The sequence below is a fragment of the Zonotrichia leucophrys genome, unplaced genomic scaffold, assembly GCF_028769735.1.
Source record: "Zonotrichia leucophrys gambelii isolate GWCS_2022_RI unplaced genomic scaffold, RI_Zleu_2.0 Scaffold_158_108649, whole genome shotgun sequence".
NCBI classification, from domain to species: Eukaryota; Metazoa; Chordata; class Aves; order Passeriformes; family Passerellidae; genus Zonotrichia; species Zonotrichia leucophrys.
Window position 1 is genome coordinate 1 of NW_026992363.1, and position 108,649 is coordinate 108,649.

The 108,649-nt window shown below is 58.2% G+C and overlaps 10 protein-coding genes across 15 annotated transcripts; 6 read left to right on the forward strand and 4 right to left on the reverse strand.

Annotated features, from left to right (window-relative positions):
- Window positions 1–6: 6 nt before the first annotated feature.
- On the reverse strand, window positions 7–6,005 carry DEDD2 (death effector domain containing 2; the record flags this gene model as incomplete). Its single annotated transcript, XM_064738031.1, has 5 exons — window positions 5,987–6,005; window positions 3,971–4,446; window positions 2,675–2,761; window positions 1,650–1,829; window positions 7–57 (listed from the first exon to the last, which is right to left on the reverse strand). Coding segments are annotated over exons 2-5 (688 nt in total), but the record flags the coding sequence as incomplete, so codon positions are not given.
- A 2,640-nt stretch (window positions 6,006–8,645) lies between these two features.
- Window positions 8,646–15,805, reverse strand: ERF (ETS2 repressor factor). Its single transcript, XM_064738033.1, has 4 exons — window positions 15,748–15,805; window positions 12,518–12,752; window positions 11,044–11,159; window positions 8,646–10,293 (listed from the first exon to the last, which is right to left on the reverse strand). The coding sequence occupies exons 1-4, from the start codon at window positions 15,767–15,769 to the stop codon at window positions 8,894–8,896; spliced, it is 1,773 nt and encodes a 590-aa protein (XP_064594103.1). The 5' UTR covers window positions 15,770–15,805; the 3' UTR covers window positions 8,646–8,893.
- Window positions 15,806–18,963: 3,158 nt separating this feature from the next.
- On the forward strand, window positions 18,964–48,015 carry CIC (capicua transcriptional repressor). The gene is made up of 21 exons (XM_064738034.1): window positions 18,964–18,978; window positions 19,023–21,009; window positions 27,529–27,705; window positions 29,469–29,676; window positions 29,758–29,878; window positions 31,858–32,040; window positions 34,356–34,512; window positions 35,376–35,557; window positions 36,626–36,836; window positions 36,930–37,018; window positions 37,881–38,319; window positions 38,486–38,629; window positions 39,114–39,247; window positions 39,336–39,537; window positions 40,078–40,311; window positions 40,789–41,144; window positions 41,224–41,426; window positions 43,427–43,578; window positions 45,388–45,534; window positions 46,811–46,942; window positions 47,584–48,015. The coding sequence occupies exons 1-21, from the start codon at window positions 18,964–18,966 to the stop codon at window positions 47,901–47,903; spliced, it is 5,793 nt and encodes a 1,930-aa protein (XP_064594104.1). The 3' UTR covers window positions 47,904–48,015.
- Window positions 48,016–48,883: 868 nt separating this feature from the next.
- RPS19 (ribosomal protein S19) lies at window positions 48,884–53,325 on the forward strand. The gene is made up of 6 exons (XM_064738043.1): window positions 48,884–48,950; window positions 49,066–49,136; window positions 49,516–49,616; window positions 50,799–50,982; window positions 53,074–53,128; window positions 53,271–53,325. Exons 2-6 carry the CDS (start codon window positions 49,066–49,068, stop codon window positions 53,295–53,297), a joined length of 438 nt encoding a protein of 145 aa, XP_064594113.1. The 5' UTR covers window positions 48,884–48,950; the 3' UTR covers window positions 53,298–53,325.
- A 3,160-nt stretch (window positions 53,326–56,485) lies between these two features.
- On the forward strand, window positions 56,486–72,607 carry CADM4 (cell adhesion molecule 4). The gene is made up of 8 exons (XM_064738035.1): window positions 56,486–56,589; window positions 61,767–61,922; window positions 63,743–63,956; window positions 66,362–66,684; window positions 68,925–69,014; window positions 69,404–69,577; window positions 70,369–70,497; window positions 71,929–72,607. The coding sequence occupies exons 1-8, from the start codon at window positions 56,520–56,522 to the stop codon at window positions 72,033–72,035; spliced, it is 1,263 nt and encodes a 420-aa protein (XP_064594105.1). The 5' UTR covers window positions 56,486–56,519; the 3' UTR covers window positions 72,036–72,607.
- A 65-nt stretch (window positions 72,608–72,672) lies between these two features.
- LOC135461059 (zinc finger protein 576-like) lies at window positions 72,673–75,770 on the forward strand. Its single transcript, XM_064738046.1, has 4 exons — window positions 72,673–73,063; window positions 73,321–73,459; window positions 74,410–74,465; window positions 75,448–75,770. The coding sequence occupies exons 2-4, from the start codon at window positions 73,324–73,326 to the stop codon at window positions 75,727–75,729; spliced, it is 474 nt and encodes a 157-aa protein (XP_064594116.1). The 5' UTR covers window positions 72,673–73,063; window positions 73,321–73,323; the 3' UTR covers window positions 75,730–75,770.
- A 4-nt stretch (window positions 75,771–75,774) lies between these two features.
- LOC135461058 (zinc finger protein 48-like) lies at window positions 75,775–78,336 on the reverse strand. Its single transcript, XM_064738045.1, has 4 exons — window positions 78,296–78,336; window positions 77,496–77,652; window positions 77,297–77,404; window positions 75,775–77,189 (listed from the first exon to the last, which is right to left on the reverse strand). The coding sequence occupies exons 2-4, from the start codon at window positions 77,611–77,613 to the stop codon at window positions 76,546–76,548; spliced, it is 870 nt and encodes a 289-aa protein (XP_064594115.1). The 5' UTR covers window positions 77,614–77,652; window positions 78,296–78,336; the 3' UTR covers window positions 75,775–76,545.
- A 6,518-nt stretch (window positions 78,337–84,854) lies between these two features.
- On the forward strand, window positions 84,855–101,801 carry LOC135461055 (ly6/PLAUR domain-containing protein 3-like). 6 transcript variants are annotated; one of them, XM_064738037.1, is made up of 10 exons: window positions 84,855–84,908; window positions 85,255–85,362; window positions 85,479–85,655; window positions 85,748–85,867; window positions 86,405–86,530; window positions 87,266–87,385; window positions 94,841–94,978; window positions 96,166–96,369; window positions 99,842–99,979; window positions 100,874–101,801. In XM_064738037.1, the coding sequence occupies exons 1-10, from the start codon at window positions 84,860–84,862 to the stop codon at window positions 101,761–101,763; spliced, it is 2,070 nt and encodes a 689-aa protein (XP_064594107.1). In that variant the 5' UTR covers window positions 84,855–84,859; the 3' UTR covers window positions 101,764–101,801. The 6 variants fall into 6 exon arrangements, with proteins under 6 accessions (XP_064594107.1, XP_064594108.1, XP_064594109.1 ...); XM_064738038.1 differs by lacking the exon at window positions 86,405–86,530; XM_064738040.1 differs by lacking the exons at window positions 84,855–84,908; window positions 85,255–85,362 and adding an exon at window positions 88,293–88,341 and having other exon boundaries at window positions 85,536–85,655.
- LOC135461049 (uncharacterized) lies at window positions 89,292–90,873 on the forward strand. Its single transcript, XM_064738030.1, is given in 6 exon segments — window positions 89,292–89,322; window positions 89,539–89,591; window positions 89,593–89,814; window positions 89,992–90,105; window positions 90,191–90,583; window positions 90,841–90,873. Coding segments are annotated over 6 exon segments (846 nt in total).
- Window positions 101,802–104,720: 2,919 nt separating the features above from the next.
- On the reverse strand, window positions 104,721–107,513 carry LOC135461054 (pleckstrin homology-like domain family B member 3; the record flags this gene model as incomplete). The annotated part of the gene is made up of 5 exons (XM_064738036.1): window positions 104,721–105,037; window positions 105,144–105,229; window positions 105,753–105,930; window positions 106,794–106,910; window positions 107,435–107,513. Coding segments are annotated over 5 exons (595 nt in total), but the record flags the coding sequence as incomplete, so codon positions are not given.
- Window positions 107,514–108,649: the final 1,136 nt, after the last annotated feature.

Consider the following 108,649-nt stretch of genomic DNA (forward strand, 5'->3'; position numbering starts at 1 on the left):
TATAACCCAGCGCGCGCTCGTGCTCGCTGTGCTCGGCACGGACGTGCAGGCGGATGTCTGGAACCAGTATAAACCAGTACGGACCAGTTAGAGCCAATATGGACCAGTATGGACCAGTTAGAGCCAGCATGGGTGACTGTGGAACACTATAACCCCATAGAACCCAGTATATCCCAGTATATCCCAGTATATCCCAGTGTAACCCAGAGCGCTCCTGCTCGCTGTGCTCGGCTCAGACACAGAGATGGATGTCTGTACACCAGCATAAACCAGTATAAACCAGTATAAACCAGTATAAACCAGTCTAAACCAGTCTAATAAACCAGTTAGAACCAGTATGGACCAGTAAAACCCAGTATGGAACACTATAACCCAGTATGAACCAGTATAACCCAGAGCGCTCCTGCTCGCTGTGCGCGGCTCAGACACAGAGATGGATGTCTGTACACCAGTATAAACCAGTATAAACCAGTATAAACCAGTCTAATAAACCAGTATAAACCAGTATAAGCCAGTACAGACCACTACAGACCAGTATGAACCAGTATAGACCAGTATGGGTGACTATGGAACGCTATAATCCCATACAGCCCAATGGAAGTACAGCCCAGTGCTCCCAGTATAACCCAGTTCAGCACTCCCAGTATAACCCAGTTCAGCGCTCCCAGTATAACCCAGTTCAGCACTCCCAGTATAACCCAGTTCAGCACTCCCAGTGCTCCCAGTATAACCCAGTTCAGCACTCCCAGTATAACCCAGTTCAGCACTCCCAGTATAACCCAGTTCAGCACTCCCAGTATAACCCAGTTCAGCACTCCCAGTATAACCCAGTTCAGCACTCCCAGTATAACCCAGTTCAGCACTCCAGTCTCCAGTATAACCCAGTTCAGCACTCCCAGTATAACCCAGTTCAGCACTCCCAGTATAACCCAGTTCAACACTCCCAGTATAACCCAGTTCAGCACTCCCAGTGCTCCCAGTATAACCCAGTTCAGCACTCCCAGTGCTCCCAGTATAACCCAGTTCAGCACTCCCAGTATAACCCAGTTCAGCACTCCCAGTGCTCCCAGTTCTCCCAGTTTGCCCAGTTCCAGCACGGCACTGGGCGTCCCAGTGACCTCACAGGGCATTCCCAGTTCTCCCAGTTTGCCCAGTTCTCCCAGTTCCTGGGCTGGGCCACTCGGCCCTCCCACTTCCTGTTTACATCCCAGTGCTCCCAGTTCCGTACTGGGACATTCCCAGTTTGTCCCAGTTTGTCCCTCCCAGTGCTCCCAGTCCATACTGGTTTCTGTCCCAGTTTATCCCAGTCCCTCCCAGTGCTCCCAGTTCCATACTGGGATGTCCCTCCCAGTGTCCCAACGCCATACTGGGACCAGTTTGTCCCTCCCAGTTCCATACTGGGACATTCCCAGTTTGTCCCCAGTTAATCCCAGTCCATCCCAGTCCCTCCCAGTTCATCCCAGTTTGTTCCAGTCCATCCAGTTTGTTCCCAGTATATCCCAGTATACCCCAGTCTCTCCCAGTCCATCCCAGTTTGTTCCCAGTCCATCCAGTCCTCCCAGTCCATCCCATTATATCCCATTATATCCCAGTCCACCCATGTCCCTCCCAGTCCCTCCCAGTATATCCCAGTATAGCCCAGTCCGTACCGCAGGTGACCCTGGCCGGGGGCTCGGGGGGGTCCTGGGGGGGCTCTCGGTGGGGGAGGGGCCTCCGGGGCCGCCGGGAATTTCGGACGTTTCGGGAATTTCGGGAATTCTGGGAATTTCGGAGATTTCGGGAATTCCGGGAACTTCGCGAGTTCCGTTTCCGCTTCCCCGAGCTGGAACCTGGGGGGACACAGAGTGACCACAGAGTGACCAATGAGTGACCAATGAGTGACCAATGAGTGACCACAGAGTGACCCCCAACTCCCCAAGTGCCCCAAACTGACCCAAAGTAACCCAAACTGACCACAAGTGCCCCAAATTGACCCCAAGTGACTCCAAACTGACCCCAAAGTGACCCCAAAGTTCCCCTAAGTGTCCAAATTGGCCCCAAAGTGCCCCAAACCAACCCCAAAGTGACCCCAAACTGTCCCAAAGTGCCCCAAACTGACCCCAAAGTGACCCCAAACTGACCCAAAATGCCCCAAATTGACCCCAAAGTGCCCCAAACCAACCCCAAAGTGACCCCAACTCCCAAAAGTGCCCCAAAGTGACCCAAAGTGACTCCAAACTGACAAAGTGGCCCCAAACCAACCCCAAAGTGCCCCAAACTGACCAAAAGTGCCCCAAAATGACTCCAAAGTGCCCCAAAGTGACCTTGAGCTCCCTAAGTGACCCCAAACTGACCCAAAGTGACCCCAAAGTGACCAAAAGTGACCCTGAGCTCCCTAAGTGACCCAAAATTGACCTCAGACTGACCCAAAGTGCCCCAAAGGTCCCCCCAAAGTGCCCAAAATGACCCCAAAGTCTCCCCAAAGTCACCCCAGGAACCCCAAAGTGACCCCAAAGTGACCCAAAATGACCCCAAAGTGCCCCCAAACTGAACCCATGAGCCCCCAAAGTGCCCCAAATGACCCCCCAAAGTGCCCCAAACTCCCCCCCAAGGTGTCCCCAAAGCGCCCCAAATTGACCCCAAAGCCCCCCCAAGGTGTCCCCAAGGTGTCCCCAAGGTGTCCCCAGGCTCTCACCTGTCTCCCAGTGCTCGGGGCGGGGCTGGGCGGGGCTCGGGCAGGAGCCCCCCAGGGCAGGGACACAGGGGGGGCGCTCGGGGGACACTGTGGGGACAGAGGGGGGACACCTGTGAGAGCCTGGGGGACAATGGGGGACACTGGGGACAATGGGGGACACTGAGGGACAATGAGGACAATGGGGGACACTGGGGGACAATGGGGGACAATGGGGGACAATGGGGACAATGGGGGACAATGGGGGACAATGGGGAAAATGGGGGACAATGGGGGACAATGGGGGACAAGGGGGACAATGGGGACAATGGGGACACTGTGGGGACAGAGGGGGGACACCTGTGAGAGCCTGGGGACACTGGGGACAATGGGGGACAATGGGGGACAATGGGGGACAATGGGGGACAATGGGGACACTGGGGACAAGGCAGGGACACTGAGGACAATGGGGGACAATGGGGGACAATGGGGGACAATGGGGACACTGGGGGACAATGGGGGACAATGGGGGGCACCTGTGAGAGCCTGGGGACACTGAGGGACAATGGGGGACAATGGGGACACTGAGGGACACTGAGGAACACAGGTGACAACGAGGAGGTGACACTGGGGTGACAATGGAGAGAACAAGGAGATGGCACCGAGGGGACACAGCGGCTTTGGGGTGACACAGGGACACTCAGGGGGGCGTGGCCACCACAGGGAGGTGACACCGATGTGGCTTTGGCCACTTTAGGGTGACACAGAAGGACACAGGGAGGTGACACTGACGTGGCTTTGTTCACTTTAGGGTGACACAGAGCAGCAGGGCCTGCTGGGGGACACACAGGGACACAGGGCACACACAGGGAGGTGACACAAAGGGCACACACAGGTGACACACGGGTGACACTCACTGCCGCGCCTCTTTAGGGGGACACACAGGGACACAGAGCACACACATGGTCACACACAGGGTGACAATGGGACACAATGAGGTGACACACGGGTGACACTCACCTGGCCTCGGCCTCTTTAGGGTGACACACCTGAGCAGGTCGTGCAGGGGGACACAAGGGGGTGACACACAGGGGGGTGTGGCTGACACAGGGCACACACAGGGCACACACAGGTGACACACAGGTGACACACAGGTGACACTCACCTGGCCTTGGCCTCTTCAGCGTCACACACCGGAGCAGGTCGTGCAGGGGGACACACAGGGCACACACAGGTGACACACAGGTGACACACAGGGGGGTGTGGCTGACACAGGGCACACACAGGGTGACACACAGGTGACACACGGGTGACACTCACCTGGCCGCGGCCTCTTCAGCGTCACACACCGGAGCAGGTCGTGCCGCGCCAGCAGCCGCAGCAGCCGCCGCAGCAGCCCCAGGTCCCCCTCGTGGCACAGCCCGCGCCGCTCCAGCTCCAGCAGCAGCTCCCGCGCGTCCCGCGGCTCCCGCCGCCCCCGCGGGGCCGCCCCGTTCCCGTCCCCGTCCCCGTCGCCGTCACCGCTGTCCCCCGAGGCCCGCAGCGCCTCCCCGAGCAGCAGCGACAGCGCGGCCGCCTCGCCGTGCGTCAGCTGCGCCGCCAGCACCTCGAACACGCGGTGCAGCGACAGCATGCCGTGCGCCGCCAGCCCTTCCTCCTCCTCATCCTCCTCCTCGGGCCACCGGGACATGGCGGCGGCGGCACCGCCACCGGCACCGGCAGCGCCCGCCCGGCGCGGCGAGTGCAGCTGCGACAGCGCCCGCAGCGACTCCACGGTGGCGGCGACCTGGGGACACCTGGGGACAGCGGGGGGACAGGTGACAGTGACCGGGGGGCACCTGGGGACAGGGGGGACACGGAGGGTGAGGGGTGGCGGGGACACCTGGGGGACAGAGGGGACAGTGACCCCTCAGAGCCCCTCCTAAATCCCTTTTTAGGGGCTGTTTCCCCTCACAAACCTCCTCAAAACTCTCCGGATCCCCTCTCAGATCCCCCTCAAGGGCTGTTTCCCCTCACAAACCCTCTCAGGAGTTTCCCTACATTCTCAGAACTCTCCGGATCCCTCAGAACCCTCCAGATCACCTCAGAACCCTTCAGGGCTGTTTAACCCCCATAAACTCTCAGACCCCTCCTAAATCCCTGCTTTTTAAGGGCTGTTTCCCCTCACCAAACCGTCACCTCAGAGACCCCATCCTCACCCCTACCAGGGCTGTTTCCCCTCACGGATCCCTCTTAGGGCTCGGGTTTCACCCTCGAGGACTTCCCTCAGGATCCTCTCAGGGGCTGTTTCCCCTCAAAAACCCCCTCAAAACTCTCCGGATCCCCTCACAGATCCCCCTCAAGGGCTGTTTCCCCTCACAAACCCCTCTCAGGGCAGGGTTTCCCCTCACAGATCATCTCAGAACTCTCCGGATCCCCTCAGAACCCTCCCAGATCACCTCAGAACCCCTCAGGGCTGTTTACCCCCATAAACTCCCTCAGAGCCCCTCCTAAATCCCTTTTTAGGGGCTGTTTCCCCTCACAAACCTCTCTCAGAGCCCCCTCCCCATCCCTCGAGGGCTGTTTCCCCTCACGGATCCCTCTCAGGGGCTGTTTCCCCTCACGGATCCCCTCAGAACTCCGATCCCTCACAGATCCCCTCAAGGGCTGTTTCCCCTCACAAACCCTCTCAGGGCACGTTTCCCCTCACAGATCCCTCAGATCCTCTCAGAACCCCCCGGATCCCCTCACAAACCCCTCTCAGAGGCCTAGGGTGTTTCCTCACAACAGACCCCTCAGAACCCTCAGGATCCTCTCAAAGCCCCTCAGGCTGTTTCCCCATCCCTCAGCACCTCCAAACCCTCCAGGAATCCCTTCACAAACCCCCTCAGACTCGGTCTTCCTCACAAACCCTTCCAGGACCCCTCAAGGCTGTTCCCCTCTCGGACCTCGGGGGGTTTTCCTCTCACTCACGGATCCCTCAGAACCCCCTCAAGCTCTGTTTCCCCTCACAAACCCCCTCTAGACAGGCTTTCCCTCAGAACCCTCAGCCTTCAGTGCTGTTTCCCACACAACCCCTCAGAACTGTCCAACCCTCGGCTGTTTACTACAACCTCAGACCCCATAAAGCCCTCTCCGAGGGGTGTTTCTCCTCACGATCACCTCAGAACCCCTCAGCTCTGTTTTCCCTCACAACCTCGACTCCCTCCCTCAGTGGTTCCCCCTCCAAACATCCTCTCAAGCGTGTTCCCCTCCCAACCCCTCCCCTCCCCTCCCCGCCCCTCGGCCGCCTCCCCTCCGGTCGCCTTCCGGCCCCCTGTCCAAACCCCTCCAGGGTCCGGACCCCCCCGCCCTCACCGGCTCCGCCGCCTCCGCCGCCGGGTCCTCTGGGACCTCGCGGCTCCGCGCACGCGCCGCCCCCCGCGGCCCCGCCCCCCCGCCACACGCGGCCGCCGCGGGCCCGCCCACGTGACCCACGTGTTGGCGTGCCCGAGGCCGCACGCCATCCCCTAGCCACGCACGCCAGCGGCGGATCCCGGGGTTTAATTGGGGAGGGGTCCCAGGGCTTAGCTGGGGTCTCAATTAATTAAAGGTCTCTGTTAATTGGTGGTCCCCGTTAATTGAGGGTCTCTGAGCCTCTCGGGGGGGTCCCGGACTCGCGGGGGGCGGGGCGGAAGCGGCTCCACTGTCACGAGGGGCGGGGAGAGAGAAAACAACCTGGCCACGCCCCCTCGGACGAGGCCGAACCCCATAACCACGCCTCCAAGGTGGCCACGCCCCCGCGTGTAGACGCACGTGCGCGGCCGCGTGTAAACACACGTGAGGGGAGCCAGGCCACGCCCACAAGACTCAGCGCATGCGCAGTGCAATGAGAAAGGTGTTGTTACACAAGCCACGCCCTCTGTGGGCGTGTCGCGCTCGCTGATTGGTCAGCGCATGTTCTCCCTTCAAAAACGACCCAAAACTCCCCAAAAACGGCGCTGGGACCCCCAAAACAAACCAACACCCCTCAAAATCAATGCAGAACCCCCCCAAAATGAACCCGAAACCCAAAAAAACCGGCGAAGCCCCCCAGAATCTCCCCGGAACACCCTCAAACCCTCGAAAAGACCTCCGGGATCCCCAAAATTCGCCGGAAAAATAAAAAGGGACGGAAAATCCCGCCCGAATTGGGGGAGAGTCCTCGGGGGGGTCGCGGGGGTCTCAGGGCCAAGTTGGGATCACGGAAGTGTCCGGAAAACCGCGCGCGGGGTATTGTGCGATAAACCGCGCCGCTGATTGGCTGTCGCCGAGCAACAGCCGCGCAGAGCCTGCCGGGAGGCCGAAGCTGATTGGCTGCAGAGCAAAGGCGTGCTGAGCGTTGCTGGGCAACAGACGCGCAAAGCATTCCGAGAGCATAACGCTGATTGGCTGCTGCCGGGGTAGGCGCGCAAAGGATGACGGGAAATGAAGGCACGGCGGAGGAGTAACGCACGATGGGAACGCGCGTTGCCAGGCAACGGCAGCACCGAACCGGAAGTGCGGCCTAAACGCCGGGAACAAGCCCGAGACCCCCCGGAAGCGCCCAAAAACCCTCCCGGGGGGTCGGTTCCACCGTTCCGGCAAATTCGGGGCCTCCCGGAGGATTTCGGGCCCTCGCGGGAGCGAGGGGAGCGGCGGAAGTGTCAAATCTTTATTGGTTATTTCATCCATTTTTATACATTCTCATAGTGACCCCCCCCGCCCCTCCCCCCCCCGCTATTTACAGGTGTCAATAAGGCTTCAGAGAGACCCCTCCCCCCCCTCCCCGCCCATCCCCCACCCCCCCGGACAGTACAATACAGGCACTTGGAGACCCCTCCCCCTCCCGCCCCTCCCCCACCCCCCACCCCGCCCCTCCCCCCCTCCCCCAGGTGGGTCGGGGCCCCCCCCGCCCACCCCAATTTTTGGTTACATGAAGTGTTTGTACAAGGGGGACCCCCCCCCTCAAAATAACAACAACAAAAAAAACCGGGGACCCCTCCCCTCCCCCACCCCCAAAATAACAACAAAAAAAAAAAATCCCAGAGACCCCCCCGGGGGGTGGGGGAGGGGCTGTGCCGGCGGCCCCTCCCCCCGCTTTGCATTTCTGGGGACGAAATTCCGGAATTTGGGGTTTGTGCTTCAGAGCCCCAACGGGGGGAGGGGTCCTGACCAGACTGGGGGGGTCCCGCAGCGATTGGGGGGGGGGTCAAACCCGTTTTGAGGGGGATTGCACCCAAATTTGGGGATTTTCACCCGTTTTTTGGGGATTTCCGCCCGTTTTTAGGGGATTTCACCCAAATTTCGGAGTTCCTGCCTGATTTTTGGGGAGTTTCACCCAAATTTTGGGAAGTCCCACCCGTTTTTGGGGGGGTTTCACCCGTTTTTGGGGAGGGTCACCTAAAGTTTGGGGGTCCCGCCCATTTTTGGGGGAGTTTCATCTGTTTTGGGAGGGATTTCACCCAAATTTTGGGGTTCCTGACCGTTTTTTGGACGGGTTTCACCATTTTGAGGGGGGGGGTCACACCAATTTCTGAGGGGGTTTCACCCAAAATTTGGGGGTCCCCGCCCAGTTTTTGGAATTACACCCGTTTTTGGGGGTCCCCGCCCATTTCTGGGTGTCCCGCCCGTTTTTTGGGGGGATTTCACCCATTTTTGAGGGGATTTCATCCAAACTTTTGGGGGTATTCCACCCAAATTTTTGGGGAATTCCCGCCTAGATTTGGAATGGCCCCGCCCATTTTTAAAGAGGCCCCGCCCATTTCAAAAGGCACCACGCCCATTTTTAAAGGCACCACGCCCATTTTTTGAGCGCCCCCGCCCATTTTTTGGGTGGCCCCGCCCATTTTTTTGCGTTTCCCCCCCCTAAATTTGGAGCTCCCCTCCCCCTCTCCAGAGCCCCTCCCCCATTTTTGGCCCCTCCCCCATTCCTTGGGGAGGGTCCCACCCGTTTTCAAAGGGGTGGGGGAGGGGTTTCCCCCCCTTCTCCCCCGCCCCTCCCCCCACCCCTCCCCCATCCAAGGCCGCCCGAAAGTTTCGTTGGGGGCGGGGCTTGCGCTGGCCCCTCCCCCCTTTCCCTGCACTGAACCCCTCCCCCACACAGCGGGGGGGTTGGGGGATGGGGGGGAGGGGCGTGGTCAGGCAGCTTTGCCCCTCCCCCCTCTCATTAAGGCTCTCTCAAGGGTTTTGGGTGGGGGGGGCGGGGTCGGTGCCGCTCCTCCCCCTTTGCCCCGCCCCCTCCCCCTGGCCCCGCCCCCTCCCCCATTAGGACTCCAATGACAGCTGGGCCGTGGCGCGCTGCAGCTCCCCTCCCCCACCCAGCAGCTGGGGGTCCGCGCGGGGGGAGGAGGAGGAGGGGCCGGCCCCGCCCCCAGCCCCGCCCCCAGCCCCGCCCCCCTCCCTCCAGCGCCGTTTGAAGCGCAGCTTGAGCGGCACGCGGGGGGGGGAGGGGCGGCCCGCCGGCCCCGCCCCCTCCCCTGCAGCCCCTCCCCCCACGCTGCTGTTTGAGGGGGCGGGGCCTGTGCTGCTGATGGGGGCGGGGGCGAACACCTCATCTTCCTCCCCCTCCTCCTCCTCCTCCTCCTCCTCGCTCAGCGCCGCCACCTCCAGCGCCTCCTCCTCCTCCTCCTCGGGCTCCACCTTGATGTGGGGGAGGGGCTCCGCCGCCGCCCCGCCCCCCACCGACGACGTCGACGACGACGCTGACGACGACGATGACGACGTGGAAGGGGGCGGGGCCTGGGGGGCGGGGTTGTTGCGGTGCCTCCGGCCCGGGGGGGGCGGTTGGAGCTTGAAGGGGAAGGCGGGGGCGGGGTCGGAGGAGGGGGCGTGGCCGTGCGCGGCGGCGGGGGCGGAGGGGGCGGGGTCGGGGGGCGTGGCGGGGGCGGGGCGCAGCAGCAGCGCGGGCGGGGGGCAGGGCAGGAAGGCGCGCGGGCTCAGGTGGTAGCTGAGCACGCTCCGCGCCTGCGCCGCCAGCGCGCGCTGCAGGTCCTCGGCCGAGAAGGAGAAATGAGACCCCGCCCCCGCCCCGCCCCCTGCCCCGCCCCCCAGCAGCGGGCTCAGCGTGGGGGAGGGGGCGTACCCCAAATGGGGCGGGGGGCTGAGCGGGAGGGCGGGGCTCAGCGGAGGGGGGAGGAGCCCGCCCGCCCCTCCCCCGCCCCCGCCGCCCCCTCCCCCTCCCCCCCCGCCGCCCCCTCCCCCTCCCCCCGCGAAGGGGCTGAGGGGGGGCTCGCGGAGGGGGGAGGGGTAGAGGCGGAACAGCCCCTCGGGGGTCAGGCGGGGCGGGGGGTGCGGCGGGGGGAGGGGCCGGAAGCCGCCCCCGCCCCCCCCGCCGGGCTCGCGGTGCGGGGGGAGGGGCAGCGGGGGCGGGGCGTGGCGGGGGGCGTGGGGGAGGGGCGGGGGGGGCTCCTCGGGCTCCTCGGAGCCGTCGCTGAGCGAGCCCAGGCGGCGGTGGGGGAAGGGCGAGGGCGGAAGGGGCGGGGCCAAAAGCGAGGGACCGCCCCCTGCCGAGCCGGCCCCGCCCCCTCCGATGACGGGGGAGCGCGGGGCGTGGGGGAGGGGCGGGGGGGAGAGGCCGTCGGGGGGGGAGGGGCCGGGCAGGGGGGGGAAGCGGAAGTGGGAGGCGCCCGTGGGGAGGGGGGGGGCGCTCTGAGGGAGGGGGGGGCCTGGGGGGGGGAGGGGAGAGAGAGAGAAAATGAATAATAATGAGGGGGAGGGGTCAGGAAGCGCACCTGGACACGCCCAGACCCCGCCCTGAACGCACCCGGGCACACCCATCCCATATAACCCCGCCCACCCCCAGTTAAGCCCCGCCCACTCCCATTAGCCCCGCCCATGTCTCACCTGCCAGCCCCAGGTCAATGAAGGGTTAATTAACGAGCACTAATTTGTTAAAATTGAATTAGTAACTGACATTACCCACCCCTGTTAGCCCCGCCTACTTTAGTTAACCCCACCCACCCCAGTTAGCCCCGCCCATTTCTCACCTGCCAGCCCTAGGTCGATGAAGGGTTAATTAACAAGCACTAATTTGTTAAAATTGAATTTGTAACTGACATTACCCACCCCCGTCAGCCCCGCCCACTTTAGTTAACCCCGCCCACGCCCATTAGCCCCGCCCATGTCTCACCTGCCAGCCCCAGATCAATGAAGGGTTAATTAACAAGCACTAATTTGTTAAAATTGAATTTGAAACTGGCACTACCCACCCCCGTTAGCCCCGCCCACCCCAGTTAACCCCGCCCACCCCAGTTAGCCCCGCCCATGTCTCACCTGCCAGCCCCAGGTCGATGAAGGGGTAATTAACGAGCACTAATTTGTTAAAATTGAATTTGTAACTGACATTACCCACCCCTGTTAGCCCCGCCTACTTTAGTTAACCCCGCCCACCCCCGTTAGCCCCGCCCCCGGCTCACCTGCCAGCCCCAGGTCGATGAAGGGGTAATTAACGAGCACTAATTTGTTAAAATTGAATTTGTAGGTGAATCTCTTGCCCTTGGTCTTGTGCAGGATCCGCTTGTTGTAGTAATACCTGGAAGGGGCGGGGCCACAGGGGGACACGCCCACTCAGCACATGGACACGCCCCCCAACAGCTGGCCACGCCCCCTTTAGCCCATGGACACGCCCACTGGGAACCCCAAAATTCACCCGTGTGGAAGAACCCAGGACAAACCCCAAAATTCCAGGGAAAAAACCCCAAAATTCCAGGGAAAAAAAGGAAAAAAAAACCACAAAAAATTCAAATTTCACTGGGAAAAAACGCTCAAATTTTCAGGGAAAAATAGGGGGAAAATAGGGAAAAAAATGGAGAAATAAAAGGGGGAAAAAAGAGGAAAAAATAGGAAAAAAAGGGGGATGAAGGGGAAAAGAAAGGGGAAAAAAAAGGAAAAAAAGGGGATAAAACCGAGAAAACAGGGGGGAAAAAGGGGAAAAAATAGGAAAAAAAGGGAGAGAAAAGAGGAAAAAAAATGGGAAAGAAAGAGGAAAAAAGAGGGAAAAAAAGGGGAAAAAAAGAGGAAAAAAGGGGAAAAAATAGGAAAAAAAGGGGAAAAAGAGGGAAAAAAGGGGGAAAGACGGGGATAAAAAAGGGGAAAAGAGGAAAAAAAAGGGAAAAAAATAGGAAAAAAAGGGGGGAAAAAGGGAAAAAAAGAGGAAAAAAGGGGATAAAAACAGGAAAAAAGGGGAGAAAAAGGGAAAAAAAGGGAAAAATGGGAAAAAGAAGAAAAAAGGGGGATGAAAGGGAAAAAAAAGGGAAAAATAGGGAAAAAAGGGGAAAAAAGAGGAAAAAAAGTGGAAAAAAGGGGATAAAAACGGGAAAAAGGGGGGGAAATGGGAAAAAAAAATGAGGAAAAAATCGGAAAAAAATGGGAAAAAAAAACAAGAAAAAAGGGGGATGAAAGGGAAAAAAAAGAGGAAAAAAAGAGGGGAAAATAGGATAAAAACGAGAACAAAAGGGGAAAAAAGGGGATAAAAACGGGAATAAATGGGGGAAAAAAGGGGAAAAAATAGGAAATAAAGGGGGAAAAAAAGAGGAAAAAAAAGGGGAAAAAATAGGAAAAAAAGGGGGAAAAAAAGGGAAAAAAAGGGGAAAAAAAAGAGGAAAAAAAGGGGAAAAAAGGGGATAAAAACAGGGACAAAAGGGGGAAAATAGGAAAAAAAAAGGGAAAAAAAAGAGGAAAAAAGGGAAAAAAAGGGGAAAAAAAGAGGAAAAAATGGGAAAAAAAGAGGAAAAAAGGGGCATGAAAGGGGAAAAAAAAGGGGGAAAAATAGGAAAAAAATGGGAAAAAAACGGGGGAAAAAAGACGAAAAAAGGGGATAAAAATGGGGGAAAAAAGGGGAAAAAAAATAGAAAAAAAAGGGGAAAAACCATTAAAAACCGAGATTTTCACCTGAGGGCGCGGCTGAGCTTGTCGTAGTTCATGTGGGGCTTGCACTTGCGCACCCCCCAGAGCCGCGCCACCTCGTCGGGGTCCTTGATGACGAACTCGCCGTAGTCGCCCTGCCAGGCGATGACCTCGCGGTACTGCTCCTGCCGCAGCAGCTCCAGGATGAAGTGCCACAGCTGGATCTGCCGCGAGCCGGGGCTGGACTCGGCCTTGTACGCCCACTCTGGGAACGCGAACCCTGATAACAGAGCGATGGTGGCATCACTGAGGTATCAGAGTGATATCAGAGTGATATCAGTGCGATATCAGCATTGTCAGTGCGATATCAGTGTGTTATCATTGTCAGTGTGACCTCACTCGGTGCCACAGCCGGATCTGGGGCTGGACTCGGCCTTGTCCATCAATGACGTCATTGGTGACGTCATCAGCATGATCTCATTGGCGTGATGTCATCAGTGTCACTGCAGTGACATCATCGGTGTGACATCATCAGCACCCCAAAAACAACGCTCCAAAAAAAGCGCCGGAAAATTGAAATCCCAAAAACTTCACCGGAAAATCCAAATCCCAAAAAGCCCAAAACCCCAAAAACTCACCCCAAAATCGGGACGCCAAAATCGCGACTGGAAATCAACGCCCCAAAAACATCGGCCCCCAAATCGGGATCCCAAAATCCGAGCCCCAAAAAATCAGCGCCCAAAAAATCAGCATCGCAAAAATTCACCCCTAAAATCACCCAAAAACCACCCAAAAATCAGCATCCCCAAAAAATTGTGATCCAAAAGGCAGCACCCCAAAACTGAACCCCAAAATCGCGATCCCAAAATCGGGACCCCAAAAGCTTTGCCCCCCCAAAAATCAACATCCCAAGATCGGAATCCCGAAATCGGGACCCCAAAAATTCGCCCCAAAATCGGGATCAGAAGAAAAAAAATCAGGACCCCAAAAATTTCCCCCCCCAAAAATTCCGAACCCCAAACTCGGCGCCCCAAATAATCAGGACCCCCAAAAGTCACCCCAAAACCAAAACTCCAAAAATTCACCCCAAAACTCAGAACTCCCCCCCAAAATCGGGGCTCCCCCCCCGCCCCTCCCCCTCCCCAATTTCGGGGTCCGGCCCCTCCCCCCCCTCCCCCCCCCAAGCGCTGGCGGCGGCCCCGGGTGGGGGAGGGGCGGGTGGGGGAGGGGCCGGAGACACTTCGGGGTCTGTTCTCGCCCGGGGGGGGGGGAGGGGCGGGGGCGGTGACGTCACCGCTGTCAATGGGGGCTCTGTTCCCGACAACGGGACCGAAACTGGGCTGGGACCCCCAAAACTGGGCTAGGACCCCCACAAAGGGGCTGGGACCCCCAAAATTCACCCCAAAACTGGGCTGGGACCCCCAAAATTCACCCCAAAAATGGGCTGGGACCCCCCAAAACTTGGCTGGGACCCCCAAAATTCACCCCAAAAAGGGGCTGGGACCTCCAAAACGGGGCTGGGACCCCCAAAATTCACCCCAAAACTGGGCTGGGAACCCCAAAACTGGGCTGGGACCCCCAAAACTGGGCTGGGACCCCCAAAATTCACCTTAAAACTGGGCTGGGACCCCCAAAACTGGGCTGGGAGCCCCAAAATTCACCCCAAAAATGGGCTAGGACCCCCCAAAAATGGGCTGGGACCCCCTCAAACTGGGATAGGACCTCCCAAAAATGGGATGGGACCCTAAAAATTCACCCCAAAACTGGCCCGGGACCCCCAAAAAACAGGATTGGGACCCCGAAAACGGCACCAAAACCTGGCTGGGACCCCAAAACCACACCGGGATCCCCCAAAAATGGAACCGGACCCCAAAAACCGGGAATGGGACCCCAAAACTGAGATCGGGACCCCAAAAATGGCCCCAAAACCGGACCAGGACCCCAAAACCGGGACTGGGACCCCAAATCTGAGATCGGGACCCCAAAAACGGCCCCAAAATCGGGGCTGGAACCCAAAATCAAGACCGGGACCCCCAAATCAGGACCAGGACCATAAAATTGGAACCAGGACCCCAAAACTGAGACCGGGACCCCAAAAATGAGACCCGAACCCTAAAACTGAGTTTGGGAGCCCCAAATCCGCGACCGGGACATCGAATTCGGGATTGGAACCCCCAAAACCGCCCCAAAAATGGGACCGGGACCCCAAAACTGAGATCGGGACCCAAAACCGGTCCCAAAACTGAGATCGGGACCCCAAAAACGGGACCGGGACCCCCAAATCTGAGATCGGGACCCCCAAAATCAGAACCAGGACCCCAAAAACGGGACCGCGACCCTTTGGGATCCCCTCCCCCCCCAGGGCCCGAACCCCAAATTCGCCCCCGGGACCCCCCAAAATTCCCGCGCGCCGAAACTTTCGGGCCCCGCCCCCAACTTCGGGACCCCTCCCCCACCCCCGACCGACCCCCCCCCCCCAAACTGCGCCCCTCCCCCCCTTGGGGGGTTTGGGGTTTCCCGCCCCCCCCGGCAGGGGGCGCTGTGGGGGCTGGGGGAGGGGCGTGGCTAAAGGGGGTGTGGCCAATGGAAGGGGGCGGGGTTTGCGCTCCGGGAGGGGGGAGGGGCAAAGTTTGAACGGGCCCGGGCGGGTCCGAAGGGGGGGGGGGGAGGGGCGGGACCCCCCCCCCCCGCGTTAATGAGGCGGCTCCAATTAACGCCCCCCCCGTTAATTAACGCCGAAACTCCGCCCACAGAGCGAAATAAAGGGGGGGGAGGGGGCGGTGCTGCCCCTCCCCCCCCCCCCCACGGCCCAAAACACACAACGTGGCAGCGCCGCCCCTCCCCCACCCGCCCCGCACCCCCCGCTGTGGGGGGAGGGGAGGAGCCCCCCCCCATCCCGCCCCTCCCCCCGCGTGGGAATCCGTGCGGGGGTGGGGGAGGGGGAGGGGGGGGGGGACGCAACAGGTCCCGAAACTCCGGCGGAGCCAGTGGGAAAACGGGGGGGGGGGGGGGGGCGATGGGGACCCCCCCCCAATTAATGAACGGGGTGGGGGAGGGGCTGAGGTACCGGGGGGGGGGGGGCGAAACTTTGCGGCGCCGATGGGGGGGGGGGGGGAAAGGAGGGGGGGGGAGGGGGCAAAGTTCCTCCCCTCCCCCTCCCGCCGAACCGCGCCCCCCCCCCAAAAATAAAAAGTTCCCCCCCCCCCCCCCCCCCCCCCCCGCCCGCCCCTCCCCCCCCACGGCGGATTTCGGGGGGGGGGGGCCGCAGTTCCCACCTGCGTCCGCCGGAGTCTTCATGGCCGCGCTGCCGCCGCCGCGATCGCCCCCCCGCCCCCCCCCCCCCCCCCAACCCCCGCCCCCCGCCCCTCCCCCCCGGCCGGGCCCGGCCCCGCCCCCCCCTCCGCGCCCGCCCCGGCGTCAGCGCCGCGTTGCCATGGTGACCAAGCCACGCCTCTTGCACGCAGAAGCCACGCCCACGCCGCTTAAAGAAACTTAAATAATTTAATTAATTTGATTGGGGAGCGGAGAGGGGTTGGGAGACCCCCCAAAGCCCCTCCCCCACCTCTGGGGGTGTTTGGAAAATGGGGGAGGAGCGTGGGGGGCACGTGGGGGCCGCACGTGGCGGGAAACGCGCGCTGGCCACGCCCCCTCCCGCGCTCCCAGCCCCTCCCCCCCCGCCCCCGGCTGGCGCCATCGCCCCTCCCCCCGCGGCTATAAATAGCATCATTAATTATTCAGCTTCCCCCGCGGTTAATGAGCGGCGGAGAGGGCGGGGCAGGCCACGCCCACCGTCCCTCCCCTCCCCTGGCTCAGCAAAAAGGGGCGGGGCCAGAGCGGTGGGGGGAAACTGAGGCAGCGCACGGCGCGCTCTGCGCATGCGCCAGCGGGAGGCGTGGTCAGGACGCGGAACAGGCGTGGCAAACACCCCGGGAGGCGTGGCCAGCAGAGGGCGTGGCCTCGGCGGCTCCAGCGTGTCACACACGCCCCTCCCCTCCCCCCGCGCCGCGCGCTGATTGGCTCGTCCTACCCACCAATCCCAGCGCGCCGCGGTGACCTCATCGCTCGGCCGCCCCGGGCCGCCATTGGCCGGCGGTGGCCACGCCTCCCGGGTTCCCACGTGGGGGGCGGGGTGGGCGTGTCCCGCGGGCCGGCGCGGGCGCTGATTGGCCGCTGCCGGCGGCGGCTCCGCTGTTGCTGAGGGGAAGCGCGAGGGGCCCGGACGGGGCCGGGAGCGCCGCGAGCGGCCGGGGGTGAGCTCATCAATATGCTAATCACATGCTAATCACATGCAAACCGCGCTGACCGACCCCCCCCTCCCCCCCCCCCCCCTCACGGCCCGGCCCCACCCCCTCCCCCCTCCCCCACCCTTCGCGTTCCTTTGGGGCCGCCCCTCCCCCCACCTTCCCCCCTTTCTCCTCCCCCCCCCCCGCGGGTCTTGAGGGGGGAAAGAGGGCGGGGCTTGGCGCGGGGCACGCCGGGAATTGCGGTCCGGAGCGGCCTCGCTTTCCCGTGGGGCTTTGCGCGCGCGGGGCACGCCGGGAGTTGTAGGCCTGCGGCTCTGAGGGGCGCGATCCCGGCGTGCCCCGCGCGGCCACGCCCCCTTTATCCCCCCACCCCCACCTAAAGTAAACAAGCCCGGACGCCGCTTAAACCCCGCCCCCCTCCTCTCTGATTGGCTACTGTACCCCAAACCCCGCCCACGCAGCGCCGCCATTGGGCACTGTCAGCGCGGAGGGGGCGGGACGCCGGTTGGCAGCGCCGGGCGCTGATTGGTCAGCGCGGCTGTCAGTCAGGCGGTTGTGGGCGCTGATTGGCCGCGGCCGCGGCTGCTCCCGGTTCATTCACCATTTTGTCGGGCCCGGAGTGAACCCGGGGCTCCCGCGGGCCGGGGGGCGCAGGTACGGGGGGGGGGGGGGGCCGGGGGGGGCTCCGGGACCCCCAAAGGGGGCGGGGACGGGGAGGGGCTCGGGGGGAGGGGCCTCGTGACGTGTCACCCCCTGGGGGGGGAAATTCAGCCCCTCCCCCACCCGGAAAGTTTTGGGGTGCGGGGCGGGGAGGGGCGGGACCCCCCCCAGGGTCACGTGGGACCACCCGGGGGGCGGAGCCGCAGCGGGGGGAGGGGCGCGGGGGGAGCCCCCCGGGTTGGGGGGCGGGACCCCAAATTTGGGGGAGAAAACCCCGATTTTAGGGTTGGACAGCGCAAATTGGGGGGTTCGGGACCCCAAGTTTGGGTTTGGGGACCCCAATTTTGGGTTCGGGACCCCAATTTTGGGTTCGGGACCCCAATTTTGGGGTTCGGCACTTCAAATTTTGGGGTTCAGCACCCCAAGTTTGATTTTGGGGACCCCAATTCTGAGTTTGGGACCCCAATTTTGGGTCCGGGACCCCAATTTTGAGTTTCCGAGCTTCAATTTCAAGTTTTGGGACCCCCAATTTTGGATGTTGAAACCTCAATTTTGGGGTTTGGCACCCCAATTTTGGGGTGGGAGACCCCGGTTTTGAGTTCCAGGACCCCAATTTTGGGGATCAGGACCCCCAAATTTGAGTTAGGGGACTCCAATTTTAGGGTTTGGGACTCCAAATTTGAGTTTTGAGAGCCCAATTTTTAGGTTGGGACCCCAATTTTGGGGTTCAGACCCCAATTTTGAGTTTTGGGACCCCAATTTTGGGATTCATGTCCCCAAATTTTGGTGTCAGGACCCCAATTTTAAGTTTCTTGACCCCATTTGTGGGTGCCCAGACCCCAATTTTGACTTTTAGCACCCAATTTTTGGGCTGCAGGACCCCAATTTTTGAATTTCCAGACCCCAATTTTGAGGTTTCGGGACCCCTCCTCAAATTCTCCCAACCACGATTTTGTGGCTCCGCCCCCTCCCCATTTCTGGGCGTTCCTTTGGGTGTGGGTGGGGTCTCTTTTGTCCCCTCCCCCTTTCCACTGACCCCTCCCTATTTTGGGCGTTCCTTTAGTTGGGGGTGGGGTCTCGGCTGTCCCCTCCCCCTTTGCTGACCCCTCCCCAATATCCCCAAAGTGGGCGGGGTTTTCGCTGTCCCCTCCCCCTTTGCTGACTCCTCCCCAATATCTTTACAGTGGGCGGGGTTTTCGCTGTCCCCGCCCCCTCACTGACCCCTCCCCAATATCCCCACAGTGGGCGGGGTTTTCGCTGTCCCCGCCCCCTTGCTGAGCCCCCAATATCTTTACAGTGGGCGGGGTTTTCGCTGTCCCCGCCCCCTTCGCTGACCCCTCCCCAATATCCCCACAGGACCCCTCAGCTCCGGGAGGAAGATGAAGCCGGCGAGGAAGGCCGGCCCCTCCCCCTCCCCCCCCAACCCCCCCCCCCACGACGACCCCCGCCCCTCCTCCTCCCCTCCCCCCGCGCCCCCTCCCCTCTCCTCCTCCTCCTCCTCCTCCCCTCCCCCGCCCAGCCGCAAGACCACCACCTTCAAATCGCGCGCCCCGCGCAAGAAACCCCCCGCGACCCCCGAGGACCCCCATGGTGACCCCCAGGGCGACCCCCAGAGCGGCTGCTCCAGCACGGACACGGCCAGCGAGCACTCGGCCGATGAGGGCGGCGGAGGCGGAGGAGGAGGAGGAGGAGGAGGAGGAGGAGGAGGCGGAGGAGGAGGAGGAGGAGGAGGAGGAGGCGGAGGAGGAAATGGGGGCGCTCCCGGGGGTCTCCCCGCTCCCCCCGGTTCTCTCCCAACCCCGGAACCCCCCGAGCTGGAAGCGGCGTTCCGGCGTTTGCGTTGCCAGCGGGTGCTGGCTCGGCGCGACGGCGTTTTCCGCCCGGCCGTGGTGAAGCAGCTGCGGCGCGGCGGCCACGAGCTGGGCGTGCAGTTCGCCGGCGACCGCGCCGTCACCTTCCTGGAGGGCGGCTTCCTGCTCGGAGACCCCCCGGCCGTGGTGTTGGACGCGACCCCACCGGCCGGAGCGCTGGGAGTGGGCACGGCCGTGTGCGCCCGCCTGGACCCGGCCGAGACGCTCTACCGGCCGGGCACCGTGGTGGAGGTGAGCGCCAAGCCGCCCTCGTACCGGGTGCGCTTCGCGCCGCCGCCGCCCGCGCCGCCCGTGTGGGTGCCGCGCTCAGGGTTGAGGTTGCTGAGACCCCCGTGGCCCCCCGAGCTCCACAACGACGATGAGGAGGATGATGAAGGCGCCCCGCGGCAACCGGAGGACGCGGAGGTTTCCAAGCTGAGCGCTGCGCCCCAAATACAACAACAACAACAACAGCAACAACAACAACAGCAGCCCCCCACCCCTCAGCGGGCAGCGGGACCCCCGACCCAACCCGGCGGGACCCCCCAGCCCAAGTACAAGAAGGGCGACGTGGTTTGCACGCCCAACGGCATCCGCAAGAAGTTCAACGGGAAGCAATGGCGGCGCCTGTGCTCCCGCGACGGCTGCACCAAGGAGTCGCAGCGCCGCGGCTTCTGCTCCCGACACCTCTCCATGCGCACCAAGGAGCTCGAGGGGCTGCCCGACCCCCGCCCGGGCCCGCCGGGACCCCCGAGCCAACGCGGCGGCAGCGCTGATTTCGAATGGGGCGGCGACGAAACGTCCCGGGAGAGCGAAGGGGACGCTCGGGCTCGCCCGGGGCCGCCCAACCCGGACCTGTCGCGCTTCGAGTTCGACGAGTGCGAGGCCGCCGTGATGCTCGTGTCGCTGGGCTCGTCGCGCTCGGGCACGCCGAGCTTCTCGCCGGCCTCCACGCAGTCCCCGTTCTCGCCCACGCCGTCGCCGTCGCCGTCGCCGCTCTTCGGGTTCCGCCCCGCCAATTTCAGCCCGGTCACGGCCTCGCCTCGGGCCCGTGGGCGCCACCTGAGCTCGGGCACCCCCCGGCCTGGGGAGGGGTTGAGCCCCCCGCCCCCTCCCCCCCCACCGCCGCCCCCTCCTCCTCCTCCTCCTCCTCGGCCCCGCCCACCCTCGGGGGTCCCGCCCGTTTTCCAGCCCGGTTTGCCGTTCCCGGTGCCGCTGAGCCCCGGCAAGCGCAAAGCGGAGACAGCGGCCATAGGGGAGGGGGGCGATGGGGGCGGTCCCGGTGCGGCGGGGGGCGGGGCGGGGGGCGGGGCGATGTTCCGCGCGCTCTCGCCGTTATTCGCGCCCCGCTCCCCCGCCGGGCTCACGGCCGACCCCGGCCCCGGTGCCCGCCGGGTCCCTCCGGTACCGCGGGGCTCCCCCGTCATCGTCCGCAACCCCGAGGTGCCGCTCCCGGAGCCGCCCCTCCCTCCGCGGCCCCGCCCCCTGGGGCCGCCCCCTCCCCAAAAAGCGCCGCCCCACCACCCCCCGCCTCCCCCTTTGGCCGCGCCGGTGCCAATCAACGCCGGCAGGCTCCGCCCCTCTGCCGGCTCGGCCCCGCCCCCTCCCGAGCGCGGCGCCCCCCCCGCGCCGTTCGGGGCGCCCCCCCCCCCGCTGCAGCCCGTGCCCTTCCACCCCTCCCCCGCCGCGCTGCTGCCGCTGCTCGTGCCCGGAGAGTTCGGGAGCCCCCCCCAGCAGCAGGGACCCCCCCGCAAGGAGATCGTCATGGGCCGGCCCGGCACAGGTACGGGGACACCGGGGGGGGGGGGGGGGGGGGGTGGGGAATTTTTGGGGGGTTTTATTTTGGGAATTTTTGGGAATTTATTGGGAATTTATTGGGAATTTTGGGGAATTTTTTGCGAATTTTTTTTGGGAATTTTGGAGGAATTTTAGGGAATTTATGGGGATTTTTTGGGAATTTTTTGGAATTTATTGGGATTTTTTTGGGAATTTTTGGGAATTTTAAAGGGATTTTTTGGGAATTTTTGGGAATTTTTGGGGATTTTTTGGGAATTTTTTTGGAATTTTGGGGAATTTATTGGGGATTTTTTGGGAATTTTTTGGGGTTTTTTTGGGAATTTTTGGGAATTTATTGGGAATTTTGGGGGAATTTTTGGGGATTTATTGGGGATTTTTTGGGAATTTTTGGGAATTTTTTGGGGAATTTTGGGGAATTTTTTGGGGAATTTTTGGGAATTTTTTGGGGAATTTTGGGGAATTTTTTGGAAATTTTTTGGGATTTTTTGGGGATTTTTTGGGAATTTTTGGGGGAATTTTTTGGGATTTTTAAAGAATTGTTGGGGGATTTTTTTTGAATTTTTGGGAATTTTTATGGAATTTTTTGGTTTTTTTTTTTAATTTTTTGGGAATTTTTTGGGAAGGTTTTAGGGGGTCTCGAGGGAGATTTGGGGGGGTTTGGGAATTTTTAGAGGCGATTTCAGGAGGTTTTGGGGGGGTCTGGGCCGATTTTGGGGATTTGGGGGGAGTTTAAGGGCATTTGGGGGGTTATAGGGATTTTGGGGGGTTTGAGGAGATTTGAGGAGGATTTGGGGGAGTTTGGGGGGTTTTTGATGAATTTCGTGGAGGTTTCGGGTGCTTTTGAGAGGTTTTGGGGTGGTGAACGAGGACAGAGGGGTGATGGGTGGGGCGTGATGACATCATAGCAGGGTCATGGTGAGGTCATAGCAGGTTGTGATGTCATGGGGCGGTCGTGATGAGCTCAGAGCGGGATTGGTCCATCGTGGTGACATCACAGTGATGTCATAGTGAGGTCGTGGTGGGGACGGAGCCGCCATGATATGTTTTGTGTCGTGATGATGTCACGGTTACGTCACAGCGATGTCAGAACAGCGTCAGGGCTGCGTTTCCATGGAGTTAGTTGGTCGTGATGACGTCATGGTGACATCAGAGCAGTGCCAGGCTTTGAATGTGGTGTTGAACCATTGTGGTGACGTCACAGTGACGTCAGAGCGGTGTTGGGGCAGTGTTACTGGGTTGTGGTGACGTCACAGTGACGTCAGAGCAGCGCCGGGGTTGTCGCGCAGGCTCACAGCGCTGTCGAGCCGCTTCTATGACGTCATTCTGACGTCAGAGCTCGGCGCGGGCTCTTCGGCGTCGTTTTTCACGCCGTGGTGACGTCAGCCCGCGTCTCCGTGACGTCACGGCCTCTCCTCCCCTCCACGGGGTGGGCGTGGCCTCGCTGAGCTCCCAGGGAGGGGCGTGGCCTCCCCGCTCCCAGTGGGCGTGGCCTCTGTGTTTGCTGCGCGCGCAGCCCGCCCCGGGCGCGGGAGGCGGGGGCGGGCGGGGGGCGCCCTCTCATTTGCATACGCGCGGCGGTTCCGCCAATGGGCGCGCGGCGCGGGGGCGGGAAGCCCCCTCTCATTTGCATACGCGCGCGGGCGCCGTCGCCCCGCTGAGGGAGGGGGGGGAGATTTGAGTGGGCGGGGTGTTCGCCCTGCTCATTTGCATACGCTCGCGGCTCCTCCAATGGGCGCCGCGGGGCTCCGCACGCGCGGGCCCGGCCGGCCAATGGGGCGAGGGTTGGAAGGGGGGGGAAGGAGGGGAGGGGGGAGGGAGGGGAGCTTTGCGCACGCGCGGCGGGAGAGGCGGGAGCAGCGGACGGGGCGGGGGGGGGGGGGGCGGCGCGCGCGCCCGTTCCCAGCGCGCGCTTCGGGCGCGGGCGGCGGCCCCGGAGCGCGACCCCTCCCCCCCCCCTCCCTCCCTCTTCTATTCCCCCCCCCTCGATAAAAAAAAAAAATCCCGGGAAGGGGAAAAATCCCCTCCCCCACCCCCCCCTCACACACACAGAACCGAACCGGGACCGCAGCGAGAGCTTCCACACCCCCCCTCGCATTCCCCTCCCTTCCCTCCGCCATGTCCTCCTCCTCCGCCGCCCTCCCCCCGGCCGCGGCCCCGCGCAGAGGCCTCGGCATGTTCGGTCAGTGCTGGGGGGGGCGAAGGGGGGAATTTGGGGGGTTCCTGAGGGGATTTGGGGGTTCAGGAGGGTCCAATAATGGGGGGGGGGGGGGGGGAAGGGTTTGGGGTCTGTGGGAAAGGGGTGGGGGCGGGTGGGGGTGGGGGGGTTTGTGAGGGAGGAGTGGGGGGGTGTGAGGGGGGTGAGGGGCTCTGAGGGGGATTTGGGGGTTCTGAGGGGATTTTGGGGGGTTCTGAGGGGGCGATTTTGGGGGATTTTGGGGTGGGGTTGACGGGAGCCCTGTGGGGATTTGCGGTTCGTGAGGGGATTTCGGGTTTCGTGAGGGGAATTTTGGGGTTTGTGAGGGGAATTGGGGTCCGTGAGGTGTAATTTAGGATCGCTGTGGGGATTTTGGGGTTCGTGAGGGGATTTCGGGTTTCGTGAGGGGAATTTTGGGGGTTTGTGAGGGGAATTGGGGTCCGTGAGGTGTAATTTCGGATCCCTGTGGGGATTTTGGGGTTCGTGAGGGGATTTCGGGTTTCGTGAGGGGAATTTTGGGGTTTGTGAGGGGAATTGGGGTCCGTGAGGTGTAATTTCGGATCCCTGTGGGGATTTTGGGGTTCGTGAGGGAGATTTTGATTTTTTTGAAGGGAATTTGGGGTCCGTGAGGGATTTTTGGGGTCCGTGAGGGGAATTTCGGGGGCCGTGTGGGGAATTTGGGGTCTCTGTCGGGATTTCGGATTTCGTGAGGGGAGTTTTGGGGTTTGTGAGGTGAATTGGGGTCCGTGAGGGGAATTTTGGGGTCTGTGAGGGCAATTTGGGGTCTCTGTGGCGATTTAGGATTCGCGAGGGGAATTTTGAGGTTTGTGAGGGGATTTCGGGTTTCGTGAGGGGTAATTTGGGATCCGCGTGGGGATTTTGGGGTCCGTGAGGGGAATTTTGGGGTTCGTGAGGGGATTTGGGCTTTGTGATGGATAATTTAGGATCCATGTGGGGATTCGGGGTTCGTGAGGGGAATTTTTGTTTTTGTGAAGGGGAATTTGGGGTCCGCGAGTAGAATTTGGTGATTTATGAGGAAATGTTGGGGTTTGTGAGGCGATTTTATGGTTTTGATGTGATTTTGGTTGGTTCGTGAGGAAATTCTGGTTTTTGTGAGGAGATATCGGGGTTCTGATGCGATTTTGGGGGATTTGTGAGGAAATGTTGGGGTTTGTGAAGCGATTTTGGGGGTTCTGATGCGATTTTGGGGGATTTGTGAGGAAAAGTTTGGGTTCTGAGACAAAATTTTGGTGTTTGCGCTGCGATTTCGGGATTTTGGGGCGATTCTTGGCGATTTGTGAGGAAATTTTGGGGTTTGTGAGGCGATTTTGGGGGTTCTGAGGTGATTTTGGAGATTTTGGGAGGAAATTTTTTGCGTTTTTGAGGGAATCTCAAGATTTTAAGGCGATTTTGCGTTTTCTGCATGGAAATTTTGGGGTTTGTGAGGCGATTTTGGGATTCTGAGGAGATTTTGGCGGGTTTCGTGAGGAAACGTTGGGGTTTTTAAGAGGATTTTGGTGTTTTGAGCCAAATTTGTGATTTCTGTGAGGAATTTATGGCGTCTGTGAGAGCATTTGGGGTCTCTGTGAGGGAATTTGGGGGTTCTGAGGATAATTTCAGTATTCCTGAGGTAATTTTTGGGGTCTTTGAGGTAATTTTGGTGGTTCTGGGGTAATTTTGGGGGTCTTTGAGGTAATTTTGGTGGGATGTTTAAAGCGGTTTTGGGCCTTTGATGCAATTTTGGAGTTTCTGAAGTAATTTTGAGGTTCTGAGGTAATTTGAGGGGGTCTTTAAAGTAATGTTGGTGGTTCTGGGGTAATTTTGAGATTTTTTGAGGTAATTTTGGGGGTTTTTGAGGTAATTTTGGGGGTCTTTGAGGTACTTTTGGGGGTCTTTGATGTACTTTTGGGGGTTCCTGAGGTAATTTCGGTGTTTTTGAGGTAACTCTTAGGGTCTTTGAGGTAATTTGGGGGTTTTGAGGTAATTTTGGGTGTCTTTGGGATAATTTGAGGAGGTCTTTGAGGAATTTTGGGGTTTCTGAGGTAATTTTTGGGGTCTTTTGAGGTGATTTTTGTGGTAATTTTGGGGCGTGGCCCTCACCTGTGATGTCACCGGAGCCCCGCGGTGTCACAGCCCTGTCTGTCTGTCTGTCTGTCCGTCTGTCCCTGTGCAGTGTGGGCCGTGCTTGGTGTCCGTGTCACAGTGTCCCATGTCTGTCTGTCTGTCTGTCCGTCTGTCCCTGTGCAGCGTGGGGCCGTGCTTGGTGTCCGTGTCACAGTGTCCCATGTCTGTCTGTCTGTCTGTCCGTCTGTCCTTCCCTGTGCAGTGTGGGGCTGCACTCAGTGCCCGTGTCACAGTGTCCCATGTCTGTCTGTCTGTCTGTCCGTCTGTCCCTGTGCAGTGTGGGCTAATGTGGAGTCGCACTCGGTACCTGTGTCACAGTGTCCCATGTCTGTCTGTCTGTCTGTCTGTCTTGTCCCATACAGTGTGGGCTCAACGTGGAGGCCGCTCGGTGCCCGTGTCACAGTGTCCCATGTCTGTCTGTCTGTCGTCTGTCCCCTGTGCACGTGGGCCTGTTCCGTGCCTGTGTCCAGTGTCTCACGTCTGTCTGTCTGTCTGTCCCGTACAGTGTGGACCAACGTGGAGCCCCGTTCGGTGCCCGTGTTCCCCATCTCTCACCCCTGTCTGTCTGTCTGTCTGTCCCATACAGTGTGGACCAACGTGGAGCCCCGTTCCGTGCCCGTGTCCACATTCCCATGTCTACTGTCTGTCTGTCTGTCTGTCTGTCGTCTGTCCCACAGTGTGGCCAACAGGGACCCCTCGTGCCCTGTCACAATGTCTCACCCTGTCTGTCTGTCTGTCTGTCCCATGCAGTGTGGACCAACGTGGAGCCGCGCTCGGTGCCCGTGTCCACACAGTGTCTCACGTCTGTCTGTCTGTCTGTCTGTCTTCCCATGCAGTGTGGCCAACGTGGAGCCCGTCCGTGCCCTGTCACGTGTCCCCTGCCTGTTCATGTCTGTCTGTCTGTCCCATGCAGTGTGGACCAACGTGGAGCCCGTTCGTGCCCGTGTCACACCAGTGTCTCAGTCTGTCTGTCTGTCCATACAGTGTGGACCAACGTGGAGCCCGTTCGGTGCCCGTGTCCCCACTGTCTCACACCTGTCTGTCTGTCTGTCTGTCTGTCCTCATACAGTGTGGACCAACGTGGAGCCGCGCTCGGGGCCGTGTCCATCCCATGTTCTCCTGTCTGTCTGTCTGTCGTCTGTCCCTGCAGTGTGGCGTGGCCGCTCGGTGCCTGTTCACAGTGTCCCCTGCTGTCTGTCTGTCTGTCCATCCTGTACAGTGTGGACAACGTGGAGCGCGCTCCGTGCCCTGGTCACAGTGTCCCATGTCTGTCTGTCTGTCTGTCTGTCGTCTGTCCCATACAGTGTGGCCAACGTGGGGTGGCCCTCGGTGCCCGTGTCACAGTGTCCCATGTCTGTCTTCGTCGTCTGTCCCGTCCACGGGGCCTGTGGTTCCGTGCCTGTGTCACAGTGTCTCATGTCTGTCTGTCTGTTCGCCCATACAGTGTGGACCAACGTGGAGCCCGTTCCGTGCCCGTGTTCCCCATCTCTCACCCCTGTCGTCGTCTGTCTGTCTGTCTGTCCCATCAGTGTGGACCAACGTGGAGCCGCCTCGTCGTTGCCCATGTCCCATGTCTACTGTCTGTCTGTCTGTCTGCTCCGATCCCATGCAGTGTGGACCAATGTGGAGCTGCCGCTCTCGTGCCCATGTCCCATCACTGTCTCAGCTCTGTCTGTCTGTCTGTCTGTCCCATTGCAGTGTGGACCAACGTGGAGCCCGCGCTCGTGCCCGTGCCAGTCACAGTGCTCCATGTCTGTCTGTCTGTCCATCCCGTACAGTGTGGACCAACGTGGAGCCGCGTTCCGTGCCCGTGTTCCCCATGTCTCACACCTGTCTGTCTGTCTGTCTGTCCGTCCCATTGCAGTGTGGACCAACGTGGAGCCGCGCTCGGTGCCCGTGTCACAGTGTCTCATGTCTGTCTGTCTGTCTGTCCCATTGCAGTGTGGACCAACGTGGAGCCGCGCTCCGTGCCCGTGTCACAGTGTCTCATGTCTGTCTGTCTGTCTGTCTGTCCCTGTACAGTGTGGACCAACGTGGAGCCCCGTTCCGTGCCCGTGTTCCCCATCTCTCACACCTGTCTGTCTGTCTGTCTGTCTGTCCCATACAGTGTGGGCCAACATGGGACCGCTCTCGGTGCCCATGTCACAATGTCTCATGTCTGTCTGTCTGTCTGTCTGTCCCATGCAGTGTGGACCAACGTGGAGCCGCGTTCGGTGCCCGTGTTCCCCTGGCACTCGCTGGTTCCCTTCCTGGCCCCCAGCCAGCCCGACGCCCCCCCGCACCCCCCGGCCGGGCTGCAGCCCGTGAGCCACCTGAGCCACCTGGGGCACCCCGGGCACCCGCCCGCGGCTGCGCCCGGAAAAGGTGGGACACGGGGATGGGGGGGGCACACCTGGGATACACCTGGGATACAGCTGGGGACACACCTGGGATACACCTGGGGACAGCTGGGAACAGCTGGGGGACATGTGGGATATCTGGGATACGGGCTGACACACCTGGGATACACCTGGGGACAGCTGGGGACAGCTGGGATACAGCTGGGACACGCCCTGACACACCTGGGGACACAGCTGGGACACAGCTGGGGACAGCTGGGACACACCTGGGGACAGCTGGGGACAGCTGGGATACACCTGGGGACAGCTGGGGGACATGTGGGATATCTGGATATGGACTGACACACCTGGGACACACCTGGAGCATCTGGGATACACCTGGGACACACCTGGGGACAGCTGGAGCATCTGGGATACACCTGGGACACACCTGGGACAAATCTGGGGTGTCTGGGACACGGCCTGAGACACCTGGGACACACCTGGAGCATGTGGGACACACCTGGGACACACTGACACACCTGGGATACACCTGGGGGACAGCTGGGACACACCTGGGACACACCTGGAGCATCTGGGATACACCTGGGATACACCTGGGATACACCTGGGACAGACTGACACACCTGGGACAGACTGACACACCTGGGACACACCGGGGGGACAGCTGGGACACACCTGGGACAAATCTGGGGTGTCTGGGACACGGCCTGAGACACCTGGGACACACCTGGGGACACACCTGGGACAGACTGACACACCTGGGACACACCGTGACACACCTGAGATATTTGGAACACACCTGGGGCACCTGGGACACACCTGAGATACCCGGGACAAATCTGGGATACCTGGGAAACGTGGGATGACTGGGAAACCTGGGACACGCCCCCCTGCCCCACCTGGGACACGCCCCCTGCCACACCTGGGCATGTTCTTTGCCTCACCCCTGACACCTGGGTCACACCCCCAGCCCCTCCCCCATTGCCCCTTAGCCCCGCCCCCTGTCCCCCCATTGCCCCTTAGCCCCGCCCCATCTCACAGTGCCTCCCCCAGCCCCACCCCCATTGCCCCTTAGCCCCGCCCCCATCTCACAGCCCCGCCCCCTGTCCTCCCATTGCCCCTTAGCCCCGCCCCCTGTCCCCCCATTGCCCCTTAGCCCTGCCCCCATGTCTCACAGCCCCTCCCCTTGTCCTCCCATTGCCCTTAGCCCCGCCCCCATGTCTCACAGCACCTTCCCCAGCCCCACCCCCATTGCCCCTTAGCCCCCCTCCAACCCGCCCCCTGTCCCCCATTGCCCCTTAGCCCCGCCCCATCTCACAGCCCCGCCCCCTATCCCCATTGCCCCTTAGCCCCGCCCCCATCTCACAGCCCCGCCCCCTGTCCTCTCATTGCCCCTTAGCCCCGCCCCCATCTCACAGCCGCCCGTTCTTGCCTTGCCCGCCCCCTGTTCACAGCCTGCCCCTGTCTATTGCCCCTTAGCCCTCCCCCTGTCCCCCATTGCCCTTAGCCCCGCCCCCTGTCCTCCCATTGCCCCTTAGCCCCGCCCCATCTCACAGCACCTTCCCCAGCCCCACCCCCATTGCCCCTTAGCCCCGCCTCCTGTCCCCCCATTGCCCCTTAGCCCCGCCCCATCTCACAGCCCCGCCCCCTGTCCCCCATTAGCCCTTAGCCCCGCCCCCATCTCACAGCCCCGCCCCCAGTCTCACAGCACCTTCCCCAGCCCCACCCCCATGTCCCCTTAGCCCCGCCCCCATCTCACAGCCCCGCCCCCCGTCCCTCCCCCAGAGCCGCCCGAGTCGCTGGCGGTGGCGCCCGAGCCGGGGGGGCGGGGCCAGGAGCCCGGGCGCTGCGGGGGGGCCACGCGCCCGCCCAGCCCCCCCCCCGCCGCCCCCCCGGCCCCGCCCCCCGCGGCCACGGCCCCGCCCACCGAGGAGGAACCGCCCGGGGGGGGCACCCGGCCCGACAGCGAGACCGAGAGCGACCACGATGACGCGTGAGTGACCTCAGTGTGACCTCTGACCCTGCGTGACCCCGTGTGACCCCGTGTGACCCTGTCCGTCTGTCCGTCCCTCAGGTTCCTGTCGTCCATCGTGGCCCCGGAGCTGCCGCTGCCGCTGGGGCCGGGCAAGCGCCGCACGCAGTCGCTGAGCGCGCTGCCCAAGGAGGGCGACAAGGACGGCCGCAGCCCCAGCAAGGTGACCCCAAACAGCCCCAAATCACCCCGAAATCATCCCTGAAACTGCCCCCAGAGTGACCCCAAAATATCTCTGGAATCCATTCTGAAATCACCCCAAAATCACCCCTGAAACCGCCCCAAAATAACCCCAAAATATCCCTGAAACCGCCCCAAAATAACCCCTAAATATGTCTGGAACCTATCCTGAAATCACCCCAAAATATCCCTGAAATCACCCCAAAATCATCCCTGAAACCGCCCCCAAAGTGACCCCAAAATATCTCTGGAACCCATCCTGAAATCACCCCAAAATATCCCTGAAATCGCCCCCAAAATGACCCCAAAATATCTCTGAAATCCATCCTGAAATCACCCGAAAACATCCCTGAGATCCATCCTGAAATCACCCCAAAATATCCCTGAAATCACCCAAAATATCCCTGAAATCCATCCTGAAATCACCCCAAAATATCTCTGAAATCCATTCTGAAATCACCCCAAAATAACCCCTAAATCCGTCCTGAAATCACCCCAAAATATCCCTGAAATCCATCCTGAAATCACCCCAAAATATCTCTGAAATCCATCCTGAAATCACCCCAAAATATCCCTGAAATCACCCCAAAATAACCCCTAAATCCATCCTGAAATCACCCCAAAATATCCCTGAAATCACCCCAAAATAACCCCTAAATCCATCCTGAAATCACCCTAAAATATCCCTGAAATTACCCCAAAATCCCCTGAAATCACCCCAAAATAATCACCCTGAAATCCATCCTGAAATCACCCCTAAATCCATCTTGTAATCACCCAAAAATCCCCCTGAAATCCATCCTGAAATCACCTGAAAATATCCCTAAGATCCATCCTGAAATCACCCCAAAATATCCCTGAGATCCATCCTGAAATCACCCCAAAATAACCCCTAAATCCATCCTGAAATCACCCCAAAATATCCCTGAAATCACCCCAAAATACCCCTGAAATCCATCCTGAAATCACCCCAAAATATCCCTAAAACACCCCAAAATAACCCCTAAATCCATCCTGAAATCACCCCCAAATATCCCTGAAATCACCCCAAAATATCCCTGAAATCCATCCTGAAATCACCCCAAAATATCCCTGAAATCACCCCAAAATCCCCCTGAAATCCATCCTGAAATCACCCCAAAATATCCCTGAAATCACCCCAAAATAACCCCTAAATCCATCCTGAAATCACCCCAAAATATCCCTGGAATCACCCCAAAATAACCCCAAAATATCTCTGGAAGCCATCCTGAAATCACCCCAAAATATCCCTGAAATCCATCCTGCAATCACCCCAAAATCCCCCTAAGATCCATCCTGAAATCACCCCAAAATATCCCTGAAATCACCCCAAAACAACCTCTAAATCCATCCTGAAATCACCCCAAAATATCCCTGAAATCACCCCAAAACAACCTCTAAATCCATCCTGAAATCACCCCAAAATATCCCTGAAATCACCCCAAAATCACGCCTGAAATCCACACAAAATACCCCAAAATTCCCCCCAAAATCCTCCCCAGGGGCGGGGCCTCCCTCTTAGCCCCGCCCACCCAGGCACCTCCAGCCCATGCTGGCCCCACCCCCAAGTTTGTTACCTAATTAATTCTTCATTAATTTGCGTTTCCATTTGGGGACATGCGCTCCATACTACGCAGGGGGCGTGGCTTAATGTGGCCCCACCGCTTGTCACTCAAAGCTTTGCCCCGCCTATTTGTCCTTATATGGGCAATGCTAGACCACCACTCCTTATGGGTGCGTCCCCTGGCTCCGCCCATTAGTGGGCGTGTCTACAGTGGGAGAATGCCTCCTCCTACCATTGGCCACGCCCACCCATGCCCATATTTGGTTAACGCAAAACGTATCCCACTGACCACACCCCCCAATCAGCGTGCCCTATGACCCCACCCCTTTGTGGGCGTGTCCCCGCTAACCCCGCCCATTTGTGGGCGTGTCCCGCAGCGGGAGAAGGACCACATCCGGCGTCCCATGAACGCCTTCATGATCTTCAGCAAGCGGCACCGGGCGCTGGTGCACCAGCGGCACCCGAACCAGGACAACCGCACGGTCAGCAAGATCCTGGGCGAGTGGTGGTACGCGCTGGGGCCCAGGGAGAAGCAGCAGTACCACGACCTGGCCTTCCAGGTGAGAAATGGGGGGGGTTTTGGGGGTCCCAGGTGGGATTTGGGGGGTCCCAGGTGGGTTTTGGGGGGTCTTGGAAGGGGTTTTGGGGGTCCCAGGTGGGTTTTGGGGGGTTTTGGGGGTCCCAGGGGCAGGGCTGGTACGCGCTGGGGCCCAGGGAGAAACAGCAGTACCACGACCTGGCCTTCCAGGTGAGAAATGGGGCGGTTTGGGGGGTCCCAGGTGGGATTTGGGGGGTCCTAGGTGGGATTTGAGGGGATTTTGGGGGTCCTGGATGGAGTTTGGGGGGTCCCAGGGGCAGGGCTGGTACGCGCTGGGGCCGAGGGAGAAACAGCAGTACCACGACCTGGCCTTCCAGGTGAGAAATTGGGGTCCCAGGTGAGATTTGGGGGTGTTTAGGGGGTCCCAGGTGGGGTTTGGGGGGTCCCAGGAGGGGTTTGGGGGGGTTTTGGGGGTCCCAGGTGGGGTTTGGGGGGTCCCAGGTGGGGTTTGGGGGGGATATTTGGGGTTTTGGGGGTCCCAGGGGCAGGGCTGGTACGCGCTGGGGCCGAGGGAGAAGCAGCATTACCAGGACCTGGCCTTCCAGGTGAGAATTGGGGGATTTGGGGGGTCCCAGGTGCATTTGGGGATTTGGGGGGTTCCAGGTGGGATTTGGGGGGGTTTTGGGGGTCACAGGTGGGGTTTGGGGGGGTTTTGGGGGTCTCAGGGGCAGGGCTGGTACGCGCTGGGGCCCCGGGAGAAACAGCAGTACCACGACCTGGCCTTCCAGGTGAGAAATGGGGGGTCCCAGGTGGGATTTGGGGGGTCCCAGGTGGGGTTTGGGGGGTCCCAGGTGGGATTTGGGGGGTCCTAGGTGGGATTTGGGGGGGTTTTGGGGGTCCTGGATGGAGTTTGGGGGTCCCAAGGGCAGGGCTGGTACGCGCTGGGGCCCAGGGAGAAACAGCAGTACCACGACCTGGCCTTCCAGGTGAGAATTGGGGGGGTTTGGGGGGTCCCAGGTGGGATTTGGGGGGGTTTAGGGGGTCTCAGGTGGGATTTGGGGGGTTCCAGGAAGGATTTGGGGGGGTTTTGGGGGTCCCAGGTGGGATTTGAGGGGTCCCAGCTGAGATTTGCGGTGTCCCCGGTGCTGTTTGGGGGGGTCCCAGATGAGATTTTGGGAGAAATTCAGGAATTTTGGGGTTTTTTTTGGAGCAGTGGCTCCCCCTGGAGGTGAAGCTGGGGCATTACAGACATGGCCTAATGGGGATTTGGGGGAACTTTTGAGGATTTTGGGATTTTTGGGGTTCGGGTTTGGATATTGGGGGATCCCAGAGGAGTTTTGGGGTTCTCAGCTGAGATTTTGGGGTGACTCCAGCGATTTTGGGGTGTTTAAAGCTCCGTCTGTCGTGTAAAGTTTGGTCATTACAAGTATTTCTGTATTTGTGGAAGTTTTTGAGCATTTTTGCGTTGAATTTTGGGTTTTGGGGTTGGATTTTTGGGGTTCAGGGGGTGGATTTGTGGGGGGTTCCAATGTAAAATTTTGGAAAAAATTCCGGAGTTTTGGTGTGTTTGGAGCTCCCCCTGCAGGTGAAGTTGGGGAACTGCAGCTGTTTCTGAGTGTGGATTTTGGGGCGAATTTGGGGTTTTTGGGGCTCTGGGTTGGAATTTGGGGATCGGGGTTGGATTTTTGGGGTTCGGGGGGGTGGATTTTAGGGTTCAGGGGGTGGATTTTGTGGGATCCCATGTAAGATTTTGGGAAAAAATTCCGGAGTTTTGGTATTTTTGGAGCTCCCCCTGCAGGTGGCGTTGGGGAACTGCAGCTGTTTCTGAGCGTGGATTTTGGGCGAATTTGGGGGTTTTGGGGCTCTGGGTTGGAATTTGGGGTTCGGGGTTGGATTTTTGGGGTTCAGGGGGTGGATTTGGGGGGGGGTTCCAATGTAAAATTTTGGGAAAAAATCCAGGAGTTTTGGTGTGTTTGGAGCTCCCCCTGCAGGTGAAGTTGGGGAACTGCAGCTGTTTCTGAGCGTGGATTTTGGGCGAATTTTGGGGTTTTTGGGGCTCTGGGTTGGAATTTGTGGCTCGGGGTTGGATTTTTGGGGTTCGGGGTTGGATTTTGTGGGATCCCATGTAAGATTTGGGGAAAAAATCCAGGAGTTTTGGTGTGTTTGGAGCTCCCCCTGCAGGTGAAGTTGGGGAACTGCAGCTGTTTCTGAGTGTAGATTTTGGGGCTCTGGGTTGGAATTTGGGGTTCGGGGTTGGATATTTGGGGTTCGGGGTTGGAATTTGGGGTTCGGGGTTGCATTTTTGGGGTTCGGGGCTGCATTTTCTGCGCTCCCCAGGTGAAGGAGGCTCACTTCAAAGCGCACCCGGACTGGAAATGGTGCAACAAAGACCGCAAGAAATCCAGCTCGGACGGGGGGAGGGGCCCGGGGGGGGTCCCCAAAGAGCCCCGAGAACGCAGCGCCTCCGAGAGCGGCCCCCCGGCCCCGCCCCCAGGTCTGCGACCCCCAAAGACCCCCCAAAATACCCCCAAAACCCCCCAAAAACCACCCCCAAAAACCCCACAAAAAAACCCCAAAAAATCTCCTCAACCTCCCCCCAAAACCCCCAATAAAGCCCCCCAAAATCCCTCCAAAAATCGCCAAAAAACCCGCCCAAAAATCACCAAAAACCCCCAAAAATCCCTCCAAAAATCCCTCCAAAAATCGCCAAAAAACCGCCCATAAATCACCAAAATCCTCCCAAAAATCCCTCCAAAAACCCCTCTAAAAATCGCTAAAAAACCCGCCCAAAAATCCCTACAAAAACCCCTCCAAAAATCGCTAAAAAACCCCTCCAAAAATCGCCAAAAACCTCCCAAAAATCCCTACAAAAACCCCTTCAAAAATCACCAAAAAACCCGCCCAAAAATCACCAAAAACCTCCCAAAAATCCCTCCAAAAACCCCTCCAAAAATCGCCAAAAAACCGCCCAAAAATCACCAAAAACCTCCCAAAAATCCCTACAAAAACCCCTCCAAAAACCACCCCATAAATCACCAAAAACCTCCCAAATCCCCCCAAAATCCCCCAAAACTCCGAACCCCCCACCCCAAAATCTCCCCATGTTTACTCCAAATTCACCCCCATAAAAAAACCCCAAAACCCACCCCCAAATTCGCCCCAAAATCTCCCCAAACCCGACAAAAAACCATCCAAAAAATCCCCAAAAAAAACCCCAAACCCCCCAAAATCTCCCCAAAAAAACCCCAAAATCTCCAAACCCCACCCCAGAATTTCCCCAAATTTACCCCAAAAACCCCTCAAAAATTCCCCCCCAAAATCCCCCCCCCCTCTTTAACGCTGCCCCTCCCCCCGCAGGTGGCGCCGACCCCTCCCCCCCCGAGGCCAAGGGGGCGGGGCCCGCGGAGCCGAGGGGCGGGGCCGGAGGAGGGGGCGTGGCCGGAGGAGGGGCGGGGCCGCCCCGCCCCCGCGCCTTCTCCCACAGCGGCGTGGGGGGAGGGGCCGAGCCCCGGGGGGCGCCCCTGAGCGAGCTCAGCCAGGTGGGGGAGGGGGAAAAATTTGGGGGCGTTTTGGGGTGAATTTGGGGGATTTTGGGGGTGAATTTTGGGGTGATTTTGGGGTTATTTTTGGGGTGATTTTGGGTTTTTTTGGGGGTGATTTTTGGGTTAATTTCAGCTGATTTTAGGGTGATTTTGGTGTGTTTTGGGGCAATTATTGGGGTGGGTTTTGGGGTAATTCCAGCTGATTTTGGGGTTATTTTTGGGGTGATTTTGGGGTTTTTTGGGGGGATTTTGGGGGTGATTTTTGGGTTAATTTCAGCTGATTTTAGGGTGATTTTGGTGTGTTTTTGGGGCAATTATTGGGCTGGGTTTTGGGCTAATTTCACCTGATTTTGGGGTTATTTTTGGGGTGATTTTGGGGGTGATTTTTGGGTTAATTTCAGCTGATTTTAGGGTAATTTTGGCGTGTTTTGGGGGCAATTATTGGGGTGGGTTTTGGGGTAATTTCAGCTGATTTTGGGGTTATTTTGGGGTGATTTTGGGGGTGATTTTTGGGTTATTTTCGGTTGATTTTAGGGCAGTTTTGGGTGTTTTGGGGGCAATTATTGGGGTGGGTTTTGGGCTAATTTCAGCTGATTTTGGGGTTATTTTTGGGGTGATTTTGGGGGGTGATTTTTGGGTTAATTTCATCTGATTTTGGGGCAGTTTTGGGGTGTTTTGGGGGTAATTATTGGGGTGGGTTTGGGCTAATTTCACCTGATTTGGGTTATTTTTGGGTGATTTGGGGGTGTTTTTTGGGTTAATTTCATCTGATTTTGGGCAGTTTTGGGTGTTTTGGGGCAATTATTGGCTGGGTTTTGGGTAATTCCAGTTGATTTTGAGGTTATTTTTGGGGTGATTTTGGGGGTGATTTTTGGGTTAATTTCAGCTGATTTTAGAGTAATTTTGGCGTGTTTTGGGGGCAATTATTGGGCTGGGTTTTGGGCTAATGTCAGCTGGTTTTGGGACAATTTCAGATCATTTTTGGGGTAATTTTGTGTGGTTTTTGGGTTATTTGTGGGGGTGATTTTTGTGCTAATTCCAGTTGGTTTCTGTACCCCCCCTCAGCTCTGTTCAGGCCCCGCCCCCTTCGCCGCCACGCCCAAGGCAGGGGGCGGGGCCGTGCCCTCGTTCCCGCCCCTCCCCCCCGCGCGCTCGGGGGCCCCGCCCCGCCCCCCCCGGGCCCTGCCCCGCCCCCCCCGCGCGCAGAGCGAGGAGATGACGAGCGACGAGGAGCGGATGGTGATCTGCGAGGAGGAGGGCGACGATGACGTCATCGGTCAGGACACGCCCCCACGGGGGGGGTGGGTGGTGTGACCCCTCCCCCTCCCCCTCGCTCTGACCGCCCCTCCCCCCCTCCCCCCATTTACAGACGATGGTTTCGCCCCTCCCCCGCCCGACATCGACCTCAAGTGCAAAGAGAGAGTGAGCGACAGCGAGAGCGAGGGGGAGGGGCAGCAGGTGAGCGAGGGGGCGGGGCCAAAGGGGGCGGGGCAGAATGAGCGAGGGGAGGGGCCAAAAGGGGGCGGGCAGAGGGAGTGAGAGTGAGGGGGGAGGGGCAACAAGTGAGATTGTGGGGGCGGGGCCAAAAGGGGGCGGGGCAGAGTGAGCGAGGGGGAGGGGCCAAAGGGGGCGGGGCATAGTGAGGGGGAGGGGCAGCAGTGAGAGTGTGGGGGCGGGGCCAGAAGGGGGCGGGGCAGAGTGAGTGAGGGGGCGGGGCCAAAGGGGGCGGGGCAGAGTGAGCGAGGGGGGAGGGGCAGCAGGTGAGCGAGGGGGCGGGGCCAGAGGGGGGCGGGGCAGAGGGAGCGAGGGGAGGGCCAAAGGGGGGCGGGGCAGAGGGAGCGAGGGGGAGGGGCCAAAAGGGGGCGGGGCAAGTGAGCGAAGGGGGGGGCAGCAGGTGAGACCTGGGGGAGGGGCTAAAAGGGGGCGGGGCAGAGTGAGCGAGGGGGAGGGGCAGCAGGTGAGAGCGTGGGGGCGGGGCCAAAGGGGGCGGGGCAGAGTGAGCGATGGGGGAGGGGCATCAGGTTAGACCATGGGGGAGGGGCCAAAAGGGGGCGGGGCAGAATGAGTGAGGGGAGGGGCAGCAGGTGAGAGATGGGGGAGGGGAAAAGGGAGAGGGGGTGGGGCAAAAGGATGGGAAAGGTAAAGGGGGAGGGGCAGCAGATGAAGCAATGGGGGAGGAGCAAAATAGAGGGGGAGGGGCCCAGTTGGGCAGAGCAGTGACATAGAATGGGGGAGGGGCTGGGGGGGTTTCTGTGCTGTGATTGGTCCATGGGATGGGGGAGGGGCGCTGGGGTCCCTCTGATTCTTGCCCCCCCCCCAGGCCCCGCCCCGCCGCCCGTTCCCGCCGGGGCCGCCCCGCCCCCCCCCGGAGCTGGAGCCGCCCCCGGGCCCCCCCGAGCCCCCCCCGGGCCCCGCCCCCACCCCTTACAAAGCCACGCCCCTCCCCCCGCGCGGCCCCGCCCCTCTCCCCCCACGCCGCAAACGGGCCGAGAGCGCCGAGGGGGGGATGGGCGGGGCCTCGGTGGGGGGCGGGACCTCGGGAGGGGGCGGGGCCGCAGGGGGAGGCAGCTCCGCCCCTCCCCCCCCGCTGCGCCCCGGCCCCGCCCCCAGCAAGGCCCCGCTGGGGGGGGCGGGGGCGGGGCCTGGGGGAGGGGTCGTGGCCAATCTGGTGCTGGGGGGAGGGGCGGGGGCGGGGCCGGGCCCCCCTCCCCCCCCTTCACTGGCGCTGCTCCCCTCCCCCCACCCGCCCATCCCCCCCCGTGCAGCTCCTGGCGGGGGGCGGGGCCGCGGGCGGAGGGGGCGGGGCCCCGGCAGGGGGAGGGGCAGCGGGCACCGCCCCTCCCCCACCCCCCAACGGGCCCCTCCCCCTGGGCATCACGCAGGTGCAATACATCCTGCCCACCCTGCCCCTCCCCCACGGCAAAGGCCCCGCCCCCAGCGCCCCCCCGGCCCCGCCCAACCCCCCCCAGGGCCCCCCCAACCCCCCCCTGCACTTCGCCCTGCCCCCGCCCCAGAACGGAAAGGCCCCGCCCACTTCCGGGGGAGGCGCCGGAGGCTCCGCCCCCAAAGGTACAAAGGGGAAATGGGGGCGGGGCCTGTTGGCGGGGGAGGGGGCTCTAAGATGGGGGTGTGGCCACGGATTGGGGGAGGGGCTGTGAATTGGGGGCGTGGCCTCACTTTGGGGGAGGAGTCTTGGGAAGGGGGAGGGGTCTCAAATTGGGGACGCATTTTGGGGAAGGGGCGGGGTCTCTGAGATAGGGGCGTGGCCTCATTTTGGGGGTGGGGTCTCCATTTATTGGAGTGCTTTTGTCATGGGGCGGGGTTTCATTTCAGGGGCGTGGTTTCACATTGGGGGAGGGGTGTCTATGGAATTGGGGCGTGGCCTCATACTGGGGGTGGGGTCTCAATTTATGGGAGGGGTTTGTGTTGTTGGGGGTGGGGTCTGTGCATGGGGGGCGTGGTCTCATTTTCTATACATGATCTTGGGTTGGGGGGGGGGGTTTTTTCAGTGGGGGCGTGGTCTCATTCTCTGACCCCGCCCCTCCCCCTGCAGCCCAGCCCTCCCCCCCGGGCCAGGCCCCGCCCCCTTCCCCGCTACTTCCGGGAAAGGTTTTGGTTCCGGTGGCCCCGCCCGGCCCCGCCCTGACGCCCTTCGGGACCCCCGGAGCGGCCCCGCCCCCTGGCAAGGTACGGCCCCGCCCCCTTTAGCCCCTCCCCTCTCTAACCCCGCCCCCTCTCTAACCCCGCCCCTTTTCTCTGTCCCCTCCCCCCCCAGATCATCCAGCTCAGCCCCGTGCCCCTGGTGCCCCCCCCGGGCAGCCCCGTGGGCGTGGGCGTGGGGGGCGGGGCCGGCGCTGGCCCCGCCCCTCCCCCCAAGGTGCTGCTGCCCCCCGCCCGCATCGCCTACGTGCACCCGGCCCCGCCCCCGCCCGCGCAGGCCCCGCCCCCCGTGCTGGGGTTCACGGCCCTGCTGCAGGGTGAGCAACGGGGGGCGGGGCTAAGGGGGAGGGGCTTAAAGGGGGAGGGGCTAAAAGGGGAGGGGCTTAAATGGGGGAGGGGCTAAAGGGGAGGGGTGGAGGGGTAAAGGGGGAGGGGCTTAAAGGGGGAGGGGCTGCAGGGTGAGAGTAAAGGGGGAGGAGTTAAATGGGGGAGGGGTTTGAATGGGGGAGGGGCTAAAGGAGGAGGGGCTGCAGGGTGAGCAAAGGGGGAGGGGCTAAAATGTGGGGAGGGGCTTAAACGGTGATCCAGGGATAATTTGTGAATTTTGGGATTATTTTTATTTTGAGGTAATTTGCAATAATTTTGTTATTTTTGTGGATAATTTGTTCTTTTTGGGGATGGTTTCTGGTTTTTTAGGGATAAATTCTGATTTGGGGTCTAATTTGGGGATAATTTGTGAATTTTTGGAGGAAGTTTTGTTACTTTTGGGGATAATTTTTGGGGTTTTGGGGATGATTTTGGGTATTTTTGGGGGGATGGTTTGGGGTGTGGTCACTGACTCTCGGCCCCGCCCCCAGGGCAGGGCTCCCTGCTCGGCCCCGCCCCCGTGGGGGTCTCGGCCCTGCCCCCCCCCCAGCTGCCCCCCCCCAGCTCGGGGGGTCCCGTCCTGGCCGCCATTTACCCGGGAGGCCCCGCCCCCGGCCCCGCCCCTGCGCCCGGATTGGTCTACAGTGTGGCTGGCTCCGCCCCCCCGGGCCCGGCCCCGCCCATCCTGCCCAAGGCCGGCCCCGCCCCCACCCTGGCGGCTGCAGGTACGGGGGGCGGGGCCTGGGGGGGGGGGCGTGGCCTGGAGTGGGCGGGGATTAGAGGGGGTGAGGTCACTCGAAATGGGTGGGGCTGGGTGGGAGGAGCTTGTGAAAGGAGGCGGAGCCTTGGGGTGGGCGTGGCTTGCATCGGAGTGACGTTAAAGGGGTGGGGCTCAGTGGGAGGAGTTTTGGGGTGGGCGGGGCCAGTCCAAAGGGGTGGGGCTTTAACAGGGTGTGATTCAGTGGGAGGAGTTTAAAGGGGTGGAGCTTTGTGTGGGCGTAGTCATTTCAAAAGGGCGTGGCTAAGAAAAGGGGAGGAGCTGAATGGCGTTAAAAGTGGGAGGGGTTTAAAGGGGCGTGGTTATGCTAATGAGAGCATGGCAATGCTATGTGGGCGGGGCTAATGGGGTTATAGTGCAAGTTTGCTGTATGTAAATGAGGGGGCGTGGTCTGACCTCAGCCCCGCCCCCTCTGTCCCCGCAGCCGCCCCGCCCTTCCCCCCCCGCGCCCCCCGCCCCTCCCCCAAGCCCCCCCAGAAGGTCAAGGCCGCCCTGGCCACGATCCCGGTGGGGGGAGGGGAGGCCCCGCCCCCGCCCCGCCCCCCGCCGGACCCGCCCCGCCCCCCTCCGGCAGAGCCCGCCCCTCCCCCCGGCCCCGCCCCCTGCTCCTCCCCTCCCCCCGCCCCGCCCTCCCCCGCTCCTCCCCCCGCCGGCGACTGGGACGCTGCGGCCCCGCCCCCCGCCGAGGCCCCGCCCCCCTGCCCCTCCCCCCGCGCCGAGGCCTGGAGCCAGCGGGAGCCGGTGGGGGAGGGGCCGCCGAGCCCCGCCCCCCCCGACGCGGTGAGTGACGCCCCTCCCCCCCTCGTTAACCCCCTCGTTAATTACCGCATTCATTAACGCTGATTGACCCCTCCCCCAGGCCGAGCGCTGGGCCCCGCCCTCCACCGAGGCCACGCCCTCCGCCGGCACCTCAGGCTCCGCCCCATCCCCTCCTGGCCCCGCCCCCGAGGGGCCTCCCCGCGCGGCCCCGCCCCCTCCGGCCCCGCCTCCTGCCGAGGGTGGGGCCAAGAAGGCAAAGCTCCGCCCCCCGCCCCTGAAAAAAACTTTCGACTCTGTGGACAGGTGAGGGGCGGGGCCTGAGGGGGCGGGGCCTCGTTGGGTGTGGTCAGGGATGGGCGGGGCCTGGGGTTCCTTGAGGGGTTTTTGGGGGGATTTGGGGGAATTTCCTAAGAAAATTTTGGGACATTTTGGGATCATTTCGAGACATTTTTTTGATGGTTTTTTTGGAATATTTTTGAGTCATTTTTTGGATATTTTTGGAGTCGTTTTTGGGGTTATGTTTTGGGATGGTTTGGGGATTTTTCTTGGATATTTTGGGGTTTTTTTGGGGATGTTTTGGGGATAATTTCAGGATAATTTCAGGATAATTTCAGGGTTATTTCAGGATATTTTTGGGGTGATTTTGGGCGTTTTAGGGTCCTTTCGGAGGTGGATTTCGAGGAGCGCTTTGGGGTTTATGGGTGTAGATTTTTTGGGGATATTTTCGGGATAATTTCAGGATATTTTCGGGATAATTTCAGGATATTTTTGGGATAATTTCAGGATAATTTCAGGATAATTTCAGGATATTTTCGGGATAATTTCAGGATATTTTTGGGGTGATTTTGGGCGTTTTAGGGTCCTTTCGGAGGTGGATTTCGAGGAGCGCTTTGGGGTTATTTGGGGTTTTTGGGTGCAGATTTTTTGGGGATAATTTCAGGATATTTTTGGGATAATTCCAGGATATTTTTGGGGTGATTTTGGGCATTTTAGGGTCCTTTCCGAGGTGGATTTCGAGGAGCGCTTTGGGGCTGTTTTGGGGTTTATGGGTGGAGATTTTTTGGGGATAATTTCAGGGTTATTTCAGGATATTTTAGGGGTAATTTCAGGATAATTTCAGGATATTTTTGGGTGATTTTGGGCGTTTTCAGGGTCCTTTCGGAGGTGGATTTCGAGGAGCGCTTTGGGGTTGTTTGGGTTATTAGTTTTCAATGATTCAGTGGATATTTTCGGGATAATTTCAGGATAATTTTAGGATAATTCCAGGATATTTTTGGGGTGATTTTGGGCATTTTAGGGTCCTTTCCGAGGTGGATTTCGAGGAGCGCTTTGGGGTTTATGGGTGGAGATTTTTTGGGGATATTTTCGGGATAATTTCAGGATATTTTTAGGATAATTTCAGGATATTTTTGGGGTGATTTGGGGCTGTTTTGGCTCATTTTAGGGTGCTGTCGGAGGTGGATTTCGAGGAGCGCTTTGGGGTTTATGGGTGTAGATTTTTTGGGGATAATTTCAGGGTTATTTCAGGATAATTTCAGGGTATTTTTGGGGTGATTTTGGGCATTTTTAGGGTCCTTTCCAAGGTGGATTTCGAGGAGCGCTTTGGGGTTATTTGGGGTTTATGGGTGGAGATTTTTTGGGGATATTTTCAGGATAATTTCAGGGTTATTTCAGGATATTTTTGGGGTGATTTTGGGCGTTTTAGGGTGCTGTCGGAGGTGGATTTCGAGGAGCGCTTTGGGGTTATTTGGGGTTTATGGGTGGAGATTTTTTGGGGATATTTTCAGGAGTATTTCAGGATATTTTTGGGATAATTTCAGGATAATTTTGGGATATTTTCGGGATAATTTCAGGATATTTTCAGGGTTATTTGAGGATATTTTTGGGGTGATTTTGGGCATTTTAGGGTCCTTTCCGAGGTGGATTTCGAGGAGCGCTTTGGGGTTATTTGGGTTATTAGTTTCCAATGATTCAGTGAATATTTTCGGGATAGTTTCAGGATAATTCCAGGATTTTTTTGGGGTGATTTTGGGCGTTTTAGGGTCCTTTCGGAGGTGGATTTCGAGGAGCGCTTTGGGGTTTATGGGTGTAGATTTTTTGGGGATATTTTCGGGATAATTTCAGGATAATTTCAGGATATTTTTGGGGTGATTTTGGGCGTTTTCAGGGTCCTTTCGGAGGTGGATTTCGAGGAGCGCTTTGGGGTTTATGGGTGGAGATTTTTTGGGGATATTTTCAGGATATTTTCGGGATAATTTCAGGATAATTTCAGGATATTTTTGGGGTGATTTTGGGCATTTCAGGGTCCTTTCGGAGGTGGATTTCGAGGAGCGCTTCGCGGAGCTGCCCGAGTTCCGGCCCGAGGAGGTTCTCCCCTCCCCCACCCTGCAGGCCTTGGCCACCTCCCCCCGCACCATCCTGGGCAGTTACCGCAAAAAGCGCAAGAACTCCACAGGTGACCCCGCCGTGACCTCTGACCCCGCCCTGACCCCTGCCGTGACCCCTGACCCCTGAGTGACCCTAAATGACCCCCAACCCCTGTGACCCCTGAATGCCTCCCAACCTCCGAGCGACCTCTGAGTGACCTTTGTGTGACCCTGAGTGACCCTTGACCCCACAGTGACCCCAAGTAACCCCTGAATGACCCCTGAATTGGCTGACCCTTGATTGACCCTAAGTGACCCCAAATGACCTTTTAATGATCTCTGTGACCCCTTAGTGACCCTAAATGACCTTTAGTGATCTCTGTGTGACCCTTGACCCTCATGTGACCCCTGTTTGACCTCTGAATGACCTTTGCTTCCCCCTATCACTGACCTGGACCTGTGTGGGGACGACCCCTGAGTGACCCTAAATGCCCTCTAATGCCCCCTGTGTGACCCCTGACCCCCATGTGACCTCTTTGTGACCCCTGGCTGACCTCTCTGTGCCCTTTTGGCAGACCTGCACCCCTGTGGGGACGACCCCTGAGTGACCCTAAATGACCTAAGTGACCCCTGACCCCCGTGTGACCCTTGTGTGACCCCTGAATGACCTCTGTGTCCCCCTATCACTGACCTGGACCCCATTGAGGATGACCCCTGAGTGACCCTAAATGACCTGTAATGCCCCCTGTGTGACCCCTGACCCCCCCGTGACCCCCGTGTGACCCCCATGTGACCTCTCTGTGCCCTTTTGGCAGACCTGCACCCCTGTGGTGACGACCCCTGAGTGACCCTAGATGACCTTTAATGACCTTTACTGACCCTTGTGACCCCAGTATGACCCCTGGGTGACCCCTGTTTCCCCCCTCTCGCAGACCTGGACCCCATTGGGGACGACCCCTGAGTGACCCTAAATGACCCTAAATGATCTTTAATGACCCCTAAATGCCCCCTGTGTGACCCCTGACCCCTGTGTGACCCCATGTGACCCCAGTGTGACCCTTCTGTGCCCTCTCTCACAGCCCTGCACCCCTGTGGGGACGACCCCTGAGTGACCCTAAATGACCCTAAATGAACTTTAACGATCTCTAATGACCCCTGTGTGACCCCTGACCCCCGTGTGACCTCTGGCTGACCTCCCTGTGCCCTTTTGGGAGACCTGGACCCATGTGGGGACGACCCCTGAGTGACCCTAAATGACCCTAAATGAACTTTAACGACTTCTAATGCCCCCTGTGTGACCCCTGACCCCCGTGTGACCCCCGTGTGACCCCTGTGACCTTTCTTTGCCCTTTCCCACAGACCTGGACCCCATTGGTGACGACCCCTAAATGACCTCTAATGCCCCCTGTGTGACCCCTGACCCCCGTGTGACCCCCGTGTGACCCCATGTGACCTTTCTTTGCCCCCTCCCGCAGACCTGGACCCCATTGGTGACGACCCCTAAATGACCTCTAATGCCCCCTGTGTGACTCCTGACCCCGTGTGACCCCATGTGACCCCCGTGTGACCCCTGTGTGCCCTTTCCCACAGACCTGGACCCCATTGGGGACGTCCCTAAATGACCTCTAATGCCCCCTGTGTGACCCCTGACCCCCGTGTGACCCCTGAATGACCTCTCTGTACCCCCTTTCCCACAGACCTGGACCCCATTGGTGACGACCCCTAAATGCCCCTGTGTGACCCCTGACCCCAGTGTGACCTCTGGCTGACCTCTCTGTGCCCTTTTTGGCAGACCTGGACCCCTGTGGGGACGACCCCTGAGTGACCCTAAATGATTCCTGTGTGACCCCTGACCCCCGTGTGACCCCTGAATGACCTCTCTGTGCCCCCTCCCACAGACCTGGACCCCATTGGTGACGACCCCTCCTCGCCCAAGCGGAAGCTGCGGCGCCGCTCCAGCTGCGGCTCCGAGCCCTCGACCCCCAAGAGCGCCAAGGGCGGGGAGGGGGAGGGGCCGGGCGAGATCTTCACCTTCGACCGACAAGGTGGGGGCGGGGCCTGGGAGGGGGGCGGGGCAAGGAATGGGGGCGGGGCCTGGGAATGGGGGAGGGGCCAGGCGAGATCTTCACCTTGGACAGACAAGGTGGGGCGGGGCCTGGGGAATGGGGGCGGGGCCGGGGAATGGGGGCGGGGCTGGGAATGGGGGAGGGGCCGGGCGAGATCTTCACCTTTGACAGACAAGGTGGGGGCGGGGCCTGGAGTGGGAGGTGGGGCTTGGTGATGGGGGAGGGCTGGGGAATGGGGGCGGGGCCTGGGAATGGGGGCGGAGCCAAGGAATGGGGGCGGGCCGGGCGAGGTCTTCACCTTCCACAGACAAGGTGGGGGAGGGGAGACCCCAAAATTTGGGGCTGAGGGACCCCAAAATTGGGGGTGGGGGCTCTGCTGGATTTTGGGGTCACCCTAAACCAAGGGCTGCGTCCGATCTGGGGCCATTTTTGGTGTTTTGGGGCTTTTTTGGGGCTGTTTTGGGGCTGTTTTGGGGCTGGGTTTTGGGCCATTTTGGGGCTGTTTTGGGGCCATTTTGGGGCTATTTTGGGGCTGTTTTTTGGGGCTGTTTTGGGGCCATTTTGGGGCTGTTTTGGGGCTGTTTTTTGGGCTGTTTTGGGGCCGGTTTTTGGGCCATTTTGGGGCCGGTTTTTGGGCCATTTTGGGGCCATTTTTGGGCTGTTTTTGGGGCCGTTTTGGGGCTGTTTCTTGGGTCATTTTGGGGCTGTTTTGGGGCTGGTTTTTGGGCGGTTTTTGGGCTGTTTTGGGGCCATTTTGAGGCTGGTTTTGGGCCATTTTGGGGCCGTTTTTGGGGCGGTTTTTGGGCCGTTTTTGGGCCATTTTGGGGCTATTTCGGGGCTGGTTTTGGGCCATTTTGGGGCTGGTTTTTGGGCTATTTTGGGGCTGGTTTGGGGCTGTTTTTGGGCTGTTTTGGGGCTGGTTTTTGGGCCATTTTGGGGCTGTTTCGGGGCTGGTTTTTGGGCCGTTTTGGGGCTGGATTTTGGGCCATTTTGGGGCCGTTTTGGGCCGGTTTTTGGGCCATTTTTGGGCCATTTTGGGTCGGTTTTTGGGGCTGTTTTTGGGCTATTCCGTGGCTGTTTTTTGGGCCGTTTTGGGTCGGTTTTTGGGCCATTTTGGGGCTGTTTTTGGGCTGTTTTTTGGGCCATTTTTGGGCTATTTTGGGGCGGTTTTTGGGGCTGTTTTTTGGGCCATTTTGGGTCGGTTTTTGGGCCGTTTTGGGGCTATTTTGGGGCTGTCTGACCCCCGTATCTGCAGGCGGGGAGGGCGAGGACGTGCTGGGCGAGCTCGAGTACGACAAGGTGCCGTTCTCGTCCCTGCGGCGAACGCTGGACCAGCGCCGCGCCCTCGTCATGCAGCTCTTCCAGGAGCACGGCTTCTTCCCCTCGGGTGAGCCCCAAAACGGCCCGGAATTATCCTGAAATTATCCTGGAATTATCTCAAAATTATCCTGAAATCACTGTGAAATTATCCTGAAATTATCCCCAAATTATTCTGAAATTATTCCTGAATTATTCCCAAATTATCCTGAAATTGTCCCTAAATTATCCCCAAAATAATCCTGAAATTATTCCTGAATTATCCCCAAAATAACCCTGGGATTATTCCTAAATTATCCTGAAATTGTCCCTAAATTATCCCAAAATATTTCTGAAATTACTGTGAAATTATCCCTGAATTATCCTGAAATTATCCCTAAATTGTCCCCAAAATAATCCTGACATTATTCCTAAATTATTCCTAAATTATTCTCAAATTATCCTGAAATTGTCCCTAAATTATCCCCAAAACATTTCTGAAATTACTGTGGAATTATCCCTAAGTTATCCCCTAAATTATCCCCAAAATAATCCTGAAATTATTCCTGAATTATCCTCAAATTAACCTGAAATTTATCCCAAAAATCACAGCAAAATTACCCCGGAATTGTCCCAAAATTACCCCCAAATGTCCCCAAATTGTCCCTAAATGTCCCCAAATTGTCCCCAAATGTCCCCAACTGTCCCCAAATGTCCCTTTCTGTCCCCCAGCCCAGGCCACGGCCGCGTTCCAGGCTCGTTTCTCCGACATTTTCCCCACCAAGCTCTGCCTGCAGCTCAAGATCCGCGAGGTTCGCCAGAAGATCATGCAGGCGGCCACGCCCACCGAGCCGGCCCCGCCCACCGAGCCCGACGGCGCCGCCCCTTCCGCCAGCGAGGCCACGCCCCCTCAGCCCCCACCACCGCCCCCTCCTCCTCCTCCGCCTCAAACCACGCCCCTTTCGGCCTCCTCCAACCCCGCCCCCTCCGCGTCTGACCCCGCCCCCTCAACCGAGGCCACGCCCCCCTCGCCTCCCTCGGCCGTGCGCTGATCCATTCCATGGCCACGCCCCCTTTTGGTCGGTGGCTCCGCCTCCTTTCTCTTTTTTTTTTTGTTGTTGGTCACGTGACCTGGATCTTTTAAACAACGGGAGAATCTTTGGAGCCCCGCCCCCCGCTGGTGTCGCTGTTTCTGATTGGGTGGAGTGGGAAAAGGGGGCGGGGTTTGGGGAGGGCACGCCCTTTTCTTAAAGGGACAGAGACAGGGAGGGGGTGGCACCAACGGGGGAGCCTGGAGACACTTTGGGGACACCTGGGGGTGGCACTGGGGCTTGGGGACACCTTGGGGACATCTGGGGACACCTTGGGGACACCTTGGGGACACTTTGGGGACACCTGGGGGTGGCACTGAGATACCTTGGGGACATTGTGGGAGGGTCAGGGGGACACTGGGGACACCTTGGGGACACCTGGGGGTGGCACTGAGATACCTTGGGGACACTTTGGGGACATTCTGGGGACATCCAGGAGTCACTGGGACACTCTGGGGACACCTTGGGGACATTTTGAGGACATCTTCGGGGGTCTTGGGGACACTGGGACACCTTGGGGACATTTTGGGGGTGGCACGGGGACACCAGGACACCCTGGGGACACCACAGAGGGTCAGGGGGACACTGAGGGGACATTTTGGGGACATCACAGAGATGGCAGAGGTACAATGGGACACCCTGGGGGTGGCACTGGGGCACGCCAGGGGTCACTGGGACCCTTCGGGGACATTTTTGGGACATTTTGGGGTCTCTCCGCTGCCGCCGCAGTGGGCGGGGCCACAGGAACAGCTCCACCAATCAGCAGCGGCCGTGCGCGGTAGGCGTGGCCATTCGGACCGAACCATTCTAAAGGCTGGGAGGGGGAGAAGCGCGCGCAGGCGCCAACCAATGACAACGCCCCGATAGGGGAGATCTCGTCGCTGATTGGCCCGCGGCGATCCCGCCGGCGTGGATTGGCCGAGGGAGTCTCGCGAGGTTTCCGCCCCTGCTGGGTGCGCGGGCGGCCCCGTGTTCGGCCTCTTCCGGTGCGGCAGCGGCGGCGGCGAGGTGAGGGCAGGAGCGGGGCCGGGAAAAACGGGGAAAAAAACCGCAAAAAACGGGAAAAAATGGGGAAAAAACGGGTAAAAGTGGGCTGGGAGTGACCCCCCGCGTGTCCCCGCAGATGCCCGGTGTGACGGTGAAGGACGTGAACCAGCAGGAGTTCGTGAGGGCGCTGGCGGCCTTCCTCAAGAAGTGAGGGGGAAACCGGGAGGGACCGGGGGGGCTCACCGGGGGTCGCGGGGCTCCTCGGGCGGTGCCGGTCCTGGTTCCGTTCCCGGTTCTGTTCTTTATTCACAATTCCCGGCTCCGGTTCTGATTCCCATTCCCGGTTCTGGTTTCTGCTGCCATTCCCGGTTCCCGGTTCCGATTCCCGGTTCCCGTTCCCAATTCCCTTTTCTCGCTTTTGGTACCGGTTCCCAGTCCCGGTTCCGTTCCCAGTCCCGGTGCCGTTCCCGATTGCGGTGCCATTCCCAGTTCCAATTCCCGGTTCCCTGGTCCCGGTACCGGTTCTGTCCCGGTTCCCTGGCCCCGGTACCGGCTCTGACCCGGTTCTGGCCCGGTTCTGGCGCAGGTCCGGGAAGCTGAAGGTGCCGGACTGGGCCGACACGGTGAAGTTGGCCAAGCACAAGGAGCTGGCGCCCTACGATGAGAACTGGTTCTACACTCGGGCAGGTGAGACCGGCACCGGGGGTCTCTCCCATTACCTGGGGGTCCTTCCCATTATGGATGCCATTACCTGGAGGTCCCTCACCTGTTACCTGGGGGTCTCTCCCATTACCTGGGGGTCTCTCCCATTATGGATCTCATTATCCTGGGGGTCTCTCACCTGTCCCAGGGGTCTCTCCCATTACCTGAGGGTCCCTCACCTCTTACCTGGAGGTTCCTCCCATTATGGATCCCATTATCCTGGGGGTCTCACCTGTCCTTGGGGTCCCTCACCTCTTACCTGGGGTCTCTCCCATTACCTGAGGGTCCCTCACCTGTCCCAGGGGTCTCTCCCATTACCTGGGGGTCCCTCCCATTATGGATCTCATTATCCTGAGGGTCTCTCACCTGTCCCGGGGGTCTCTCCCATTACCTGGGGGTCCCTCACCTGTCCTGGGGGTCTCTCCCATTACCTGGGGGTCTCTCACCTGTTACTGGGGGTCTCTCCCATTATGGATCTCATTATCCTGAGGGTCTCTCCCATTACCTGGGGGTCTCTCACCCCTTACCCGGGGGTCTCTCCCATTACCTGGGGGTCCCTCACCTCTTACCTGGAGGTCCCTCCCATTATGGATCTCATTATCCTGAGGGTCCCTCACCTGTCCTTGGGGTCTCTCCCATTACCTGGGGGTCCCTCCCATTATGGATCCCATTATCCTGGGGGTCTCGCCTGTTACCTGAGGGTCTCTCACCTGTCCTTGAGGTCTCTCCCATTACCTGGGGGTCTCTTCCATTATGGATCCCATTATCCTGGGGGTCTCTCACCTGTCCTGGGGGTCTCTCCCATTAACCCTGAGAGTCTCTCACCTGTCCTTGGGGTCTCTCCCATTACCTGGGGGTCCCTCCCATTATGGATGCCATTTATCTGGGGGTCTCTCGCATTACCTGGGGGTCTCTCCCATTACCTGGGGGTCCCTCACCTGTCCCCCACAGCCTCCACAGCCCGCCACCTGTACCTGCAGGGCGGGGTCACTGCCGTTACCTGCGAGTCTGCCATTCCCATTGTGGTTCCCATTACTCCAGGTGTCCCTCACCTGTCCCAGAGATCTCTCCCATTACCTGGGGGTCCCTCCCATTATGGATGCCATTTGCCTGGGGGTCTCTCCCATTACCTGGGGGTCTCTCACCTGTGTCCCTGTCCCCCCACAGCCTCCACAGCGCGTCACCTGTACCTGCGTGGCGGGGCGGGCGTGGGCTCCATGGCCAAGGTGTACGGGGGCCGCCAGCGCCGCGGGGTCCGGCCCAGCCACTTCAGCCGCGGCTCGGGCGCCGTGGCCAGGAGGGTGCTGCAGGCCCTGGAGGCGCTCAAGGTGGTGGAGAAGGACCAGGACGGGTCAGTTTGGGGAGAAAAACGGAAATTTTGGGGGTTTGGGGAAAAAAAACGGTGATTTTTGGGTGAAAAATGGGGATTTTGGGGAAGAAAACGCAGATTTTGGGGGCTTTGGTTTATGGGGTTCATGGCCTGGAGGTGCTCAAGGTGGTGGAGAAGGACCAGGACGGGTCAGTTTGGGGAGAAAAACGGAAATTTTGGGGGTTTGGGGAAAAAAAATGGCGGTTTTGGGGTAAAAAATGGAGATTTTGGGGTGAAAAATGGGGATTTTGGGGGTGTAAAATAAGGATTTTTGGGGGTTCATGGCCTGGAGGTGCTCAAGGTGGTGGAGAAGGACCAGGACGGGTCAGTTTGGGGAGAAAAAGGGAAATTTTGGGGGTTTGGGGAAAAAAAACGGTGGTTTTTGGGTGAAAAATGGGGATTTTGGGGAAAAAAATAGAGGTTTTGGGGTGAAAAGTGCAGATTTTGGGGGCTTTGGTTTATGGGGTTCATGGCCTGGAGGGTCCTGGAGGTGCTCAAGGTGATGGAGAAGGACCAGGACGGGTCAGTTTGGGGAGAAAAACCGAAATTTTGGGGGTTTGGGGAAAAAAAAACGGTGATTTTTGGGTGAAAAATGGGGATTTTGGGGTCAAAAACAGGGATTTTGGGGGTTTTTGGGAGCTACAGGGCCTGGAGGTGCTCAAGGTGGTGGAGAAGGACCAGGACGGGTCAGTTTGGGGAGAAAAACCGAAATTTTGGGGGTTTGGGGAAAAAAAAACGGTGGTTTTTGGGTGAAAAATGGGGATTTTGGGGGGAAAATTGGAGATTTTGGGGGGGAAAAATGGAGATTTTGGTGTTCGTATTTATGTGCGATGTCAGCTGTGCCTCAGGGGCTCAAGGTGGGGAAGGACCAGGATGGGTCAGTTTGGGGAGAAAAACGGAAATTTTGGGGGTTTGGGAAAAAAAAACGGTGGTTTTTGGGTGAAAAATGAGGATTTTGGGGAAAAAAATGGAGGTTTTGTGGTAAAAAACGCAGATTTTGGGGGCTTAGGTTTATGGGGTTCATGGCCTGGAGGGTCCTGGAGGTGCTCAAGGTGGTGGAGAAGGACCAGGACTGGGTCAGTTTGGGGAGAAAAACCGAAATTTTGGGGTTTGGGGAAAAAAAATGGTGATTTTTGGGGAAAAATGGGGATTTTGGGTCAAAAACAGGGGTTTTGGGGGGTTTTATGGAGCTGTGGGGCCAGGAGGGTCCTGCAGGCCCTGGAGGTGCTCAAGGTGGTGGAGAAGGACCAGGACGGGTCAGTTTGGGGAGAAAAAACGGAAATTTTGGGGGTTTGGGAAAAAAAAATGGTGGTTTTTTGGGTGAAAAATGAGGATTTTGGGGGGAAAATGAGGATTTTGGTGTTCGTATTTATGTGCGACTTCGGCTGTGCCTCAGGGGCTAGAGGGGCTCAAGGTGGAGAAGGACCAGGACGGGTCAGTTTGGGGAGAAAAATGGGGATTTTGGGGGTTTGGGGAAAAAAAATGGTGATTTTTGGGTGAAAAATGGGGATTTTGGGCAAAAAAATGGAGATTTTGGGGGGTAAAAATGGAGATTTTGGTGTTCGTATTTATGTGCGATGTCAGCTGTGCCTCAGGGGCTCAAGGTGGGGAAGGACCAGGATGGGTCAGTTTGGGGAGAAAAACGGAAATTTTGGGGGTTTGGGGAAAAAAAAATGGTGGTTTTTGGGTGAAAAATGGGGATTTTGGGGGGGAAAATGAGGATTTTGGTGTTCGTATTTATGTGCGATGTCAGCTGTGCCTCAGGGGCTCAAGGTGGGGAAGGACCAGGACGGGTCAGTTTGGGGAGAAAAATGGAAATTTTGGGGGTTTGGGGAAAAAAAATGGTGGTTTTTGGGTGAAAAATGAGGATTTTGGGGTTGAAAAATGGAGATTTTTGGGGCACTTTGGTGTAAAAAACGGGGATTTTGGAGCGGTTTGGGGGTGAAAACCTGCAATTTTGGGGATGAAAAATTAGGATTTTTTTATCAGTTTGTGTTTTAATTTTAATAAGTGACCCCATTTTTATTTTTTTACCATTTTTTTACTTTTTTTAACCATTTTTTCCCCACCCAGGGGTCGGAAGTTGACTCCCCAGGGGCAGCGGGACCTGGATCGCATTGCTGGGCAGGTGAGCCCTGGAATTTCCAGAATTTTCCATCAAATTCCGCTGAATTTGGGCAATTTTAACCAATTTCCCTTCAAATTTCTGCGATTTTAACCAATTTTCTCTCCAATTTTAACCAATTTCCCCTTTTTTTTTTCTCTTTTAGGTCGCTGCTGCCAGCAAGAAGCACTGAGGAGCCAATAAATCATTTCACCCCCAAACTCGAGTGTGTTTTTGAGGAAAAAACGCCCAAAATTGGTTAAATCACCCCAAAATAGCACCTGAGAACCTGAGGAGGGGGATGCTGAAATGGGAGAGAAATCCTGAATTTGTGGGGAAAAAAAATTCCATTGAAAAGGGCAGAAAATTGCAGCAAAAATTGCAGCTAAAAAGTGCAAAAAAATGTTCAAAAGTTGCCCCAAAAATATTATTTAGGGATCCCAAAATAAAAGAAAGTGTCCCAAAATATTGGGAAAATTTCTCAAAGGATGCCAACGACATGAAAGGTTAAAAAAATTACTCATTAGTACAAAACTCCAAAATAAATTTAGATTTTTTAGTTTAAAATTAGAAGGTTTAGCCCAAACTGGGATATTGTCAGGGATAACACATCTGCAGTTAAAAATAAATTTATTGAACCCAAAATTTCCATATTTTTGGAGTAGTTTTGGTTCCTGAGCCTCCAATTCCAGCAGCTTTTGGAGGAAGTAAGTGGAGAAAAAAACAACTTTTGTCCCAAAAGATCAATTTTTAGCAGGACGTGATGGGTTTTATGGGTGAAAATGCATTTGGAAAGGAGAACGTGGATTTATTTTAGACATTTTTGTGTTTCATGTGGGAGTTTTGGGTGTAAATCACCGAAAATTTGTGTTTATTCCACTTACCCTCATTCTGTCCTTGCTCTGCTTCCATCGCTGTCCTGGGAGACTCCAGGTTTGGGAAAATTATTCATTTCCCTCTTTTCCCCATAATTTTACCTCATGAAATGTACTTTTATTGCAGAAAATATTTTTTTTTTCCTCAGAAAATCAGGGTTATCCCCAGAATGCTGTGGTTTTTACCTCATAAAAACAAAATTTGGCCTAAAAAAAAATTCCTTTAGTAAAAATGAGGCGTTTGCCTCAAAATGTGATGAATTTCCATTATAAACAGCTGCTGGCCCCAAAACCGATGGTTTTTACCTCAGAAATTCAAGTTTTTACCTCACAAAAAGATTTTTCCCCTCACGGAGCCGCTGCTGCCTCAGGGACTGCGGCGAGGGGGCGGGGCCAAGCGGGAAATGCCAGGCTCTGATTGGTCGCTGCGGCGGGAGGGGGCGGGGCCGCGGCAAAGGGCGGGAAAAGCGCTGAGGGAGCCGCCGCCATTTTGTCCGCGGCGCCTCAGGGGAAGGCGGCGGCGGCAGCGGCGGCTCCGGGCCCGGTTTTGACGGGCAAATCCCCGTTCCTAAAGCCGCTTTTCCGCTTTGACACATCGGTGGGGATCGCCGCTACGTGCTCCGAGTCTTCTGGCAGCGGTTTGAGCACGCCCCGGGTGGGTTTGCCCTCAGGATGTGGGGCGCACCTGTGGTGGTGGGTGACTCCGGGTTGAGCCTCCCAGAGGTGTAACCACCCCTCACAAAGGTGTCACCGCCCTTCCCAAAGGTGTCACCATCCTCATAAAGGTGTCATCACCTTCCACCCAAGCCTGGGGCTGCGGCTGGGCCGGTTCTGCTGCTGCCGCCCTGTTCCCTCAGCCGGGATCCCCTCAGGGAAAAGGGCGCGTTCATCTTCATCTTCTGCGATTTTTCCACCAAAGAGCTTTGGGAAGGACTCAACTCATGCCCCACCACGGGATTTGGGGATAAAAATGCTGAAATTGGGGGTGCAGTGGTGCTGGTTTTGTGTCTTGGCCCCAACGCCTCAATCGCCGTGGCCCCCAAACCTTTGGGTTTAGCCCCATTTTGGCCCTGTTTATTCCCATTTTGGCCCTGCTTACCCCGATTAGTCTTGTTTGGCCCAATTTAAGTCCTGTTTATCCCTAATTTGGCCCTGTTGAGACCCATTTTAGCCCTGTTTAGCCCCAATTTGGCCCTGTTTAACCTCTTTTTTCCCCTATTTCCCCCCACTTTACCCCTACTGTACCTCCCCTTATCCCCATTTCACCCCCTTTTATCCCCCTTTGTGCCATTTTATCCCCATTTTCCCCCATTTTTATCCCCCTTTTTCCCATTTTACCCCCACTTTTCCGCATTTTCTCACCCTTTTCCCCCATTCCCGTGTCCCTCCAGCCATTCCCTCTGTCCGAGCTCCTCTTGTGAGGCCCCAAATCCCCTCCGGGACCCCCCCAAAATTGACCGGGGACCCCCCAAACCCCCTCGGGACCCCCCCAAAATTGACCTGGGACCCCCCAAACCCCCTCGGGACCCCCCCAAAATTGACCTGGGACCCCCCCAACCCCCTCGGGACCCCCCCAAAATTGACCGGGGACCCCCCAAACCCCCTCGGGACCCCCCCAAAATTTACCGGGGACCCCCCCAAACCCCCTCGGGACCCCCCCAACGCCCCCCCCCGGCCCTGAATGGCCGCGCTGTTCCCGCTCTGAGCCGCCTTTGTTCCCCCCCCCGGTTGCCATGGCAACTGTCAAGCTGTTACCAACTCCCCCCCCCCGCGGTGTCACCGCGCCAGCACCGGGGGGGGGGGGACAGGGAGGTTTTGGGGGGTCCCGGGTCAATTTTGGGGGGTCCCGGGTCAATTTTGGGGGTTCCCGGGTCAAATTTGGGGGGTCCCGGGTCAAATTTGGGGGTTCCCGGGTCAATTTTGGGAGGTCCCGGGTCAAATTTGGGGGGTTCTCATCTCGCTTTGGGATGTTCCATTCGGTTTTGGGGGGGGGGGGGGGTCCCAGTTTGATTTTTCGGGTTTTCCCAGTTATAATTTTGGGGTTTCCAGTTTGATTTTTGGGGCGTCCCAGGTTAAATTTTGGGGGTGTCTGATCCCATTTGGGGTCCCTAAATCCAATCTTGAGGGTCCCCAATCGCCCCAGTCCCCCCCTTTGGGGTCCCCAATTCCCTCCTGAGGGTCCGAAATCCCCCCAAATTCCCCTTGAACCCCCCCCCAGACTCCTTAAATCCCCCCAAAATCCCCCCAAACTCCCCGAATTTCCCCCAAGACCCCCCAAAATCCCCCCGGAGCCCCCCCAAATCCCCCCGAATTCCTCCCTCCTATTTCTGCGTTTTCTTTCTCCGTTTTTTTCGGGCCTTATTTCTCCTTTTTACCCCCCTTAAACCCCTCCCCACCCCCCAACCCCAAAAAACAAACTCCTCCCCCCTCCTCCTCCCCATTGGCTCAGCCTCCCGCATCTCATTAGCATCTCATTAGCATCTGATTATCGGCTCGGGCCCGGCAGGTGGGGAAGCGGCGGCGGCGGAGGCTCGGCCGCCATGCAGCGCCCCCCGTGCGCCCCCCCCGCGCTGCTGCCGGGGCTGCTGCTGCTCTGGGCCGCCGGACACGGTCAGTGCGCCCCCTCCCCAAATTCCCCGAGCCCCAAGAAACCCCCAGACCCCAAAAAACCCGGCCCCAAAAATCGGCAAAAAAACCCCCCTAAAAAATCCTGAAAAAATCCCGAAAAAATTCCTAAAAATCGGAACACGGTCAGTGCGCCCCCTCCCCAAATTCCCCAAGCCCCGAGAAACCCCCCCAGACCCCAAAAAACCCGGCCCCAAAAATCGGCAAAAAAATCCCACCCCCCCCCAAAAAAAATCCCGGAAAAAATTCCTAAAAATTCCTAAAAATCCGGACACGGTCAGTGCGCCCCCTCCCCAAATTCCCTGAGCCCCGAGAAACCCCCCCAGACCCCAAAAAACCCGGCCCCAAAAATCGGCAAAAAAACCCCCCTAAAAAATCCTGAAAAAATCCCGAAAAAATTCCTAAAAATCCGGACACGCTCAGTGCGCCCCCTCCCCAAATACCCCTGAAATCCCCCCCTGAGAAACCCCCAGACCCAAAACACCCGCCCCCAAAAATCGGCAAAAAACCCACCCCCCCCCCCAAAAAAAATCCTGAAAAAATCCCGAAAAAATTCCTAAAAATCCGGACACGCTCAGTGCGCCCCCTCCCCAAATTCCCTGAGCCCCGAGAAACCCCCCAGACCCCAAAAAACCCGGCCCCAAAAATCGGCAAAAAAACCCCCCTAAAAAATCCTGAAAAAATCCCGAAAAATCCGGACACGCTCAGTGCGCCCCCTCCTCAAATACCCCTGAAATCCCCGCTGAGAAACCCCCAGACCCAAAAAACCCGGCCCCCAAAAAACGGCAAAAAACCCACCCCCCCCCCCCAAAAAAATCCCGGAAAAAATTCCTAAAAATTCCTAAAAATCCGGACACGCTCAGTGCGCCCCCTCCCCAAATACCCCTGAAATCCCCGCTGAGAAACCCCCAGACCCCAAAAAACCCGGCCCCAAAAATCGGCAAAAAAATCCCCCAAAAAATCCAGAAAAAATCTCTAAAAATCGGGATCACCCATGAGACCCCTCCCCAAATTCCCTGAACCCCGAAATCCCCCCTGAGAAACCCCCAGACCCAAAAAACTCGGCCCCGAAAAAATCCTGAAAAAAATCCCGAAAAAATCCGAAAAAAATTCCCGAAAAAATCCCGAAAAAATTCCTAAAAATCCGGACACGCTCAGTGCGCCCCCTCCCCAAATTCCCCAAGCCACGAGAAACCCCCAGACCCAAAAAAACCGGCCCAAAAAACCCCCTCAAATATCGGCAAAAAAATCCCCCCAAAAAATTCCGAAAAAAATCCTAAAAAATTCCCTAAAAATCGGGAGCACCCGTGAGACCCCTCCCCAAATTCTCCGGACCCCAAAATCCCCCCCTGAAAAACCCCCAGACCCAAAAAACCCGACCCTAAAAAACACCCTAAAATCTCCCCAAAAAAATCCCGAAAAAAATTCAGAAAAATTCCAAAAAAATTCCAATAAAATCCCAAAAAAATCCGGATGCCCCTGCGACCCCTCCCCAAATTCCCCGGACCCCAAAAAACCCCCAGACCCAAAAAAAAACCCCGATCCTAAAAAAAAACCCTAAAAAATCGCAAAAAAAATCAATGAAAAATAGAAAAAAACCCCCAAAAATTCCAGAAATTATTAAAAAAATCCCCAAAAAATTAAAAAAAAATCCCGACCCCTCCCCAAATTTCCTGTACCCCAAAAAACCCCCAGACCCAAAAAAAATCCTTAAAAAACCCTCAAAAAAATAGAAAAAAATCCAAAAATACCCCCAAAAAATTAAAAAAAAATCCCAAAAAATTCCGGAAAAATCCCCAAAAATTTGGGGGATTTTGGGACCCCTCCCCAAATTATCTGAACCCCCAAAAATTCCCAAAAAAAAATCCCAAAAATCCCCCCCGGCCCCCTCCCCAATCCCCGCCGCGCTCTGTGCCGCAGCCCCTCCCCCACCCCGGCTGCGGGAGGCGATGTCCCCTCTGTCCCCTCCCCCCCCCTCGGTGTCCCCTCTGTCCCCTCCCCCCCTCGGTGTCCCCTCTGTCCCCTCCCCCCCCTCGGTGTCCCCTCTGTCCCCTGCCCCCCCCTCTCGGTGTCCCCTCTGTCCCCTCCCCCCCCTCGGTGTCCCCTCTGTCCCGTCCCCCCCCCCCGTGTCCCCTCTGTCCCCTCCCCCCCCTCGGTGTCCCCTCTGTCCCCTGCCCCCCCCTCTCGGTGTCCCCTCTGTCCCCTCCCCCCCTCGGTGTCCCCTCTGTCCCCTGCCCCCCCCTCTCGGTGTCCCCTCTGTCCCCTCCCCCCCCCCGGTGTCCCCTCTGTCCCCTCCCCCCCCCCCCGGTGTCCCCTCTGTCCCCTCCCCCCCCCTTTTTTTGAGGGATTTCCCCCCATTTTGGGGTCTCCCCGCCCCTCCCCCAATGTCCCCAAAGCCACCCTTGGGGGTGGGGGGGTGTCCCGTTATTGTCACATTGTCCCCTCCCCCCCCCGTGGGGTGCCAGGCGCCACCGGGGCTGTCCCCGAGCGTGGGTGACACTGAAAGGGGACATTGTCCCCAAACCCCCCCCCCCTTATTGTCCCCAACCCCCCCCCCCCCCTTATTGCCCCCAACCCCCCCTTATTGTCCCCAACCCCCCCTTATTGTCCCCAACCCCCCTTTATTGTCCCCAACCCCCCCCTTTATTGTCCCCCAACCCCCCCCTTATTGTCCCCAACCCCCCCCTTTATTGTCCCCAACCCCCCCCTTATTGTCCCAACCCCCCTTTATTGTCCCCAACCCCCCCCCATTGTCCCCTCCCCCCCTTGGGGACACGCTGACCTTGGCGCGGGGGGGGGGTGACCTTGAGGGGGGGGAGGGGATTGTGCTGACACAGCAGAACGTGGGGTCACCCCTCCCCCCCCCCATTGTCACCTCGGTGTCACCCCCCCATTGTCAACCCCCTCATTGTCACCTCGGTGTCACCACCCCCCCCTCGGTGTCACCCCCATCATTGTCACCCCCTCATTGTCACCTCATTGTCCCCGAACCCCCCTCGGTGTCACCCCCATCATTGTCACCCCCCATTGTCACCTCGGTGTCACCACCCCCCCTTGGTGTCACCCCCGTCATTGTCACTCCCCCCTCGATGTCACCAAACCCCCCCCCTCGGTGTCACCACCCCTGTGGCGTTGTCATGGCAACCGCAGGGGACACTCGGGGACACTGGGGGTGTCCCTGTCCCCAAGGCCACCCCTGTGGTGTCACCGCTGCTGTCACTGTGCCACCCTCCTGCTGTCCCCAATGTCCCCAAAGCCCGGTGTTGTCACTGTCCCCAGTGCCACCCTCCTGCTGTCCCCAATGTCCCCAAACCCCCGTGTCGGTGTCACTGTCCCCAGTGTCCCCAGATGTCCCCAGCCCCTCAGGGACGCTGTGCTCGTGTTGTCCCCCTGTGTCCCCCTGTCACTCTGTGTCATTCTGTGTCCCCCTGTGTCCCCCTGTGCCACCCTGTGTCACCCTGTGTCCCCCTGTGTCACCCTGTGTCACCCTGTGTCACCCTGTGTCACCCTGTGTCACCCTGTGTCCCCCTGTGTCACCCTGTCACCCTGTGTCACTCTGTGTCCCCCTGTGTCCCCCTGTGTCACTCTGTGTCCCCCTGTGTCACCCTGTGTCCCCCTGTGTCCCCCTGTGTCACCATTTGTCACCCTGTGTCACCCTGTGTCCCCCTGTGTCACCCTGTGTCCTCTCTGTGTCCCCCTGTGTCACCCTGTGTCCCCCTGTGTCACCCTGTGTCACCCTGTGTCACCCTGCCCGCTGTCACTGTGTCCCCTTGTCCCACTCTGTCCCCTCCCATGGTGAACCTGTCCCCTCTGGTGGCCTGTCCTGTGTCCCCTGTGCTGTCCCCGTGTCCCCTGTGTCACCTGTGTCACCTGTGTCCCCTGTCCCCATGTCCTCTGTCCCTGTGTCCCCCATGCTGTCCCCATGTCACCCGTCCCTGTGTCACCTGTCCCCTATTGTCACCTGTCCCCTATTGTCACCTGTCCCTGTGTCCCCCATGGTGTCCTGTGGGTGTCCCCTCTGTCCCCTGTCCCCTTTGGTGACCTGTCCCTTGTGTACTTTGTGTCCCCTTTGGTGACCCCTGGGTGTCACCTGTGTCCCCTGTGGTGTCCCTTGTGTACTTTGTGTCCGCTTTGGTGACCCTGTGCTGTCCCTGGGTGTCACCTGTGGGTGTCCCCAATGTCCCCCATGGTGACATCCTGGTGTCCCCAGTGTCCCCAATGTCACCTGTGTGACCCTGTGGTGTCCCCAATGTCACCTGTGTGTCACCTGTGGTGTCCCCAGTGTCCCCAATGTCCTCAAATGTCCCCAGTGTCCCCAATGTCCCCAATGTCACCTGTGTGTCACCTGTGGTCTCCCCAATGTCCCCAAATCTCATTTATTCCCAATTTTCACCCCAATTTTTCCCCATTTCTCCCCCATTTTTTCCCCAAATTTCCTATAAATTCCCCCCTTTTTTCCCCCAAATTCCCCCATTTTTTCCCAATGTCCCAATGTCCCCAATGTCCCCAATGTCCCCAATGTCCCCAAATCTCATTTATCCCCAATTTTCACCCCAATTTTCCCCCATTTCTCCCCCATTTTTTCCCCAAATTTCCTATAAATTTCCCCATTTTTTCCCCAAATTCCCCCATTTTTTCCCAGTGTCCCCAATGTCCCCAATGTCCCCAATGTCCCCAATGTCCCTGTGTGTCCCCAATGTCCCCAATGTCCCCAGTGTCCCCAATGTCCCTGTGTGTCCCCAATGTCCCCAATGTCCCCAGGTCACTCCCAGGAGGTGCAGGCCGAGAATGTCACCGTGCTGGAGGGTGGCACTGCAGAGATCACCTGTGTGTCCCCAGTGTCCCCAATGTCCCCAATGTCCCCAATGTCCCCAATGTCCCTGTGTGTCCCCAATGTCCCCAATGTCCCCAATGTCCCCAATGTCCCTGTGTGTCCCCAGTGTCCCCAATGTCCCCAATGTCCCCAATGTCCCCAATGTCCCCAATGTCCCCAATGTCCCCAATGTCCCCAGGTCACTCCCAGGAGGTCCAGGCCGAGAATGTCACCGTGCTGGAGGGTGGCACGGCAGAGATCACCTGTGTGTCCCCAATGTCCCCAATGTCCCCAATGTCCCCAATGTCCCCAATGTCCCCAATGTCCCCAATGTCCCCAATGTCCCCAATGTCCCCAGGTCACTCCCAGGAGGTCCAGGCTGAGAATGTCACCGTGCTGGAGGGTGGCACTGCAGAGATCACCTGTCACCTGCACAGGTACGACGGCTCCATCGTGGTCATCCAGAACCCCGCCCGGCAGACGCTGTTCTTCAACGGCACCCGAGGTGACACCGGGGACACTGGGGACATTGGGGACACTGGGGACATTGGGGACATTGGGGACATTGGGGACATTGGGGACATTGGGGACACTGGGGACATTGGGGACATTGGGGGACATTGGGGACATTGGGGACATTGGGGACATTGGGGACATTGGGAAAAAATGGGGGAAAATTGGGGAAAAAAATGGGGAAATTTATGGGAAATTTGGGGAAAAAATGGGGGAGAAATGGGGGAAAATTGGGGTGAAAATTGGGGATAAATGAGATTTGGGGACACTGGGAACACTGGGGACATTGGGAAAAAAATGGGGGAATTTGGGGAAAAAAATGGGGGAAATTTATGGGAAATTTGGGGAAAAAATGGGGGAGAAATGGGGGAAAATTGGGGATAAATGAGATTTGGGGACACTGGGGACATTGGGGACATTGGGGACATTGGGGACACTGGGAAAAAATGGGGGAATTTGGGGAAAAAAAATGGGGAAATTTATAGGAAATTTGGGGGAAAAATGGGGGAGAAATGGGGAAAATTGGGAAAAAAAAAGGGAAAATTGGGGGGAAAAATTGGGAAAAAAATGGGAAAATTGGGAAAAAATGGCAGGGAAATTGGGGAAAAAATTGGGAAAATTGGGGGAAAAATTGGGAAAAAAAGAGGGGAAATTTATGGGAAATTGGGGGAAAAATGGGGGGGAAATGGTGGAAAATTGGGGAAAAAATGAGATTTGGGGACATTGGGGACATTGAATGGCAGACGCTGTTCTTCAATGGCACCTGAGGTGACACTGGGGACATTGGGGACATTGGGAAAAATGGGGGAATTTGGGGAAAAAATGGGGGAATTTATAGGAAATTTGGGGGAAAAATGGGGGAGAAATGGGGGAAAATTGGGGTGAAAATTGGGGATAAATGAGATTTGGGGACACTGGGGACATTGGGGACATTGGGAAAAAATGAGGGAAAATTGGGAAAAATGGGGGAATTTGGGGAAAAAAATGGGGGAATTTATAGGAAAATTGGGAAAAAAATGGCGGGGAAATTGGGGGGAAAATTGGGAAAAAAATGGGAAAATTGGGGGAAAAATTGGGAAAAAATGGGAAAATTGGGAAAAAAATGGCAGGGAAATTGGGGGAAAAATTGAGAAAAAAATGGGAAAATTGGGGGGGAAAAAATGGGGAAATTGGGGGGAAAATTGGGAAAAAAAGGGGGAAAATTGGGGAAAAAATTGGGAAAAAAAGGGAAATTTGGGGGAAAATGGGGGGAAATTGGGGAAAAAATGGGAAAATTGGGGAAAAATTGGGAAAAAAATGGGGAAATTTATGGGAAATTTGGGGAAAAAATGGCGGGGAAATTGGGGAAAAAATGGGAAAATTGTGAAAAAAATGGGGAATTTTATGGGAAATTTGGGGAAAAAATGGTGGGACCCCATGGCTGACCCCGTGACCCCGTGGCTGACCCCGTGACCCCTGAGTGACCCCTGAGTGACCCCACATTGTCCCCAAATGTCCCCAGCGCTGAAGGACGAGCGTTTCGAGCTGGGGGTGACACCGTGACCCCATGGGTGACATTGTGACCTTGTGGGTGACCCCGTGACCCCATGGCTGACCCCGTGACCCCATGGCTGACCCCGTGACCCCTCAGTGACCCCTGAGTGACCCCACATTGTCCCCAAATGTCCCCAGCGCTGAAGGACGAGCGTTTCGAGCTGGGGGTGACACCGTGACCCCATGGGTGACCCTGTGACCCCGTGGCTGACCCCGTGACCCCTCAGTGACCCCTCAGTGACCCCTGAGTGACCCCACATTGTCCCCAAATGTCCCCAGCGCTGAAGGACGAGCGTTTCGAGCTGGCCGAGTTCAGCCGGCGGCGGCTGCGGCTGCGCCTGGCGCGGGCACGGCTGGAGGACGAGGGCGGCTACTTCTGCCAGCTGTACGCGGATGATACCCACCACCAGATAGCCACGCTCACCGTGCTGGGTATGGCACACCTGGGCACACACCTGGGCACACCTGGGAGGGGAAGAACAAAAAAAACCCGGTGAAAATCGGGTGAAAAATGGGGATTTTGGGCACACCTGGGGCTGTATGCCAATGATACCCACCACCAGATAGCCACGCTCACCGTGCTGGGTACGGGCACACCTGGGCACACACCTGGGCACACACCTGGGCACACACCTGGGCACACCTGGGAGGGACAAACAAAAAAAACCCCGTGAAAATCGGGTGAAAAATGGGGATTTTGGGGGGTTTTGTGTTACCTGGGCACCATGATACCCACCACCAGATAGTGACCCTCACCGTGCTGGGTACGGGCACACCTGGGCACACACCTGGGCACACCTGGGAGGGGAGGAACAAAAAAAACCCCGTGAAAATCGGGTGAAAAATGGGGATTTTGGGGGTTGTGTTACCGGATGCTCACCCAGCTGCTACGCCGTCGGTATGACCCACACACCAATACTGGGGCACACCTTGGGCACACCTGGGCACACACCTGGGAGGGACAGAACAAAAAAAACCCGGTGAAAATCGGGTGAAAAATGGGGATTTTGGGGGGTTTTGTGTTACCTGGGCATGCACCTGATACCCACCACCAGATAGCCACGCTCACCGTGCTGGGTATGGCACACACCTGGGCACACACCTGGGCACACCTGGGAGGGACAGAACAAAAAAAACCCCGTGAAAATCGGGTGAAAAATGGGGATTTTGGGGGGGTTTTGTTCCTGGACCACCACCTGGGCACCTGCCTGCTGTATGGCAATGACACCACCCCCTGGCAGCACCTGGGCGCACACCTGGGCACACCTGGGCACACCTGGGAGGGGATGGGCGCAAAAAACCCCGTGAAAATCGGGTGAAAAATGGGGATTTTGGGGGGTTTTGTGTTACCTGGGAGGCACCTTGCCAGACTGTGTCATGCCCCACGCATGGTCGAGCGCCTAACGACTCACTGTGTGCCGCGCCTGCACGCTGGCTGGTACGCACCGGGCTGCACCACCCGGGGCACACACCTGGGGCACACACCTGGGCACACACTGGGGGTGGGAATAAAAGGGAAAAAAACCGTGAAAATCGGGGAAAAATGGGGATTTTGGGGGGTTTGGGTTACCTGGGCACCTGGAGTGATGGCCACCTGAACCCACACCAGATAGATAGCACACCTCACCGTGTGGGTATGGGGCACACCTGGGGGACACACTGGGACTACCTTGGGTACCGGCCAACAAAAAAAGGACCGGGAAATGGGGTAAACTGGGGTCTTTTGGGTTGGGGTTTTGGGGACTACCTGGGGCACACCTGAGTACCCCCACCTTTAGGACGCACCTGGGGTACTGGGCACACCTGGGAACCTGGGACCGACCTGGGCACACACCTGGGATACCTGGGGGGCGATAAAAACAAACCTGTGAACACTCGGTCCTGTGAAAATGGGGATTCTGGGGGCACACTGTGGTACCTGGGCACACCTGGGATCTCAGGCACATGCACACCTGGGGATGAAACCACCTGTGCCATCTCACCTGGCCACCTCGTGTCCCCGAGCCCCATTGGTCAGCGGGGATTTGGGTGAGGGGATGGAACCTGGGGCCACCTGGCCTGGTGTCCCGGCCCGCTGGCACATGTGCCACCTGCCCCGCGACCGCGCGACCGGCGGGGAGCTGGCCAGGTGAGCTGCACTGGGCAGGGCACACACTGGCGGCCACACACCTGGGCACACCGCACTGGGCGGGGACAGAGGAGAGAATAACTGGACGTGAGAATCGGGTGGAAAATGGGGATTTTGGGGGGTTTGGGGTTACCTGGGCACACCTGGGAGGGATAGAAACACACCTGGGCACACCTGGGCACACCTGGGAGGGATGGAAACACACCTGGGCACACCTGGGAGTACCTGTGCCCACCTTGGGAGACACCTGGGGGTTCCTGGGCACACCTGGGCACACCTGGGAGGGATGGAAACACACCTGGGCACACCTGGGGGGACACCTGAGGATATCTGTGGGTACCTTTGGGTACCTGTGCCCACACCTGGAGATACCTGGGCACACCTGGGGGTACCTGTCCCCACCTGTGCCCACCTAGGAATAACCCGTGGGTACCTTTGGGTACCTGGACCACACCTGGGTACCTGGCCGGGTACCTGGGCACACCTGGAGTATCTGGGGGTACTGGGACCACCTGGGCACACCTGGGATACCTGGGGGCCACCTTGGGCACACCTGGGGGTACCTTGGGCACCTGGGATACCTGGGGGTACTGGGGTACCTGGCCATCACCTGGGATCACCTGGGGGGGATAGAAACACACCTGGGCACACCTGGCGGTCCCTGTGCCCTCACCTGGGTACACCTGGGGATACCTGGGGGCACACCTGTGGGTACCTGGGCACACCTGGGGATACCTGGGGGCACACCTGGGCACACCTGGGAGGGATAGAAACACACCTGGGCACACCTGGGGCACACCTGGGGACCCTGGCTATCTGGGGGAACCTGGGGATATCTGGGTAACCTGGGTACCTGGGCAATCTGGGGCACACCTGGGCACACCTGGGGATACCTGGGGGGCACACCTGTGCCCACCTGCCCCCGCAGGCCGCAGCAGCCACCGGCAGGAGGGCAAGGTGTTCTGGCAGCGCTCGGTGCTGCAGCTGCGGCCGGAGCGGCGCGACCACGGCGCCATCGTCACCTGCGAGGCCACGCACCCGGCACTGGGCCGCGGGCAGAGGAGGCAGACACAGTACCAGCTGGACGTGCAGTGTGAGTGGGGCTGGGAAAGGGTTAATGGGGGTTTGGGGTCACTGGTTTGGACTGGGAGGGGAAGGTTTGGGGTTACTGGTTTTACTGGGAGGCGCTGCAGTTCCCAAAGCTGCCACCAGGGGGAGCTGCGAGTGCATTGAGGGACTGAGTAAGGGACTGGGAAGGGTTAAAGGCGATTTGAGGTACTGGTTTGTACTGGAGGGGCTGGGTTAATCTGGGAGGGCACTGGATGACTGGGAAGGTAATGGAGGGTTGGGGTCACTGGTTTTACTGGGAGGGCGCTGCAGTTCCCAAAGCTGCCACCAGGGGAGCTGGAGTGCATTGAAGGAGACTGGGAGGGACTGGGAATGGAGGGGTTTATACTGGTTTGCACTGGGAGGACTGAGTAAGCGCACTGGGAAGTGGTGTTAAGGGGTGGGTCACTGGTTGGACTGGGATGGGTTAAGGGGATGTTTGGTTATTGGTTTGTACTGGGAGGGACTGCAGTTCCAATACCAGGGAGTGGACATGGAGGGATGGGAAAGGGTTAAGGGGGTTTGGGTCACTGGTTTGGACTGGGAGGGATTGGGTGTCACTGGTTATACTGGGAAAGGGACTGGGAGGGAGGTTGGGGTTAACGGTTTTACTGGGGGGATTTGGGGGCACTGGTATAAACTGGGGTGGTAAATGGGAGGGCGCTGCATTCCCAAAGCCGCCACCAGGGGGAGCTGCGAGTGCATTGAGGGACTGGCAAAGGGAACTGGGTTGTCACTGGTTTGTACTGGGAGGGAAATGGACACTGGAACATGGGACATGGGAAAGGGGCAGAGGTGTGCCGTGAAGGTGTACAAGTGAATGTGCAGGGTCCCAGTGTCTGGATGGGCATGAGTTATGGGGTCACCAGGTTTGTACGGTGTGGCGGGACCATGTATGGCAGGGCCTGCACCTCGTACCCAGTGGCCAGCCACCAGGGGATTTCCAGGTGCATCTGCAGGTAGTACTCGAGGTGTACCAGAGATTAAACCAGGTGCACAGGTGAACAGGGTAAGGGATTGGTGATTCAGGTATTCGTGCTGTGCCGGCAGACTGGGGGACCCTGCAGAGCGTTCCAAGGGACGCTTGGTGTCACCTGGTTGGGTACGGTAGGGGGCGGCAACACCCAAACCGCCACCATGGGGGACCTGGGTGCGGAAGAAGACTGGATAAATGGAAGATGGGAAAGGGTTAAAAAGGGGGATTTGTTACTGGTTTGGACGGTACTGGACTGGGTTATACTGGAGGGACCTGGGAACTGGGCACCCTGGACACCGGAAAGTGGTAAATGGGCATTGGTCACTGGGTTGGTGGGAGGGGATTTGGGGCCACTGGTATATGGGAGAAATGGAAACTGGAAATGGATAATAATGGGGTTTGGGTGGTTTTGGTACTGGACGGACTGGGATGCGCTGCCCCAGAGCCCCACGAGGGGGAGCTGTGAGTGCATTGAAGGGGACTGAGATAAACTGGAATGGACTGGGAAAGGGTTAAAGGGGGATTTGGGGTTACTGGTTTGGACTGGGAGGGACTGGGAATGGACTGGGTTATACTGGGAGGGACTGGGATGGAACTGGGAAAGGGTTAATGGGGGTTTGGGGTCACTGGTTTGTACTGGGAGGGGATTTTGGGGTCACTGGTTATACTGGGGAGGATGGGACAAACTGGGAGGGCGTGCAGTTCACCAAAGCCGCCACTTCAGGGGGTACTGCGAGTGCATTGGGAGATGGGGATGGAACCTGGGATAAACTGGGAGGGACTGGGAGGGAAATGGAACACAGGGGAACATGGGGACAGGTGGCACCAGGTGTGCCCAGGTGTGCCCAGGTGATGCGGGTTACCACCCACGTGTGCCCAGTGTACCCAGTGTGCCCACGTGCCACCAGGTGCCACCAGGTGTATGCCAGGTGTGCCCAGGTGCCACCAGGTGCATGCCAGGTGAATGCCGGGTACCACCAGGTGTGCCCAGGTGCCACCAGGTGTATGCCAGGTGTACCCAAGTGCAATCTCAGGTGTGCCCAGGTGCATCTCAGGTGTACCCAGGTGTGCCCAGGTGTACCCAGGTGTACCCCAGGTGTGCCCAGGTGCATCCCAGGTGTGCCCAGGTGTACCCAGGTGCCACCAGGTGTACCCAGGTGTACCCAGGTGTGCCCAGGTGCATCTCAGGTGTACCCAGGTGTATCCCAGGTGCATCTCAGGTGCCAACCGTGCCCCCCCTGTGCCCACAGACCCCCCCTCGGTGCGGATCCACCCCTCGCAGAGCGTCCTGCGCGAAGGCGACACCTTGGTGCTCACCTGTGCCATCAACGGCAACCCCCGGTAAGGCTGGGGGGCGGGCACACACCTGGGCACACCTGGGCGCACACCTGGGGGCACACCTGGGGGCACCTGGGAGGGGGTAAAGGGAAAAAACGGGGTGAAAATTCGGTTGAAAAATGGGGATTTTTGGGGGTTCTGGAGTTACCTGTGGCCACACTGGGAGGGATAGAAACACACCTGGGCACACCTGGGGGTACCTGTGCACACCTGGGATGACACACTGGGCGATCCTGGGCACACCTGGGCACACTGGGCACACCTGGGCACACCTGGGGGTGGAAAAATGGGGAAAAACGGCAAAAAATTGTGATAAAAAATGGGGATTTTTTGTGGTTTTGGGTTACCTGTGCCCACCTGTGCCCACCTGTGCCCACCTGTGCCCACCTGTGCCCCACGGAGGTGTGGTGGAGCCGCATGAACGAGTCGCTGCCGCCCCGCGCCCGCGCCGAGGGCGAGCGGCTGACGCTGCCGGCGCTGGCGCCGCAGGACAACGGCACCTACACCTGCCAGGTGGGCAACGCCCACGGCCGCGCCCACGACACCTACGTGCTGGTGGTGTACGGTGAGTGCCCGGGATGGGGGGCGGGGCATGCCTGGGGGGGCGGGGCACACCTGGGGGGGGGGGAATGAATGGAGGGAAAAATGGGGGAAATGGGGGGGATTTGGGGTTTTGGAGGGGAAATGGGGGTTTGGGCACACCTGGGCACACCTGGATGGGTTGACACCTGGGACACCTGGGGCAACCTGGGGACACCTGGGCCACCTGCAATGGGTTGGATAATTGGGCACACTGGGGTTTGGTAGGGGCAAATGTGGGCACACCTGGGGGCAACCTGGACATTTGGGGTACACCTGGGTCATACCTGGGCACCTGGTTCTACCTGGGACACTTGGGCACACCTGGGGCACACCTGGACACATTTGGGTCATACCTGGGCACACCTGGGGCACCTGGGAGTACTCACCTGGGCACTGCACCTGGGCACACCTGGGCACACCTGGGGGTGGGTCGGATACACCTGGGCACACCTGAGATTAACCCGGGTTGTACCTGGGCACACCTTGGCACACTTGGGCACACCTGGGGCTCACCTGGACACACCTGGGCACATCTGGACACCTGGGGGCTACTTTGGGCACACTGGACACACCTGGGGCACCTGGGCACACCTGGGTCATACCTGGACACATTTGGGTCATACCTGAGCACACCTGGGCACACCTGGATCTCACCTGGGCACACCTGGGTTTTACCTGAGCACACCTGGGCACACCTGGATCTCACCTGGGCACACCTGGGTTTTACCTGGGCACACCTGGGGCACTGACAGCCCCTCCCCCCCCTCCCCCCAGACCCAGGTGCGGTGGTGGCGGCGCAGGGGGCGGGGCCTTTCGCCGTGGTGGGCGGGGCCTTGGCGCTGCTCGTGTTCCTGCTGCTGCTCCTGCTGGGGGCGCTCGTCTGGTGCTCGGTGCGGCAGAAAGGTGGGCGGGGCTTCCCCAGGGGGGGCGGGGCCTCCCAAAATGGGGCGTGGTTTAATAGGGTGGGGCGTGGTTTCATAGGATGGGGCGTGGTTTGGTGTTTGGGGGTGGGACTGGGCTCCAGGAGTGGGCGGGGCTTCATAAGGGGGGTGTGTGAGGGACAAGGGGCGTGGTCATTTAATGGGTGGGGCTGTGGGGGCGTGGCCAGAGAGGGGGGTGGGGACATTGTGGGCGGGTCCTGGGTTTGTCCCCAAATCCCATTTTCCATCATTTATCCCCTAAACTTCCCCTTTTTTTTGCCAATTTCCCAAATCCTCCATTTCTCACCCCAATTCCAGGCCAGCACAATATTCCCCCGTATTTTCCACATTTTTTCCCCGTTTTTTCCCCGTTTTTCGCCCAAATTTTGCCCAAATTTCACCCAAATTTTGCCCAAATCTCCCGTTTTTTCCCCCAAATGTCCCTAATTTACCAAATTCCCCATTTCTCACCCCATTTCCAGGCTCGTACCTGACGCACGAGTCCAGCACAAATTCCCCCATATTTTCCTCATATTTTCCCCATTTTTTCCCCGTTTTTCGCCCAAATTTCGCCCAAATTTCACCCAAATTTCACTGTAATTTTCACCCTAAATTTCCCGAATTTACCAAATTCGCCGGTTTCTCCCCACATTCCTCAGTCAGCACAATATTCCCCGTATTTTCCCATATTTTTCCCATTTTTTCCCCGTTTGTCGCCCAAATTTTGCCAATTCCCAAATTTCACCCAAATTTCCGTTTTTTCACCCAGAATTTACCAAATTCCATTTTTTCACCCCAATTCCAGGGCCAGCACAGTAATTCCCCCATAAATTTCCCATATTTTTCCCTTTCCTTTTTCGCCCAAATTTCCAAATGTTCACCCAAATTTCGCCCAAATTTCCCGTTTTTTTCCCAAATTTCCCATTTTCACCGTTTTTCCCCCAATTTCCGGCTCATACCTGACCACGAGTCCAGCACAAATTCCCCTCTCTATTTTCCCCATTTTTTCCCCGTTTTTCGCCCAATTTTCGCCCAAATTTCCGTTTTTTCACCCGAATTTCCCGAATTTACCAAATTCGCCGTTTCTCACCCCAATTCCAGGTCAGCACAATATTCCCCTATTTTCCCCATTTTTTCCCCATTTTTTCCCCGTTTTTCGCCCAAATTTTCGCCCAAATTTCACCGAAAAAATTTCCCGTTTTTTTTCCCAAATTTCCGTTTTCCCGGTTTTTGCCCCATTCCTGGCTCGTACCTGACACACGAGTCCAGCAAAGTTCCCCCATATTTTCCCATATTTTTCCGCCATTTTCCGTTTTTCGCCCAATTTTCGCCCAAATTTCGCCCAAATTTCACCGAAATTTCCCGTTTTTTCCCCCGAATTTACCAAATTCCCGGTTTTTCTCCCCAATTCCAGGCTCGTACCTGACGCACGAGGCCAGCGCCCTGGAGGACCAGGGGGAGGCGCGCGAGGCGTTCCTGGGGGGGGAGGGGGGGAAGCGCAAGGAGGAATTCTTCATCTGAGGGGGGCGTGGCCTGCGGAGGGGGCGGGCCCCACCCACACCGGCCCCGCCCCCAACCGCGGGAGGGGGGAGGGGATGATGCAAAATGGGGGGGGGGATGTTGGAAAGGGGAGGGGTTAAAATGGGATAAGCCCCGCCCACACCGTGCCCCACCCCCCTGCAAGCCACGCCCCCCTTTGTGGGGTGGGGGAGGGGCATCCACACACAGCCCCTCCCCCCCCGCCCGTGGGAAATTTGGGGGCGCCCAGAGAGGAAAGGGGGAGGGGTTAAAATGGGATAAACCCCGCCCACACCCCATAAACCCCGCCCCCTTCACAAGCCACGCCCCCCTGTGAGCGGGGGAGGGGCCTCAAAGCCATTGGGGGGGTGGGGGAGGGGCGCGGGTTTGGCCCCTCCCCCCACGCGCGCACAATTTATGGGGGGGGTGGGGTTGGGGTGGGGAGGGGCGGGGAAATGAATAATGTATGAGGGTGGGCGTGGCCAAGGGAGGCCCCGCCCCCTCGGTGGGTGTGGCCTGTAAATAACCTTTTAACCACCTTTGATACAATGCAATAAAAACAACCCCGATTCGTATGGGTCTAACTGGATAACTGGGGGACTGGGAGGTAAGGGATTGGAGTACTGTTTGTATGGGGGATTTGGGGTTACTGGTTTATACTGGGATGGTCTGGGAGGGGCTTGGGCAGCACTGGTGGTCCCTGGGCCTTACTGGGAGCACTGGTTTTACTGGTTTTTCCCGGTTCGCGCTGTTTTTTAGCGCATTTTAAGGGTTTTTACTGGTTTTTACTGGTTTTATTGGTTTCTACTGGGACATTCCCGCGCTCCCACCTCGCGCCGCCAGGGGGCGCCAAGCCCCGCCCCTCCGCTCCCACACAGCCCCGCCCCTTTTTCCTATTGGCCACCACTGACATCACCCACCTCAAACCGCGCCCATCGCACCCGACGGAGTGCGCATGCCCAAATCACTCAGACCGGAACCGGAAGTTGCTCCGGTGGTCGCCGCACCGGAAGCCGGAAGTGCCCGCGAGAGTGAGTGAGGGGTTTGGGGGTCCCGGAGAGGATTTTGGGAGGTTTGGGGGTCCTGGGGGGGTCTCGGGGGGATTTTGGGGGGTTCTGAGAGGGTTTGGGGGCGTTTCGGGGGATTTGGGGACTCCCGGGGGGTATTTGAGGGTTCTGAGGGGTATTTGGAGTCCCGGAGGGGTTTTGGGGCGATTTTGGGGGTCCTGGGTGGGTTTGGGGGTCTCCGGGGTCCCCCCTGACCCCTTTTTCCCTTTCCTCTCCCCCAGCCAATGGCGCAGCCCACGGATTTGGCCCCGCCCCTTCTTGAACTAGCCCCGCCCTCCTCTGCGCGCCCCGAGGAAGAGGAGGAGGAGGAGGAAGGAGGGGGAGGGGCCGGGACCCCCCCCGGGAGCGGAGGAGCCGCCTGTGAGTGGGGGAGGGGCTCTGGGGGGGGGTCCCCAAAAATTCCCCAAAATTCCCCAAAGGTCCCCGTGAGGGTCTGTCCCAATCGGTCCGCCTGTCCATCTGTCCGTCCCATGTCTGCCTGTCCTGGTCTGTCCGTCTGTCCGTCCCAGTGTCCGTCTGTCCATCCTGATGTCCGTCTGTCTGTCCCTGTGTCTGTCTGTCCATCCCGGTGTCCATCTGTCTGTCTGTCCCAATGGCTGTCTGTCCATCCCTGACCCGTGTCCGTCTGTCTGTCCCTACGGGTGCCTGTCCATCCTGGTGTCCATTGTCTGTCTGTCCTGGTGTGCGTCTGTCTGTCCATCCCGGTGTCCGTCTGTCTGTCTGTCCCTGTGTCCGTCTGTCTGTCCTGGTGTGCGTCCGTCTGTCCATCCCTGTGTCCGTCTGTCCATCCCGATGTCCGTCTGTCTGTCCCTGTGGGTGCCTGTCCATCCTGGTGTCCATCTGTCTGTCCCTGTGGCTGTCTGTCCATCCCTGTGTCCGTCCGTCTGTCCCTCGGTGCCTGTCCGTCCTGATGTCCATTGTCTCTCGTGTCCCAGTTCCCGCTCGTCCACCCGTGTCCGCTTCGTCCCTGGTGTGCCTGTCATCTGTGTCCATCTGTCTGTCCCTATGGTGTCTGTCTGTCCTGGTGTCCATTGTCTGTCGTCCCAGCCGTCCCGTCCCCGTCCATCCCAGGTGTCCGATCACTTGTCCCATGGGTGTCTGTCGTCCCTGACCCGTCCCGTCCGCTCTGTCCCGTTGTCCGTCGTCCATCCCGTGTCCGTCGTCTGTCCCTGTGCTGTCTGTCCATCCCGTGTCCGGTGTCCATCCGTGTCCGTCGTCCATCCCTACGTGTCCTGTCCATCTGTGTCCATTGTCCTCCTGTCCCTGTGTCTGTCTGTCCGTCCCTGACCCGTGTCCGTCTGTCCCCCCAGACCGTCCCGGCTCTCAGCACTGTCCCAAATGTTTGATCACTTTCCCCGACCCCGCGTTCGCCGCCCGCCACGCCAAGCGCCAGCACCCCGATATCTGTCCCATGTCCGTCTGTCCTCCTAACCCGTGTCCGTCTGTCTGTCCCACAGACCATGCCGCTGTCTCCCAGCACTGCCCCCGTGTTGATCACTTTCCCCAACCCGCGTTCGCCGCCCGCCACGCCAAGCGCCAGCACCCCGATATCTGTCCTGTGTCCGTCTGTCTTCTAACCTGTCCTCGTCTGTCCCGTCTTCCTCCTACCTGTGTCCGTCTGTCCCTGCAGACCATCCCGGCTCCCATCACTGTCCCAAATGTCTCATCACGTTCCCCAATCCGGATTTCGCCGCCCGCCACGCCAAGCGCCAGCACCCCGCAATCTGTCCGTCTGTCCCAATGTCTGTCCGTCCCTAACCCGTGTCCGTCTGTCCCCGCAGACCGTCCCGGCTCTCAGCACTGCCCCCGATGTCTGATCACATTTCCCGACTCCATTTTCGCCGCCCGCCACGCCAAGCGCCAGCACCCCGATATCTGTCCCTGTGTCCCGTCTGTCCGTCCCTGACCCGGTCCGGTCTGTCCATCCTGACCCCCGTTCCGCCCTGTCCCCCAACCGTCCCGGCTCTCCGGATGTCCCGATGTTTGATCACATTTCCCAATCCCATTTTCGCCCCCGCCTCGCCAAGCGCCAGCACCCCAAATCTGTCCCTATTCCGTCTGTCTGCCTAACCCAGGCCAGTCCGTCTGTCTGTCCATCCCTAACCCGTGTCCGTCTGTCCATCCCTGACCCATGTCCGTCCGTCTGTCCCCGCAGACCGTCCCGGCTCCCAGCACTGTCCCAAATGTCTGATCACATTTCCCCACCCCGGATTTCGCCGCCCGCCACGCCAAGCGCCAGCACCCCGATATCTGTCTGTCTGTCCATCCCTGACCCGTGTCCATCTGTCCCCCAGACCATCCGGCTCCCAGAAACTGTCCCAGATGTCTCATTACTTTCCCAATCCGATTTCGCCGCCCGCCACGCCAAGCGCCAGCACCCGCGCGATTTCGCCGCCGCCCTCCGGGGGTCGCTCTTCGTCTGCTTCGTCTGCGGCCGCGCCTTCGGCTCCTCCCCCGCGCTGCTGCGGCACCAGCGCGGCCACGCCCACCAGGGGGCGGAGCACCGAGAGGCCGCGCCCGCGCCGAGGAAGGCCACGCCCCTTTGGGAGTGCCGGGAGTGTGGGCGGGGCTTCGCCAGGGAGGGGGCGTTGCACCGGCACTACATCCGGCACGCCAGGGGGGAGCTGTGAGGGGCGGGGCTTGGGGGAAAGGGGCGGGGCTTGGGGATGGGGCGGGGCTTGGCGGTGAGGGAATAAAGCGGAAGAAGTGAGTTGGGATTCGTTGTGAGAGTGTGACGTCACTGTGGGGGTTGTGGGGGTGTGGCTCCACCCACTGGCTGGGGTGTGACGTCAGCAGTGAGGCTTTGGCGGTGTGATGTCACACTAATGACGTCACACCGATGAATTAATCCCATTGATGTCACCACGGTGACGTCACCCAGTAAAATCACCATGGTTACGTCATGATGACGTCACATTGATGCCGTTACCTTGATGACATCACCCACATTAACATCACCCCGATGACATCACCACTATTACGTCATCCCATATGACGCCGCCCTGACGACGTCAGCCCAGATGATGTCACAATGATGATGTCATACCAATGAAACCATCAAGATGACGTCACACCAATGATGTCACCCGATGGTCATCCCGTGATGACGTCACCCCGATGACATCACAACAACATCCCCCAATAACCCACCCTCATTATCGATGACGTCACCCCATTAACACCACCCCGATGACATCACCCAATGACCTCACACCCCCCTCCCCATATTTTAAAAAAATCAGCCAGGCCACGCCCTCCATCCATGACATCACTTCCTGTTGCCGACATCTCCTCCTCCTCCTCCTCCCCACCCTTAGGCCGCGATGGGAGCGGGGTGGGCGTGTCCCACCCAAAGTGGGCGTGTCCCCCTGGATGTGGGCGTGTCCCCCTGGCAGTGGGCGTGTCCCCAGCCGTGTGGGCGTGTCCCCAGCGCGGTGGGCGTGGCCTCAGAGCTCCCCCCGCGCGTGCAGCATGTAGTGCTCGTGCAGCTCGGCCACGAGCCCGAAGGCGCCGGCGCACTCGGTGCAGCGGAAGGGGGCGGGGCTCGGCTCCCGAGGGGGCGGGGCCGCGGCGGGAGGGGGCGGGGCGGGGCGGCGCGGGGGGGGCGGGGGGGAGGGCGTGGCCGAGGGGGAGGGGCGGCGGCGGCGGCGGCCATGATGGCAGCGGTGGGCGCCGAGCGCGCCGGGGGCGACGAATCCCAGCCCGCACTCGGCGCATATGTAATGGAATTTAAATGAGGAGGGGGCGGGGCTCTGCGGGCGGGCCGGGGGCGGGGCCGGAGGCGGCGGGGGGGCGTGGCCCGGCGGGGGGAGGGGCCGCTTCCGGCCCACGTGGTAACTGCGGTGAACCTTGAGCGCGCGGGAGGTGCCGAAGCCACGCCCACACTCGGGGCAGCGGTGCCAGTCCCCGCCCACCGGCGGCGTGGCCACGCCCCCTTCTCTGTTGGACATGCCCCCTCCGGTGGGTGAGGCCACGCCCCCTGCGGTGGGTGTGGCCATGGCGGCGCCGGAAGGTTCCGGGGAGGCCCCGCCCCCACAGGGCGGCTCCGGGAACGGCCGAGGCTCCGCCCCCAATGGGCGGGGCCGGGAACCTGCGGGGGAGGGGCGAGAAATGGGGGGGACGGGTTTAATAAACGGTGGGGGAGGGGCCGGTGATTGGTGGGGGAGGGGTCGCTGAGAAATGGGGGCGGGGCCTGACCTGCGCAGCCGTTGGCGGGGGGGGAGGGGGCGGCGCTGTCCCCCGATGACGTCACCGACGTGGCCTCCTCTGATTCGCCGTCGTCGTCCTCGGGCGGGGCCGGCGGTGCTGAGGGGGAGGGGCCATGGGCCAGGTGAGCGCCCCCCCCCCACCCCTCCTTGGCCCCGCCCCCCCAGCCCCGCCCCCCCCCCCCCCTCACCTCCGGCCGCTTCTTCCTCCTCATCCTCCTCTTCCTCCTCCTCTTCTTCCTCTTCCTCCTCCTCCTCCTCCTCAAAGGCTCCGTCCTCGCTCCCCGGGCCCCGCCCCGCCGCCATCATGGCCACGCCCTGAACCGGGTGGGACACGCCCACATTGACCTAGGCCACGCCCACCTCACTTTAACCACCCTCACTGGGTCACAAGCTCCTCCCAGCAGCTCAAAAGCCACGCCCTCAATGTGCCAGGCTCCTCCCACCCTCCTCAGGCTCCTCCCACCATTTTATAAGCCCCACCCACAAACCCTGAAGCCCCTCCCATCTCCCCAGCCCTGCTTTGCATCCCCAAACCCCTCCCTCAACCCCTCAAGCCCCTCCCACTTTTCCCAGGCCCCTCCTCCACCTCCCAAGCCCCTCCCCCAGCCCTTTGACCCCTCCCACCTTCCAAGGCCCCGTTTTCCCAATCCTAAGCTCCGCCCACAACCCGTCAAGCCCCTCCCACAACCATTTAAGCCCCTCCCATCCCACTCAAACCCCTCCCCCTTCTCATTCGCCCCTGCCCTCTCTGCTGTCAATCCCATAGGCCCCTCCCACATCTCCGAAGCCCCTCCCACTTCCCCAAAGCCCCTCCCCTTCCCGCTCGCCCCTCCCCCGCTCCCACAATGCCCCGCGCGCCGCCGCCATTGCAGCGGGGGGAGGGGCGGCGTTCCCGCGCTTTCCCCTCCCCCCTCCGCCCCTCCCCCCGCCCCCCCCCCCCCCCCGCCCCCCCCCCCCCTGCCCCTCCCCCCCCCCGCGCCGCCCGCACCGCTCGGAGCCGCTCCCGGAGCCGCCGCCGCCGCCGCCCGCGCCGCGCATGCGCGGGGGGGGCGGGGCCCGACCGAGAACCACGCCCCCTCTCGGCTTTACACAGCGGCCAGGCCACGCCCACTGCGAGCGCGCGGCGCGCGGGGGGGGCTGGAGACACGTGACGGGGACACGTGACCGAGACGGGGCGGTCCACGTGACCGGGAGGAACCAAAACTCCGCCCCCGGGAGCGAAACCGAGGCGTGGGAACGGAGCGGGAGTGGGGGAGGGGCGGGGAAACAAACATTGGGGGGGGGAGAACCCGAAATCTGTGGGGTTGGGGGGCTGGGACCCCAAATCTGTGGGGCAGGAAGGGACGGTGACCCCAAATGTATGGGGCAGGGACATGGGGGTGAACCCCAAATCTATAGGGTGGGACAGAGGGGTGACCCCAAATCTGTGGGGCAGGAAATGGCGGTGAACCCCAAATCCATGGGGCAGGAAATGGGGGTGACCCCAAATCTGTGGGGCAGGAAATGGGGGTGACCCCAAATCTATAGGGCCGGAAATGGGGGTGACCCCAATCCAGGGTGGCCCCCAAATCTATAGGTCGGAATTCGGGTGACCCCAAATCTATGGGGCAGGAAATGGGTGTGAACCCCAATCTATAGGGTGGGATATTGGGGGTGACCCCAAATCTATGGGGCGGGAAATGGGGGTGAACCCCAATCTATAGGGCCGGATATTGGGGGTGACCCCCAAATCTATGGGGCAGGAAATGGGGGTGACCCCAAATCTATGGGGCAGGAAATTCGGGGTGAACCCCAAATCTATGGGGCAGGAAATGGGGGTGAACCCCAATCTATAGGGCCGGAAATTGGGGGTGACCCCAAATCCATGGGGCAGGAAATGGGGGTGAACACCAAACCAGGGTGACCCCCAAATCTATGGGGCAGGAAATGGGGGTGACCCCAAATCTATAGGGTGGGATATGGGGGTGACCCCAAATCTATGGGGCAGGAAATGGGGGTGAACCCCAAATCTATGGGGCAGGAAATGGGGGTGAACCCCAATCTATAGGGCAGGAAATTGGGGGTGACCCCAAATCTATGGGCGAATGGGGTGACCCAAACCAGGGTGACCCCAAATCTATGGGGCAGGGACATGGGGGTGAACCCCAAATCTATAGGGTGGGACAGAGGGGTGACCCCAAATCTATAGGGCCGGATATTGGGGGTGACCCCAAATCTATGGGGCAGGAAATGGGGTGAACCCAATCTATAGGTGGGATATGGGGGTGACCCCAAATCTGGGGCAGGAATGGGGTGAACCCCAATCTATAGGGCGGAAATTGGGGTGACCCCAAATCTATGGGCAGGAAATGGGGTGACCCCAAATCTATGGGCGAAATGGGGTGAACCCCATCGATAGGGTGGATATTGGGGGTGACCCCAAATCCGTGGGGCAGGAAATGGGGGTAAACCCCAATCTATAGGGTGGGATATGGGGGTGACCCCAAATCTATAGGGCCGGATATTGGGGGTGACCCCCAAATCCATGGGGCAGGAAATGGGGTGGGGGAGGGGCCGCCCCACATCCCGGCCCCGCCCGGGGTCACTGGGGCAGGGGTGGGGGTGGGGGGGGCGGGGCCGCCCCCGTTCATTAATTACCCCCCCCTATCCATTAATTAATTATTTCCATTTTCGGGGCACCCCCTAATTGAGGGGGGGGCGGGGCCGCCCCACATTCCATAGGGGGCGGGGCCGGGGGTGGGGGAGGGGCAGGGGTTAAAGGGAACCCCCCCGACCCCCGGCGGGGCCGAGGCCGCCATGGAGAGGAGGAGGAGGAGGAGGAGGATGGGGATGGGGATGGGGATGAAGGTCACGGTGCTGCTGCTGCTGCTGGGTGAGATTTGGGGGCAATTCGGGGGGTTTGGGGGGTCTGGAGGGCATTAATGGGAGGGGATTTTGGGGGCTATGGGGGATTTGGGGTGTTCTATGGGGCATTTATGGGGGGATTTGGGGGGAATTCGGGGGTTTTGGGGGTCTGGGGGCATTAATGGGGGGCTATGGGGGATTTATGGGGGGCTATGGGGGATTTATGGGGGGTTGGGTGGTTTGGGGGTCAATGGGGCATTTATGGGGGATTTGGGGGGAATTCGGGGGGTTTTGGGGGTCTGGGGGGCATTTATGGGGGGCTATGGGGGATCAATGGGGGAATTTGGGGTTCTTGGGGCATTTATGGGGGATTTGGGGGGAATTCGGGGGTTTTGGGGGTCTGGGGGATTAATGGGGGCTATGGGGCTTTTGGGGGGGTCTATGGGGTATTTATGGGGTTTAGAGGGGATTTATGGGGTTCTATGGGGGATTAATGGGGGAATTTGGGGGGATTCGGGGGTTTTGGGGGTCTGGGGGGATTAATGGGGGCTATGGGGGATTATTGGGGGGAATTTGGGGTTCTATGGGGCTTTATGGGGAATTTGGGGGGAATTCGGGGGTTTTGGGGGTCTGGGGGGATTATGGGGGCTATGGGGATCAATGGGGGATTTGGGGTTCTATGGGGCGATATTGGGGGGTTTTGGGGGGTCTTGGGGGCGGTTTTAGGGGTGCTATGGGGGATTTATGGGGGCTATGGGGCGATTTTGGGGGGGTCTATGGGGTATTTATGGGGTTCTAGAGGGGATCTATGGGGCGGTATTGGGGAATTTTGGGGTTCCCTAGGGGGTTTTTGGGGTGCTGTGGGGGAATTTGGGGTTCTATGGGGTTCTATGGGGAGTTATGGGGGGCTATGGGGTATTGGGGTTCTATGGGGTTTATGCGGGGCTATGGGGCGATTTTGGGGGTTTATGGGGTCTATGGAATATTATGGGGCGCTATGGGGATCTATGGGGTGCTACGGTGAAATTTTTGGGGTTTATGGGGCACTATAGCAGATCTATGGGGGTATTTGGGGTTCTATGGGGGATTTATGGGGTGCTATGGGGCGATTTTGGGTGCTATGGGGATCTATGGTCTATGGGGTTCTATAGGGATCTATGGGGGAATTGGGGGGATTTGGGGGTTCTTGGGGCAATTTTGGGGATTTTGGGGGATTTTGGGGTTCTATGGGGCTATGGGGGAATTTTTGAGGTGCTCTGGGGATTTATGGGGTTTTGGGGCGATTTTGGGCTTTTTGGGGTTTTTGGAGTTTTTTTGGGGGTCCCTTTTGGGGTCTCTTTGGGGTTTTTGGGGATTTTGGGGTTTTTGGGGTCTCTTTGGTATTTTTGGGGTTTTTTTTTACATTTTCGGGTTCTTGGGAGTCTCTTTTGGGTCTGGGTCTCTTTTGGGGCTCTTTGGGATTTTTGGGGATTTGGGGATTTTTGGGGTCTCTTTTGGGGTCTCTTTGTGGTTTTGGGGATTTTTGAGGTTTTTGGGGTTTTTTTTTACATTTTTGGGGTCTCCGGGGGTCCCTTTTGGGGTCTCTTTGGGATTTTGGGGATTTTTGGGGTCTCTTTTGGGGTCTCCTTTGGGGTTTTTGGGGATTTTTGGGGTCTCTTTGGGATTTTTGGGTTTTTTTTATTTTTTTTTACATTTCCGGGGTCTCCGGGGGTCCCTTTTTTGGGGCCACGCCCCCTCTGACCCCTCCCCCCCTCTGACCCCTCCCCTCCCCCCCAGCTCTCTGCGCCCCTCCCCCCTCCGGGGCCGCCCCCGCCCCTCCCCCCCCTCCCCGCCTCTGCGCCCCTCCCCCACCCCCTCCCCCACCCACAACAGCGCCGGACTGCGAGGAGACCCCGGTGACGTCATCACTGGTGACGTCATCACTGGGGACACCCAACTGCTCCGGGGGCGTGGCCATGGAGGGCTCGGGAGATCCGAGCGCCACCAACGGCACCGGGGACACTTTGGGACACCTCAATGGAACCCCTGGAGATGCCACCACCGTGGTGGCCATGGGGACAGCGACCCCAGGAGGGGACAAAGAACCGATGTCACCCCATGGGGACGTGGCCATGGAGGGGACAGCCCAGCCCGGTGTCACCAATGACCCCAGGGACACTTTGGGACACCTCACTGAAGCTCCTGGAGATGCCACCACGGTTGTCACCTCTGTCCCAGTGACCCCAGGAAGTGACAAGGTGCTGGTGGCCACCAGTGGTGACGTTGGTATGGAGGTGACAGAAGATCCGGGTGTCACCAGTGACCCCAGGGACACTTTGGGACACCTCAATGAAGCTCCCGGAGATGCCACCACCATGGTGACCTCAGTCCCAGTGACCCCAGGAGGTGACAAAGTGCTGGTGGGCACCCAAGGTGACGTTGGTATGGAGGTGACAGCCCAGCCCGGTGTCACCAATGACCCCAGGGACACTTTGGGACACCTCAATGGAACCCCTGGAGATGCCACCACCATGGTGACCTCTGTCCCAGTGACCCCAGGAAGTGACAAAGTCCTGGTGGCCACCAGTGGTGACGTTGGTATGGAGGTGACAGAAGATCCAGGTGTCACCGGTGACCCCAGGGACACTTTGGGAGGCGTCACTGAAGCCCCCGGAGATGCCACCACCGTGGTGACCTCTGTCCCAGTGACCCCAGGAAGTGACAAGATGCTGTTGGGCAATGGTGGGGACGTGGCCATGGAGGGGACGGCCCAGCCCGGTGCCACCAATGACCCCAGGGACACTTTGGGACACCTCAATGGAACCCCTGGAGATGCCACCACCATGGTGGCCATGGTGACAGCGACCCCAGGAGGTGACAAAGTGCTGGTGGCCACCCAGAGTGACGTTGGTATGGAGGGGACAGCCCAGCCCGGTGTCACCAATGACCCCAGGGACACTTTGGGACATCTCAATGAAGCCCCTGGAGATGCCACCACCATGGTGACCTCTGTCCCAGTGACCCCAGGAAGTGACAAGATGCTGGTGGCCAATGGTGGGGACGTGGCCATGGAGGGGACAGAGGAGACACGTGTCCTCTGTGGCCCTGGGGACACTTTGGGACACCTCAATGAAGCCCCTGGAGATGCCACCACCGTGGTGGCACCTGTGACCACATCCCCAGGAAGTGACAAAGTGCTGGTGGGCACCCAGAGTGACATGGCCATGGAGGTGACAGAAGATCCGGGTGTCACCGGTGGCCCTGGGGACACTTTGGGACACATCCCTGATGTCCCTGGAGATGCCACCACGGTGGTGGCACCGGTGACCACACCCCCAGGAAGTGACAAGATCCTAGTGGGCACCCAGAGTGACGTGGCCATGGAGGGGACAGAAGATCCGGGTGTCACCGGTGGCCCTGGGGACATCGTGGGACATCTCAATGAAGCTCCTGGAGATGCCACCACAGTGGTGGCCATGGTGACAACGACCCCAGGAAGTGACAAAGTGCTGGTGGCCACCAGTGGGGACGTGGCCATGGAGGGGACAGCCCAGCCCGGTGTCACCAGTGACCCCAGGGACACTTTGGGACACCTCAATGAAGCCCCTGGAGATGCCACCACCGTGGTGGCACCTGTGACCACATCCCCAGGAAGTGGCAAAGTGCTGGTGGCCACCCAGAGTGACGTTGGTATGGAGGTGACAGGTGATCCAGGTGTCACCAATGACCCCAGGGACACTTTGGGACACCTCAATGAAGCTCCTGGAGATGCCACCACCATGGTGGCCATGGTGACAGTGACCCCAGGAGGGGACAAAGAACCGATGTCACCCCATGGGGACGTGGCCATGGAGGTGACAGCCCAGCCCGGTGTCACCACTGACCCCAGGGACACTTTGGGGCCCCTCAATGGAACCCCCCGAGATGCCACCACCATGGTGCCACCTGTGGCCACGCCCCCAGGAAGTGACCCCCCACCCATGCCCCCGCGTGGTGACGTCACTATGGGCGTGGCAGCCCCGCCCACCGCCCCCAACTGCTCCTGGGACTCTTTGGGGCGTGTCCCTGATGTCCCAAAGGACCAATCAGATCCCACCACCCCGCCTTTCCCGATGACGTCACCCCCGCCGAGCTCCGCCCCCTCCAGGGGCGACGCCATCATGGTGGCGCCGGGCGGTGACGTCATGGCCCCGCCCCCCTGCCGAGGCCCCGCCCCCCACGCCGCTTTTCCCGTCACGGCCGCCCCTCCCCCCGGCCTCGCAAGCTCCGCCCCCTTTTCCTCCTGGCCACGCCCCCTCCTCCTCGTGCTCCTCCTGGTGCTGCCCCTCCCCCTCCTGCTGCCCTGAGCGCCCCTCCCCCACCCTATTTATTGGCCCCTCCCCCTCCTCATTTAAATACTCATTGAAATATTCATTGAAATCTTCATTTTAAGCATTCATTTAAATGCTCATTTAAATAAAGCGGCTCTGATTGGTCAGCTCCGAGTGGCGTGAATGAACGGGGGAGGGGCGTGGTTTGGCCCCTCCCCCACCTTCCCCATTGCCCCTCCCCCACTCCTCATTTCCCCATTTCCTGCCCCAAAAAAAACAAAAAAAAAGAGGAAATTCAGGGTGGGTGGGGGAGGGGGGAAAACCCAAAAAGGGGGCGTGGCTTTGGGTAAGCCCCGCCCACCCCCTGGGTTATAAAAGGGCGCCAAAATCGCCCCGGGGGGAGTGGGAGGAGCCACAGGATGGGGTGGGGGAGGGGCCTGGTGGTGCTGTGGGGGCTGCTGGGAACAGGTAACCCCGCCCCCACCCTCGGAGACCCCGCCCCCTCCCTCACCTGGCCCCGCCCCCACCCCTCAAATCACTTCCGGGTGGGGGAGGGGCTTAAAATTTTGGGGATTTTTGGGGGATTTTTGGGGGGGATCAACACACCCGGCCCCTCCCCCACTCACCTCGGGCCCCTCCCCCACCCTCCCCTCCCCCTCCCCCACCCCTCCAATCATTTCCGGGTGGGGGAGGGGCTTAAAAATTTTGGATTTTTCCGCCTTTTTTTGGGTTCTTTTCGGGGGGGTTCTGACTCCTCCCCCACCTCTGGCCCCTCCCCCACCTCTGACCCCTCCCCCACCCCTCCCCCCCCCAGCCCTCCCCGCCCTGCGCTGCCCCCTCTGTGACGTCACCGGCTGCCGCCCCGCCCTCTGCCCCTCCCCCCGCGCCGCTTGCCGCCGCACCACGCTGACGTCACTCCGAGGTACCGGAAGTTGTGTGGGAGGGGAGGGGGCGGTGGGGGAGGGGCGGATCCGAGCTCACCCCTCCCCCCCTCGATTTGACCCCGCCCCCTTTCCCCCCCTCCCCCACCAATCCCAGACGGGCTCGAGTTCCGGCGGGAGGAGAGCGGCTGTGACGTCACGGGGCCGCCCGATGTCGTCATCACGTTCCGTTCCCGCGGCGAGATCGTGACGCTGCGCGAGGAGCGCTGGGGGGCGGGGCCCGAGGGAGGCCACGCCCCCGAGCCCGCCCCGACCGCGCCCACCAATGGAAGCGGTGAGAGGGGGGGGGGGGTTGGACCGGTCCAAACCGGTTTGAACCGGTTTGTTCCGGTTTATTCCGGTTTATTCTGGTTATTTCCGGTCCAGGCCCCGCCCCCCTGCTCTGCCCCACCTGTGACGGTTTTTGCCCCGCCCCCCTCCCGGCCCTGCCCTGCCCCCGCCCCCAGGATCGCTGCATTGACGTCATCAGCAGGGGACCCAACGGAGGTGGGGGGCGGGGCTTGGGGAGGGGGCGGGGCTTGGGGAGGGGGAGGGGCTTTGGGCGGAAAATGGTTCTGAGTGGGGGGAGGGGCAATAAAAGGGGGCGTGGCCACGATGGGGGAGGAGTCTTGGTGGGAGTGGCATGGAAAGGGGGCGTGGCCACAAGGGGGGTGGGAGGGGTCATACAGGGGCGGGCCACAGCGGGGGGAGTGGCATGGAAAGGGGGCGTGGCCACAATGGGGGGGTGGGAATCCTATAGGGGGGAGGGGTCTTGAGTGTGGGGGAGGAGCATGAAAAAGGGGGTGTGGCCAAAAGGGGGGGAGGGGTCCTGAATGAGGAGGGGGAGGGGCATGGAAAAAGGGGGCGTGGCCGAAAAGGGGGGTGGGAATCCTATTGGGGGGAGGGGCTTTGAATGGGGGAGTGGTGGGAGGAGCATTAAAAAGGGGGCGTGGCCACACTGGGGGAGGAGTTTTCAGGCTGGGGGCGGAGTTTTGAGGAAAGGGGGCGTGGCCGATCCCCGTGACCCCCCGCGTGACCCCGCAGAGGGGGAGGGGCATCGGCTGCGGGGGTGTGGCCAGGCCGGGCCCTGCCGGGGCCTCCTCGCGTTCGATTCCGGGCGCGGCCGCCGGGGGGCGCTCACGTGCTGCGAGACGGGCGAGTGCGAACCGGGTAAACTGAGGCACACTGGGAGGGACTGGGACGGACTGGGAGGGACTGGGTGATACTGGGTTATACTGGGATAAACTGGGATAAACTGGGATATACTGGGGTATATACTGGGGTAAACTGGGGCAAACTGGGAGGGACTGGGATGGACTGGGATGGACTCGTTTATACTGGGTTATACTGGGTTATACTGGCTTAAACTGGGGTAAATTGGGATAAACTGGGAGCGGTCACTGGGTTATACTGGGTTAAACTGGGAGGGACTGGGTTATACTGAGAGAGACTGGGTTATACTGGGATAAACTGGGGCAAACTGGGGTAAACTGGGAGGGACTGGGAGGGACTGGGTGATACTGGGTTATACTGGGATAAACTGGGATATACTGGGATAAACTGGGACAAACTGGGTTATACTGGGAGCGACTGGGAGGGACAGGGAGGGACTGGGATGGACTGGGAGGGACTGGGTTATACTGGGATATACAGGGATATACTGGGATAAACTGGTTTGTACTGGGTTATACTGGGATGGACTGGGTTATACTGGTTTATACTGGGTTATCCTGGGAGCTGTCACTGGGTTATCCTGGGAGAGACTGGGTGATACTGGGATATACTGGGATGGACTGGGATAAACTGGGAGCAGTCACTGGTTTATACTGGTTTATTCTGGTTTATTCTGGTTTTTACTGTTTTTTACTATTTTTTACTGGTTTATTCTGATTTTCTCTGCCGCAGAGCCGGGGCCGCCCTCAGGGCTCAGCTGTTGGGGCTACGACGGCCCCGCCCCCTCCGCAGGCCCCGCCCCCCTGCGCTGCGGGTGGGGGAGGGGCCGCTGCTTCACCGCCTGGGGCCGAGGTGGGGGAGGGGCCGGAGGGGGGGTCTATGGGGTTTCTATGGGTCTCGATGGGGCAGGAGGGTCCCTATGGAGTCCCTATGGGCTCTCTATGGGCTCTCTATGGGGTCTCTATGGGGTCCCTATGGGGCTGGGGGCTCTCTATGGGCTCTCTATGGGGTCTCTATGGGGCTGGGGGCTCTCTATGGGGTTTCTATAGGGCCAGGGGGGCTCTCTATGGGGTCTCTATGGGGCTGGGGCTCTCTATGGGCTCTCTATGGGGTCTCTATGGGGCTGGGGGCTCTCTATGGGGTTTCTATGGGGTCTCTATGGGGTCTCTATGGGGTCTCTATGGGGTCTATGGGGTCTATGGGCTCTCTATGGGGTCTCTATGGGGCAGGAGGGTCTCTATGGGCTCTCTATGGGGTCTCTATGGGGCTGGGGGCTCTCTATGGGGCTGGGGGCTCTCTATGGGGCTGGGGGCTCTCTATGGGCTCTCTATGGGGTTTCTATGGGGCTGGGGGCTCTCTATGGGGTCCCTATGGGGTCTCTATGGGGTGGGGTCTCTATGGGGTCTCTATGGGGTCTCTATGGGGTCTCTATGGGGTCTCTATGGGGTCTCTATGGGGTCTCTATGGGGTTTCTATGGGGTGGGGGCTCTCTATGGCTCTCTATGGCTCTCTATGGGTCTCTATGGGTCTCTATGGGTTTCTATGGGCAGGACCCCCCTGATCTCCCCATTTCCGCCCCCAGGTCCCGCGGGGTCCCGTGGGGCGGTGGGCTCTATAGGATCTCTATGGGCCTCTCTTGGGTCCGGGTGGTCTCTATGGGGTTTCTATGGGGTCTCTATGGGGCAGGAGGGTCCCTATGGGGTCTCTATGGGGTCTCTATGGGGCAGGACCCCCCTGATCCCCCCCATTTCCCCCCCAGGTCCCGCGGGGTCCCCGTGGCTGCTCCGAGGCTGCGCCAGCCCCGAGTGGTGCCGGAGCCCCGTGGGGCTGGGGGGGCTGTGGGGCCAATCTGTGGGGCTGGGGGGGAATATGGGGGAATCTATGGGGGAATCTATGGGGGAATCTATGGGGGATCCTATGGGGGAATCTATGGGGGAATCTATGGGGGAATCTGTGGGGCAGAGGGGCTATGGGGACCCTATGGGGGAATCTATGGGGCTGGGGGGCTGTGGGGCCAATCTGTGGGTGGGGAATCTATGGGGCTGGGGGCGAATCTATGGGGCTGGGGGGGAATATAGGGGAATCTATGGGGCTGGGGGGGCTGTGGGGCGGATCTGTGGGGCTGGGGAATCTATGGGGCTGGGGGATTCTATGGGGGAATCTATGGGGGATTCTATGGGGGACCCTATGGGGGAATCTATGGGGCTGGGGGGCTGTGGGCCAATCTGTGGGGCTGGGGGGGCTGGGGGGAATCTATGGGCTGGGGAATCTATGGGCTGGGGACCCTATGGGCGATTCTATGGGGGAATCTATGGGGGATTCTATGGGGGACCCTATGGGGGAATCTGTGGGGCAGAGGGGCTCGATAGGCGATTCTATGGGGCTGCGGAGGCTCTGGGGGGGCTCTATGGGGCAGGAGGATCCTATAGGGGAATCTATGGGGCACGAGGGCTCTATGGGGAATTCTATGGGGCACAAGGGCTCTATAGGGAATTCTATGGGGCCAGGGGGATCTGTGGGGCAGAGGGGTTCTATAGGGAATTCTATGGGGCAGAGGGGCTCTATGGGGGATTCTATGGGTCAGGGAGGATCTATGGGGCGGCAGGGCAGATCTATGGGGCAGGCAGACCCCACAGGGGGCTCTATGGGGGATTCTATGGGTCAGGGCGGATCTATGGGGCGGCAGGGCAGATCTATGGGGCGGCAGGGCAGATCTATGGGGCAGGCAGACCCCACCGGGGGCTCTATGGGTCCCGCTATGGGGCTGCGCTGCTGCCGCGGCCATTTCTGCAACGCCCTCCCCGCTGACCCCGCCCCCGCCCCGCCCAGCTCCGCCCCTCCCCCCCTCGGGCCCCTCCCCCTGCTCTTCCTCCCCCTCCCCCTCCTCCTCCTCCTCCTCCCCCTCCCCATCGCTGCCCCACAGCTTTAGGGTGGGGCCGGCCCCGCCCCATTGCGGGATTGGGGTGGGGCAGGAAGGGGTTAAAAACCCCCGGGGGTGGGGGGAGGGGGCTGGGGGGGTTATGGGGTTTCTATGGGGCAGAGCTGGGGGGCTTCTATGGGGTTTCTATGGGGTTTCTATGGGGTTCCAATGGGGTTTCTATGGGGCAGAGCTGTGGGGTTGCTATGGGGTTTCTATGGGGTTTCTATGGGGCAGAGCTGTGGGGTTACTGTGGGGTTCCTATGGGGTTCCTATGGGGTTTCTGTGGGGCAGAGCTGGGGGGCTTCTATGGGGTTTCTATGGGGTTTCTATGGGGCAGAGCTGTGGGGTTGCTATGGGGTTTCTATGGGGTTCCTATGGGGCAGAGCTGGGGGGTTTCTATGGGGTTTCTATGGGGTTTCTATGGGGCAGAGCTGTGGGGTTGCTATGGGGTTTCTATGGGGTTTCTATGGGGCAGAGCTATAGGACCCAGCTATAGGGCAGAACTATGGAGTTTTAATGGGGGTTTCTATGGGGTTTCTATGGGGCAGAGCTGTGGGGTTTCTATGGGGTTCCTATGGGGTTTCTATGGGGCAGAGCTATAGGGAAGGACTATGGGATTTCCTATGGGATTTCCTATAGGATTTCCTATGGGGTTTTCTATGGGGCAGAGATCATTTAGGACCCCGCTATGGGTCAGAGCTGTGGGGGTTATGGGGTTTCTATGGGGCAGAGCTTAGGAGTTTTCAATGGGATTTTCTATGGGGTTTCTATGGGGCAGAGACCATCTAGGAGCTCGCTATAGGGCAGGTCTATGGGGTTTTTTTATGGGGTTTTCTATGGGGCAGAGCTCTGGGACTCTGCTATGGGGCAGAGCTGTGGGGTTTCTATGGGGTTTTCTATGGGGCCAAGCTCTGGGATTTTCTGTAGGGTTTTTTCTGGGGTTTTCTATGGGGCCGAGCTCTGGGATTTTCTATGGGGGGTTTCTATGGGGCAGAACTTTGGGACCCTGCTGTAGGGCGGAGCTATGGGGCAGAGCTATGGGGTTTTCTATGGGGCAGAGCTATGGGGTTTTCTGTGGTGTTTTCTATGAGGTTTCTCTGGGATTTCTATGCTATGGGGCAGAACTATGGGTTTTATGGGGTTTTCTGTGGGGTTTTCTATGGGGTTTATCTGGGATTTCCTATGGGAATTTCTATGGGGTTTTTTCTATGCTATGGGGCAGAGCTATGGGGTTTTCTGTGGTGTTTTCTATGGGGTTTCTCTGGGACTTCTATGCTATGGGGCAGAGCTATGGGGTTTTCTATGGGGCAGAGCTCTGAGATTTTCTGTGGGGTTTTCTATGGGGTTTCTCTGGGATTTCTCTGTGGTTTTCTATGCTATGGGGCAGAGCTATGGGGTTTTCTATGGGGCAGAGCTCTGAGATTTTCTGTGGGGTTTTCTATGGGGTTTCTCTGGAATTTCTCTGCGGTTTCCTATGCTATGGGGCAGAGCTATGGGATTTTCTATGGGGTTTTTTCTATGCTATGGGGCAGAACTATGGGGTTTTCTGTGGGGTTTTCTATGGGGTTTCTCTGGGATTTCCTATGGGAATTTCTATGGGGTTTTTTCTATGCTATGGGGCAGAACTATGGGGTTTTCTATGGGGCAGAGTTATGGGGTTTTCTATGGGGTTTTCTATGGGGTTTCTCTGGATTTCCTATGGGATTTTCTATGGGGTTTTTCCTATGCTATGGGGCAGAGCTATGGATTTTCTATGGGGTTTCTCTGGGATTTCCTATGGGATTTTCTATGGGGTTTTTTCTATGCTATGGGGCAGAGCTATGGGGTTTCCTATGGGGCTTCCTCCATTCCCCGCACCCTCCGTGGGGCGCTGGGGCCTCGCTATGGGGCGGGGAGCCCCGAGGGGACCCCGCCCCGCCCCACCCGGCCCCACCCCGGCCCCGTTGCCATAAATGGGGGCGGTTCTGCCCCACGGGCCGGGGCCGGGCCGGGATGTGGGGCCGGGCCATGGGGGGGGCGCGGCCGCTGCTGCTGCTGCTGCTGCTGCTGCTGCTGCTGCTGCCAGGTATGGGGGGCACTTGGGGGGCACGGGGGGGTTTGGGGGCATTTGGGGCATTTTTGGGGGCATTTGGGGGGATTTGGGGCAGTTGGGGGGCACTTGGGGGGCACTTGGGGGGATTTGGGGCATTTTTGGGGGGATTTGGGGCAGTTGGGGGCACTTGGGGGGCACGGGGGGGTTTGGGGCATTTTTGGGGGGATTTGGGGCACTTGGGGGGCATTTGGGGGGATTTTGGGGGGTATTTGAGAGGTGGGGAGGGGTGAGAACCTGTGGGGCAGGGGGTGTTTGGGGTCGGATCTATGGGGCAGGGGCTCTGTGGGGCAGGGGGGATTTAGGGGTCAGATCTGTGGGGCAGGAGGGGTGTCAGGATCAGATCTGTGGGGCAGGAGGGATTTAGGGGTCAGATCTGTGGGGCAGGGGGGATTTAGGGGTCAGATCTGTGGGGCAGGGGGTGTTTGGGGCAGAAAAGGGGAGTTTGTTGGATCTATGGGGCAGGGGCAGGGGGGGTGTCAGGATCTGTGGGGCAGGAGGAGTTCAAGGCTGAGATGTGTGGGGCAGGGGGATGTGGGGCAGGGACAGGGGGGTGCCAGGGGTCTGTGGGGCAGAAAAGGGGTGGTTGGGGTCGGATCTATGGGGCAGGGGGGTTGTCAGGATCAGATCTATGGGTCAGAGGGTGTTTTCTATGTGGCAGGGGTTATTTCTATGGGGCAGGGTGTGTCTCTATGGGGCAGGGCCGGTTTCTATGGGGCAGGAGGTGTTTCTATGGGGCAGGAGATGTTTCTATGGGTCAGGCTGTGTCTCTATGGGGCAGGCTGTGTTTCTATGGGGCAGGAGGTGTCTCTATGGGTCAGGGTGTGTTTCTATGGGTCAGGCTGTGTCTCTATGGGGCAGGGCCGGTTTCTATGAGGCAGGAGGTGTCTCTATGGGTCAGGCTGTGTTTCTATGGGGCAGGAGGTGTCTCTATGGGGCAGGCTGTGTCTCTATGGGTCAGGCTGTGTTTCTATGGGTCAGGCTGTGTCTCTATGGGTCAGGCTGTGTCTCTATGGGGCAGGCTGTGTCTCTATGGGTCAGGGGTGGTTTCTATGGGTCAGGGGCGGTTTCTATGGGTCAGGCTGTGTCTCTATGGGGCAGGCTGTGTCTCTATGGGTCAGGGTGTGTTTCTATGGGGCAGGGGTTATTTCTGTGGGTCAGGCTGTGTTTCTATGTGTCAGGGGTGGTTTCTATGGGTCAGGCTATGTCTCTATGGGTCAGGCTGTGTCTCTATGGGGCAGGCTGTGTTTCTATGGGTCAGGGGTGGTTTCTATGGGTCAGGGCCGGTTTCTATGAGGCAGGAGGTGTCTCTATGGGGCAGGGTGTGTCTCTATGGGTCAGGCTGTGTCTCTATGGGTCAGGGGTTATTTCTATGGGTCAGGCTGTGTTTCTATGGGGCAGGGTGTGTCTCTATGGGTCCGGGTGTTCAGGGCGTGCCGTGGGTCGGGGCCCCACAGGCCGGGGCACGTCCGGGCCCGCGGGGAGGGCGCGGCCACGTTTGGGGCATTCGGGGCCGGTGACGTGTGGGGTGGGGCCGGAGGGTGTGGGGAGATGTGGGGCGGGGTGGGAATGTGGGGGGTGGGGATGTGGGGGGGGAAGGTGTGAGGATCTATGGGGTGGGAATGTGTGGGGTGGGAATGTGGGGATCTATGGGGTGGGAATGTGTGGGGGGTGAATGTGGGGTGGGAATGGGTGGGGTGGGAATGTGTGGGGTGGGATGTGTGGGGTGGGGCCGGAGGGTGTGGGGAGATGTGGGGCGGGGTGGGAATTTGGGGGGTCGGAATGTGTGAGGATCTATGGGGTGGGAATGTGTGGGGTGGGAATGTGTGGGGTGGGGATGTGTGGGGTGGGGAATGTGTGGGGTGGGAATGTGTGGGGTGGGAATGTGGGGTGGGAATGTGTGGGGTGGGAATGTGGGGTGGGAATGTGTGGGGTGGGAATGTGGGGTGGGGAATGTGTGGGGTGGGAATGTGTGGTGGGAATGTGTGGGGTGGGGATGTGTGGGGTGGGGCTGGAGGGTGTGGGGAGATGTGGGGCGGGGTGGGAATGTGTGGGGTGGGAATGTGGGGTGGGGAATGTGTGGGGTGGGAATGTGTGGGGTGGGAATGTGTGGGGTGGGAGCTGTGGGGTGGGAATGTGTGAGGATCTATGGGGTGGGAATGTGTGGGGTGGGAATGTGTGGGGTGGGAATGTGGGGTGGGAATGTGTGGGGTGGGAATGTGTGAGGATCTATGGGGTGGGAATGTGTGGGGTGGGGAATGGGGGTGGAAATGTGTGAGGATCTATGGGGTGGGAATGTGTGGTGAGGATGTGGGGTGGGATCTGTGGGGCACTGATCTGTGGGGTGGGATGTGTGGGGCACTGATCTATGGGGCAGTTTGTGGGGTCAGGGCTCCATGGGGCAGGGGTCTATGGGGCAGTGATCTATGGGGCAGTTTAGGGGCAATTTATGGGGTCACTGATCTGTGGGGTGGATCTATGGGGTGGGATGTGTGGGACATTGATCTATGGGGCAGTTTATAGGGTCCCTGATCTGTGGGTCACTGATCTATGGGGTGGATCTGTGGGTCACTGATCTATGGGGTGGATCTGTGGGTCACTGATCTATGGGTCCCTGATGATCTATGGGTCCCTGATCTGTGGGTCGATCCATGGGTCCCTGATCTGTGGGTCGATGTGTGGGTCACTGATCTATGGGGTGGATCTATGGGTCCCTGATCTGTGGGTCACTGATCTATGGGTCCCTGATCTATGGGTCGATCTATGGGTCACTGATGATCTATGGGTCCATCTGTGGGTCCCTGATGATCTATGGGTCGATCTGTGGGTCAGGATCTATGGGGCAGGGATGATCTATGGGTCACTGATCTATGGGTCACTGATGATCTATGGGTCACTGATCTATGGGTCACTGATCTGTGGGTCGATCTATGGGTCCCTGATGATCTATGGGTCGATCTGTGGGTCCCTGATCTATGGGGCAGTTTATGGGGTCAGGGCTCTATGGGGCAGGATCTATGGGGCAGGGATGATCTATGGGTCCCTGATCTGTGGGTCACTGATCTATGGGTCCCTGATCTATGGGTCCCTGATGATCTATGGGTCACTGATCTATGGATCAGGATCTATGGGTCCCTGATCTATGGGTCAATCTATGGGTCGCTGATGATCTATGGGTCCCTGATCTATGGGTCCCTGATCTATGGGTCCCTGATCTATGGGTCCCTGATGATCTATGGGTCACTGATCTATGGGTCGATCCATGGGTCCCTGATCTATGGGTCGATCTGTGGGTCAGGCTCGTGGTCCCTGCGCTGCCTCCGTTGCCATGGCGACGCTGACGCCGACCATGATGGCGGCTCCTGCGGTGACGTCACCGCCGTTTCCTGTCCCGACAGCGACGTCTGCGGGGAGGCCCTGGCGGCCGTGACCTGGAGTGAGTGAATGGAAAATCAGGAAAAATCAATAAAAATCAATAAAAATCAATAAAAACCAGTATAGACCAGTATAGACCAGTATAGACCAGTATAGACCAGTATAAACCAGTATGGACCAGTATAAACCAGTATAGACCAGTATAAACCAGAATAAACCCATAAAAATCAATAAAAAATCAGTATAGACCAGTATAAACCAGTATAGACCAGTATAGACCAGTATGGACCAGTATAAACCAGTATAAACCCATAAAAATCAATAAAAATCAATAAAAACCAGTATAGACCAGTATAAACCAGTATAGACCAGTATGGACCAGTATAAACCAGTATAGACCAGTATAAACCAGTATAAACCAGAATAAACCCATAAAAATCAATAAAAATCAATAAAAACCAGTATAGACCAGTATAGACCAGTATAGACCAGTATAGACCAGTATAGACCAGTATAGACCAGTATAGACCAGTATAAACCCATAAAAATCAATAAAAATCAATAAAAATCAATAAAAACCAGTATAAACCAGTATAGACCAGTATAAACCAGTATAAACCAGTATGGACCAGTATAGACCAGAATAAACCAGAATAAAAAATCAATAAAAATCAATAAAAATCAATAAAAACCAGTATAGACCAGTATAGACCAGTATAGACCATTATAAACCAGTATAAACCAGTATAAACCAGTATAAACCAGTATAGACCAGTATAGACCAGTATAGACCAGTATAAACCAGAATAAACCCATAAAAATCAATAAAAATCAATAAAAACCAGTATAAACCAGTATAGACCAGTATAGACCAGTATAGACCAGTATAAACCCATAAAAATCAATAAAAATCAATAAAAACCAGTATAGACCAGTATAAACCAGTATAAACCAGTATAAACCAGTATAAACCAGTATAAACCAGTATAGACCAGTACAAACCAGTATAAACCAGAATAAAAAATCAATAAAAATCAATAAAAACCAGTATAAACCAATATAAACCAGTATAAACCAATATAAACCAGTATAAACCAATATAAACCAGTACAAACCAGTATAAACCAGTATAAACCAGTACAAACCAGTATAACCCAGTACAACCCAGTAACCCCACCCCCCTTTACCCCTTCCCCAGCCCCTCCCCCTGCCCCCACTGACCCCTCCCCTTGACCTCTGACCCCGCAGGTCACGGTCAGCTGACCCTGGGCTGGCGTGGGTGTGGCCGGGGTCAGCCGGGGTCACTGGCCCGGGCGCTGACCCTGCCCGGCCTGGTGGCCTTCGAGCGGCGCCGCAACTGCCGGGGGCAGATGTGTAATGGAGAACTGCCCCTGGGGGCAAAACAACTGCCCCAGGAGGGGCAAAACCCGGAACAGGAACTGCCCCCGACAGGTACGGGGCACTGGGATATACTGGGATATACTGGGAGGGGTTATTGGGGGGAGATGTGTAACGGAGAACTGCCCCTGGGGGCAAAACAACTGCCCCAGGAGGGGCAAAACACGGAACAGGAACTGCCCCCGCCAGGTATGGGGCACTGGGGGGCACTGGGTTATACTGGGTTATACTGGGAGGGGCTGCCGGGGGGAGGCGTGCAATGGACAACTGCCCCTGGGGGCAAAACAACTGCCCCAGGAGGGGCAACAGGAACTGCCCCCGCCAGGTACGGGGCACTGGGGTATACTGGGTTATACTGGGTTATACTGGGTTATACTGGGAGGGGCTGCTGGGGGGAGGCATGCAATGGAGAACTGCCCCTGGGGGCAAAACAACTGCCCCAGGAGGGGCAAAACGCGGAACCGGGACTGCCCCCAACAGGTACGGGGCACTGGGGGGCACTGGGTTATACTGGGTTATACTGGGATGGACTGGGAGGGGCTGCTGGGGGGAGGCGTGCAATGGAGAACTGCCCCTGGGGGCAAAACAACTGCCCCAGGAGGGCAAAACGCGGAACAGGAACTGCCCCCAACAGGTACGGGGCACTGGGGGCACTGGGATATACTGGGAGGGGCTGATGGGGGGAGGCGTGCAAGGGAGAACTGCCCCTGGGGGGGCAAAACAACTGCCCCAGGAGGGGCAAAACCCGGAACAGGAACTGCCCCCGACAGGTACGGGGCACTGGGGGGCACTGGGGGGCACTGGGTTATACTGGGGTATACTGGGTTATACTGGGAGGGGCTGCCGGGGGGAGGCGTGCAATGGAGAACTGCCCCTGGGGGGGCAAAACAACTGCCCCAGGAGGGGCAAAACGCGGAACAGGAACTGCCCCCGACAGGTATGGGGTACTGGGTTATACTGGGTTATACTGGGATATACTGGGATGGACTGGGAGGGGCTGCCGGGGGGAGGCGTGCAATGGAGAACTGCCCCTGGGGGGGCAACAACATCCGGAACTGCCCCAGGAGGGGCAACAGGAACTGCCCCCAACAGGTACGGGGCACTGGGGGGCACTGGGTTATACTGGGATGGACTGGGTTATACTGGGAGGGGCTGCTGGGGGGAGGCGTGCAATGGAGAACTGCCCCTGGGGGCAAAACAACTGCCCCAGGAGGAGCAAAACCCGGAACAGGAACTGCCCCCAACAGGTACGGGGCACTGGGGGGCATTGGGTTATACTGGGTTATACTGGGTTATACTGGGAGGGGTTGCTGGGGGGAGGCGTGCAATGGAGAACTGCCCCTGGGGGGGCAAAACAACTGCCCCAGGAGGGGCAAAACCCGGAACAGGAACTGCCCCCAACAGGTATGGGGCACTGGGGGGCACTGGGTTATACTGGGTTATACTGGGTTATACTGGGAGGGGCTGCCGGGGGGAGATGTGTAACGGAGAACTGCCCCTGGGGGCAAAACAACTGCCCCAGGAGGGGCAACAGGAACTGCCCCCGACAGGTACGGGGCACTGGGATATACTGGGATATACTGGGTTATACTGGGAGGGGCTGCTGGAGGGAGGCGTGCAATGGAGAACTGCCCCTGGGGGCAAAACCCGGAACAGGAACTGCCCCCGACAGGTACGGGGCACTGGGATAAACTGGGTTATACTGGGTTATACTGGGAGGGGCTGATGGAGGGAGGTGTGCAATGGAGAACTGCCCCTGGGGGCAAAACAACTGCCCCAGGAGGGGCAAAACCCGGAACAGGAACTGCCCCCAACAGGTACGGGGCACTGGGTTATACTGGGTTATACTGGGTTATACTGGGAGGGGCTGCTGGGGGGAGGCGTGCAATGGAGAACTGCCCCTGGGGGCAAAACAACTGCCCCAGGAGGGGCAAAACACGGAACGGGAACTGCCCCCGACAGGTACGGGGCACTGGGATATACTGGGATATACTGGGATATACTGGGAGGGGCTGCCGGGGGGAGGCGTGCAATGGAGAACTGCCCCTGGGGGCAAAACAACTGCCCCAGGAGGGGCAAAACACGGAACCGGAACTGCCCCCAACAGGTATGGGGCACTGGGGGGCACTGGGTTATACTGGGTTATACTGGGATGGACTGGGATGGACTGGGAGGGGCTGATGGGGGGAGGCGTGCAATGGAGAACTGCCCCTGGGGGCAAAACAACTGCCCCAGGAGGGGCAAAACCCGGAACAGGAACTGCCCCCGCCAGGTACGGGGCACTGGGATAAACTGGGGTATACTGGGATATACTGGGATGGACTGGGAGGGGCTGATGGAGAGAGGTGTGCAACGGGGAACTGCCCCTGGGGGCAAAACAACTGCCCCAGGAGGGGCAAAACACGGAACGGGAACTGCCCCAGCCAGGTATGGGGTACTGGGATAAACTGGGGTATACTGGGATATACTGGGTTATACTGGGAGGGGCTGATGGAGGGAGGCGTGCAACGGGCAACTGCCCCTGGGAGGGGCAAAACAACTGCCCCAGGAGGGGCAAAACCCGGAACAGGAACTGCCCCCGACAGGTACGGGACACTGGGATATACTGGGGTATACTGGGTTATACTGGGTTATACTGGGATGGACTGGGAGGGACTGGGAGGGGCTGCTGGGGGGAGGCGTGCAATGGAGAACTGCCCCTGGGGGGGCAAAAACATCCGGAACTGCCCCAGGAGGGGCAACAGGAACTGCCCCTGCCAGGTACGGGGCACTGGGATAAACTGGGGTATACTGGGTTATACTGGGATATACTGGGAGGGGCTGATGGGGGGAGGCGTGCAATGGAGAACTGCCCCTGGGGGGGGCAAAACAACTGCCCCAGGAGGGGCAAAACCCGGAACAGGAACTGCCCCCGACAGGTACGGGGCACTGGGATATACTGGGTTATACTGGGATGGACTGGGAGGGGCTGATGGGGGGAGGCGTGCAATGGAGAACTGCCCCTGGGGGCAAAACAACTGCCCCAGGAGGGGCAAAACCCGGAACAGGAACTGCCCCCAACAGGTATGGGGCACTGGGTTATACTGGGATAAACTGGGAGGGGCTGGGAGGGGCTGCCGGGGGAGGCGTGCAACGGGGAACTGCCCCTGGGGGCAAAACAACTGCCCCAGGAGGGGCAAAACACGGAACAGGAACTGCCCCCAACAGGTACGGGACACTGGGATATACTGGGGTATACTGGGATGGACTGGGAGGGGCTGATGGGGGGAGGCGTGCAATGGAGAACTGCCCCTGGGGGCAAAACAACTGCCCCAGGAGGGGCAAAACCCGGAACCGGAACTGCCCCCGACAGGTACGGGGCACTGGGATATACTGGGATAAACTGGGATAAACTGGGAAAGGGTTAAAGGGGGCATTTGGGGTCACTGGGATTTACTGGGGGGGCCGCTCCCAGTGCAGGGAATTTGGGGAGGGGTCTGTGGGGGTGAGGCCCCGCCCCCCTGACACATTGACCCCTCCCCCCCAGCCAACAGCTCCGCCCCCTCCCCCAACGGCCTGCGCTGTTATGGCTGCCCCGAGGCCGGGCCCTGCCCCCCCACCACCATCGTCCATTGCTACGGCGACCTCCGGGCCTGTTTCCATGGCAACGTCACCCTGCGCGCAGGTGAGGCTGCGAAACCCCGCCCCCTTCTCTCTAAACCCCGCCCCCTTGGTGCCAAACCTCACCCACTTTGTGTTAAACCATGCCCCCTTCGCGTTAAACCCCGTCCATGGCAACCTCACCCTGTGCGCAGGTGAGGCCGCCAAACCCCGCCCCCTTGGTGCCAAACCCCGCCCACTTCGCGTTAAACCACACCCCCTTCGCATTAAACCACGCCCATGGCAATGTCACCCTGTGCGCAGGTGAGGCCGCGAAACCCCGCCCCCTTTGTGCCAAACCCCGCCCACTTCGCGTTAAACCACGCCCACTTCGCGTTAAACCCTGCCCACTCCGCGTTAAACCACGCCCCCTTTGCATTAAACCACGTCCATGGCAATGTCACCCTGCACGCAGGTGAGGCCGCAAAACCCCACCCCCTTCTCTCTAAACCCCACCCCCTTGGTGCCAAACCCCGTCAACTTTGCGTTAAACCACGCCCCCTTCGTGTTAAACCCCGCCCACTCTGCATTAAACCACGTCCATGGCAACATCACCCTGCGCGCAGGTGAGGCCGCAAACCCCCGCCCCTTCTCTCTAAACCCCGCCCACTTCACGTTAAGCCATGTCCCCTTGGCACCAAACCCCACCCACTTCGCGTTAAACCCCGCCCCCTTCGCGTTAAACCACGTCCATGGCAACGTCACCCTGTGTGCAGGTGAGGCCGCAAACCCCCGCCCCCTTCTCTCTAAACCCCACCCCCTTCTCTCTAAACCCCGCCTACTGCACGTTAAACCCCGCCTACTTCGCGTTAAACCACATCCCCTTCGCATTAAACCATGCCCCCTTCTCTCTAAACCCCGCCCACTCCGTGTTAAACCACGCCCGCTCCGCGTAAACCACGCCCCCTTTCCCCCCCAGGTAACCTCACCCTGTGGCGGGAGCTGCGGGGCTGCGTCCCCGATGGCGGCTGCGCCCCCGAGCGCCGCGGCGACGCCGACGCCTCATTGGCCGGCTCCTGTTGCCGCGGCGACCTCTGCAACGACAAGATGGCCGACAGGAGCTTGTTCTCGCCCGACCTGCCCCGGCTGGAGCTGCTGCCGCACGGCCACGCCCCCACGGCCACGCCCGATAACGGCACGGCGGATGGGGGAGGGAAAAATGGCACCCGCGGCAAGATGGCCGCCGCCGATGGCGGCAATATGGCCGCCGGTGATCATGTGGGCGATGGTGATGGGAAAATGGCGGCGCCTGAGCGTGACGGGGGCGCCAGTGGGAAGAGGGCTGCTGGGGGCAAGATGGCCGCCGGGGGCAAGATGGCTGACGGGGACAAAATGGCTGACGGGGGCAGAATGGTCACCAGGGGCAAGATGGCTGACGGGGACAAAATGGCTGACGGGGGCAAGATGGCTGCCGGGGGTAACATGGGTGATGGAGACAAGATGGCCGCCGGTGGCAGGATGGTCACCAGGGGCAAGGTGGCTGATGGGGACAAGATGGCTGACGGAAACAAGATGGCTGACGGAAACAAGATGGCTGACGGAGATAAAATGGCTGACGGAGAGAAAATGGCTGACGGAGACAAGATGGCTGACGGAGACAAAATGGCTGACGGAAACAAGATGGCCGACAGTGACAAAATGGCTGAGGGAGACAAAATGGCTGACGGAGACAATATGGCCGCCGGTCACGTGTCCCCCAGGCGGCCAATGGGGCGCAAGGACGGGATCAAGGGCCCGGTGGGGCGGGGCCAATCGCTGGGCGGGCCCGGGTGGCTCCTCCCCTTCCTGCTGCTGCCCCTCCTCCGCTGAGGGCGGGGCTTGTGCTGCAATAAATGGGTGTGGCTTGAGCAGCGGTGCCGGAGTCGTTTTTTGGGGAGAAAATTGGGATTTTTGAGGGGAGTTTGGTGATTGAAAATGGATAATTTTGGGGTTAAATATGTGATGGGTTTTGAATTTTTTCCTTGTGTTTTTGTTTTGCTTTTTGGTATTTTTAAAATTATTTTTCATAATATTTTTCTATTAGAATTATATTATTAATAATTATTATATTATTATTATTGATAATCATATTAATAATATTAATATCCCCTAAAATCATGATTACCAATATAATTACCTACTATTAATATATTTAATAATACTAATTTTTATTCACTCTAATCAGTGATTATAATTGAGGGTAATATTATTATTATTATTACTACTATTACTACTAATATTAGCATTCTTTTACCCTCAAGTTATGATTACTAATATAATTTAATTTTATTATTATAAATATTATAATTAATAATATTATAATCTCATAATAATTACATAATAAGAAATAATATTATTGTTACAGTAATAATAATAATAATAATAATAATAATAATAATAATAATAATAGTAATAGTAACCCTTAAGCCACATTTACCAATATAATTCCCTACTAATAATATAATTTTAATAATATTAAATTTTATTCACTGTAATTATAAACATCATTAGCAAAACCTCATTAGGGCTCAGCCGGCCCCTCCCCCACAACCCCCCCTCGCCCAGAAATGACCAAAAAAGGAGATTTTTGTCCCAAAATACCTTTAATAAATACAAAAGGGGGCGGAGCCAGAAGCTCCCAGTGCTCCCAGTAAAGGGCAGGGGGTCCCAGTTTGGGGGAGATTTTGAGGAGAAAAAGCAGGAAAATGGGGGGAAAAATGGCGGGAAAACGTGAGGGGAAAAGGGTGGAAAATGTGAGGGAAAAATAGAAATATGAGGGGGAAAAAAGCAGGAAAACGTGAGGGGAAAAGGGTGGAAAATGTGAGGGAAAAATAGAAATATGAGGGGGAAAAAAGCAGGAAAACGTGAGGGGAAAAGGGTGGAAAATGTGAGGGAAAAATAGAAATATGAGGGGGAAAAAAGGCAGGAAAACGTGAGGGGAAAAGGGTGGAAAATGTGAGGGAAAAATAGAAATATGAGGGGGAAAAAATCAGGAAAACGTGAGGGGAAAAGGGTGGAAAATGTGAGGGAAAAATAGAAATATGAGGGGGAAAAAAGCAGGAAAACGTGAGGGGAAAAGGGTGGAAAATTTGAGGGAAAAATAGAAATATGAGGGGGAAAAAGGCAGGAAAACGTGAGGGGAAAAGGGTGGAAAATTTGAGGGAAAATCAGAAATATAAGGGGGAAAAAAGCAGGAAAAAGTGCGGGGAAAAGGGTGGAAAATGCGAGGGAAAAATAGAAATATGAGGGGGAAAAAAGCAGGAAAATGTGCGGGGAAAAGGGAAATATGAGGGGAGAAAAAGAGCAGGAAAACGTGAGGGGAAAAGGGTGGAAAATGTGAGGGAAAAATAGAAATATGAGGGGGAAAAAGGGGGAAAATGTGAAGGGAAAAGGCAAATATGAGGGGAGAAAAAGGGCGGGAAAACGTGAGGGGAGAAAAAGGGCGGGAAAACGTGAGGGGAAAAGGGAAATATGAGGGGAGAAAATGGAAATATGAGGGGAAAAGGGAAATATAAGGGGGAGAAAATGTGGGAAACCTGAGGGGAAAATGGAGGGAAAACCTGAGGGGAAAAGGTAAATATGAAGGGAAAAGAGCAGAAAAACACGATGGGGGAAAAAGTCAGGAAATCGTGCGGGGAAAAGGGTGGAAAATGTGAGGGAAAAATAGAAATATGAGGGGGAAAAAAGGCAGGAAAAAGTGAGGGGAAAAGGATGGAAAATGTGAGGGAAAAATAGAAATATGAGGGGGAAAAAAGCAGGAAAACGTGAGGGGAAAAGGGTGGAAAATGTGAGGGAAAAATAGAAATATGAGGGGGAAAAAAGCAGGAAAACGTGAGGGGAAAAGGGTGGAAAATGTGAGGGAAAAATAGAAATATGAGGGGGAAAAAAGCAGGAAAACGTGAGGGGAAAAGGGTGGAAAATGTGAGGGAAAAATAGAAATATGAGGGGGAAGAAGGCAGGAAAACGTGAGGGGAAGAGGGAAATGTGAGAGGGGAAAAAGGGCGGGAAAACGTGAGGGGAAAAGTTAAATATGAGGGGGAAAATGGAAATATGAGGGGAAAAGGGAAATATAAGGGGAAAAAGTGGGAAAACATGATGGGAAAAGAGAAATGTGAGGGGAGAAAAAGGGCGGGAAAACGTGAGGGGAGAAAATGCAGGGAAACATGAGGGGAAAAAGGCAGGAAAACCTGAGGGGAAAAGGGTGGAAAATGTGAGGGAAAAATAGAAATATGATGGGGAAAAAAGCAGGAAAACGTGAGGGAAAAGGGAAATATGAGGGGGAGAAAATGTGGGAAACCTGAGGGGAAAATGGAGGGAAAACCTGAGGGGAAAAGGTAAATATGAGGGGAAAAGAGAAGAAAAACATGAGGGGGGAAAAGAGTGGAAAAGGGGAGGGAAAAATAGAAAAAGGAGGGGGAAAAAAGCAGGAAAACGTGAGGGGAAAAGGGTGGAAAATGTGAGGGAAAAATAGAAATATGAGGGGGGAAAAAAGCAGGAAAACGTGAGGGGAAAAGGGTGGAAAATGTAATGGAAAAATAGAAATATGAGGGGGAAAAAAGCAGGAAAACGTGAGGGGAAAAGGGAAATGTGAGGGGAGAAAAAGGGCGGGAAAACGTGAGGGGAAGAGGGAAATGTGAGAGGGGAAAATGGAAATATGAGGGGAAAAGGGAAATATAAGGGGAAAAAGTGGGAAAACATGATGGGAAAAGAGAAATGTGAGGGGAGAAAAAGAGCGGGAAAAACGTGAGGGGGAGAAAAAGGGCGGGAAACCGTGAGGGGAGAAAAAAAGGGCGGGAAAACGTGAGGGGGGAGAAAAAGAGCGGGAAAACGTGAGGGGGAGAAAAAGGGCGGGAAAACCGTGAGGGGAGAAAAAGGGCGGGAAACCGTGAGGGGAGAGAAAAAGGGCGGGAAAACCGTGAGGGGGGAAAGGGAAATACGGAAAGAAAAGGGAAATACGAAGGGAAAAACGTCAAAAAGCGGCGGCACCGCGGGTGAGGGTGAGCACGGCGTCCATCCAGATCCTCAGCGCCTCCGCGCTGGGCGCCACCAGCCAGAAGAGGCGCTCGTAGGTCTTGAGGCAGAAGGTGAGGCGCGGGTTGGGGCTCTGGGGACGCCGCCATGTTGGGGGTCAGCCATGACGGTCCCACCCTTTCATTTTCCCCTCAGAATCCCCAAAAATCCCCCAAAAAATTTCTGATTTTTTCCTTCACCTTTCCGGCCACGCGGCCTGGGTCGTACCAAACCTCCTCGATGGCTTGGAAGTAGATGACGCCCTTGAGTTTGGTTTGGGCTTGGTCTGGGGGGATTTGGAAATGGTGAGGGGATCCCCCCAAAAAAACGACTCCCAGATCTCCCCTATACCCCAATATTTCACCACATACCTCCCCAAAATGCCACCAAATCCACCCTGGACCCCCATATTGGGCCCTAAAACCCCCAAATATTTCCCCAAAATGCCCCCAGACCCCAAATATTCACCCCATAACCCCCAACCGCCATATTGAGCCTAAAACCCCCCCAAATATTTCCCCAAAATTCCCCCAGACCCACCCTGGACCCCCATATTGGGCCCTAAAACCCCCAAATATTTTCCCTATAGCCCCCAGACCCCAAATATTCACCCCAAGCCCCCCAACCCCACCCCAAATATCCCCTCGAGACCTCCCCAAAATGCCCCAAACCCACCCTGGACCCCCATATTGGGCCTTAAAACACCCCAAATTTTCCCTATAGCCCCCAGACCCCAAATATTCACCCCAAATTCCCCAAACCCCACCCCAAATATCCCCCCCAAAATGCCCCAAAATCCCCCAAAGTACCCCCATAATAGGCCAGGACCCTCCTCTGGGGGTCCAGGTGGAACCAGCGGCGCCTCCAGGTCTTGATCCTTCCCCCCATTTTGGTGAGGGGACCCCTCAGGGACCCCCCCAAAATCCTCAGGCCCCCGACGGCCTCGGGGCGGTGCCCTCGGGCCCGGAGGGCGCACAGGAGGTCGGGCTGGAAAATTCCCCAAAAAAAATTTTAAAAAAATTTGGAGTTAATGGATGGAAAATTGGGGTGGGAAAAGTCAAAATATTCCAAAAAATGATTCCCGTATGAGTGGTCCTAAAATTTCAAAAAATTGACACAGAATATCTCAAAAAATCCACCGAAAGATCTCCCCAAAATCCACCCAAAATCGCAATAAAATCCACTGAAAATCCTCCCAAAAATCTCCACAAAATCCACCCAAAATCGCAATAAAATCCACCCAAAATCGCAATAAAATCCACTGAAAATCCACCCAAAAATCTCCCCCAAAACCCCCCAGGATCTCCACAAAATCCACCCAAAATCACAATAAAATCCACCCAAAATTGCAATAAAATCCACTGAAAATCCACCCAAAAATCTCCCCAAAATCCCCCCCCGATCTCCACAAAATCCACCCAAAATCGCAATAAAATCCACCCAAAATCTCCACAAAATCCACCCAAAATCGCAATAAAATCCACTGAAAATCCACCCAAAAATCTCCCCAAAAACCCCCCAGGATCTCCACAAAATCCACCCAAAATCGCAATAAATTCCACTGAAAATCCACCCAAAATCTCCCCGAAATCCCCCCCCAAAATAAAAAAAAATCTCAAATTTTTCGCCCATGAATTCCCCCAAAATCCACCCAAAAGTCTCCCCAAAAATCGCCCCCATTTACCCTAAATCTCCCAAAAAATCTCCCCAAAATCCCTCCCAAAATCCTTCTAAAATCTCCCCAAAAAATCATCCACAAGTCCCCCCAAAATCCCCCAAAATCCCCCAAAATTTCCCCAAAATCATCAAAAAATCCCCCCCAAATCCACCCCTAAAGGGGGCGGGGTCACCTCAGAAGGAGGCGTGGCCTGAGCTGGAGGGGGCGTGGCTTGTGCTGGAGCAGGCGGAGCCTCATCAGAAGGGGGCGTGTCCGTGGTGGGCGGGGCCGTGGCAGCTTTTCGAGCCTCCTATGGGGACAGAGATGGTGAAGCCACGCCCCCTTTTGGCCACACCCACCAAACCACAAAGCCACGCCCACCACAGACCACACCCACAATTTAAATAACATTGCCACGCCCTAATATTACATCATAACCCCTCCCTTTTAGGCCACGCCCACCCCAAGACTTCCTTCCCCAAGCCACGCCCACCACAGCCCGCATCCCATTAAACCACGCCCACAAACATTTAAATATCATTGCCACGCCCTAATATTACATCATAACTCCTCCCCTTTGGGCCAAGGCTTACCACCCAACCACCAAGACACCATAAACCACGCCCCCCAACCATAACCACGGACCACACCCCATTAAGCCACGCCCACCAACCAAATAAACCACACCCCATAAAGCATTACATCATTCAACGCCACATATTAGGCCACGCCCTCGCCCATAATGATGACACTTCCATAGGCCACACCCACCAGGACCACACCCCCATTAAACCACGCCCCCTAGGCCACGCCCACCCAGGCCACGCCCCCTACCCTGGCGCGCAGGAGCCGCTCGCGCTCGGCCAATGCCTGGCGGACCCGGAGCTCCAGCTGGGCCAATCGGAGACAAGCGCTGGGGAAACGGGGTTAAACTGGGATAAACAACTGGGAGAAACTGGGACAAACTGGGAAAAACTGGGATAAACTGGGATAAACTGGGAGAAACTGGGAAAAAAAACTGGGAAAACTGGGAAAAAGGGACGGGGGGTAAGGTAAACGGTAAACTGGGATAAACAACTGGGATAAATGGGAAAGGAATGGGGACGAAATGGGAAAACTGGGATAAACTGGGAAAAACTGGGAAAATGGATAAACGGGAAAAACTGGAAAATGGAAATGGAATACTGGGATAAAAATGGGAAAAACTGGGAAAAACTGGGATGGACTGGGATAAACTGGGAAAAACTGGGAAAAACTGGGATAAACTGGGATAAATTGGGATAAACTGGGAAAAACTGGGATAAACTGGGAAAAACTGGGATAAACTGGAATGGAATGGGATAAACAGGGATAAATGGGAAAACTGGGATAAACTGGGATAAACTGGGAAAAACGGGGATAAACTGGGATAAAAACTGGGACAAACTGGGGGCAAACTGGGACAAACTGGGAAAAACTGGGTTAAACTGGGATAAACTGGGATGGACTGGGTAAACTGGGATAAACTGGGATAAACTGGGTATAAACTGGGAAGAACTGGGAAAAACTGGGATTGGACTGGGATAAAAAGGGGATAAACTGGGAATAAACTGGGAAAAAAAATGGAACAGCTATGTGGATAAATTTTGGGGCATTTTGGGGCATTTTTGGGCCATTTTTGGGGCATTTTTGGGGCATTTTTGCCGTCAGTTTTGGGCAAATTTTGGGGAGTTTTAGGGTCATTTTTGGGTCAGTTTTAGGGTCAATTTTTGGGGATTTTAGTTTAATTTTGGATCAATTTTTTAGTGTTTTTAGGGGTCAATTTTGGATCAATTTTAGGGCCCTTTTTTGGGGATTTTAGTTTAATTTTAGGTAATTTGGGGAGTTTTTGGGTCAGTTTTGGGTCAATTTTAGGGTCAATTTTGGGGAGTTTTAGGGAGTTTTGGGTCAATTTTAGGTCAATTTTGGGGGGGATTTTGGGTCGTTTTGGGTCATTTTGGGGGAATTTTTGGGGTTTTAGTTTTTTTTGGGTCAATTTTGGGATTTTAGGGGGTTTTTGGGTCAATTTTA

Coding starts and splice junctions, on each gene's coding strand:
- LOC135461055 (XM_064738037.1), top strand. CDS start 84,860: ATGGGGTGGGGGAGGGGCCTGGTGGTGCTGTGGGGGCTGCTGGGAACA. Junction 84,909..85,254: donor GTGGGGGCTGCTGGGAACAG/GTAACCCCGCCC, acceptor TCCCCCCCCCAG/CCCTCCCCGCCCTGCGCTGC. Junction 96,370..99,841: donor ACAGGAACTGCCCCCGACAG/GTACGGGGCACT, acceptor CCTCCCCCCCAG/CCAACAGCTCCGCCCCCTCC.
- CADM4 (XM_064738035.1), top strand. CDS start 56,520: ATGCAGCGCCCCCCGTGCGCCCCCCCCGCGCTGCTGCCGGGGCTGCTG. Junction 63,957..66,361: donor GGAAGAACAAAAAAAACCCG/GTGAAAATCGGG, acceptor TGGGAGGGATAG/AAACACACCTGGGCACACCT. Junction 70,498..71,928: donor GTGCTCGGTGCGGCAGAAAG/GTGGGCGGGGCT, acceptor CCCCAATTCCAG/GCTCGTACCTGACGCACGAG.
- ERF (XM_064738033.1), bottom strand. CDS start 15,769: ATGAAGACTCCGGCGGACGCAG. Junction 12,753..15,747: donor GAAGACTCCGGCGGACGCAG/GTGGGAACTGCG, acceptor CTCTGTTATCAG/GGTTCGCGTTCCCAGAGTGG. Junction 10,294..11,043: donor CATCGACCTGGGGCTGGCAG/GTGAGCCGGGGG, acceptor TCCCCCCCCCAG/GCCCCCCCCTCCCTCAGAGC.
- LOC135461059 (XM_064738046.1), top strand. CDS start 73,324: ATGGCGCAGCCCACGGATTTGGCCCCGCCCCTTCTTGAACTAGCCCCG. Junction 73,460..74,409: donor CGGGAGCGGAGGAGCCGCCT/GTGAGTGGGGGA, acceptor CTGTCCCCCCAG/ACCGTCCCGGCTCTCAGCAC. Junction 74,466..75,447: donor TCACTTTCCCCGACCCCGCG/TTCGCCGCCCGC, acceptor TCCCAATCCGAT/TTCGCCGCCCGCCACGCCAA.
- RPS19 (XM_064738043.1), top strand. CDS start 49,066: ATGCCCGGTGTGACGGTGAAGGACGTGAACCAGCAGGAGTTCGTGAGG. Junction 50,983..53,073: donor GTGGAGAAGGACCAGGACGG/GTCAGTTTGGGG, acceptor TTCCCCACCCAG/GGGTCGGAAGTTGACTCCCC. Junction 53,129..53,270: donor TGGATCGCATTGCTGGGCAG/GTGAGCCCTGGA, acceptor TTTCTCTTTTAG/GTCGCTGCTGCCAGCAAGAA.
- CIC (XM_064738034.1), top strand. Junction 38,630..39,113: donor CGGAGGCTCCGCCCCCAAAG/GTACAAAGGGGA, acceptor CTCCCCCTGCAG/CCCAGCCCTCCCCCCCGGGC. Junction 40,312..40,788: donor CCCCACCCTGGCGGCTGCAG/GTACGGGGGGCG, acceptor CTGTCCCCGCAG/CCGCCCCGCCCTTCCCCCCC.
- LOC135461058 (XM_064738045.1), bottom strand. CDS start 77,613: ATGATGGCGGCGGGGCGGGGCCCGGGGAGCGAGGACGGAGCCTTTGAG. Junction 77,405..77,495: donor GGAGGAAGAAGCGGCCGGAG/GTGAGGGGGGGG, acceptor CCTCCCCCTCAG/CACCGCCGGCCCCGCCCGAG. Junction 77,190..77,296: donor CCCCGCCAACGGCTGCGCAG/GTCAGGCCCCGC, acceptor CCTCCCCCGCAG/GTTCCCGGCCCCGCCCATTG.